Genomic DNA, 142,930 nt, shown 5'->3' with positions numbered 1-142,930 from the left:
GAACATGATCTATTATAAAAATAAACATAATCGTGTCTATTATCGGTCATTTTGGTTTTTAAATTTCTTTAGTTAGTTAATTTAGTATTCAAATTTAGTTCTTGCTAGTAGTACCAAGTATGATTTTGATAAATTCAAATATTATAGTGGCATCACTTCATATATTTTTCATGATAAGTATCTATAGCAATCGAGGGACTATGTTAGAGTCCTTGAGTAGCATTCCATGCATCATGAATGCAATTTTAACGTTCTTAGATTGTCTTCTGAAAATCACCCCTTTTTGAAGCAAGAAGAAAAAAATTAGGGCCGGCTCGGTTTATTACATACTGTCCCCGTAATACTATATAAGCAAAAATTACTTTTTTATGTTCATTGCATTATTAATGTATTTGGTCAATATTATAGACCAAATACATTAGTTATGCAATGAATATAAAAATATATTTTTTGCTTATATAGTGTTACAGAGGGAGTATGTAAGAATTATTATAGGACTTGGGAATAAATATTAATTTATGTTTGACTCTTTTTTTTTCTTTTCCTTTTGATGAGATGCACTTTTTTTTTTGTTGATAATAATTAAGTTTGACTAAATTCATCAATTCTATATCAATTTCAATTTTCTTAATTCTATTTTTTTTTTATCTTAGATGAAGTGGTAATTCACTGAAATCAAATTCACAATGGTAATTAATTTTGTAATTTAAATATGATATACATTTTATCATGTCATAGTTAAGAACAAAAATGTTACATATCTAATTTTTTTTCTTCTTCCCAAAGCACTACTTATCTAAACCTAAAAACGAAATAAATGATGTTTTCATATATTTTTTTGTATCATGTGTGCACCATACCAAATACATGATAGAATAAGGTATCTAACTATTTGTTCAAAGTACACTCACTAATGAATTTAAAATTACATCTCATCATGTGGATAGTTGATATTTTATGAAATAAGTATGTTAAAATAACATTATAGTATCATTAGTAAGTGTTGATTTATTCATTATTATTATAAATATTTTGATGGACACTATTATTATAAAGTTCAAAAGATAAAATATTGACTTATAGTAAAGGGTTTGACGAAAAAATAAATACTCCCTCCGTCCCAAAATATAAGGGAAAATTGATCAACCAAAGTTGATGTATTTAGTTCAAATTTTTAACCAAATACATTAACTTTCTTTGACCAATTTTATCTTATATTTTGGGACGGAGGAATTATTAATTAAGGGGTACTATAAAAAAAATTAATACTAAAAAACAATTTATATTCGTAAATGTGATAATTATTATAAGACGAAAGACTAAATATTAATTAAGTTTGACTTAAATCATCAAATTCTATATTAATTTTTTTTGACCGATTAATTTTAATTTTCTTAATGCTACTTACATTACCAAGTCCTTAAATACCATATCCTTCTTGCATCTATCACTCACAGCTACATTTCCAACCATTTCTGTTTCTATTACCTTAGTCATGGCTATGTTTCACTCTTTGATTTCTTTTGCCTTTTTCATGTTGCTTCTCATACAAGCCATGGGAGGCGGCATTGACCCAAACTGGTACGATGCTCGTGCAACCTTCTATGGTGATGCCTCTGGTGCTGCTACCATGCGTAAGTTATTTTTTAGGATCTGATCCCACACAATTATAAAAGAGTTATATTTATTTATTAAATTTTTATGATATAACATACAGTATTTTTGCAGAAGGGGCTTGTGGCTATGGCGATCTCTTCAAACAAGGGTATGGGCTTGCGACCACAGCACTAAGCTCAGCTCTATTCAATAATGGATTTACTTGTGGTGCGTGTTTTCAGTTAATGTGTGTCAACGATCCTCAATGGTGCATAAAGGGTGCAAACCCAATCACCGTGACTGCAACAAATTTTTGTCCTCCAGATTACTCCAAACCCACAGACATTTGGTGTAATCCACCACAAAAACACTTTGACTTGAGTTACAAAATGTTCACCTCTATTGCTTATTATAAAGCCGGTGTCATCCCTGTTAAATATCGTCGTGTTCCATGCTCCAAAAGTGGAGGTGTTAGGTTTGAACTCAAAGGAAACCCTAATTTTTTGCTTGTTTTAGTTTACAATGTTGCCAATGCTGGTGATGTTACTCATGTGAGTATTAGGGGGTCTAAGACTGGTTGGATTTCCATGTCACACAATTGGGGACAAAATTGGGATGCTCATGGGCAATTTGTAGGACAATCCTTGTCATTTCTTGTTACAACAAGTGATGGAAAAACTTTGGGTTTTCCGTTTGTTGCTCATTCCAATTGGCAATTTGGACAGACATATGAGGGCCATCAAAATTTTTAGATTTGCATAATTTTGTTGAGAAATACAACTAGTCATAAAATTATTAGGCATGTCATAATATCAATTCTAGTGTTTTGATCAATGAGATATCTGTATTTGATGAATAAGCTTTTTCATAAGTTTCAATGTTAAAATGATGTTCCTTTGATAATTCCATTTAGAATGCAAATTTCTTATTTGATTTTTATGCCAACTGTTCTTATTTTTCGTATCAAATATGTATACTTAAAAAATTACTCAACTAACAATATCGATATTATTAAATTGGATACCTTCACTTAAGTTTTAACCTGAAAATTGGTACTTATCACGAGAAGAAAAAAAAACTCAATTGTGTTGTTCAATTGAGATCTGGCATCTAAATCTATACCGCATAATAATTATAAACTTTTATTCTTTATACAAAAAAATGTGTATTGAAAAACATAAGTGTTATTTTATTCGAAATAAAATGCTTCATTATATTTTTATTTATAATATGAACAAATATATAAAATCTACCTTCTTCCGCTGCTTCCACAGTGCCCTAATTTGCATCGCAAAAATGCATGTGTGGAGTGGAAGCTCCAAATATTTTGTTAAGAAATATAGATAGTTAGTTAATCAACTAGAGTTAGTTGATAAGTTACCAAGTTGGTTAGGAGGTTAGAAAGTTAGTTAGGAAATTAGTTACTCCAAATAGTCTTATAAATAAGTTACTCCATTGTACATTTTAATCATTCTTTTTTATCAATTTATTCATTCAATATGAATTTCTATGAGTATCTTCCTCATGAATACTCTTATGCACTCTATCTTGCCGACAGTGGTGTCTCCGAGTTTTAGGAGGCTCTGTGCAAAATATAAAAGTGGCCCCTTAGTAAAAATATTTTTTTTAAAAAAAAAAATTGTCGATTTAAATTGCATATAATATAAAAAAAATCATTCTTGTAAACAAATAAATTATCAACATTAAATCAATTGCATTAAATTAAATGGAACAAGAAATACAAAATAATTATCTTTGTATATAACGTCAAAAAGGAACATCCTAATCTAAGATTAAATTTTATGCAAAGATTAAAACGTACTATAACTATATTTACGAGTATAGATAACTAATCTATTGATACTCATATGATATTTTATGAACATTAACAATATATAACTATTATTTTAGGGCCTAAAAATTAATCTATTAATATACATCTGATATTTTATAGGTATAAATAATATATAAGTAATATTATAGGAACTCAAAGTTTTGAGTTGGGGCCCTCAAAATTTTGAGGCCCGGTACCGTCGCGCACCCCCGCACATGTGTGCGAGACGCCTCTGCTTGCCGACATCTACGATCTTTATCCCTTCGATTCCATGATTCATAACATGGTATCAGAGCGATACCCGAGGGATGAAGATTGTGTTTCCGCTCACGGTTCTGAAAATTGTGAAGAAGATCAAGTTCAAGAAGCTGGTTCAAGTTCTGCTGTTTCAATCCATATTCAAGATTCTGCAAGTGATTCCATGGATGTTTGAAGTCCCACATTGGCTAGAGATATGACATATATAGCCTTTATAAATGTGGTGTAAACCTCAACTCTCAAACTAGCTTTTATGGTTGAGTATATGTCTCACAATTCTAATATATTTGCTTCGTAATATCACAAAATATACATAAAAAACGTGAGAAAAACCCATTCAACTCCAAACAAAACATAGCCATTTGTTTCTGCTCCTGCAAGCTTATTAGCAGTCCGAAAAAAGTTGTTAAATCAGTGTTCATATATACAATTGAAAAAGTTCACTCTAGTTGGCAGGCAACCTCTTGCTATCCTCCAAAGTAACTGACTTTTTGTGAAATTATAAAGTTTCGAAGCTGAATTCACTCTTATTCAACTTGAAATTTCGAATTATCTATAACTCCCTCCATGACACAATAATACGTGGAACGCACTCTTAGACGTTATGGCCACAACTTAGAGGGGGTGAATAACTCAAGGGTTAGGACTTAGGATCAAATGACACCAAGGTGTCAAAATTTATTTGACACCAAATCTTATTCATTCATTTTATTTAATCTAATGGTTTAAAACTATCACCAAAATAATTAATGTACATCAAATGCACTCTATATCACCTAATTAAAAAGAATCTCTATTATCATAAATTTATAATCAAACATAATTTCCTATTTATTTTCCCTTTTTTTATTCGATCATTATTTTGAAAAAAACATGTTTTTTTATTTATATAATTAACAACCCGTTTGATGGCCAGGATACGATAAAGACAGAATATGATATAGAGTTGGATAGAGACAAGATATAATATAGACAATATAAACACTTATCTTGTCATGTGTTTGATGGTCACATAATGACAAATAAAATATCATTATTTTATCATATCCGGTGTTTGATACATGTCTAAATGACTCACAATCATAAAAAAATGCAAAGCAACTTCTAAACATCTCTAAATATTTTGCATCAACATTATAAATAACATCACATCATGTTCATATTCTTCTTGTGAATTCATATTATCCTATAAAAAAACATGCATTTTGAGAGCACTTGTCTATGAAACAACATCAACATAACAACAATAAAATGAAACATAGTAATTTGTCTTTTTACCTGCAATCCTCAAATGAAAAAACATATACAAAGAGAAAAACATATCAAAACCAAAAACTAACCAAAATGACCCCTAAAACTCATGAACCAGGGATCAAACAAAAGCTCACAACCAAGAGCTTCAAGTTACTAGTATATGTGTAAACCAAACCAAATTCTATTACTAAGCCAAGCCAACGAAGAAATTGAGGTCTGAGGAAGCCACAATTGAAACACCACAAATCAATACAAAAAGTTAAAAATTATGGCAAGGTTATACTATTAAAAATCGAGAATTTTATATTGGAAGTTGAAATCATACCATGATTTCTTTACTTGTTCTAGCAAATCATTCTTTTTTTTTTTACGGAATCAAATGATACATTTTTTTTTATTGACAAAAACTCATACATTTTCTATTTTTCTTATATACTGGATCATTTGGGTGTTTTTTATTACAATTTATTTAATTATGTTTGACAAAAAAAAATTACCAGCACGAGAGAAAGACAATGACATGAACATGATGTAACAAAACAACCATGCATAATCATAAGAATAGAAAATTGGAAAAACATTAAAATAAAAAAAAAATTGGGAAAAAAATTTCGGAATGTTTGATTATACATTTATGATGATAAAGAATTTTTCTTAATTAAAATTAAATAGAGAGTATTTGGTCTATAATAACTATTTTGGTGATAATTTTAAACCTTTGAATTAAATGAAATGAATGGATGAAATTTTATGTCAAATTTTTTTTGGCACCTTAGTGTCATTTGATCTTAATTCCTAACCCATTTGATCTTAATTCTAATTCCGAATGTATTATTTGTTTCTCGGTTCTAAATGGTTTGTGGTACACTTTATTTTTATTTTTTTATATTTTTTGTTTAAATTATTTTTCCAATTCCACAAATTTTTTCACGAAACATACACGTTTTTACCAAACCTTTAATTTCAATTAGAATTCTATTTTTCATTTCACCTTTAAGAGTAAGATAAAAATACTAATTTATTATTTTATCCAATGTTTTAGACAAAAACATAATTTTTTTAGGCATCATAATATAAATGATTTTTTCACGAGTAAATTGTATATAAAATTATAAAAGTAAAAAATATATATTTCAGACCAAATACTATTAAATACATTTAAGACCAAATACATTAAAAACTGTTAATTTATTTGATTTTTTTCTTCATATTTTTGTGTTACCATTCAAATATCCGGTATAAAAATATCGATATTTCGCTTCTTCAAAAACAATATCGATATTTATTAGTTGACTTACGGACTTAAAAATTAAGTCTTGAGAAAATGATGCATTATTATAAGACTAAGAACATTTCCAATAAGAGTGTGTAGAAGGTTTCATAGGCTAATGATACAATACTTTATTTTTTTATCATTGGAGTTTAATGACGTGACATTAAGAGTATCAAAATTGATGATATGATATCTTAAATAAGGTATTGTATCATCAATTTAATATTAGTTTTTCTATTAAATCATATTGAATAGCTTCTATATATAAAAAAAAATTACCGTTTGATAATTAAATGATCATTTGATTATTTTTTAGTACACACTTGATTATATTTCATATTATTCTATATATTACACAATTTCTATTTGTTTTGTTGTCAAGTCATATTTTTCATTTGGGAGCATTTCGGAACAAGAGAATAATAAAAATTAATTATTTTAATTTTCATTATATATTGCCCGTCATATTTATGTATTTTTTACCATTTTTATGTATTGTTTTGTATTTCTCATTATATTTAATTATTAATTAATTTATCCACGTATTTATTAAATTAGATAAATTTTTATTTTTATTTAGACAAAGTTAAGAAAATAAATATTAAAGGGACTGCTTGTTATTAATGTATGATACTCAAAATAGTATCACCATCGGAGCAAAATATGTAAGAGTAGCATAAGTATTACATGGCATTATAGAGACCACTTGTTAGTAATATATGATACCCAAAAGAGTATCACCATCGGAAATGCTCTAAAATAAGAAGATTAATTAAGCCTCCCTCAAAATTAAGAGAAATATACGTAAAATTAGTCCATCTATCTATTCCATACCATAAACATATTGACTTAATTGGCTTAAATAATTTCTATAAGGCTTAAATAATTTCTATAATGGTACAATATAACTTTTTTTTTTTTTTTTACAATATGCTTACCGATATCATGTAAGATAATTTAGACATTGCCTTTTCATCGATAAGATAAACCTATATATACATCATACATTATAGAAATATGTTGTTATAATTCTATATATTAATCATTAATCATTTACGATGAATGCTCATAATCATGTTTCCATATTTACATTTACATATCTAATAAAATACTCTCTCCGTTCATATATATATATATATATATAAGGAATACATTGAGAAAAACACACATATTAAGGAGACTTGTTTTTTTTATTAAAAATACTAATATATATGTTCTATTCCAAAACTAATCTTGGGAATGTGTTGTGTAATTAATGCATAACATTGAAATTAGTTGCATTTTATACAATTTAATAAGGGTATATAAAGGATTATTTATTTAATAAAAATTAAATTTAAAGAGTGTTTTTTTATAAAAATGACCAATTTTTTTTTCTTCAAAGTGTTCCTTATATATAGGACCGGAGGGAGTACAATATAATGTCTTTAAATACCACCATTCATGCATCGACTTCTCAAACCTAAGTTCTATCCTATTCTGTGTATACATTATGCATTATAGAAATGTTATGTTGTTATATAATTCTATTAATCATTCATTATAAAAAAAATAAAAATTCTATTAATCATTAATCATTTACGATCAATGCTCATAATCATGTTTCCATATTTAATTTACGTATCTAATAAAATACAATATAACGTCTTTAAATACCACCATTCATGCATCGACTTCTCAAACCTAAGTTCTATCCCATTCTCGGTGTATTTTACATTAGTCATGGCTTTGCCTCATTGTTTAGTTCCTTTGACCTGTTTTATGTTGCTTCTAGTACAGGCCATGGCTAAACTTGATTCCAATTGGTACGATGCTCGTGCAACCTTCTATGGTGACGCAGCAGGGGGTGATACCATGCGTAAGTTATAAAAAAAAGGCTTAATTAATAAAATGGTCCCTTAAAGACATTTTTGGTTTCAGATTGGTCCCTTAAAGAAAAAAAGGTCCAAATAGGTCCCTTAAAGAAAAAAAAGTTCGAATAGGTCCCTTAAAGACATCTCCGTTAATCAGTTTGGTCCCTAAAATGAGGTCTAAATAGGACCAAACTGATTAACGGATATGTCTTTAAGGGACTTATTCAGACTTTTTTTTCTTTAAGGGACCTATTTAGACCTTTTTTTCTTTAAGGGACCAATATGAAACCAAAAATGTCTTTAAGGGACCATTTTATTAATTAAGCCTAAAAAAAACTTTGTTTTATTTTTACTAGTTTTTTTTTTATAGATGTTAGATGAAGTTCAAATAACTAGTATATTTTATAAGTTATTTTAAAGTAGATATTAGTATAAAATAGTGTACGAGTTGTCTGATCTTTATCCAAATATTCAAAATGTTTGAATGCATGGCTTCTGTTTTTTCTTGCGATTAAACATGAACCCGACTTAGAACAACATAAAAATTATTATTTAATATTTGATTTTTCTTATATAATATATGATTTTTTATTTATACAGAGGGGGCTTGTGGTTATGGTGATCTTTTTAAACAAGGATATGGACTTGCAACCACAGCACTAAGCACGGCTCTATTTAATAAAGGATCTACTTGTGGTGCATGTTTTGAGATAATTTGTGTCAATAATCCTCAATGGTGTATAAAAGGTGCAAGGTCAATCAAAGTAACTGCAACAAATTTTTGTCCTCCTGATTACTCCAAAACTACAGATATTTGGTGCAATCCACCACAAAAACACTTTGACTTGAGTTATAAAATGTTCACCTCTATTGCTTATTATAAAGCCGGTGTCACCCCTGTTAAATATCGTCGTGTTCCATGCTCCAAAAGTGGGGGTGTTAGGTTTGAACTCAAAGGAAACCCTTATTTCTTGCTTGTTTTGGTTTATAATGTTGCTAATGCCGGTGATGTCTCTAGTATGAGTATCAAAGGGTCTAAGACTGGATGGATTCCCATGACACGCAATTGGGGACAAAAATGGAATACTGGAACGAATTTGGTAGGACAAGCTTTGTCATTTAAAGTTACGACAAGTGATGGAACAACTAAACAGTTTGATTCAGTTTCTCCTTCCAATTGGCAATTTGAACAGATTTATGAGAGCAAGGGAAATTTTTAGATATATAGTTTAAATGAGAAATATATCAGTCACAAAATTATTAGATAGGAGTATTGGGTTAAATAATAATCATGTAATTTTTTTTATTTTGAGTCAATAATCATGTAATTTTGATTCTACTATATAATAATATCATTGTCAATCATATTAATTGCAGCTTCTTCCTCTAATAGAATTAAATGTTCATTTTTTTTTTGTTACAAAAGAGGGGCAAAGCCCCAATTAAATGATTCTCTCAATGGATATAGTTTATATTATGAAAACGAAAAAAAAAAAACTATTTTTCTTATGTTTACGGCACATGAGGGTGGAGCAGGTAGTAAACTTATTGGCATCCATATTATAGAAAAGTTATAATTGGAAATTTAGCAAAAATTGTGTAAAAGAAATCAAACAACTAATTGTGACACCAACATAAACATTACATTATCGATACCATTCCATTGATTTAGTGCCTGCAATAACATATGCATCTTATTTTAAACATTTCTAGGTATTGTTTGCAAATGGTGGGAGGGAACGATAATGAAAATGTATTTAATTATATCCATAAATATATAGAGAAAAGATCTCTTTATTATTTTTATTTTTTGTCAAAGATCTCTTTATTTTTTTTATTTTATCTAGTAGCCTGGTGGCAAGAAATTTCACCTTAAAGGTGAATAAATGGAGTATTCAAGGTTCAAATTCCGGCTCCTGCATAAAATATGCGATATTCCTACCAACTGAGCTAAGTTTACGGGATAAAAATCTCTTTACTCTATTTTTTTTTTTTGTTACAAAAAGAGGGAAGTGTGTGTCTTTATTGCTAATGATTCACGGGGATAAAGATCTCTTTATTTATTTTTTTTTTTTTTTATATTCTTCAGATAAGATCTCTTTATTCTAAATATATTAGAAGAATAAACTGTAATTAATATTGCTAATGATTCACCAAGTAATAGATAACTGTGTGTCTTTAAATCCTAGCCAAAAAAATTCACATAATAAAATCCAAACATACGTAGAAAACTTCAATAATGTCGGCAAAATCAAGGGTTTTTTTGTCCATACATTCATGTTATATAGGGATTGTGTTATGAGATAATAGTAGGATTTTTATCTCTCAAAAGAAACTAATTAAAAGAAACTAAGAAACTAATTAAAAGAACCTAATTTGATTATCTTGTATAACTATATGGTGTGTGGTTGTTGAGAAATGAATTTTTATTTATGACGATATATTGAGAGTCTCATGCACTCATTTATGTATCTATGTTCAATGATGATGTTAAATGACGATGTACTCGTGCGTAAGCACAAAATGATGATGTAAATGACGATAGGAACGTTCAATAACTTAACTTTGATTTCCAAAAATTGCTAGCTACCACATGCATTTATATGTAATTTGTTTTTTTTTTTTATAACCATTTATATGTAATGTTTTAATTGTGTGTATGTTTGTTGTCTTCAAGTTGTTGCATTGGTGTGTTTCTTTGGTAGTTTTACTTTTTTGGAAAATACATAATTATGTTTTTTTAAAGGACATTTGTGTGTATGCTTAATTATGTTTTACTTTGATAGTTAAAAATTCGAACTGTTACAGTGTGATCATTCTATAAATCAGCAAGAACTCCATCAACGTGATTATTTCTAGCGTTAATTGCAACATCAGCATTATCATTATTCTTCTCCATGACCAGCATAATACCTTATTATTCATATCTTGAACTTGAACCATTCAAGCTGTTGGTTGAGGTTTGCAATTATATTATGGATCTTGTTAACATGTGCATATAGGGTACATGTTAAAGTATCTTAATATAGAAATTCAACATTTAATAATACAAAAAATTTAATGCTTGAAAAGTTAAAATGCACAAAATTTAAAGTATAATTTCTATTTTTGATTCCTTAACATGTGTCATATATGCGCATGTTAACATTCTCCTTATATTATTCACCTCCAATGCGAGAAGTGCGCTACCGAAAGAAGTATTGATCACCAAGACTGTTTAGGAATGTTCCTAATTCATAGTTTTATTGAGAAGTGCACTTGGTGATCAATAATGATTGATGTATTTGATCTAAAATATAAAGTTTTTCTTATATATAAAACCGGAGGGAGTACAAGCTTAATTTTGTAAAATATAACATTTGCCTCCTCTATTAAAGAGAAATAAAAACAACAAAACGAATAGTATAAAAAGATTGAGAGAGGAGGTACTCGAAACTGGAAAAAAAATTGCATTTTAATAATCGTTCAGTCAATTTTGAAGAAGAAATGAATTTTTAAAGACTCACACACACATACGACTGATTTTTCACAATTGTTCATCCGAGACCCAACCCACACCCTGACCAAATGCTCTCATATCAGTGGCTATGTCTATTTCTAGTCGTGATGTAGGTTCATGCTCAGCCCTCCTGTCCTGACTACCAATACCATCTGGTTAAATTTTAACATTTGAACATATTTTTATATTAATTTACATTAAAATGAATTTAACCGGTACTCAAATAAATTACTATAGACTATAGAGTACCCAAGAATTTAGCTTTTTCTTTTCATGTCATCTACAGTACTTTTTTTTTATTTTTATCTTTAATGAAATCCCGCAATCTTCTATTTTAGATTAAAAAACCACAAATCAATGTGATAAAGAAACAACTATGATGAGATATTGAGATGCATAAATGTTCACCAGTACATGCGAAAAAAAAGTATTTATTGAAGACCATGAAATTTTTGAGATATCAATACCAAACAATTATACAATTACGTGCTGATAATAATATATCACAACCAAACAAATTAACATAAAACCACAAAGTCCAAACATTTTTTAGGCAATGCTGGGACACAACACTTTTAACATTCACTTCCAATATAGCATGTCCAATAACCACAAGACTTCTTCCTTAGAATTTGCCACGTCACAGAAATCCATTTGAATCCCAAAAACATCCATAACATCTTCACTTCCAACTTCTGTGAATAGCAAAGAGATCCATGCCCGGATGCCGGACAAAAAGGGGTAGCCAGGGGATATGTCTAGGTATTCAAACGCCAAAGCTCTATATGATGACCGATCAATATAATCAAACATGGACTTATTTATGATGCGTGCAACCTTATTTGTATCCTTCCGACCAACCATAACAGAGACACTAACATTCTGATTTTGTCCTGCAGGGATAGTAAACCTAGGTTCAACTGGAAAAGTCATCTTGTATTCAGAACCCTCGAGGTGATATTTGAGTAAGTCAGAAACTCCAGATGGTGGACATTTAAAACCTGACTGCAGGACAGAGCCAGGCACCACTTCTGAGAAGAGCAGTATATTTTCAGCCCATATGTCAATGAAAAACTCCAAATCATCAAACGAGATTCTCGGAGGGAGAAGAGTTTTGTGTTGCTGCCGTTTATGGAAGCTTTTGTATAGCTTGTAGTAGCTTTCAATAGGAGCATTAGGTTGCTTGCAGATTGATGGCCATCTCTTGGCACATTGACATTTCCAAAAGAAATCGTCTTTTGCTATGTCATTCCACTGCTTACAGACGCCCATACAAGAAGCAAGATCAACACCCTCCAGTAAAGGGAAAACAACCTTCAAAACTTCTTCAGATTCCATTGCTGATCCTGTGTTCCAATCAATCGATCAAACACTGCAACAAAGAAAGAAAAAAATGTAAACATCTGACGAATTCAAAGAGAATGCAACAGAAATATGGGAAAAAAAATGACAGGCTGTCAAGAGTGAATACTTAAGACATAAACACTTCACTAAGCAAACATGATTCCTACAAAACTCGCAATGATTTAATGATTAGTATAGTATATCTACATTGTACCACACAACCAGTGCATACAGTGCATGCTTGCTGGAAACAAATGAAGAAAAATACAGTTTTAAATTAGTTATCGGACATGCTCTGAAACAGCGACACATAATTAAATCGAAACAAATATTTCTTAATCTGAATAACATTTTTCCCACTACCTTTCAAAATCCTTATTGAAGATTTCGGTAAATTAGAACGATAAACTCCTAACTATTTAAGTTTATACTGGATTCAGAAATCTGTAAAAAAAAATCAGTTAAAAAATGGTTTGAAGCTTTTTCCTAAAAAACAAATCATTTGGTTAATCTTAATGGGTTGTTTTTTAAATTCCAAATTAATCACATGAATAGGTGCAGAGCCTACCATTATTATAAAGGAAAAGAAGAGATAAATAAGTGTACAGAGGAATCAATAAAAAAAGTCCTTCAGTTAAATGGTGTTGAACATGCACGCTAACAACTAACAAAATACCAATTGGATTTTCAAAATTTTAGCTACTTTGAAACAGGGAAGAGTGTTAAACTCAAAAAAAATTCCAACTCACTTTAATGTGAATGTATCCAAACACAATCTTTCTACCTTAAACTTACTTTTAATTAAAATCTGATTAAGTGTTACCAAAATCAATTTTCAGTACAGTAGAAGGTAGAACCAAATCCACCGAAACTACTTAACATCAATTCAAGGGTTTACAATCTACTAATATTTTTTTACATACACGGTTCTACCTACGGAAATCTTTCTGTCAAGCATAATTCATTTTGGTTGTCAAATTATCACAACTACAGATTCCATACAAAAATATATATCAACAAATTTTCTTTCCAGATACATGGTTTGCTATGTTATGCATGTGGATATAAGGGTTGATACTGTAACCACTAACCAGTAACCACCCTTGATTTGTTATGCATTTGCATATAATATTATCAACCATTGATTACTCACCTTACTCTCTAAAGTGAATTGCTCACTTTAGCAGAGCCTAATCGATATAAATAGTACCGAGTCACTGACTCACCGGTCACCACATAATGCTTCCACCATTTTTGTGGCAACTTAGGGCCGTTTGGATTAACTTATTTTTGAGCTTATGGAAAATAGCTTATGCAAATAAGTAAGTTTTTATGTATTATTATAAGTTTGTCAATGTAGTTTATGAAAAAATAGCTAATAAAAATACTTTTTTTTTCGCTAGTGAGAACTTATAAATTAACATAAAATCTTATTTATTTGCATAAACTGTTTTGCATAACTTCAAAAATAAGTTAATCCAAACAGGTCCTTAGTTCCTCAACAAAAACAATCACCACCAAATTCATACTAATCGATCCAAACATGAACCGCTTTTAAGTTTTAACTAAAATAAATTTTTGGCACCCTAAAATAATTAAATATAAAACTTCCCTAAAATTGATCAATATAATTCAACAAACATGCACACAAAAACAATTAACATAAAATAATAATAAAATAAAAACTACTATGTGTTACAATTTAACATGATTCAGATGAGAATCTAGGACAAAAAGCTTCAATTAATCACAGAAAACAAAAAAACCTAAATCGGAATCAACATGCGAAGAAAACAAAATTAGTTAGAGAGAGAAATCACCGTTGATTTGTGGGAGAAGAAGAGATCTGAAGGTAGGAGAAGATGATTGGTGAAAACCCTAGATAATGATAATGATAATGATGATTTCACGATTAGAGAGAGATATATCTTCCAGTCAAAGGAAAACCAAGATGAGGAGGAAAGTAAGAAAATGAAAACAACTTCTCCAATCTATGTATCCAGTAATTAATTATCTCTTGACTGTCCGATTACAATCTGATGGTTCAGAGTTTAAAACAGATTTTTAACATTTTATTTAATATATAAAATTTGAGAATAAAACCGTACGATCTTGATCGGATGGATTTTGATAATCGAAAAATGGTTGGATTTTTTTCACCATAAAAAAATATAGGAATTAATCTTGATTATAGGATAAAATGTAGTCACTAAAAATATATTTAACTCTAAATTCGCTAACATCACAGGAGGCAAAAAAACAGAATCTTAAGTCAACATAGTCCATGAAATAGGGTAAATGAGAGAATCATCGCATTACGTATTAGACCCCGTTTGGATTAAGCTATTTTATCATTAACTACATTGTATTTTTATAAGCTATTTTATCATAAACAGAATCTTATGTTATTTTATAAGTTTACACTAATGAAAATTGTATTTTTATAAGCTATTTTAACATAAATTACTTTGACAAACTTATAATAATACATAAAAATTACATAAACTGTTTGCATAAACTCAAAAATAAGTTAATTCAAATCAGACCTTAGTTCACATGAGTACGTGAGTACGTGATTAATAATCATATGCACAACTAAGTGGCTAACCAAAATGGAAATACACTAAAGAAAATAACCTTCGAACAAAAAGTAATGAATAATCATATACGCTAAGGAAAATAGAAACGCATGCCGTAAGTCAATCTAATGGTTTAAATTATGCAGTAGATTGGTTGCAGCCGAGGATCCGGATTGGCAGAAGTGAGTTAATGTGATTCAATGATTGTGTTTCATAACATGTTCTAGTAGTGAGTTAATGCGATTCAATCATTGATGCATTGGGGAGAACTAAGAAACTTTAAAATGCATCAATTATACCTCTTTCTTCTTATTCACTTTCTTTATAAAAAAAGCAATACTTATTTGATTAAAATAGTAACAAAAATCATACATATTTGTATTTCATCAAATGGCAAAGTGATATTCCTTCTCGCTTCAAAAAAAAAAAAGTGATATTCCTTCTCAAAGGTTTGGAAAAATAGTTTGTTATGATGTGACTCCTTAAGCTAAGTTTATTTTGCAATACATAACTTAATTAACATAACCCTTGTGTCAAAACGTAATTAAGGACTAAAAGTTTTCATAGAAAATATTTGAAGGACTAAAAATCACTGAAATTTTTTATATGAACTAAAAACAAAATTTTACAGAGACCGTAAACTTATTTAATTAACCCTAAAAATAACATAACCCACTCGCTTCCCACTAATTTTTCTCTTTGTTTTTTCATATTATGAAATTATATTGGCATTGCATGCTTGAAGCTCAATTTTAGTATTTCATTGAAAGCAACTACAAGTGTGAATATTCCTATTCCTTGGCCCAATTGATAAACTTGTTTAAATTCTTATCCCCTTCTGATTTATTCTTAACTACTATTTCCATTAACTTCAAAGATCTTTCTTTAATTTCTTCATCTTCAAGTAGTTCATCCACCTTCTTCTTTATCTCCTCCTTTGTTATTAATCCATTTTCATCTTTTTCAAAGCCCAATCCAACCTTCCAAACATCACAAATATATGTCTTGTTCATAAGTTGATCACTAAAAAATGGCCAACACAATAAAGGCACCCCACTACACACACTTTCTATAGTAGAATTCCAACCACAATGTGTAATAAAACATGCTATTGAAGGGTGACACAAAATCTTCTTTTGTGGTGACCAACTCACAATTTTACCTTTATTTCCTTTGAATAATTCATCTAGGTATGCATTTTCTAGCACATTATTCATATGGGCCATATCTTTACGAACAACCCAAAGAAAAGGCCTTTTAAGAAGATCAAGCCCAATAGCTAATTCTTTGAATTGATTTGGCCCAATTGATATCAAACTACCAAATGAAACATATATGACTGATTTAGGTTTATGTTGATCTAACCATTCTAGGCATGTTTCATCTTCTTGCCATAAAGAGCCTATGTTGTTATCTTCATTTCCTATTAAGGGGCCAATTGGTAGGAACTTTGGTGATAAGGAAATTGCTTCAGCCTCAAGATCCATACTAGTGTTACAAAGCCACCACTCTCCTAAATTCACATTTTGCATCTCTTTCATCATATGAAGGAAGAAGAAGGCATTACTTAAGCTATACCATGGCATGGCAGCTGCTTCCATCATAGGCAAATTTAAGGAAAGCTGAATTTCTTGTTTCCTTGGAATACCTGATTAATTAACAAGTTCAAATGATTATTGAGATGACAAAGAAATTTGAGTTCTTATTTTATTTTTTTCACAAAAGAATTTTGAGTTCAAATGTGTGTGCACAACATTTAAAATATGTTTTAGAGGCTTCTTGACTAAAAATGGTGATGTCAAATGTTTTACATGATGTCACATATGACCCGATGACATGGAATGATCAACCCTCGTGAAATTGCAAGAAAACTTCCTAAAAATTGCAATTTCGAATTTAGAAATTATTCATTTTTGTAATTTAATTAGACAAGTAAATTATTATTATATGGATGATTCTACATCATCAAATCGTGATCAACACTCGTGAAATTGCAAGAAAAGTTCCTAAAAATTGCAATTTCGGATTTAGAAATTATTCATTTTTGTAATTTAATTAGACAAGTAAATTATTAATATATGGATGATTATTGTCTATCATGTCGTTTAAAAACATCACATCATATTTTAGTACATAAATACGAGGAAGGATCAAAATCGAAAGATTTGAATATTGGAGGAACGATTTCCGTAAACAAATAAAAGTAGGAGGCCGAAAGTGCAATTAACGAATGGATGATGTGCAAGATATAATTGAATGGGATAAGAAGAATAAACATAACTAATGGTTATGAAGAAAATGGGGTCAATGACTAGAATTTTTTGGAATATTTTGTCAATGGTGGAGGAACATAGTAAAAAAATAAATATATTCTTACCACTTTGAGGATCTACAATTCCCTCCTCAACAAGCCTCTCCATGGAGTTAAAGGACACCAATGAAGTTGCTGAGGCTGGCCAGAAAAGTGCCCCTTTAATTCCCAATTGGTGAGCAACTTCCAAAGCCCATCCCATATTTTTAGTGACAATTATACAAGAAATCTTGTTGTCACTATCAAGATTATTAATATCTTCTATGAGCTTTGGAAGCATTGGACTCATAGTGATTCTTGTGGACAATATAACTTTGGCCAAATCTTTTCTATCATCTTGAGGATTGACACCATCCGGGAGAGAAACTAAATTTATGTGTGGTTCCATGAGCTTCCCCTCTCCATCATTAATTGAAGTTGTCTTCATTTTATTGTAATTCTCATCTGAAGTCAAGAAAGTGATTTTGCAACCATGTTTGGCTAAAACTTGAGAGAATTGCATAAGGGGATTCATATGACCAAGAATTGGGAATGGTATTGTAAGAAAATGTGGGTTGCCCATAACTTGGTAGAAGACTAGAAGTGGTGTAAATTATTGGTGTTATATAGGAAACTTAAAGCCAAGTTCATTTTTTTTTTATTAAAAATATGTATTCATTCATTCAAATTGAAAATACATCGATCATTACAAACTTAAGATTGCTAAAAACTGAAAAATGTGAATCTACAAACAATCTTGTAGCACCTAAGTTAATAGCATACAACAGCATCATGAAAGTGCCTACAAATATGACAAAATAAAAGTAACTGAAATCTTCATACTCCCGGATATGCAACGTTGACGTCCAAGTCTTCATTAGAACTCTAATGAGTTGAGGTAGATATGTCAATTTGAATCAACGAAACACCGTACTAAAACGAAAAACCAACAAACGCCGCACAAGACGACGACAAACACAACGCCGCACAAGACGACCACAAACTTAAAAAACAAAAAACAAAAATGCAAATCTATGTGAATAATCACTTATTTAAATGAAAATGAAAAGCAGAAACAATTTAGAGGGGTGATTTTGGATCAAAAATTGACCCTAAAACCACCCCTCCTTGGTGGATGAACAAAAGAAATAATTAGGGTTGATGGGGAAGGGGCGTCGGGTGTGCAAGTGAGAGAGAGAGAGAGAGAGAGAGAGAGAGAGAGAGAGAGAGAGAGAGAGAGAGAGAGAGAGAGAGAGAGAGAGAGAGAGAGAGAGAGAGAGAGAGAGAGAGAGAGAGAGAGAGAGAGATGGGACTACAAGACAAGTTCATTTTATTAAATAGTTTAGTTGCTTAACTTATACACCTTAGGTTCAGAGAAATAAAATAATTCAAGTTTGAACTCAAACTTTTGTATATCAAATGTCTTTGTAATATTGTGTCAGTTGAGCTGAAATTTATGTACAATATCATATAAAATAGTTTAGTGGCTAAACTAATACACCTTAGGTTTAGAGAAATAAAAAATCTCCGGTTCAAACTCAAACTATTATATATCAATGATCTTTGTAATATCATGTCAGTTGAGCTGAAACTCATGTACAATATCATAAATTGTTATTACTAGAGATTGTGTGGATGAGGTCCACATGAACTTATAGTTCAGTTTATACGAACATCATATTATATACAAGAATTGAGGTTCGAACTTCAAAAACTCTACTTATTCATTTTAAGGATGAAGTTCTAACCATTATTAACCAGTACGAGTTGATTCTCAAATTAAATGTGAAGTTTTATTGTTTTAATTACGGTCAACCTTGTTAAAAAAATTAAGGTCAACAAAATTAAAGATTTAAAGATGAGGATTGGGTGATTATAGTATATGATGGTGTTTTTGGGGTATAATCCATTAAATAGTTGTTTTTTGTGCAAAGGCCCGTTATTTAAAAAAAAAAAAATTGGTTGCAAAATTTTTTAATAGCTAGCGATGAGCTATCTGAAATCGACATATCATAGGTTATATTATTACTCCACTCTATTATTATAAATTGTTTTAGCAAAAAAAAAAAAAAAAACTTCTTTATATGACTTTTCACAATTTCAATTGACCATTAAATTTTTTTCATTTATCCTTAATAATCAGTAATCCATGGTTTGATCGACACATCTTTTAGTTTCGTCCAATTTACTATTAATATTTTTTTCTAGTCCACAATTAATAAACGAGTTACTCTCTCAAACCAATATTTCTCTGCATCATACATTTAAAAAGAAATATTAACGTGCATATTTCTTCACTAAACTACTTGAAGCCTCCTCATATGCCGTTTTCTTGACTTATACTTCTCTTTCAAAGACGTTGGTATTATTCTTAAAAACGACGCAATAAAAAATTTCTTTTTTCATGATTTTTTTTTTTTGCATCCTAACAAAAAAACAACGCAACCCAGTATATATAGTTCCTTCGAAGATGAAATATATGAATTGGTATAGCCCTCGATCACAAAAAATGAGACAGTATTAGTATTATTAGACCACCACCATTAAACAATCAACGACAAACCACAATTAAAATAAACAAGAGAAAATAATCAAATACTACTGAACACGACCACTCAACAATCAATAAACCATTTTTGACAATAAAGAAGAGAAATAAATGAAGTCCAACACGGTTTGAACAATACACGGAGACCACAAACCTCAAATCATGACATTACAATGATTGCAGCTGAAACTCAATTTGTGCATCATGTTGGAATTTATAAATCATTCAAGATTATAGCATATCTACATTAACAAATAAATTAAATATTGAAATTGTGTACTTTTAAGTTTCAATGGAAAGTAGAGTTGACAGAGGATGAGAGGGATGACTATCCTCGTTCGGTTTAATGCTTAAGAGGTTTTCAGCATGTGACAAAAGGTTTGATGGGATAATATTTAAAATTTTGAAATTTTTTTTATATAAGATGGATTATTTATGAAAATTTAAGTGTAAAAAACTACAAAATTTATATTCAGTTCCTATATTGAATTTTTTTACATAATATTATAGTTTGTGGGAATATTCCCTATTTGAAAAACAGTTTACAAAAAATTTCCTCAAATTAGTTGCTATAAAATGTAAATAGAGCCTAAAAAACGAATAAATTTTTTTGAAGGACTAAACTTAAATGTTCATGATTTTATAGGGACTAAAAAAATATTTAATTCAATATATATATATATATATATATATATATATATATAGAGAGAGAGAGAGAGAGAGAGTGCCGAATTAGAAAGGGCACTCGTCACACCTAATCATTGTAACAATAATCCACACCACACCTTATGAGAAAAGTCACATTCAAAGTATAAATGAGAGATAGATTCATCACAACCACATTTAGGCATGACAATAGAACTCATTTATGTGGGTACCTATCTAAACCCGCTACGATTTGATGCGAAAATATCCGAGTTGACTAAGTTTGAGTTCAGATTTACCCCAATTTTAAAACACGGAATTTGGGCGGGTAATGGGGATACAGATACCCACTCCGAACCTGCCCCACTTATATTACATTCATATGTTTATTTTTAAGTTGAGTATTAAATAAGTTGTTTTCCTCTATTTTTTTGTTTAAAATATTATATTGTTTTAAAAAAATACTTTTGGGTTTTAAACTTTTTTTTTAATAAAAAAATACCAAACTATAACACAAGTTTATGAGGGGTGGAGGAAAACGGGAATTATATCCGAACCCTATTGGGGATGCTCGAACCCCATCGAGTATGAGTTTTGGGTTCTACTTTTTATTTCCGTTGAGAATTGAGACGGATATAGAGATATCCGAACTTTATGGATTTGTGTTTAGAGTGGATAAAACTCGTCCGCGCCTCATTTCATTGCCATGCCAAACCACATCCAGAATACACGCCTAAATCACATTGTGCAAAATTTCTCTCTTGAAAAGGTTATCTTTCGTTGGAATCCGATTAACCAGAAAACGTCAAGCAAACAAAGAGACCTTCAAAGGCAACAGTTCCTCCAAAATCTAATTAAACTTTTTTATTTTATGTATAAAAAATTTAAAGCTATCAATGAATGAGAACTTTTGACATGCTAATTTGGATCGATGCAACAAATTCTATTTTGTCCCTCATTCTAGTTTTCTAATATGTTGAAAATTGCCGTGATCAATAATTCATGTCTCTAATGAATAATAAGGTGTCCCAAACCAGTGAACAACAGATTAGAATAAGTCATATTTGTTTTTATTAATTTGATTGAACAAAACTTTTAGATTCTAGCCAAGTTCTAAATTTTGAAAGACAAAGTCGAAATTGAGCCGAAATTACGTGCTATATATAATGACATTTTTCCATGATCTCCTTCCCTACTTTCATTATCCAATTAATTAAAATATACTGGATGTTCTACCAAAATTAAATAAAGAGGTGTTATCTAAATACATTTTGGCCGACAAAAATACGACATCTTATCATAGTACAAAAGGAAAATGCTATGCACGCAAATCGATAAGCATAATAAATTATTAAAAAATGAAAATCGGTATATTTGTCCAACTTGTGATCAAAAAGTGTATTTATGTAACATTTCTGATAAATAAAAGATAATATGTCTCACATCTCGTCTAGGGTCCTATGATGTGAACGTAGCATGCTTAATGGATTGTTGTTTGCGTACAAATTGTGACAATATTTCACGAGACTACAGAGTATATAGTATTAGACTTTAGTATGACATTAATTTAATTTAATAGTAATTCAATAATGCTCGACGTTGTTCGGTACATGAAGTTGTTGGTTCTTGGAGCGATTTTATATTGATGATCAGTTCATTCACTACATTGTAGACTTCTAATTAGTCTCTCAAGTTAATTAGAAATTGATATGTTTTGATTGTTTGAGATGTCCTACACTTTTGCGTGGACTGATTGAGTTAGATTTATGGGCCCCCAACAAAAGTAAAACAATGTCATGTCATTCTCGCGATCACGCATAGATCTCAAACAATTCTTTTCATTGATCAAGTTCCGAACTGGGTCAAGGCCTACGCGGCCCAAGTACTCTAAGACTCAATCCAAACCCACTCGTTTCGGTGGCTTCGTATACAAGCTAGGAGTAATAGACATCATAGTTCATGTTCGTCACTTATAGCCAATACTCTCTCTACAATGCTTTTGGGACTGTTAGATCCATCTCTAAAACTCTCATTACTCCATATGGCGGTTGTTGTAAGCAATCACATGCAGTTATAACCATCTCCCCCTATATAAGAGCAAGTTTTGGTGTCAAGGTACACTAAGGGAGCACATTTGTGCCAACAACATTGAGGCAGGAATCGAAGGTTTGAAGAAGAAGTAATGGTATAGTCAAAGGATCGAAGACTTTATGAAGTTTTTCAGTTTTTGCTCTGATTTTTTATAAAATTTTCTTCATACATTCAGTGGCGGATGCAAGTAGTAGACATTGGGGGCTCAAGCCCCCACCCAAGATAATAACTTTACCTTAATATTAATACTAATATTATTTTTAAGTCCCCATGACTAGGTTTAATATCCACTCACCACAAATTCATCTTCTTATTTTTCAGCTATTCACTACTCAAACTCTTTAACTTTTAAACATTTTCTCTCTTAAATTTACTCTTCTTCTCTTTTAATTAATAGAAGCATCGACTTCTTCTCTCTCAACTATGTTTTTGTCTCTTTTTCTTTCCCTTAAATGATTGATTAGTTACATATATAGAATGGTAATTTTTATAATGCCGATAGTGAAACCCTATAGAGGCTAATTATAATTTATACAAGCTTTTATATATTTTGAGTTTTTTTATCACTATAATTATATATTTTGTAAAAGTTCGTAATATATTTATTTAGTCAAAATATATACACTATTTTCTAGCCCCCACCAATAAAAATTTATGGATCCGCCACTGCATAACCATAAGCGAGGATGAGCCTGTGGAACTGCCTAAATAAATCCTTGTGTGTTTTCTCTTATATTTTACTGTTTTGTTCTAACAGAAAAATATGCATTTAGCATAAATTTTCTGAGTTTTTGACATTACACAAAATTCATATTGAATATCTTTAAATACATAAAGATTAGATCTTTTTGTTAATTTTCTCCTATAGTTTTATCTGACTATATTGTAACTTGTAAGGATTTTGTCTTGAAATAATGGCAAAAAAAAAAAAAAAAGAGATTGAATCAAAAGTAATTCAAATAACACAAAAAGTTATTTTGTTCAATTAGTTGAAAACATTTTTTACTATATCAACTAGTAGTTTTAGTAGCTATACATTCAATCTATAAACGTTTTTTAATATTGATCTGTTTATTTAAGTAAATTTAATATCATCAGATTAATCTCTTCCAATGTAAACTGAAAGGTTAACACAAAAAAAAAGTTTCAAGTCACTAGTCTTTCATTGATTTTATAGATTCAACTACCAAACTATGACTAAACCATTATTACTTTACCCAATTGATGAAGTTTTGTAGATTCTTTGAAGATTGACCACCTTCTAATATATTTTCCAAGGTCAATTCCTTTAGTTTCAATGATCTTTCTTTAATTTCTTCATCTCCAAGTAACTGATCCACCTTCTTCCTTAACTCTCCCTTTGTTATTAACCCATTTTCATCCTTGTCTAATTCAAGCCCAACCTTCCACACATCACAAATATATGACTTGTTAACGAATTGATCACCGTCAAATGGCCAACATAAGAAAGGTACACCGCCATATAAACCTTCAATAGTAGAATTCCAACCGCAGTGACTTATGAAACAAGCTATAGACGGGTGGTTCAAAATCTTTTCCTGTGGCGCCCAACCAACAATCTTGCCTTTAGTTCCGTGGAATTCTTCAGGGTATGCATAGTTTACCTTGTTATCGTTACTCGGACGAACAATCCAAAGAAATGGCTTGTTAAGAAGATCGAGTCCTAAAGCGAGTTCTTTAAATTGGTTTTGATCCATTACTGCCAAACTACCAAAAGAAACATATATAACCGATTGAGGTGGATGTTGATCTAGCCAATCTAAACATGTTGTGTCTTCTTGCCAAAATGAACTTTTGTTACTATGATCATTTGACATCAATGGGCCAATTGGTAGGAACTTTGGTGATATGGAAAATGTTGCATGCTCAAGATTATAAGTTGTGTTACAAAGCCACCAATGTCCTAACTTCATGGTTTGTGTCTCTTGTAAAATATGATCAAATAGGATCTGGTCATGAGCTCGCCATGGAAAGTTTGCAGTGTCTATCTTAGGCATATTTGGAGACAGTTGAATTTCTTGTTCTTTGGTTGGAATTCCTGCAATGGTAAAATTTCACTATTGGTACATATTAGAAATATTAAATGGATTTAATTTATATATACTGATAGTGTAATTTTTTTTTACACAATCATTCAATCAAACTACGCCATGTGTTTTAGTTTGCCATGAGTTTCCCCCCTCTTGAGTCTTGACACATGGGTTGCTAACACACCACTCATATTTAATTTTTGGAATTAGTCAAAGTGGTGCACTAACTTCAACTTTGTGGAACACAAGTATTTTATTAAGATACAATAAATATTTTATTTTATTTTTCAATAGAACAGATGATCGAATCTAGATCTCATGCATACTATTTAAATTCTTTACCACTATACTAAACCTATAGTGGAAACTTTCATAAATATTTCTTTTGATGCGTTAATTAGTAATATGGTATTTCAAATTATTTGAATTGAGTGAAGGAGTTAAAGAATCGAAGCTAAATCTCTTATAAAAGAGAAAATAATAATATAATAACTAATATACGGAATTAAATTTCATGTTATAACTGTGTGACACAGTTACAACTCTCAACCCTCAAATCTAGATAGATGACTAACATTTTATTGTGCAAAACTAATTATCTAATCCAAGTTATCCGATCTTAAATAATATAGTATCTCGATCTCTAATATACAATCACTTGTCTATAGAAAATAAAATAAAAAAAAAAAAAAAAAGAACGCCCTTAATTCCATCATCAATGAGTTTAGGGATGCTGTAACAATATGCCAAAGTAATGGCTGAAGCAGTCCAAAGAAGAACGCCCTTAATTCCAAGTTTGTGTCCAACTTCCAAAGCCCATCCCATATTGAAAGTAACAACAATACAAGATATCTTATTCTCAACATCCAAATTATTGACATCTTCTATTAGCTTAGGGAGTAAAGATGGCATGGTTCTTATAATTGAAAAAATAGCTTTTTTATGATCACTTCTATCATCTTCAGGTTCCAAACCATCTGGAAGTGTGACAAAGTTTATTGTTTGTTGATTTTGTTCATTTTTGTTTGTTTTTTTGTGGCTATAGTCTGTGTTGAGGAATGTAATCTTGCAACCATGTTTGGATAAAAGATGAGATAATTGCATAAGAGGATTTACATGACCTTGGATTGGGTATGGAATGACAAGAAAGTGAGGGATACCCATTTGGTTGAAAACAAAATTTAGTGATTGAAAATTTTGGATGAGATTAGAAGATGCACATGTGGAGTAGGTGATTGTTAATATATAGATTTTATTAATTAATAAAGTTACCTTGTGAAATTATTATTTTTCATCCGTAAATCACATATTTTAAATATGGAGAAGTGTGAAATTCATAATTTGAACACGAACTATTATTATTATTGGCGGAATTTGGAAAAGAAATTCAGGTGAACAGTTAAAAAAATTATATTGAATATAAAAATTTAAGTCACTATAAGCATTAGTTTAATCATAAAAAAAAATGGATAACTGATATATTTGGTATATATAGGTCAGATACATCATTTATCTAATGGAAAAAAGAATACGAGACAGAAGGAGTATGTAAAGAAAAAATAAATAAGAATTTTTAAAATAGTGAATTCAAACTCAACGTCCAACTAAAAAATATGTTTATATTTACTGTGTGACAAAAAAAAATTTAAAAAAAATGCACCGATTATCCAAAATAATATAATGCACCGTAACACACTCTTTTCTATTGTCTTTTTCATATAGTTACTTCCTTTTGTTTTTTTTGTCTACGACAGTTCTATTTAAGCACCATGTGGAAGATGGCTGGAGTACTACAAAAATACATTTCAAATTTCTTCAAAGACGATTATAAAATATGACCATTAACACTAGTTTGATTAATAAATAGTTAAATACTAATGCTTTTGTAAAAAAAAAATAATAATGTTACTTCCCAGGTTTCTAAAAAACTAATAAAGCGGTGTTATGCTTACACACGCTATCATGCGCATCTTAGGGTCTATCCCACGCCACATAGCCTCATTTTTCATGGCATCAATAAATTTTTATATAGTTAAAATATGAATTTATATAATTTTTTTTTTACTAAATGAATTTATATAATTAAAAAATAAAAAATGTGTAAGTAAAAGTTTCAGAGAGACCCAATTCATTTTAAGCCCAAAATTTTAGATTCAAAGTTCAAATCTCTTAAACTTCAACATATAAGTTTTTGGTCTTGTAAAAAAAAAACATTATATATATATATATATATGGGGAGGGATCAAATTACACCGGTGTAACATTTGAGTAATGTTACACCGCTCAATAACACTTTAACGAATACAAATTTTACAAAATTCACTGTTGGATTGAAAACTTATATCGTATAGATCATCTATGTTGAATTGTATAAAAATTTAAAATCGTTTGATATGTTTTTGAGATAGATCAAGATTAACGGTATTCAATAAAAACGCATAAACCATTAATCTTCATCGGTCTCAATAACATATCAAATGATTTTAGATTTTTGTAAAATTTAACATGGATGATCTATACGATATAAACTTTCAATCCAACGGTGAATTTTGTAAAATTTGTATTCGTTAAAGCGTTATTGAATGGTGTAACATTACTCAAATGTTACACCGGTGTAATTTGATCCTTCCCCTATATATATATATATATATATATATATATATATATATATATATATATATATATATATATATATATAAGTTTTTGGTTGTTACTATTTTTACTTCCGAATTTAGTTAGTATTATTTCAGATATTAAATGCTCAATTGAAACTAGAAACGATCAGGTGTTCTAGTGTTTATCAAATTAATATAGATATACTTCAAGGAGCTAGAAAAGGTGAAGTGGTGCTTCTAAATGTTCTAAAGTCGGATTGAGATTACATTTAGGGCAAAATATAATGTTTTTATATATCATCCTTAGATCCGAATTAATGTAGACACATCAGATATGCATGTTTGATGAAGAATGACCATATTATTAGTTGAACGGTCATTTCGATGTAAGCTTCCTTATTGTACCACCCATGAAATAAATGGAATAGATTTTTTGGCCGAAAGTAACAATATCATTACCCAATTTTATTATGAGCGATTATTGATTAATCATACTACAAATCATAATACATACCAAAACAAATTTGAATACTATGACTAGCCACATTATGTCCTTAAGATCGTTCATTGAGTCCTCATATTGTTAAACAAATTTGGAACAAAGAACACCACTTATTCTAAACAATGAAAAATACTTTATAAAAAAAAAATTAATAATTCGCCCAACTAATGAACTTCTTGAGATTATGTGATGACTGGCCACCTTCTTCTATATTATTAATTGTAATTTTCTTCATTTTCAAACACATTGTCTTTATGTCATCATCACCTAGTACTTGATCCACCTTCTTCCTTATCTCATGCCTTGATATAAATCCATTATCATCCTTCTCTAATTCAAGTCCAATCTTCCAAACATCACAAATATAAGACTTATTGAGAAATTGATCACTAATAAATGGCCAACACAAAAAAGGTACACCAGCATGTACACCTTCTATAGTAGAGTTCCAACCACAATGACTTATAAAGCAAGCAATAGATGGATGGTTCAATATTTTTCTTTGTGGTGCCCAACTAACAATTTTACCTTTATTTCCATGAAAATCATTAGGGTATGTATAGTTTACCTTATTGTCATTACTAGGACGTACAACCCAAAGAAAAGTCTTGTCTAGGAGATCAAGTCCTAAAGCTAGTTCATTAAATTGATTTTGGTCCATTACAACCAAACTACCAAAAGAAACATATATGACTGATTGAGGTGGTTGTTTATCTAACCAATCTAAGCAAGTTGTGTCTTCTTGCCAAATTGAACTTTTGTTGTTGTCATTTGACATCAATGGACCAATTGGTAGGAATTTTTGTGATATGGAAAATACACCTGGCTCAAGATCATAAGTAGTGTTGCAAATCCACCATTCTCCAAAATTAATTATAGTTTGTATCTCTTGCACAATATGCTCAAATAAGAACTTACCTAGGCCATGCCATGGGAAGTTTGTTGTGTCAATTATAGGTATATTAGGGGAGATTTGAATTTCTTGTTTTTTGGTGGGATTTCCTACAATGCAAAAAAGAAGATTGTAAAATGTTAATTTCAACTTAGCTTAAAATTTTAATTGAAAAATTTGGAGCAATCAAACTCTATTTGGTATAAGAAATAAATATTTGATGTTCATTACAACTTGGGAAAAATGTCTAGGTGAACACTCTGGTATTCTTAGAATTTGGATGGATATTTGTATCTTGTAGACAAAATTCAATGTCATATCGTTTTTTTATATTATTTTATTTTAAAATAAATACAAATTTCTTCACCCAAAAAAAATAAATACAAGTTTTAAATACAGGTACCAATAATATCCAACCAAACTCTAAGGTACCTAATAATTTACCTAAAAAATAATATTAAATATGTTATTTTAAATTCATATTTAACATATATTTATATAAACTTACTTTAATATAATTTTAGTTTTTATATTTCATAATAAAAATAATTTAAAAATCATTACGTTAGTATAAGTATCTTCATAATTTTTCCAAAAATAAAGTAAAATATTCATTTCATAAATAAGAAAAGTTGATATAATTGATGATAAAAATAAAGAATGATAACCTAGCTTAATGGTATTCTATTATAAATCTCAAATTGTGAAATTTATGGTCATCTACAAATAATAATAATAATAATAATAATAATAATAATAATAATAATAATAATAATAATAATAATTACCTTCAGAATCAACAATCCCATCCTCAATGAGTTTAGGTATGCAAACAGCACATGCCAAACTAGTGGCAGAAGCTGGACAAAGTAGAGCTCCTTTGATTCCCAATTTGTGACCCACTTCTAAGGCCCAACCCATATTAAATGTACCAATAATACAATTAATCTTATTATTGTTACCATCCAAAGCATTAATATCTTCTATAAGCTTTGGAAGCTTATTAGGCATGGTGCTTTTCATTGATGACATAATTTTCTTTAAATCACTTCTATCATCTTCAGGTTCCAAACCATCTGGGAGTGTCACCAATTTTATATTTTCTTGCCGAGGACCATCGGTTTTCGATCGATTATGATTAAATTCGGTATGTACAAAAGTGATCTTGCATCCATAGTTGGCTAGAACTTGAGAGAATTGCATAAGGGGGTTCACATGTCCTAGAATTGGAAATGGTATAACAAGAAAATGAGGTAATATACTCATTTGCTTAATTGCTAGAAAATAATTTATATTATGGGAGTAATTGAAAATATTTTTAGGACTGAAGAATGGTTTGAGTGAAAGATTAGTAGTCTGGATTTAATTTTATAGTAGTTTGGAGTACATATAAAATAGATATTCACTCTAAAAAAACTATGTACTTTTCAACACTAAGTCATGGTTGCTGAATTTGGAAATGTCAATTAGTATTACTTTTCAAAAGTAGGCAGAAGCAATGATCTCATTCCACCCAAAAAAAGAAGAAGCAATGATGTCATTATTCAAATGTTTATTTAATTTTGGTTTCGTCTTTGATTTTAATTTGAAGTTTCATTTTTGTATGCACCCCTGAAAATTCAACACACCTTTATTGACAAATAATTAATTATACAGCTATGAAAAATGTTCACTAGTGTCAAAGGCACTCGTTAAGGAACCTAATATAATAAAATAATTTTAAAATTTGTGTAGTATATTTTTTCAAAATATATTAATAATAATTTTTTATTAATATTATTTATGGAGCAATGGTTAACATGACTCTTTTTATAAATAAATAAATAGTCTTAGATAAGAATTGTAATACGCGGATTTTGCCCTCTTCATATACAAAAAAAAGGATTGTAATACGTACTATTACTAGAGCTCATAAATAAGAACCAGAAACATGTACTCCGCCTTATTTATGGAAACAAAAATTTCCATCCATCCCATCATAATCCAACGGTCAAGATTGTTTAAGGTTGTTTTTTTTCATTTGTGATTTGAACCGTCCGATCTTCAATCAATGGTTGATATTTATTATTGTGTGCTACTGCATCATCTTGATCCCCTATTAATAAGAAACAAAAATAAAAATAATGAAAAAAATGGTTAAAATGCTATGAATTGATGTGACAATTTTATTTTTCTTTTAATTTTTTAAAATTTATAAAGTGTGCGCGCTAAATCTTGTGGCCAAGTACTTATGCTCAAGCAAGCGTATCTCTTCCTTTTGACATACTAAAAATTGGACCAAGCGAATTTCTATGTAAATCACCCAAATTATAATAAGCATTTTGTTTTTAAAAAACTCTCCATCTGACCATAAGAATACCAATCCGAGCAGACCAATCTCACCGTCCACTTGCGGGGTCCCATTTAAAACCAAATTTTTTTTTTACTCTCTATGGACTAGCCTACCAAAATTGGCACCAGAGATAATCGAATTTAAGACCTAAAGAAGAACATATTCCAATGACTCAAGTCAAACACCACATACCAACCCAACTTAGCTAATCATAAATTAATAAGCATTTACAGCTAAATATATAATAATGTACAAGTGAGACAAATTTTTTATTATGCATGAATTTATTTTGATGATTGAATCAAAAAGTGTCACCAAAAAGATGTCATGTGAAATATTAATCCAACTGTGCGTCAAAAACGACTATAAATTGAAAAACGGTTGATCAATTGAACGATATAGAAGAAAGTTAGTAGTTACAATTAGAACACGTGATTTTTATTCCTACAACTAGAATTTCAACATAGTACTACATACCTACCAGTCTTTATGACTTCTAAATTCACAATAAAAACCTAACAAAATCTTCCTACACAGCACACAACTTCACTTCTCTTTGGTTTCTATCATAATTTCAACCTCTTTCTCCTATGGATAAATCCATCCATCAATAACAACAATGTCATGATGACACTACCAGAATTACATTGCTGCAAGCTGAGTCTCCTCTCCCTGATTACATCATATGTCTAGCTGCTCGGAGTCCCACACTAGTGGGCTGCCACATTTCGCTATGTGGCCTAATTCTCGGCATGATCATCTACCAATTTGTCGGTAATTCAGTGACAGTGAGGCCGTGACTGTTCCTAGTCTTGGTTGCCGCTACCTTTTCATCTTCTTTGGTGTCATAGCAGTCACAATCGCGGCCATCCTCATTGTCATTGGCTAGGTGTTATTGGTCACTCATTAGGCGACCACCGGGAGGCAAAAAAGCCCGTGTTGGGTTTTTTTTTTTTTTTTTTTGGGTTTCTGGATACTTGATTGGCGACCATGCCGACGGTGAATACCGTCGAATGAGAACAGACAAGAGTTTGTTTTCTTTCTTCATGGTCGTCCACAATGTCTTCGATTATTATGTCAGAAAGAAAAAAAACAAACTACAAATTAATGTTCCCTATAACAAAAATCAAAGCTTGCGACGTCTTCTGTGCAAACCTCTAAACACATTTCTTCTTCTCAACATTCCTACAGGAGAAAGGTAATTTGTGTACGTATGTTTGTGTATAAATGTATATGACATTATTTTTAATCAATATCTTCTCGTGTATGAAAGAATGTAGATGACTTGATGAAGTTTTTCTTTTGACTCATCAAATATTTTAACTTATCTTAGGTGGAGTTATTATTAGAAATCTCCATTTATTAATTTTTTATTTATTTGTTTATTATTTTAGCAGGACGATGTCTTGCCAAGGATGACCACTCCATTGAAAGATATATTTCAACTCAATATTTTGGTTAATTAGTAGCACTCCATTGGGTTATCTGGAAGAAATGTGTTTCGAGATTTGCGCCAAAGACATCGCAATATTTGGTTTTCTTGAAAGGGAACATTACGTGGAGTTTTTTGGAGGAGCCTGCATAATAACCAAGGACATTGCCGATGGCCATGAAGAAAGAGAACAAACTGTTGTCTGTTCTCATTTGGCGGTGATCACCGACGGCAAGGTCGCCAATGAAGGCACGACATGGTCCCTACAGTATATTATTGGCCACATCCAGTATCCAGAAGTCCAAAACAAAGATAAACACATGCACAAGGTCTTGTTTTTTAATTCAGGTAGTCTCCTAATGAGTGTCTGAGATCAACGACGTAGCTAATGAGAGGAAGACGATGATTGTGACTGCAATGGCGCCAAAGAAGATGAAAGGGCGGCTGCAACCAAAATACGAATGGTTGCAATCATTGTAGTAGCTGGTGAATGGCTGGATGAATGTCGGAAATTGGACTGCATAGCCGGATGTTGGCTGCCCATTGGTGGAGTTACCTTAATATTAATACTAATATTATTTTTAAGTCCCCATGACTAGGTTTAATACCCACTCACCACAAATTCATCTTATTTTTCAGCTATTCACTACTCAAACTCTTTAACTTTTAAACATTTTATCTCTTAAATTTACTCTTCTTCTCATTTAATTAATAGAAGCATCGACTTCTTCTCTCTCAACTATGTTTTTGTCTCTTTTTCTTTTTTTACTTCCCTTAAATGATTGATTAGTTACATATATAGAATGGTAATCTATTATCTATTATCTATTATCTATTATCTATTATATACCTAAAAGCTTATGGATTAGGAAACCCTAATGCAAACCCTAATCATCTAGCCAATCAATGCTTCACACCTTGCCTCATGTCCAATTGTGTATTGCCACCATGTTCTTGTCTTGGCCCAATGATCATGTTCCACATGCCTGGCTCAAGGTTTGGTAAACTTTGAAACCATCTATATGTCATCCATGCAAAGCCTCACATGACAAGTGTGTGAGTTGTGATGCATATGAGGTAACTAGAAGCTTCCACATACTAGCAATATGTTACACATGCATTGGGCCCAGTGACACATGTATTTCTCTTTTCCCAAATTTGTTTCATTTGTAAAGTTTTTTTCTCTCTCTTCTCTCTCTCTCTCGTACGCTCCCTCTCTCTTTCTCACCATCTCACACTTTCATCTCTCCTCCCTGTCTCATCTCCTCCACCACCGCATCCACCACAGCCTCCACCACCACCTACAAATCAATCTCCGAATCAGAACGTCCTCTCCGCTTCCGGTGATGCCGCCGTCATCAGAATCACGTTATTCTCCCTCTCAGGTAGGCCGAAAATCATCAACCCTAACCCCCAAATTTCAATTCCTCAAATTTTGATCTTGCATGTTTGAAATCCTCCATGAAATTGGATCTTTGGATGTCAATAAACTCAGTTGACTAGAAAAATCTCTTTTCTCTTTCAAACTGTTTTCGTTTTTTTTTTTAATTTTTGCAGAAAACATTCCAATGATAAAATTGAATTTTTATCAATTGGATTATGCTTAATCAAATACCAGATGAATTTTGTGTTATTTGTGCAAAACAAAGTTAAGTTTTGATTTTTAATGATTTATGTTTTGTGGGGTTTGTTTGTTTGTGCTGGACACAGGTTGTTGAAGTTTCAACTTCCAAAACTGGAAAACATCATGTTAAGTGTTGCTTTGAAGTTTAAAACATGATTCCTAGCCATAACAAGGTTTCTTCGTCACTTGATTATTAAAAATTGAAAAATTTTCTGCCACTTTTGTGTTGCAGGTTTCTGTGTTAGGGTTTCTCTTTCTCATTATGAATGAATCCCAATTAATTATTATTGTTGTTTTGAATGATTTTGATATTAATTTTGATTTATGTGATTGCAGCCGTCACCGACGCCTTTCCAGGAGGTGCTTTTTATGGCTATTGGTTTGTGTTCTCTCTTTGTTTTGATTTGAATATTAGTTTTTAATGGTTTTTTGTTGTTGTTGTTGGTGGTGGTGGTGGTGGCAAAACTTAATTTTGAATTTTGGGTTTTGAATTGTATAGATGGTGTTGCATCGAGGGCTAAAATGAACTAGCAACGGTCTAGGCGGTTTAGGGCAGCTGAAGATGCATCTAATGCGGTAGGTTGCGCAGCTTAATTTTGAATTTTGGGTTTTAAATTGTATAGATGTTGTTTGATTGCATTGATAGGTTGTTTCAACAATATGATATTGTTAGGCAATACTCAATTTAGTACGAAGTGTTGTTAAATAGTAGCTATAGTAGTGCTACAACATTGTAGTGTAGAGGAATTAGAACAAATCGCTATTTTATGAAATCCATGATTGACAACACTACGAGTAGTTCATTCTTGCATATGCTCTGATTTATGTATGTTACTGATAGATGAGTTCAAACTTATTCTTTCCTTTGCATTCATATGTATATACTATGTATGACTTTGATTCATGCTTATTGTTTATCTATTGATTGCAATTGGCAAATGCTTTAAACAATTTTATTTCTAATGTTTTCCATAATTTTGAGTCTATATATGATTGCTTCTACACCTGCCGTGACATTCCTCTAATGATACATAGCTAATCTTATCTAATATATTTAGTATAGAATGTTAATATACACCAATTATTTTTCTTGATTTAATATGGATATTTAATTGTGTTTACATGATCATGCATACTGCAGAGTGGGGACAAGGCTATGATTTTTTGTTTTGTGGAGTTTACTGAACCCAAATGTGCTCTCACCGCCATGGACGCTCCGCAAGGTAAATGGTTTTTTTTTTTTGTATATATAACTGAGTTTGATGTCTACCCACAAGGTCAATATAACTGAGTTTGATGCTTGGTACATTATAGGGATTTGTCTGAAAACTAGGAAATATAGACCTCTGAATTATGAGATCTCATTCTATGATTGATGTGGATCAAAATATAGAACACTAACACCAGAACTAAAGGGTGGATTTATTTTATAACATTTGATGAGATTGTGTTTTTTGCAGATAAAGGGTGGATTTTGATCTAGCTTGAAGGTTTTGATCATCTGTTATAAGAGATAGTTCTCTTCTTGCATCTCTTTATATCTCCAATTTGGTTTTTAGATTTTCAGTTCAGATTTTTTGATTTGCAGATTACTTCTTATTGGCTACTGATTTGATTTACAGGTTTGATTGAAAAACATGAAATAACATGTATAGAGTATTTATACCGGCGAGGAAAAGAGTTCCGACCGAGAGAGTTGCGGTGGCAGTTCGCGGTGACACCGCCGTGCTTGGCGATGGAGGTGATGAAGCCTTTTTCTCCTTCTTTCCTCTGGTTTGTTCTTTTACTTTCTATACTCTATTTATTTGATTTTTTCCTGTTACTTTCTGCTTTGTTTGTTTTATTCTAGCCTCTTTTTTTTCCTACCTTTCATTCTCTTCCTAACCAAAATCAAAATGGATGCAAGGTCCTATTCTTCATTTTCCATTCTTCTTTTCATTGCAGCAATCATAGCTTCTTATTATCATTCAGCTGAAGCAGCTATGTCTAAAGGATCTTTTGAAGACAATTTCAACCCTTTACCTATTGACATTTTTGGTGTATTGCAAATTTAGGTTTAAGATGTACTCTCTTGCTGATCCATCTGGACGGAAAACAACATTGGTGGCCATGAGGAACTCCATATATCTAATCCCTTTGGGTATTTTGGCATATGATTGTGAGTAGATGTTTTCTTCTTCTAGAAATATATTAATCAGTATTTTATCTTGAGATTCTTTTGTCTCAGTTATCTGGTGCAAGTGATTATAAACTTCAATAGGATTTTAAAGTCAAAACCCCATCAAGAAATTTGTCCCAATTAATATTATGTTCTGTGAAACCTATGGAGCTGTATGAATTTTGAATAAAATTTTATAATAAAACAAAAAGTTCATAACTTCAATCAAATCAAAGAGTATAGCTCTGAGTTAATTCCCTGAATTTTTAGTCTTTTTGCTTATGGCTTTGAGAGTTAGATAGAGACAATGACTAAAATTAAATCCAGTGTGTTTGGTTTTGTAATAATGATAGTTACTATTGTCTTGGCCCTGAATTCATATGTTTTGTTCCAAAAGACATTTGTGGTACATATAGAACCTTTGACCTTACATATGAAAAGTTTGTTTGCCAACTCTGATTTTTGAAATAAGGATATATTACACAATCACCATTTCAATTGGATTTCAACAAGCAGTCAGTTGAAATATTAGAAAGTTTCACTTTTTATTAACATGAACAAAAAGTGAATATTTTGATCACATTGAGAATCTTGAGACTCACGTTTCTGCACATGTCAACAGGGGGCGTGACTTCTGGATGGTTTTGTCTCGAGTCCACTGCACTTGCACTTGCACTTGCAATAAGCGCCGCAGCGTTTTCATTTTATAGAGACCGTACTAAGGAAAGAGCTAGGAGAATGTTTCATGCGAGTCTTCTTTATCTCCCTGTTTTTGGTATCTCTCCTTAGACAATGATACAGGTATAAAATGCATAAACATAATATTAATTATTTGAGCATACTTTACTATATTAACAAATCCTTCTCTATAAATACCAGTCATTTATTCGCTCTATCCATCACCAGCAAATACATTTTGCATATCATCCCTTTTCTTTCACTCAAAATGGCTAACTCAGGTCAATACACATTACCATTTTATTCTTGCACTTACCAGTTTACTTTTTATTCTTTGCAATCCTGCTTATATTTTTTTTGTTCATGTGTTTTGATTTTTTAGGAATATATGTGAAGATGACTAAGATTTCTGAGATTATTGGCCGAAAAATTGATTTTCAATTGAGAGTTCGAGTAATTAATCTCTGGTCTACACCAGATCGTGCTAATCCGAGAGAAGAAGGGGCTCTCCACATGATTTTCCTTGATAAAGATGTAAATTCTTTCATTCCTATAGAAAAAGACAGAGTTTGTTCTCAATCATTGCCACTTTGCTTTCAATTAAACTCATTTTGTAACTTTTGTTTTGTTGTAGTGTGCTGCAGGTTGAGAAATTAGATCTTATAACTGCTGCTATGGGACATGCATTGGCCACAGAAGGAGGATTCTGCACCAGAAGTGCGAGAGTTATAGATCATCAAGTATGGTAGTCACCATTTAATTTGCATTTTCTGAAATGTGGTATATGGTTTGATGCTTTTATTTTGAACTTCATATCCTAAACACACTTATTTTAGGGTGACAAAATTCAAGCTACGAAACTTTAACTTTTAATTTCCCCCTCCGTTGTTTAGTCATTTTCTGTATAGTTCAGATGCAACTGATAGGCTGAATGATATATATTGTTTTCTTCCTTTAAGGATTAATTCCTACTTAGCTTTTCCTACATTGTCTGCTTCTAATTGGAAAGTCCACGTGTTCATCCATTTCAGGTTCTTATAAAATTGGTACTGCATCATCTGTAAATGCAGCTTACATATTTTCCAGAAACAATCTTTCTCGGTATGTCTTTCAGCTTAGATGTTATACAAACCCAAAGCATGCATTTAATCGTTTAGTATATAGAATGAGTCCTTATGTTCAATTATTCATGTTAAGCTAATGAATCAAGTTACCAAAACATGTTAGTGATGTGTGCTGCTTTATTATTTGACCTTGATATGCAGGCCTGCTATACAGCTTCTTGTGCAAGCAAAGCTATTGTAGGTAAGAGGAATCAACCCTAGAAGATTTGAAATTTCTAGATTATTTGATGATTTATTTTCTAACATTTGATGAGATTGTGTTTTTGCAAATAAAGGGTGGATTTTGATCTAGCTTGAAGGTTTTGATCATCTGTTATAAGAGGTAGTTCTCTTCTTGCATCTCTTTATATCTCCAATTTGGTTTTTAGATTTTCATTTCAGATTTTTTGATTTGCAGATTACTTCTTATTGGCAACTAGAGATCGAATCAGTAAACCTTTATTTATGGTTTAATTGATTCAATCCAACCGCTTGAACCAAATGACTTAATAAACAAGTAATTAATAAAAATGAAAACAATGAGCCAGTTGAACCAACCACATTTCAACTCAGTTCAATCCGGCAATCCTCTTCTGTGATGGTCATTGTGGCAATTGTATGTTCCTATTTGCAGGATAAATTGAGGCACCAGGTTGTTTTTGACACACTCAGGGGTGATTGGATGATTGCCTTTGGATATTGGGAATTTGACCCAATGAAGCTTAGTAATCCATTCCCTCACAATAACAGAAGTTCAGTTCACATTTGGCAGGGCTATGAAGATAAAGTAGTACCCTCTCAAATTCAAAGATTCATTTCAGAGAAGCTACCATGGATACAATATCATGAAGTTGTAGATGGTGGTCATTTGATTGTACATTATAGTGGCTTAGGCGAGGCGATTTTGAAGGCACTTTTACTTGGGGAAGAAGATATTTCATATAAACCTAGATCATCTGTATCTTAATTTTGCCATGACTTTTATCATAATCCAATGTTTATTATTGGTTAATTTTTTGGAGAAGTGCCAGATATTTAAATCACATTATTTGGTTGAAAGGAGGAAACTATCATATACAATCATGTATACTGTCTTTATTCATTTTTGAAAGAAATGTTAGAAACATGTTTTTTTTTGCTAAGGACACTTTTTATTATTGGGTGAAATTTAATGCTAGCACTACTATGAGACTTCAATGTGATTAAGCCAGATTATGATCAAGGAGCCATGGTTAAGGGATCCCTCCGAGTATCGATATAGATTCGTAATTTTTGTATCCTCCTCTTTTTTTTGTGATAATTTTTGTATCCTTCTAATAGTGAGGTTTATAATTTATGCGCGCTGCTAGAGTTTCTTAATTTTTGCGCTTTAGGTCAGCCTCTAATAGAGTGTTTCTTGATCTATGCGTCATAGAGTTTCATGATACTACGATATTTTAGCATTCACATAGATTCATAATTTTTATGCGTTCTTGATACAAAGGTTTGTAATTTCTGCGCGTCCCGAATATTATTTTTTAGTTTTCGCGCCACAAGTATCCACAATGGTTCGTAAATTTTTTGTGCTTACAATATAGACATTTATGATCTCTGCGCGCCACTTATAGAATTTCTGTTAATAGAGAGGTTCTTGATCTCTGCATCATATGTCAACCTCTATATATCGATAGAGATTTATAATTTTTATTCGACACAAGTATCCACAATGGTTCAGAATTTTTGTATCCTTCTAATAGAGTTTCTTAATTTTTGCGTTTTAGGTCATCTTCTAACAGAGAGTTTCTTAATCTCTGTGTCATATAAGTTTCATGATACTTCGATATTTGAGCATTCACATAGATTCGTAATTTTTATGCACTCCTGATACAAAGGTTTGTAATTTCTGCATGCCGCTTATCTAAATTTTTAGTTTTCGCGCCATAATTATCAACAATGGTTCATAGTTTTTTTGTGCTAACCTATCATAATTTGTACACTTTATTACACTACATGATATATCCATATTGCACCATATCCTTTACATCCATGATTGATATATAAATGATGCTCCCCCGAAGTAATTTCCGTATGCTTATGACTAGCTTCCTCAGCTCATAGCATCCATGATTGATATATAAATGATACTCACCCTAAGAAATTTCCATATGCTTATGACTAGCTTCCTTAGCTCATAGCAACCATGATTGGTATATAAATCATGCTCCGCCGAACCCGTGCAACGCACGGGCAGCCGTCTAGTTTTTATAATGCCGGTAGTGAAACCCTATAGAGGCTAATTATAATTTATACAAGCTTTTATATATTTTGAGTTTTTTTATCACTATAATTATATATTTTGTGAAAGTTCGTAATATATTTATTTAGTCAAAATATATACACTATTTTCTAGGCCCCACCAATAAAAATTTCTGGATCCGTCACTGCATAACCATAAGCGAGGATGAGCCTGTGGAACTACCTAAATAAATCCTCGTGTGTTTTCTCTTATATTTTACTGTTTTGTTCTAACAGAAAAATATGCATTTAGCATAAATTTTCTGAGTTTTTGACATTACACAAAATTCATATTGAATATCTTTAAATACATAAAGATTAGATTTGTTAATTTTCTCTTATAGTTTTATCTGACTATATTGTAACTTGTAAGGATTTTGTGTTGAAATAATGGCAAAAAAAAAAAAAAAACAAAAAGATTGAATCAAAAGTAATTCAAATAACACAAAAAGTTATTTTGTTCAATTAGTTGAAAACATTTTTTACTATATCAACTAGTAGTTTTAGTAGCTATACATTCAATCTATAAACGTTTTTTAATATTGATCTGTTTATTTAAGTAAATTTAATATTATCAGATTAATCTCTTCCAATGTAAACTAAAAGGTTAACACAAAAGAAAGTTTCAAGTCACTAGTTTTTCATTGATTTTATAGATTCAACTACCAAACTATGACTAAACCATTATTACTTTGCCCAATTGATGAAGTTTTTTAGATTATTTGAAGATTGACCACCTTCTACTATATTTTCCAAGGTCAATTCCTTTAGTTTCAATGATCTTTCTTTAATTTCTTCATCTCCAAGTAACTGATCCACCTTCTTCCTTAACTCTCCCTTTGTTATTAACCCATTTTCATCCTTGTCTAATTCAAGCCCAACCTTCCACACATCACAAATATATGACTTGTTAACAAATTGATCACCGGCAAACGGCCAACATAAGAAAGGTACACCGCCATATAAACCTTCAATAGTAGAATTCCAACCGCAGTGACTTATGAAACAAGCTATAGACGGGTGGTTCAATATCTTTTCCTGCGGCGCCCAACCAACAATCTTGCCTTTAGTTCCGTGGAATTCTTCAGGGTATGCATAGTTTACCTTGTTATCGTTACTCGGACGAACAATCCAAAGAAATGGCTTGTTAAGAAGATCGAGTCCTAAAGCGAGTTCTTTAAATTGGTTTTGATCCATTACTGCCAAACTACCAAAAGAAACATATATAACCGATTGAGGTGGATGTTGATCTAGCCAATCTAAACATGTTGTGTCTTCTTGCCAAAATGAACTTTTGTTACTATGATCATTTGACATCAATGGGCCAATTGGTAGGAACTTTGGTGATATGGAAAATGTTGCATGCTCAAGATTATAAGTTGTGTTACAAAGCCACCAATGTCCTAACTTCATGGTTTGTGTCTCCTGTAAAATATGATCAAATAGGATCTGGTCATGAGCTCGCCATGGAAAGTTTGCAGTGTCTATCTTAGGCATATTTGGAGACAGTTGAATTTCTTGTTCTTTGGTTGGAATTCCTGCAATGGTAAAATTTCACTATTGGTACATATTAGAAATATTAAATGGATTTAATTTATATATACTGATAGCTAGTGTAAATTTTTTTTACACAATCATTCAATCAAACTACGCCATGTGATTTTAGTTTGCCATGAGTTTCCCCCTCTTGAGTCTTGACACATGGGTTGCTAACACACCACTCATATTTAATTTTTGGAATTAGTCAAAGTGGTGCACTAACTTCAACTTTGTGGAACACAAGTATTTTATTAAGATACAATAAATATTTTATTTTATTTTTCAATAGAACGGATGATCGAATTTAGATCTCATGCATACTATTTAAATTCCTTACCACTATACTAAACCTATAGTGGAGACTTTCATAAATATTTCTTTTGATGCGTTAATTAGTAATGTGGTATTTCAAATTATTTGAATTGAGTGAAGGAGTTAAAGAATCGAAGCTAAATCTCTTATAAAAGAGAAAATAATAATATAATAACTAATATACAGAATTAAATTTCATGTTGTAACTGCGTGACACAGTTACAACTCTCAACCCTCAAATCTAGATAAATGACTAATATTTTATTGTGCAAAACTAATTATCTAATCCAAGTTATCCGATCTTAAATAATATAATATCTTGATCTCTAATATACGATCACTTGTCTATAGAAAATAAAATAAAATAAAATAAATAAAAAAATCTTACCTGCTGAATCAATAATTCCATCATCAATGAGTTTAGGGATGCTGTAACAATATGCCAAAGTAATGGCTGAAGCAGTCCAAAGAAGAACACCCTTAATTCCAAGTTTGTGTCCAACTTCCAAAGCCCATCCCATATTGAAAGTAACAACAATACAAGATATCTTATTCTCAACATCCAAATTATTGACATCTTCTATTAGCTTAGGGAGTAAAGATGGCATGGTTTTTATAATTGAAAAAATAGCTTTTTTATGATCACTTCTATCATCTTCAGGTTCCAAACCATCTGGAAGTGTGACAAAGTTTATTGTTTGTTGATTTTGTTCATTTTTGTTGGTTTTTTTGTGGCTATACTCTGTGTTGAGGAAAGTAATCTTGCAACCATGTTTGGATAAAAGATGAGATAATTGCATAAGAGGATTTAGATGACCTTGGATTGGGTATGGAATGACAAGAAAGTGTGGGATACCCATTTGGTTGGAAAAAAAAATTAGTGATTGAAAATTTTGGATGAGATTAGAAGATGCACATGTAGAGTAGGTGATTGTCAATATATAGATATAGATTTTATTAATTAATAAAGTTACCTTATGAAATTATTATTTTTCATTTGTAAATCACATATTTTATATATGATGAAGTGTGAAATTCATAATTTGAACACGAACTATTATTATTATTATTATTGGCGGAATTTGGAAAAAAAATTCAGGTGAACCCTTAAAAAAATTATATTGCATATAAAAATTTACGTCACTATAAGCATTAGTTTAATCATCAAAAAATTAAATTGCATATCTTAAAATAATACTCTATGTGTGTCATGTGTGATGTGACTTAAAATCATCAATAATTGACTTTAACTAATACTTGCACAAGCCGAAGAAAATCATTCTATGTTTTATTATGTTGCATGTATACAAAAAATATAGACTAAATGCATTATTTTATTTTAATATAGACTAAATACAATATTTTTTCAACCAATTTTTAAAAAGTTAATGTTTATTTATATATAAATTCGGAGGGAGTATTGCTCTAGGTAAAACATGCACATATATATTTATCATTGTTGATTGAGTTTAAGTGTAATGGGTTAGAATTTCTAAAATAAAATACTTCATCCGATTTTCTATATAAGCAAAAAAAAAAAAAAAAAAAATAACTGATATATTTGGTCTATATAGGTCAGATACATCATTTATTTAATGGAAAAAAGAATACGAGACAGGAAGGAGTAATATGTAAAGAAAAAATAAAAAAAATAAAAAAAAGAATTTCTAAAATAGTGAATTCAAACTCATAACGCGAACGCCCAACTAAAAAATATGTTTATATTTACTGTGTGACAAAAAAATTTAAAAAAAAAATGCACCGATTATCCAAAATAATATAATGCACCGTAACAGACTCTTTTCTATTGTCTTTTTCATATAGTTACTTCCTTTTGTTTTTTTTGTCTACGACAGTTCTATTTAAGCACCATGTGGAAGATGGCTGGAGCAGGACAGTACTACAAAAATACATTTCAAATTTCTTCAAAGACGATTATAAAATATGACCATTAACACTAGTTTGATTAATAAATACTAATGCTTTTGTAAAAAAAAAAAAATGTTACTTCCCAGGCTTCTAAAAAACTAATAAAGCCTGGTGTTATGCTTCCACACGCTATCATGCGCATCTTAGGGTCTATCCCACGCCACATAGCCTCATTTTTCATGGCATCAATAAATTTTTATATAGTTAAAATATGAATTTATATTAGGGCTATGCTAACTAGTGCCCCGGGCACTAGTTAACATTTTCCTTTATATAATTAAAAAATAAAAAATGTGTAAGTAAAAGTTTCAGAGAGACCCAATTCATTTTAGGCTTAATTAGTAAAATGGTTCCTTAAAGACATTTTTGATTTCACATTGGTCCCTTAAAGAAAAAAATGACCAAATAGGTCCCTTAAAGAAAAAAAGGTTCGAATAAGTCCCTTAAAGACATCTCCGTTAATCAGTTTTGTCCCTTAAAGACATCTCCGTTAATCAGTTTGGTCCTCGAAAAAATGGACGGAAAGGACCAAACTGATTAACGGAGATGTCTTTAAGGGACCTATTCGGACTTTTTTTTCTTTAAGGGACCTATTCGGACCTTTTTTTCTTTAAGGGACCAATGTGAAACCAAAAATATCTTTAAGGGACTATTTTACTAATCAAGCCTTCATTTTAAGCCCAAAATTTTAGATTCAAAGTTCAAATCTCTTAAACTTCAACATATAAGTTTTTGGTCTTGTAAAAATATATATATATATATATATATATAAGTTTTTGGTTGTTACTATTTTTACTTCCGAATTTAGTTAGTATTATTTCAGATATTAAATGCTCAATTGAAACTAGAAACGGTCAGGTGTTCTAGTGTTTATCAAATTAATATAGATATACTTCGAGGAGCTAGAAAAGGTGAAGTGGTGCTTCTAAATGTTCTAAAGTTGGATTGAGATTACATTTAGGGCAAAATTTAATGTTTTTATATATCATCCTTAGATCCGAATTAAAGTAGACACGTCAGATATGCATGTTTGATGAAGAATGACCATATTATTAGTTGAACGGTCATTTCGATGTAAGCTTCCTTATTGAACCACCCATGAGATAAATAGAATAGATTTTTTTGGCCGAAAGTAACAATATCATTACCCAATTTTATTATAAGCGATTATTGATTAATCATACTACAAATCATAATACACACCAAAACAAATTTGAATACTATGACTAGCCACATTATGTCCTTAAGATCGTTCATTGAGTCCTCATATTGTTAAACAAATTTGAATTTAGCACGGTCTAAACAAATTTGGTACAAAGAACACCACTTATTCTAAACAATGAAAAATACATTATAAAAAAAATTAATAATTCGCCCAACTAATGAACTTCTTGAGATTATGTGATGACTGACCACCTTCTTCTATATTATTAATTGTAATTTTCTTCATTTTCAAACACTTTGTCTTTATGTCATCATCACTAAGTACTTGATCCACCTTCTTCCTTACCTCATGTCTTGATATAAATCCATTATCATCCTTCTCTAATTCAAGTCCAATCTCCCACACATCACAAATATAAGACTTATTGAGAAATTGGTCAGAAATAAATGGCCAACACAAAAAAGGTACACCAGCATGTACACCTTCTATAGTAGAGTTCCAACCACAATGACTTATAAAGCAAGCAATAGATGGATGGTTCAATATTTTTCTTTGTGGTGCCCAACTAACAATTTTACCTTTATTTCCATGAAAATCATTAGGGTATGTATAGTTTACCTTATTGTCATTACTAGGACGTACAACCCAAAGAAAAGTCTTGTCTAGGAGATCAAGTCCTAAAGCTAGTTCATTAAATTGATTTTGGTCCATTACAACCAAACTACCAAAAGAAACATATATGACTGATTGAGGTGGTTGTTTATCTAACCAATCTAAGCAAGTTGTGTCTTCTTGCCAAATTGAACTTTTGTTGTTGTCATTTGACATCAATGGACCAATTGGTAGGAATTTTTGTGATATGGAAAATACACCTGGCTCAAGATCATAAGTAGTGTTGCAAATCCACCATTCTCCAAAATTAATTATAGTTTGTATCTCTTGCACAATATGTTCAAATAAGAACTTACCAAGGCCATGCCATGGGAAGGTTGTTGTGTCAATTATAGGTATATTAGGGGAGATTTGAATTTCTTGTTTTTTGGTGGGATTTCCTACAATGCAAAAAAGAAGATTGTAAAATGTTAATTTCAACTTAGCTTAAAATTTTAATTGAAAAATTTGGAGCAATCAAAGTCTATTTGGTATAAGAAATAAACATTTGATGTTAATTACAACTTAGGAAAAATGTCTAGGTGAACACTCTGGTATTCTAGAGTTTGGATGGATATTTGTATCTTGTAGACAAAATTCAATATCATATCATTTTTTTATATTATTTTATTTTAAAATAAATACAAATTTCTTCACCCCCAAAAAAATAAATACAAGTTTTAAATACAGGTACCAATATCCAACCAAACTCTAAGGTAGCTAATAATTTACCTAAAAAATAATATTAAATATGTTATTTTAAATTCATATTTAACATATATTTCTATAAACTTACTTTAATATAATTTTATTTTTTATTTTTTATATTTCATAATAAAAATAATTTAAAAATCGTTACGTTAGTATAAGTATCTTCATAATTTTTCCAAAAATAAAGTAAAATATTCATTTCATAAATAAGAAAAGTTGATATAATTGATGATAAAAATAAAGAATGATAACCTAGCTTAATGGTATTCTATTATAAATCTCAAATTGTGAAATTTATGGTCATCTACAAATAAAATAATAATAATAATAATAATAATAATAATAATAATTACCTTCAGAATCAACAATCTCATCCTCAATGAGTTTAGGTATGCCAACAGCACATGCCAAACTGGTGGCAGAAGCTGGACAAAGTAGAGCTCCTTTGATTCCCAATTTGTGACCCACTTCTAAGGCCCAACCCATATTAAATGTACCAATAATACAATTAATCTTATTATTGTTACCATCCAAAGCATTAATATCTTCTATAAGCTTTGGAAGCTTATTAGGCATGGTGCTTTTCATTGATGACATAATTTTCTTTAAATCACTTCTATCATCTTCAGGTTCCAAACCATCTGGGAGTGTCACCAATTTTATATTTTCTTGCCGAGGACCACCGGTTTTCGATCGATTATGGTTAAATTCGGTATGTACAAAAGTGATCTTGCATCCATAGTTGGCTAGAACTTGAGAGAATTGCATAAGGGGGTTCACATGTCCTAGAATTGGAAATGGTATAACAAGAAAATGAGGTAATATACTCATTTGCTTAATTGCTAGAAAATAATTTATACTATGGGAGTAATTGAAAATATTTTTAGGACTGAAGAATGGTTTGAGTGAAAGATTAGTAGTTTGGATTTAATTTTATAGTAGTTTGGAGTACATATAAAATAGATATTCACTCTAAAACGTAGGCAGAAGCAATAATCAATTAGTATTACTTTTCAAAAGTAGGCGGAAGCAATGATCTCATTCCACCCAAAAAAAGAAGAAGCAATGATGTCATTATTTCTAATGTTGATTTAATTTTTGTTTCGTCTTTGATTTTAATTTGAAGTTTCATTTTTGTATGCACCCCTTAAAATTCAACACACCTTTATTGACAAATAATTACTCCCTCCGTCCAAAAAAGAATGACCCATTTTGAATATATGCACTATTCATATATATTGTTTTGACCATATTTTTCTACTAATAAATAAAAATAAATATTAACATATAAGATGTTGTTAGATTCGTCTCGATGAGTATTTTCAAAATATCAATTTTTTATAATTTTTACTATTATACAATTAAAGATATTAGTCGCCAAAGTTATGCATTGGCATGCGTGTTTCGGTCAACTGGGTCATTCTTTTTGGGACGGAGGGAGTATACAGCTATGAAAAATGTTCACTACTGTCACGGGCATCGGTTAAGGAACCTAATATAATAAATAATTTTAAAATTTGTGTAGTATATTTTTTCAAAATATATTAATAATAATTTTTTATTAATATTATTTATGGAACAATGGTTAGCATGACTCTTTTTATAAATAAATAAATAAATAGTCTTAGATAAGAATTGTAATACGCGGACTTTGCCCTCTTCATGTACCAAAAAAAAAAAGATTGTAATACGTACTACTACTACTACTAGAGCTCATAGATAAGAACCAGAAACATGTACTCCGCCTTATTTATGGAAACAAAAATTTCCATCCATCCCATCATAATCCAACGGTCAAGATTGTTTAAGGTTGTTTTTTTCATTTGTGATTTGAACCGTCCGATCTTCAATCAGTGGTTGATATTTATTATTATGTGCTACTGCATCATCTTGATCCCCTATTTATAAGAAACAAAAATAAAAATAATGAAAAAAATGGTTAAAATGCTATGAATTGATGTGACAATTTTATTTTTCTTTTAATTTTTTAAAATTTGTAAAGTGTGTGCGCGCTAAATCTTGTGGCCAAGTACTTATGCTCAAGCAAAAGCAAGTGTATCTCTTCCTTTTGACATACTAAAAAGTAAAAATTGGACCATGCGATTTTCTATGTAAATCACCCAAATTATAATAAGCATTTTGTTTTTAAAAAACTCTCCATCTGACCCTAGGAACGACCAATCCGAGCGGACCAATCTCACAATCCACTTGCGGGGTCCCATTTAAAACCAGAGTTTTTTTTACTCTCTATGGACTAGCCTACCAAAATTGTCACCAGATATAATCGAATTTAAGACATTAAGGTAGTGTTTGGCCTGACTTTTTTTCAACTTATAATCACTTAAAAGAAGAAGTAGGGCCAAACACTATTTCAAATAAGTACTACAATTAATAAGCAACTTATTTTTACAGTTGAAAATTGAATAAAAAGTGGATATTTAAAAAGTTAAAAATACCAACTTAATTTCAAACACGTCTGGCTTATTTTCCTTATCGCCTCTTCGATTCCCACCAACTGTATGTATTTTCTTTTATTTTAATTTTTTCTGACTTTGTTTCTTTATCCTAGCATGTGCTTGCAGTACATTACTACTTTTTAGCTAATTGCTAGCATTTCTTTTCTAAATGTGCTACCTTTTTTTTTTAAATGAAACGTATTAATCGGAGTATATAGTTTTTTTTTTGAAACGGAATCGGAGTATATAGTTACGTTATATATATATATATATATATATATATATATATATATATATATGGGGGCTGCTAACTTAGACCCAGTTGGGTCTAAGTTAGCAAGGTGCACCTTTTCAGTTGGACCAAAATACTCATTCTTTTTAATTAATTAACCAAATTACTATCAATGGACGCGGATCCAGTGTCGCGCGCGTACCGCAGTACCATGGTTACAGGCCGTTGATTTCCATCAGACAGCCAAGATCTGATCTCATCAAGACTGTCTGATCAATCAGACAGCCCAGATCATCCGAATCCATCAGATTCCAGCGCGTGCACCACACTGGATTACACCCTGGAGAGAGAAGAATCTACTTTTTAAAAGCAGGACATGTGTCGCTGTCTGATTGGCTGGGCGTGATTTTTTTCCATTTAATACTTTGAACTCAATTATTTCGTTGTAAATTAATTTTTTATTTATTTTTTTTATACCAAAATTCATAATTTTTTTTCTCTACAAATAGAGACTTGGTTCGTTTGATTTGGACACAGAAAAAAAACCCAATTTTTCACTACCTTAATCTCATTTTTCACTACCTTACATCAACTCACTGAAACCATTCTACCAGCAAAATGGTTTCAGATTACAACTCTCTGAAACCATTGTACCAGATAAATGGTTTCAGAAGCAAACACAATTAATAAATTACTCACTGAAACCATTCTACCAGTAAAATGGTTTCAGAATACAACTATGTGCAACCATTCTACAAGCTAAATGGTTTCAGAAGCAAATAACTAATAATCAACTTACTGAAACCATTCTACCAGCAAAATGGTTTCAGATTACAACTCTCTGAAACCATTGTACCAGATAAATGGTTTCAGAAGCAAACACAATTAATAAATTACTCATTGAAACCATTCTACCAGTAAAATGGTTTCATAATACAACTATGTGCAACCATTCTACCAGTAAAATGGTTTCAGAAGCAAACATTAGTTTTTAATTACCGTTTTATCTCATTTAATTAACTAAAAATAGTTTCAGGTCTCCAAAAATTTCATAAAATATGCCAAAAGTTCCAGAATATTATCTACTATTTTCCTGGTATAATGGTTTCAGTGAGTTGGTTGAGTGGTGCGTGTTAAATTACAACACACAAGTAACATATTTAGTAGACAAAAAATGAGATTAAGGTAGTGAAAAATTGCGTTTTTTTTTCGGTGTTCAAATCAAACGAACCAAGTCCCTATTTGTAGACAAAAAAAAATTATGAATTTTGGTATAAAAATAAAAAAATAAAAAATTAATTTACAACGAAATAATTGAGTTCAAAGTATTAAATGAACAAAAATCACGCCCAGCCAACCATTGTGTGACACGTGTCCTACTTTTAAAAAGCAAATTTTTCTCTCTCCAGGTTGTAATCCAGTGTGGCGCAGGCGCTGGAATCTGATGGATCAGGATGATCTGGGCTGTCTGATTGATCAGACAGTCTTGATGAGATCAGATCTTGGCTGTCTGATGGAAATCAACGGTCTGTAACCATGGTCCTTCGGTACGCGCGCGACACTGGATCTGCGTCTACTAATGGGTATTTTGGTTAATTAATTAAAAAGAATGGGTATTTTGGTCCAATTGAAAAGGTGCACCTTGCTAACTTAGACCTAACTAGGGTCTAAGTTAGAAAACCCCTATATATATATATATATATAACGTTTTTGACGAAATAAATATTAAGATATAACATATAATATATTAAAAATTAATATTTTGGAATGACAATTGTCAATTATATTAGAAATATATCGAAAGGTAAAAAATAAAATAAATTAAACTAACAAACAATATTAACAAAATTTAAAATAAACAAAAAATAGGGAAATGCAATATATATTCATACTAATAAAAAGATAAATAAGGATTAAAATATATGTATGTGGTTTAGTTCGGTTTTGAAAAATCAATTCGAAATCCGATCCGATCCAACGGTTTTCACAAAAGAAAATCCAAACACATCCAAAAATATTCGATTTTTGCGGTTTTCGATTTTTTTGGATCAATTTGCAGTTTTTATTTGGATTGGTTTGAATTTGAACATCATGTTACATTATATTTTTATTAACAAATGAAATGTTAATATTTAAATAGCAGTATAAAATTGATAATAAATAAAATGAAATGGTAGTATTTAAATAATATTTTACTTATAAGTGTATTAATACTTGATTATTATGGCCCTTTTAAAAAATTAAAAGATTGTTGCATTTAATAATATTTAAAGGTGTTTACTAACTATTTATTTACTACCAAACAACTTTAACTTTATCTTTTAAGTCAATATTTTCAACTTTAGCTTTAAGTTAACTTTTAAGTTCAAAAAAAATCGGGTCAAACGAACTCTAAGAAAAGTATACTCCAATGACTCAAGTCAAACACCACAGACCAACCCAACTGAGCTAATCATAAATTAATAAGCATTTACATCTAAATATATAATAATGTACAAGTGAGACAAATTTTTTATTTTGCATGAATTTATTTTGATGATTGAATCAATAAGTGTCACCAAAAAGATGTCATGTGAAATATTAATCAAACTGTGCGTCGAAAACGACTATAAATTGAAAAACGGTTGATCAATTGAACGATAGAGAAGAACGTTAGTAGTTAGAACACATGATTTTTATTCCTGCAACTAGAATTTCAACATAGTACTACATTCCTACCAGTCTTTATGACTTCTAAATTCACAATAAAAACCCAACAAAATCTTCCTACACAGCACACAACTTCACTTCTCTTTGGTTTCTATCATAATTTCAACCCTCTTTCTCCTATGGATAAATCCATCCATCAATAACAACAATGTCATGATGACACTACCGGAATTACATTGCTGCAAGCTGAGTCTCCTCTCCCTGATTACATCATATGTCTAGCTGCTCGGAGTCCCACACTATTGGGCTGCCACATTTCGCTATGTGGCCTAATTCTCGGCATGATCATCTACCAATTTGTCGGTAATGCAGTGACAGTGAGGCCGTGACTGTTCTAGTCTTGGTTGCCGCTACCTTTTCATCTTCTTTGGTGTCATAGCAGTCACAATCGCGGCCATCCTCATTGTCATTGGCTAGGTGATATTGGTCACTCATTAGGCGACCACCACCGGGAGGCAAAAAAGCGCGTGTTGGGTTTTTTTTTTTTTTTGGGTTTCTGGATACTTGATATCGTCAATAATATATTCCAAGCACCATTTTGTGCCTTCATTGGCGACCATGCCGACGGTGAATACCGTCAAATGAGAACAGACAAGAGTTTGTTTTCTTTCTTCATGGTCGTCCACAATGTCTTCGATTATTATGGAGACTCCTCAAAAAGAAAAAAAAAACTACAAATTAATGTTCCCTATAACAAAAATCAAAGCTTGCGACGTCTTCTGCGCAAACCTCTAAACACATTTCTTCTTCTCAACATTCCTACAAGAGAAAGGTAATTTGTGTACGTATGTTTTTAATCAATATCTTCTCGTGTATGAAAGAATGTAGATGACTTGATGAAGTTTTTCTTTTGACTCATCAAATATTTTAACTTATCTTAGGTGGAGTTATTATTAGAAATCTCCATTTATTAATTTTATAATATTGTATGATTATGATACTTGTTCAGATTATAATTATTATTTTTTATTTATTTGTTTATTATTTTAGCAGGATGATGTCTTGCCAAGGATGACCACTCCATTGAAAGATATATTTCAACTCAATATTTTGGTTAATTAGTAGCACTGCATTGGGTTATCTGGAAGAAATGTGTTTCGAGATTTGCGCAAAAGACGTCGCAATATTTGGTTTTCTTGAAAGGGAACATTAAGTGGAGTTTTTTGGAGGAGCCTGCATAATAACCAAGGACATTGCCGATGGCCATGAAGAAAGAGAACAAACTGTTGTCTGTTCTCATTTGGCGGTGATCACCGACGGCAAGGTCGCCAATGAAGGCACGACATGGTCCCTACAGTATATTATTGGCCACATCCAGTATCCAGAAGTCCAAAACAAAGATAAACACATGCACAAGGTCTTGTTTTTAAATTCAGGTCGTCTCCTAATGAGTGTCTGAGATCAACGACGTAGCTAATGAGGAAGACGATGATTGTGACTGCAATGGCGCCAAAGAAAATGAAAGGGCGGCTGCAACCAAAATACGAATGGTTGCAATCATTGTAGTAGCTGGTGAATGGTTGGATGAATGTCGGAAATTGGACTGCATAGCCGGATGTTGGCAGCCCATTGGTGTGGAACTTCGAGCAGCTGGATGTATGGTGTTAGTTGAGATAGCAGACTCAAAATTGAAACAATAGAATACCAGTGTGTCATTGTTGTTGTTATTGGTGGAGGGATTTATCTATTCAGAAAAAGAGCTTAATTGTAAGACATAGCCAAAAAGAAAGAAAAGTAAAGTTGTGTGCCTTGTGAGGAAGATTTGGTTGCCCAAATCCATTGTAACCCTAACATGTGTGATATTAAACAGTGTGTGTACACATGACATCATTTTCACTACTTGTTCCTTGACAACCATCTAATGCCATTTTTATATTTTGCTTGTATTACTTTTCCAAAGATAATATAATTTAAACATATACACAATTGTAAAAAAATTATTATAAAAAAAGAAACATTACACAACTGCTGGTAACTAATATGGACAAAAGTTAATCTTGCTTACATGATTATAATGAATTTGGGTAACCTTTATAATTTGGTTAGGAATGACACATCACAATTGTTTTGTAACCAGCAGTTTAACTTGATGTTAGGATGGACACATCACATGTACTCAATTGTTTTGTAACCATTTTTAAGCATGAAAACAGAATTACTTTTATTTAAGAGAAAAAATTATTAATAAGGAAGCATTTGATCATTACACTAAGATTAGTAAGATTACTATATAATGAAGCTTGTACTTGATTGTAAATGTAAGAAGACAGAGAGCACTTCAACAAACTAACAACTTGATTAACAGAGATTTCAAGAGATTAAAAAAAAATATAGAAAAAGTTAGTTTAAACACTCCCCCTAACACTCACTCTCTAATTAGTTAAAGAATCCAACTTTTCGCACCCCCTGAATATACTCGGTCACCCCCTGAAATTACCAAACTAACCCTCTCACTTTCTAGGATGCGAGCACTTTTTCGCACTCTAAGTAGCGAGTGCCAATATTTTTAGCTCAAATCCACCCCCTAGAATGAAAAAAATCATGAAAAAAAGAATTCGTATTCTAGAAAGCGAACTCAGCTCCGTTTGCTATCTTGAAAGCGATCCCAGCTGCAGTTCGCATTCTAGAAAGCGAACTGGCTGCAATTTGCTATTAGAAAGCGAACTCAGCTGCAGTTTGCATTCTAGGAAGCGAACTCAGCTGCAGTTTGCATTTTAGAAAGCGAACTCTTCCCCCCCCCCCCCCCCCCCCCCCCATTTTTGCTATTTACACACTCGCTTTCTAAGTAGCGAGAGGGGTAAAATGGGGTTTTCAGGGGGTGACCATGACTGTCGGGGGTGCCAGAAGTAACTTTCTTAGGTTTTATGTGGTCACTTTGGAAATAGGTCCCATTTAAAATAGTGAGACCCAATTACATAACTTTTTAATAAAGATGGCAATGCACATCAAAAGATGAGTTCATTTGTTTCTGAACATTGCTAAGGCAATGTCATATAAGAATATAAATCAACAATGCTAGTGAAAATTTTAATTTATTTATGGCTACATTATGGAAATTGTTCCTTCAACAAATGTTCTACATTGAAGCAACTTTTAATTTCTATCACAGAAAAGAGCCATGTCTACTAAATTGGCATTAAATTATTGTCTCAACCAAACTTGGTAATCTGATCCTTTGTCAACAAACTTCTGCCAGCTCCCTTCCAAACGGTTCTCCTTAGAGGGATTCCAATCAAACTGCCCAAGCTTCATTACTAATGAATCACCAACTTGAGCTACATAACCTTCATTGTTTGCATGGTATATCTTGATAGAGCTCCGACAATGTATTCCAGCCCGTCTCCGAGCCTCAATCAACTCAGTTATTACATCATGGATGCCAAAATCATAGAAATGGTCATAAAATATAACAGGCTGCACAAAAACAGAGATAAATATGGGCCCTGCCTTGGAGATTTGAAAAGTTTTTAGGTAACAACAAACACGATTCGATTTGAAAGGAAAATCGTGATTTTTTTTTTTTTACAAAACTATTGTAAAAATTCATGTTTATTACCAAACTATGATAATTTTTCTTTTAGAATTATACATTTTGGTAACTTGTGGCTGTCACCAACAACTTAAGCTTTTTTATATATTTTTATTCCTAATTTTGAAGAATGTCGTGGATAAGCAGCCACGACTTTGCTAACGACTTCCCTTTTTTTGTACAAATAGTGAAGTTGTATCTGACATCCACGATTTTCCTTAAAATTATAAAAAGGGTAAGTCTTTGACTCTTTGATGGCAGCCACAACGTACCCTAAATGTATAGTTTCAAGAAAACTATACTAATTTAGTAATAAACTTTGAATCTTTACACTAGTTTTATAAAAATTCGAAAACATATTGAACTCGGTCAGGTGTTCTAGTGTTTATCAAATTAATATAGATATACTTTAAGGAGCTAGAAAAGGTGAAGTGGTGCTTCTAAATGTTCTAAAGTCGGATTGAGATTACATTTAGGGCAAAATTTAATGTTTTTATATATCATCCTTAGATCCGAATTAAAGTAGACACGTCATATATGCATGTTGATGAAGAATGACAATATTATTAATTGAACGGTCATTTCGATGTAAGCTTCCTTATTGAACCAGCCATGAGATAAATAGAATAGATTTTTTTGGCCGAAAGTAACAATATCATTACCCAATTTTATTATGAGCGATTATTGTTTAATCATACTACAAATCATAATACATACCAAAACAAATTTGAATACTATGACTAGCCACATTATGTCCTTAAGATCGTTCATTGAGTCCTCATATTGTTAAACAAATTTGGAACAAAGAACACCACTTATTCTAAACAATGAAAAATACTTTATAAAAAAAAAATTAATAATTCGCCCAACTAATGAACTTCTTGAGATTATGTGATGACTTGCCACCTTCTTCTATATTATTAATTGTAATTTTCTTCATTTTCAAACACTTTGTCTTTATGTCATCATCACCAAGTACTTGATCCACCTTCTTCCTTATCTCATGTCTTGATATAAATCCATTATCATCCTTCTCTAATTCAAGTCCAATCTTCCACACATCACAAATATAAGACTTATTGAGAAATTGGTCAGAAATAAATGGCCAACACAAAAAAGGTACACCAGCATGTACACCTTCTATAGTAGAGTTCCAACCACAATGACTTATAAAGCAAGCAATAGATGGATGGTTCAATATTTTTCTTTGTGGTGCCCAACTAACAATTTTACCTTTATTTCCATGAAAATCATTAGGGTATGTATAGTTTACCTTATTGTCATTACTAGGACGTACAACCCAAAGAAAAGTCTTGTCTAGGAGATCAAGTCCTAAAGCTAGTTCATTAAATTGATTTTGGTCCATTACAACCAAACTACCAAAAGAAACATATATGACTGATTGAGGTGGTTGTTTATCTAACCAATCTAAGCAAGTTGTGTCTTCTTGCCAAATTGAACTTTTGTTGTTGTCATTTGACATCAATGGACCAATTGGTAGGAATTTTTGTGATATGGAAAATACACCTGGCTCAAGATCATAAGTAGTGTTGCAAATCCACCATTCTCCAAAATTAATTATAGTTTGTATCTCTTGCACAATATGTTCAAATAAGAACTTACCAAGGCCATGCCATGGGAAGGTTGTTGTGTCAATTATAGGTATATTAGGGGAGATTTGAATTTCTTGTTTTTTGGTGGGATTTCCTACAATGCAAAAAAGAAGATTGTAAAATGTTAATTTCAACTTAGCTTAAAATTTTAATTGAAAAATTTGGAGCAATCAAAGTCTATTTGGTATAAGAAATAAACATTTGATGTTAATTACAACTTAGGAAAAATGTCTAGGTGAACACTCTGGTATTCTAGAGTTTGGATGGATATTTGTATCTTGTAGACAAAATTCAATATCATATCATTTTTTTATATTATTTTATTTTAAAATAAATACAAATTTCTTCACCCCCAAAAAAATAAATACAAGTTTTAAATACAGGTACCAATATCCAACCAAACTCTAAGGTAGCTAATAATTTACCTAAAAAATAATATTAAATATGTTATTTTAAATTCATATTTAACATATATTTCTATAAACTTACTTTAATATAATTTTATTTTTTATTTTTTATATTTCATAATAAAAATAATTTAAAAATCGTTACGTTAGTATAAGTATCTTCATAATTTTTCCAAAAATAAAGTAAAATATTCATTTCATAAATAAGAAAAGTTGATATAATTGATGATAAAAATAAAGAATGATAACCTAGCTTAATGGTATTCTATTATAAATCTCAAATTGTGAAATTTATGGTCATCTACAAATAAAATAATAATAATAATAATAATAATAATAATAATAATAATAATAATAATTACCTTCAGAATCAACAATCTCATCCTCAATGAGTTTAGGTATGCCAACAGCACATGCCAAACTGGTGGCAGAAGCTGGACAAAGTAGAGCTCCTTTGATTCCCAATTTGTGACCCACTTCTAAGGCCCAACCCATATTAAATGTACCAATAATACAATTAATCTTATTATTGTTAGCATCCAAAGCATTAATATCTTCTATAAGCTTTGGAAGCTTATTAGGCATGGTGCTTTTCATTGATGACATAATTTTCTTTAAATCACTTCTATCATCTTCAGGTTCCAAACCATCTGGGAGTGTCACCAATTTTATATTTTCTTGCCTAGGACCACCGGTTTTCGATCGATTATGGTTAAATTCGGTATGTACAAAAGTGATCTTGCATCCATAGTTGGCTAGAACTTGAGAGAATTGCATAAGGGGGTTCACATGTCCTAGAATTGGAAATGGTATAACAAGAAAATGAGGTAATATACTCATTTGCTTAATTGCTAGAAAATAATTTATATTATGGGAGTAATTGAAAATATTTTTAGGACTGAAGAATGGTTTGAGTGAAAGATTAGTAGTTTGGATTTAATTTTATAGTAGTTTGGAGTACATATAAATTAGATATTCACTCTAAAACGTAGGCAGAAGCAATAATCAATTAGTATTACTTTTCAAAAGTAGGCAGAAGCAATGATCTCATTCCACCCAAAAAAAGAAGAAGCAATGATGTCATTATTTCTAATGTTGATTTAATTTTGGTTTCGTCTTTGATTTTAATTTGAAGTTTCATTTTTGTATGCACCCCAGAAAATTCAACACACCTTTATTGACAAATAATTATACAACTATGAAAAATGTTCACTAGTGTCACGGGCATCGATTAAGGAACCTAATATAATAAAATAATTTTAAAATTTGTGTAGTATATTTTTTCAAAATATATTAATAATAATTTTTTATTAATATTATTTATGGAGCGATGGTTAGCATGACTCTTTTTATAGATAAATAGTCTTAGATAAGAATTGTAATACGCGGGCTTTTCCCTCTTCATGTATAAAAAAAAAAAAAATTGTAATACGTACTACTACTAGAGCTCATAGATAAGCACCAGAAACATGTACTCCGCCTTATTTATGGAAACAAAAATTTCCATCCATCCTATCATAATCCAACGATCAAGATTGTTTAGGATTATTTTTTTTATTTGTGATTTGAACCGTCCGATCTTCAATCAGTGGTTGATATTTATCATTGTGTGCTACTGCATCATCTTGATCCCCTATTTATAAGAAACAAAAATAAAAATAATGAAAAAAATGGTTAAAATGCTATGAATTGATGTGACAATTTTATTTTTCTTTTCTTTTTTTAAAAATTTGTAAAGTGTGTGCGCTAAATCTTGTGGCCAAGTACTTATGCTCAAGCAAGTGTATCTCTTCCTTTTGACATACTAAAAATTGGACCAAGCGAATTTCTATGTAAATCACCCAAATTATAATAAGCATTTTGTTTTTAAAAAACTCTCCATTTGACCTTAGGAACGACCAATCCGAGCGGACCAATCTCACTGTCCACTTGAGGGGTCCCATTTAAAATCAGAGTTTTTTTTACTCTCTATGGACGCCTACCAAAATTGTCACCCGAGATAATCGAATTTAAAACCTTAAGAAAAACATACTCTAAGGACTCAAGTCAAACACCACAGACCAACCCAACTGAGCTAATCATAAATTAATAAGCATTTTACAGCTAAATATATAATATTGTACAAGTGAGACAAATTTTTTATTATGCATGAATTTATTTTGATCATTGAATCAATAAGTGTCACCAAAAAGATGTCATGTGAAATATTAATCCAACTGTGCGTCAAAAACGACTATAAATTGAAAAACGGTTGATCAATTGAACGATAGAGAAGAACGTTAGTAGTTACTTAGAACACGTGATTTTTGTTCCTACAACTAGAATTTCAACATAGTACTACATACCTACCAGTCTTTATGACTTCTAAATTCACAATAAAAACCCAACAAAATCTTCCTACACAGCACACAACTTCACTTCTCTTTGGTTTCTATCGTAAATTCAACCTCTTTCTCCTATGGATAAATCCATCCATCAATAACAACAATGTCATGATGACACTACCGGAATTACATTGCTGCAAGCTGAGTCTCCTCTCCCTGATTACATCATATGTCTAGCTGCTCGGAGTCCCACACTATTGGGCTGCCACATTTCGCTATGTGGCCTAATTCTCGGCATGATCATCTACCAATTTGTCGGTAATTCAGTGCATTGAGGCCATGACTGTTCTAGTCTTGGTTGCCGCTACCTTTTCATCTTCTTTGGTGTCATAGCAGTCACAATCGCGGTCATCCTCATTGTCATTGGCTAGGTGATATTGGTCACTCATTAGGCGACCACCACCGGGAGGCAAAAAAGCCCGTGTTGGTTTTTTTTTTTTTTTTGGGTTTCTGGATACTTGATGTCGTCAATAATATATTCCAAGCACCATTTTGTGCCTTCATTGGCGACCATGCCGACGGTGAATACCGTCGAATGAGAACAGACAAGAGTTTGTTTTCTTTCTTCATGGTCGTCCACAATGTCTTCGATTATTATGTCAGAAAGAAGAAAAAAAACTACAAATTAATGTTCCCTATAACAAAAATCAAAGCTTGCGACGTCTTATGCGCAAACCTCTAAACACATTTCTTCTTCTCAACATTCCTACAGGAGAAAGGTAATTTGTGTACGTATGTTTGTGTATAAATGTATATGACATTGTTTTTAATCAATATCACATTGTTTTTAATCAATATCTTCTCGTGTATGAAAGAATGTAGATGACTTGATGAAGTTTTTCTTTTGACTCATCAAATATTTTAACTTATCTTAGGTGGAGTTATTATTAGAAATCTCCATTTATTAATTTTATTATATTGTATGATTATGATACTTGTTCAGATTATAATTTTTTTATTTATTTATTTGTTTATTATTTTAGCAGGATGATATCTTGCCAAGGATGACCACTCCATTGAAAGATATATTTCAACTCTATTTTGGTTAATTAGTAGCACTCCATTGGGTTATCTGGAAGAAATGTGTTTCGAGATTTGCGCAAAAGACGTCGCAATATTTGGTTTTCTTGAAAGGGAACATTAAGTGGAGTTTTTTGGAGGAGCCTGCATAATAACCAAGGACATTGCCGATGGCCATGAAGAAAGAGAACAAACTGTTGTCTGTTCTCATTTGGCGGTGATCACCGACGGCAAGGTCGCCAATGAAGGCACGACATGGTCCCTACAGTATATTATTGGCCACATCCAGTATCCAGAAGTCCAAAACAAAGATAAACACATGCACAAGGTCTTGTTTTTAAATTCAGGTCGTCTCCTAATGAGTGTCTGAGATCAACGACGTAGCTAATGAGGAAGACGATGATTGTGACTGCAATGGCGCCAAAGAAAATGAAAGGGCGGCTGCAACCAAAATACGAATGGTTGCAATCATTGTAGTAGCTGGTGAATGGTTGGATGAATGTCGGAAATTGGACTGCATAGCCGGATGTTGGCAGCCCATTGGTGTGGAACTTCGAGCAGCTGGATGTATGGTGTTAGTTGAGATAGCAGACTCAAAATTGAAACAATAGAATACCAGTGTGTCATTGTTGTTGTTATTGGTGGAGGGATTTATCTATTCAGAAAAAGAGCTTAATTGTAAGACATAGCCAAAAAGAAAGAAAAGTAAAGTTGTGTGCCTTGTGAGGAAGATTTGGTTGCCCAAATCCATTGTAACCCTAACATGTGTGATATTAAACAGTGTGTGTACACATGACATCATTTTCACTACTTGTTCCTTGACAACCATCTAATGCCATTTTTATATTTTGCTTGTATTACTTTTCCAAAGATAATATAATTTAAACATATACACAATTGTAAAAAAATTATTATAAAAAAAGAAACATTACACAACTGCTGGTAACTAATATGGACAAAAGTTAATCTTGCTTACATGATTATAATGAATTTGGGTAACCTTTATAATTTGGTTAGGAATGACACATCACAATTGTTTTGTAACCAGCAGTTTAACTTGATGTTAGGATGGACACATCACATGTACTCAATTGTTTTGTAACCATTTTTAAGCATGAAAACAGAATTACTTTTATTTAAGAGAAAAAATTATTAATAAGGAAGCATTTGATCATTACACTAAGATTAGTAAGATTACTATATAATGAAGCTTGTACTTGATTGTAAATGTAAGAAGACAGAGAGCACTTCAACAAACTAACAACTTGATTAACAGAGATTTCAAGAGATTAAAAAAAAATATAGAAAAAGTTAGTTTAAACACTCCCCCTAACACTCACTCTCTAATTAGTTAAAGAATCCAACTTTTCGCACCCCCTGAATATACTCGGTCACCCCCTGAAATTACCAAACTAACCCTCTCACTTTCTAGGATGCGAGCACTTTTTCGCACTCTAAGTAGCGAGTGCCAATATTTTTAGCTCAAATCCACCCCCTAGAATGAAAAAAATCATGAAAAAAAGAATTCGCATTCTAGAAAGCGAACTCAGCTCCGTTTGCTATCTTGAAAGCGATCCCAGCTGCAGTTCGCATTCTAGAAAGCGAACTGGCTGCAATTTGCTATTAGAAAGCGAACTCAGCTGCAGTTTGCATTCTAGGAAGCGAACTCAGCTGCAGTTTGCATTTTAGAAAGCGAACTCTTTCCCCCCCCCCCCCCCCCCCCCCCCCATTTTTGCTATTTACACACTCGCTTTCTAAGTAGCGAGAGGGGTAAAATGGGGTTTTCAGGAGGTGACCATGACTGTCGGGGGTGCCACAAGTAACTTTCTTAGGTTTTATGTGGTCACTTTGGAAATAGGTCCCATTTAAAATAGTGAGACCCAATTACATAACTTTTTAATAAAGATGGCAATGCACATCAAAAGATGAGTTCATTTGTTTCTGAACATTGCTAAGGCAATGTCATATAAGAATATAAATCAACAATGCTAGTGAAAATTTTAATTTATTTATGGCTACATTATGGAAATTGTTCCTTCAACAAATGTTCTACATTGAAGCAACTTTGAATTTCTATCACAGAAAAGAGCCATGTCTACTAAATTGGCATTAAATTATTGTCTCAACCAAACTTGGTAATCTGATCCTTTGTCAACAAACTTCTGCCAGCTCCCTTCCAAACGGTTCTCCTTAGAGGGATTCCAATCAAACTGCCCAAGCTTCATTACTAATGAATCACCAACTTGAGCTACATAACCTTCATTGTTTGCATGGTATATCTTGATAGAGCTCCGACAATGTATTCCAGCCCGTCTCCGAGCCTCAATCAACTCAGTTATTACATCATGGATGCCAAAATCATAGAAATGGTCATAAAATATAACAGGCTGCACAAAAACAGAGATAAATATGGGCCCTGCCTTGGAGTTTTGAAAAGTTTTTAGGTAACAACAAACACGATTCGATTTGAAAGGAAAATCGTGATTTTTTTTTTTACAAAACTATTGTAAAAATTCAAGTTTATTACCAAACTATTATAATTTTTCTTTTAGAATTATACATTTTGGTAACTTGTGGCTGTCACCAACAACTTACGCTTTTTTATATATTTTTATTCTTAATTTTGAAGAATGTCGTGGATAAGCAGCCACGACTTTGCTAATGACTTCCCTTTTTTTTGTACAAATAGTGAAGTTGTATCTGACATCCACGACTTTCCTTAAAATTATAAAAAGGGTAAGTCTTTGATGGCAGCCACAACGTACCCTAAATGTATAGTTTCAAGAAAACTATACTAATTTAGTAATAAACTTTGAATCTTTACACTAGTTTTATAAAAATTCGAAAACATATTGAGCTACCTTAAACAACAAAGAGTGTATCAATACTGTATTGGATGTTAATCTATTCAAAACTTACAGTTCCAGGATGAGTCAAGATATATGCATATCCCTGCATGAGCTTATCTCGTGGGAACGGCCAGTGACCCTGAAAATAAAATGGTCTTAAGTCCATTTTCTTCATTCTCTAATCTAGCAAGGCTAGGTTGTAATAACTAGAAATATAAACCTAGTGACAAATAACAATATATGCAATAATGTTATGGCTCAAAATTATTGACGGAAATAACGACCAAGACTTTAGAATCAGTGAAACGAATAGGAATGAAAATTCAAGCTACAACTATAGATAAGTTATTGCAATATTGATAAAGAAGCAATGAAATCTGTAATACCTGAAAAGTTTATCGGTTATAGATCAAATTGCACTATTTAAGATTTTGGAATTAGAATATAATTAGTGAATTAAGAATCTAGGATTATGGTTAATAACTTAGGCTAAGTAGGTTTACCTAGTCAATTATATAGGTGGAATTTTGGGTGTAATGAACCTCATCAACCAGAACCAACCACAGGATTTGAAACAGAAACATCACTTGTCACAAGTCAACAAGCACAAAGCGATACAGACTACATCCTAAATCAATATCAAACCTTCAAAGACAAAAGGTTTGTTTGGGTTTGCTTATTTGAGCTTATCTACAGGCATAAGCACTTGTAACGCTGCTCAGGCGAGCTTATGAAAACAGTTTGACTTTATTTTACCTTTTATTATAGGAATAGCTTATACATAAGCATTTATATTTTAAGCATTAGTGCTATAAGCGCTAAATTAAGTTGTTTGTCCAAACAGAACCTAATATTGACATGTTTTTAAATTTTTATTTGCTAGGCACATCTTCCACGGTATCTAAAGCATGCTCTTACACAAGGTGAAGGTGATACTCTAATCAGATAAATTCCACATAATCACCAATGTTGATTTTTAATGCATCATACTTTGACAGAAAAAGAAACAGATCACATACTTGTGTGGACCCTGTATCATGGTTCTCTAGGAATGTGACAGCACGAGAAGGCCACCATCCCATAACTCCTGTTGGTTTCCCTTGAGGATCTATCATCCTCCAATATTCATTGTGCAGAGCAGAATGAAGTATCCCCTGGAAAATGGTAAACAACAGAATAACAATCTTTAGAATACAGCAAGATAATATTAAATTCTATTATGGTATGGGACAGCTACACAATTGTTTGATTCCTTGTTACTTAATTGTATATGTGCATCACGTGGCCGATCCCAGAATTACTTGATTTCATATTGAATAGACCTAGACCTTTAATGTCTCCTAATATAAAACTTTTCATGACTAAATTAGACATCACCAGGAAACTTCATCAACATCTCTTAAAAGTACCTTTGTAGTGATATCAAATGCTGATGAAGTACCGCCAGTTGCATTGATCCAATTAACTATCCGTTGCCGATGAGCATCTATTAATTTATAAATGTTAGAAATAGATTGTAAAGCAAAAATATAAACATTGGATAAGCTCAAATAATTTGAATTTTGAAATGTGTAAGTCGTAGAAGATAAAAAGTAAGAGAGGATTAGAGATAAACACATACAATGTCTGTATTTTGGTGTTCAAACAACATTACTAATAAATCTATATACACAACTCAAACATTACTTTCCACGATACACTAAAGATAACTAATAGTATCAATTAAGTCTACAAGCAGTATATAGTAACCTTGGTTATAGCACAAACTTCCATGTTCATAAGCCAAGCTGTCCCAATATTCTCCAATGGCAAATGCAGGATTTGATGATTTGATATATTCTTTAACATACGTGCCAGAGAAGCCTCTGTGGGCAGAAAATAAGGAGTTATGAAACTTTACATTAGAATTAGCTAGGGCACTAAAAGAACAATATCTTCTAACATTCCAATTTATTAAGTTTTAAATTAAAGGTCCATAGCATGCAAAAACAGAGACCACCGAAACATTTCAGATATTGGGCACTTTTTAACATATTATCCATATGTTAGAAAAAGTATCACACCAACTATACAACATACGTTTGAAAATATATCACACCCACTAAATTTTTTCTTCAATAACAAGATAAATTTAGTAGGATTTTATTTGTAAAGAAATTGTCATAAGCTATTAAGCCCATATACTAGAACATGAAAAATATTACTTTACAAAGTCAAGCCGCCATCCATCAAAACCTATATCATTGCGAAGCCAGTTCAACCATTCCTTGATATCTTTCCGCACAAAGTCCTGAGAATGATCAACATTTGGTGCAGCATGGAAGATATCCCCTACATATAGCATTGAAAAAGTCCATAGATAAGGAGAAACCCAATATCATTGATGTAATAGCTAATAATGCACTGTATTTTCCCATACTGTGGAAAAGGGTGCCAAATTTATGCCTTCCATTTCAGGGGAATATGACACAAGTGGAACATACTGTTTTCAAGAAGCACATAAACAAATTTACAAAATGACAGTTTCTTGAGATTTTTCTTCACCATCATTTGAAGGTCCCTTTATTATGTGTCTATAAGGCACTGGTTAAGGAATTAAAACGTGGAAAATATTTATTGAAAAATGCAATGTGTAATGTATTAAAAACTATACCTTATAATGAATATACTTTATAGTTTATACATTTGATTCCTTAACCAATGCCCTCACAGCATTGGTCCAGCATTTACCTTCATTTAATTAGGATTTTTTTTGTTTGAAAAGACAGGAAACAACCTCAAAAAGTCTCCAACGTAAATTACTTCTTTTTTTTGGTCAAAATGTAAATTACTTATTAAAAGAACAAGATTGAAATATGTATATATAAATATACCACTTGAAGGATTTCCACGCCCCTGAAAATTCGGATCATCGCATACAATTGCTTCAGGTCCCCAAGCTAACTTGCCACCGAAAATGTTCCAAACACCATTTGGACTCTGAAATAAATAAACATTGTTCTTAATTTCTATAATAGCCATTTAATAGCACATGCACCTCTTAAAGAGATTGCCCCAACTATAGTTTCCACAAGCTATGGTTTGATACTAAAAGCAAATGATACTATGAATCCATGAGTAAAGCAATTATAGGAGAACCAGCACCTCCAAATACATGCTTCCCATAATTAACAAATTCCGCAGCTCTCAGTGTAATTTCCAACACCCCCTCATGTTAGGCCAATAGGTCTGGAGAATGGACGATGCAGGAAACCCAACAGCGGATTAAGGATAGGCTTTGATATCATCTTAGGTTTTGGACTGGATTTAACTCATTTTTACAAAATTGGCTTGTAAGGTGAAGTCCAAGCCTTATAAGTTATAAGCACTACAAAGTACAAAGGTCATATCTCTAGGCGATGTGAACCCAGCACAATGAAGGTGCTGGAGATTGCAATGAAGGCAACCTAAAGTTCCCGCAATTAATAATAGGGTGAGGGGCAAACCGCATCAAGGCAGAGTTTCCAATACTATGCAAACAACTGTAATATTTCTAAAAAGATAAATGGCCCAAGAACAGATGTTATAACCTTTCAGTAAAAAGATAAACAATATTTCTGACAAAATAATTTACCTGCTTATGTGCACATCTATGATTAAGTACAACATCTCCCAAGACCTATTTACAAAGGAAACGTCTTACAAAAATTAGAACTATACCAAACATAAAAGTTAAAACTTAGTACAATAATATGTATGCATAAGAAGTCAAACAGTAAGAAGAGATATATAAAAATTTGTCCCATAGAAATGATTTAACTATATTTAAATCCATTTACGCAACAGGGAAACTAATGAAAAAAAATAGAACCCCTTACAAATGAAATCAAGTAAAATCATCAAAAATGAATTCCATGCAGCATTCTGCACTAACGGGAACGTTTGCTTTGTTTTTACACAAAAGAAAAAGGTACTTAACTACTCTCTTTAAGTCTCGTAAAATAAGACCTTGGATACTTCTAATTCTTCCAACCAGCTAATATTTAAAAATAATGACTACTATTAATTCCATAATTATTCAGATCAGTTTCCTTATTTTTGTGATTCAAACAACATAATTTGACAAAGAAGGTCTTACTTATTCAGAAATGAAATGTAAATTTATGCTTTATATTATTTATGAAAAAAGATAGTTACTTTTCGATGTCCCTAAGCCATAAAGTTTGAGATTATTGTAAAATCTGAAGAAAATAATTGCTTGATATACATCTTCAGATATTTATTTTTTATGTCATTACCAGCACAACATACCAGCAAATCTTGAGAATGCAATTCTTCTATACAATGTTTAAGTTCTTCCACGGAACCATAGGATGAATTCAAGTTGTAAAGATCAGAAGGCATATAACCTGCATAGTGCATATAGTTAATATTGTTCATGAATGCATACCACAGTTCAATCATATATTAGCTCATAAAATAAACTTTTTGGAATTAAATTGAAGAAGATTCCCTCGGGAAGAAAATTAAAACACGACTCTGTCAGCTCTGTTGTGAAGAGAAAGGTTGCAAAAACATTTATTGTTAAATCAGAGATTGTGAGAAGTTTCATCTTACATTTAGTTTCAATTATAGAAGTTATTCAACACACAAAATTGTCAGTTCTCAACAAAGAATGGATCCGTGAAATGTGCTTATCTTAGATTATGCCCTTTTTTCAAAAAGATAACATAAAAAGTAAAAACAATAAAATACAAATTGAAAATTCTTTGGATATTCTCTTAAATGAAATGACAACATCAATCAGTTCAATGGCACTAGCAAATATAAGGTATTTGTGGAACAAAGTTTAAGATGTGAAAAAGGATAGTAGTTGGCTGATCCATGTAGCCAAGTGAGAAAAGATTCGATTGTTGATGTTAGTAGTAAAATAAGTTGAACAAATTTTATAGGAAAGACATGAATGACTTGTTTATGATCTAAACAATTGCAAAAAAATAATAAAATAGTTGTAATGTTGAAAGCTAAAAAGTACTGTACTTAGTACAATTGAAGCATATGTTTATGTTTTTTACACAGATAAAGCTAAAATTTACTGTTGTGCTTGATACAGTTATGTATTTGCAGTAAATTTTGAAGGTAAATGAGAAAATGACTGCAAAACTGTCAGCGATATTTTAACTTTTTCATTTGACAAACACACAATTCATATACATATGATCGCACAATCATATTTATACAGATCATTTGGTTTCCCTATAAAATAGATCTATAATTAAAAAATGGAAAAATAAAATATGGCCATCTGTTATGATTGTAGGGTGTCTCTCCCATTCCTATTGAATATATAGTTAAAAACTTGATTTAAGATATAAAATATAAGTATTACAAAAAAGTGAGAGTTCAGAAAACTAGAGAAAGCAGAAATAAGCGGGGAAAAATCTCAGAGGGAACCTGAGATTGAACTTTTATTTATTTAATCATGTGAAATTCAAAAAAAAAAAATTATTATATTCTCTAATAATAGATGTAAGACACCCGATGCATCGAACTGAAGGTGCAACAGCATTGCAGTTCAGTCACCACAATTGAAAATACGTTGTTGGAAACTGTAACAACATACAGCTAACAGCAGAGATAACAGGGTTGCTATAGCACACAGCTAACACTCCAATAACAATGCAACAGTAACCAAAGTTTCCTAACAGTGATACAATAAGCACTGATATCATTATGCACCCTAGGAAGAAGAAAGCATGTCAAACCTTGAGGCGCAACAGATTCTGTAGGTGGCGGCAGCCACACCGCGGTCACCCCACATTTAGATAAATCAGAAGCTTTAGATGCCAACTCCTGGTACCACTGCCTTCTCCAGCACTCCCAGTTAAAAGCTTGAAACTTGAGAAAAATGAAAGTTCATCAGATCTTTTTGTTTTCTTCGCTATTGGTTGTGCCTTGCCTCTATAAGGGATGAATACATGCAATAGATAATGTATATGGCAAATACTTGTAATATCAAAAGGTAATGAACACCAGTAGACATGATCATGCAAACAAAACAATACATATCATTATACTTTAAGTGAATGGTAAATTAGTTAAAGCAGTGATAAAACTGGCATATAGAGCACAATTCTAAATGCTTCAGTGTTTCTGCATATGCTCAGTAGTAGTACAGCATCTGATTGTCAAATGTACCAATTCATAACATATATATAACCCACAGAAGCACAAGTCATCAAGCTAGGAACCACTAGAGATGGAACAACACAGTTCCCAAGAACTTTTGTCAAATGAGAAAATCAGAAACACAATTTTATTGGGTAGGTAGATACTAACCACAATCTCTCGCCCAGTTCCTGTTCCTGGCTCTGCGTTTATGTTGATGTTTACATGGGAGAGATGAACCACGTTAACAAAATAAATCTTCACGAAGAAATTTTAAAATTTAATTTCAAAAAAATGCAGACATGTCATACAACCTAGTATTTTTTGTTCAGGGGCTTTCTCAGTCTTCCGTCGAAGAGCACGCTCCAATGCCTTCCGTTTTTTCTCAATTGTTTCTCTTTCAAAAACATGTTCAACTAAAGCATCCCCTTCCTTTGGCTTTTCTCGGGCAATAGACCATACTTCATCAGCTTTAGGCAACTCCAACGGTCTGAAATTTGATGCCAATGCTTCAGCTACATCAGTCTTTTTTGGTGGAAATTTGGGAATGACAGCCTTAATCCTTCGTGCCATCCACTGAGGTATATCTCTACGAGGACCGTCACTCAGTAGTTTCCATTTTTGAGAATCGACATCGGTCAAAAGGTCTATCCTCCCACCATTAACAACATAGATTGAATCTCCACCCTCTTCATCTAGTTTTCTTTCTTTCATAAGCAAGGATTCAGCCATTTCAGTTCGCTGTCTCCACATCTTCAAAGCATCTTCTGATGCCATTAATGACCTCTGCAGTGCTTCACATCTTCTGAGATAGGCATTATCTTTACTAAGAACAACTTCTTTGGAAGCTTCAATAGTAGCCTTTATGTTTTTCAAGTCAGTCTTAAAAGCCTTGGAAATTGCCTTTGTCTTGTCTGCCACATCTTTTCTCACTTTATCCAATAATGACTTCATCTCCTCCTCTTGCTGTAGAGTGGTTTTCCTTCTTGACTCTTGAAGATCAAGCAAAGCTTTCTCCGCATCAATGGCTCTCTGTTCAAATGCTTTCAGTTGTTGTCTGGTGTGCTCCAATTCTATGTTCAGTCTAGCAACCTCATTTCTTGTAATCATCAACTGAGATTCTATATCACTTAACATTCCTTGTAACTTAATATTTTCTACCTGGACAGAGGCAACTTCCGTAAATGGAGATGTACCATCTAGAAATGTTTCCATGGCCTCTTTTGCATGTTCACCTGCTTCCTCTGCCACAGCTAGAGCCCTTTCTATAGCATATTTTGACTTCTCCACAATGGATGATATTGTACCCTCAGTTGCATCCTTAATTTGCTTTTCAATCTGATGAGCTGCTTCGGCGGCTGTGGTTTCAGCAGATGAAATTCTGAGTTGAGCATCTTGTAGTATATGAGAAGTGGCCTGCTGGAAAGCAACCTCCGCTAATTTTTCAACCTGCACTGCAAGATCAACAGCATCTTGTTTGGCAAGGACCAGCTTAGATTGCAAAGAGAACTTCTCTTCAACAGATTCCTCCAGATTTTTGTGGAAAAGAGATTTGGCGGCCTCAAGCTCTGTTATAGCTACTTCTTTGTCATGTAAAATGGCAGCTATGTATTCCTGTTTTTTAGCCTCAGAACGCGCAAGTTCTTCAAGCAAGTGATCTCTCTCTTTCTCTAGAGCCACTTGTCTGTCTTGTGCCTCTGAAAGAGCTTTCTTGGCTGTCATAAATTCATCCTCAATTCCCAGAACTTCATTTTTCCCTGAATGACCATCTTGATCAACAACTACATCTGTAAACATTTGATCATCATTCTGTCATAGAAATAGAAGAAATATATGTCACTGGCCCATTATTACAAATCATAACCTTATCATTTGTGTCTACTCAATATTTCATCATTTTAAGGCATGAAACTCAGTTTGTCACCTTTTTGTAGCTCAGTTATTCAAAATGATGCCGAGCCAATAAAATATATTATTGAGAATGATGCAAACATCTAAAATACACTTTTAACAGAGATATAGAGCTGATTGTATGAATTGGACAGATGTATCATTGATATAGAAGTGAATAATATCAAGATATTCACTGGGGTTCCCTAGCAGTCTGCAGTAGGGAAATTTGTGTTTTATTTGAATAGAGGATCCTTACTCTATAATAAAGTAACATATAATTCAAATAAAAAGCTATGGTTTGTTGAAGAGTACAATAAAGGCTAGAGAATGTCGGCTAGAGAATGTCATGGTTACAAGCAACAATGAAGTATAATAGGGTACATTCCAAACAAGGAATTCCTGTTGAAAATACTGGTAATTATGTTTATGTATATGTATTGGATTAAGAAATAATTCAAAATGGTCATTACTCCTTGGTCATAAATGTTATAAACTTTCTGAAATCGTGCCAAATGAAATTCCTATGGGATTGTTAAAAGTAAAGAGCTAAACACACTCTTTATGTAAAGTGTTAGTGACTTTCTTTAGCTAGTTCCAAATGGAAAAAGGCTATAACTTGATCAAACTTCCTATCATTTTATTGTTCCATAACCACATTATATTTTCTCCATATAAATAAACATCCAATAAAAAAAAAAAACACTTCGACATAAATCCAAAGCTTCCATTTCAATATTTATTCAAGGACCACATCCATCCTAAAAAATGTACACAAGGAAGTCCTTACATTTTGTGAAAAAACTGTATGTACTGATTTGAAGATCCTCTTGTCAGCAAAGGAAACATTTCTGCAATAAGATGAACAAAAATGATTACGGGGGTGTTCTTAAGATCTTATTGGGACTTAATTAATGATAAAACTTTAAAGCACTTGTGAAAATGTTTGAAAGTGCTTCTAAAAATAGCTTATGATATACTTATGAGTTACGACCTATTTTCAGCTTATTTAATAAGATCACCTAGATAGCTTATGTAAATAGCTTATACAGAACTTAATGTATACCCCCTATTTGATTCTCAAACAAATATTGAGAGTCCAAATAGTTTTTCACCATACATATCCAAACGCAAATAGCTTATTGATTCCCTTAGCTCACCAACCGAGCGACCGGTTTGGGACAATCATCCTTAAGACAATAACTTCAATATTTGTACATAAAGCAAGGGGGCAAGAAAAACAATGGAAATTATTCTGCAAAATACCACATAAGTCCAGTCATTCAAACACACCTGTTTCTTCTTGACACAGTTGAAGATACTCCACGGGTAAAAGGGTGTCTTGGAACAAATGGATAGCGTTTAAGAATTCCCAAAACTGCTGCATCAGGCAACACAGCAACTTCCATTTTACGCCTATAAAATGTATACGACACAATCATTCTTATAAAAATAAAATCTTACCATATTCTATCATCATATTGAATAGAAAAACGGTAAATATAAGTGTGTGTTTGGATTGACAGTGAGTTTGACATCAAACTGGATGGCATTGATTTTAGCAAAAGCTACTCTTTCGAGTTTCAACAAAATCATGCTGCAGTTTAGCCAAATTCACCACGAATCCAACTTACACTAAATAATTATGAAGCATGGACACTCCTCAGATTAGGCGTGTCCCGGTGTCAGTGGTGTCGAACACCGACTATGATTACATTGAATTCTATCATTTTCTCAAATTATTATCAGTGTCAGTGTCGGCGTGTCAGTCGTAACAGCATACCGTTATTCCTTCTTCTCTTTTTTGTCCGAGCTTCTTAACTTTGTATTTATTTATGACATCACCGACAATTAACAACAAAGATAATACTGAAAATGAAAATTGGAATAAAAATCATAAGTAGCATACGAAAGCAAAGATTACAAAAATTTAATCAAACTATAAATTTAGGAATTAGTTTAATTACACGGTTACAGACAGTTAATAAAGTGATCTATAATAATAAAATGGAACTTTGAAATTTTGCTTACCTTGTTTGAAATATGCAGAATCTTCGTCTGTGTGTGTAATTTTTGTTTGTGTTATCGATTTGGAAATAATTGAAGTGTTTTAAATTTGAGATCAATGTTGAATTGGAAACTGGAAATGTGAGGAAGCGGTTAGTTAGGAACAGAGAAGGTGCTGCAATGGCGCGGATGGATATGGAGAGGTTTGAAGTTTGAACGGCCAGAAAGTAGAATCACGAAAAGTGTATGAGAATAAAAGTAAAAGGGAAAAGGGTGAGTAGAGAGAATCACGTTTAGTTTTTAGTTTAGAGAGTCAAAGTTGGAGAAGAAAGTAGAAGCCAGAAAAACGATTAAAAATAGGAAAATGGTAAACAGTGACTCGGAGCATTAGTAGGATATAAATATAGAAATTTTATCTCGTAAATTGTGCATTCAATGTTTTAATGATATGAAAAGTTATTCTCTCTCATCATTAACTTTATCATTTGTTTCCTTTTTTAGTATGCTTAACTAGTGCTCGAGGAGCACCGTTTAGCATGTGCCTTAAAAATAAAGTGGAAAAAAATTCCCTTTTTGGACAAGTCGTTATCTTGCAACTTCATCGGTGAGTCACCAATAATGGGGACCTCTCGGTAAATCGTGTCTTTCATTAAACGACAATTATTATCACAAATTCACAAAAATAAATAATTATGATGTTTATTTTATAGGAAAATGTTAACATGTGCATCCAGGGCACATGTTAAGAATACAAATGTAGTAATATTCTCTTGTAATTTGTGCATTATACTTTTTAAACATTAAATTTTTTTATGTTATTAAATGCATATTTCTATTTTTAGATACATTAACATGTGCTCTTGATGCACATGTTAACATGACCCTATTTTATAAAACAATAAATATTACTTCCTCCGGTCCTTTTTATAAGGAACACTTTAAAAAAATCACACAGACCAATAAAACACATTTAACATAGTTATTTTCATTTAATACTCTTATAAATTTAAATTTATTCCATGTATACCCTTATTTAATTACTCTTTATTCAACTAACTTACTTATTTTTAAATTCTCTCTTATAATAAATAAGAGCATAAGTGAAATTGAATATTTAAAACATTTGAAAATTGGTCAAAGTTTCTTATAAAAAGGACCAAATATTTTGTTCTAAGTGTTCCTTATAAAAAGGACCGGAGGGAGTACTATGGAATAGAATCAAGGTTTACATTGGTTACAATAGATCTGGGGAGGTCCTCTAAAGTGTATTTTTGTTTATAAAGTGTCACGGAAGGAGTAGTGCTGAGTTCACTTCTATCTTCATAAGAATCAATAGGATAATCTCAAATTGCTCAAGTGCGCTAGAAGCACTCTCAATATCGGTGTGAGATTATGAGTCACTTAGTTACCCTTCTTAAAAATATGATTAAAGGATCAATCCTCAAAATACTTAACTAGATTTCTTATGTCATTCATTATGTTATCCACGTAAGTTTTAGAGGTCTCAATTTTATTGTTCAATATAAGAATCACAGTTTCACAATAAAATTCAAAATCAATACACCTAAAGTATCAATCATTTGCTAGAAGAACAATGTTGTAGAGCACTACAACTTTCAGCGGTGGACGGTAGTAGGGTCATCGAATTCGTGTGTCTTCCATGTTGATGTTGCAAGAGACTCAATGTGTTCATCCCGAACGATAGCGCCTAAGCCCTAGATATTGTTCTGAGTTAGATTTGCATCGTTGTAAGTCTTTAGATTTTTCGTGTTGAGTCGTCGCCACATGTAATTGCGCTTATTATTGGTATTAGGGTAGATGCCTCTAGTGTTTGTTTGTTGATGTCTGATCCGATTGTTATTAACCTTACTATAATGTTGAATATTGTCCTTTTGTGAATGTATGTCTGATCCGATTGTTATTAACCTTACTATATTTCACCGCACACTAAAAAAAACTTGTAACTAGTAGAGTAGTAGTAATCGTCAAAATATTAGTGAGACAACCTTATTGGTCACTTTGGCAAGCCACGGATCGCAATCCCCGTACTCATTCCATTCAACACTCACAGCCGTAGATAATCTTCTCCATCAACGGTCACCATCTCCCCATTTCATCTTCTCAAAATCTTAACAATTCCCGCATTTTCTTCACTCTATAAAAACACCCAAACACTCTTTCACCATAATCGCATCTCAATTTTCCTTCCATCTCTCAATTAACCAACACACACACTTTCTTTCTCTCCGTTTTCTTTCCAATCGAAATGGCACGTACCAAACAAACCGCTCGCAAATCCACCGGAGGAAAAGCTCCAAGGAAACAACTCGCAACAAAAGCCGCTCGGAAATCAGCTCCGGCGACCGGAGGAGTGAAGAAGCCACATAGATTCCGTCCAGGAACAGTTGCTCTACGAGAGATCAGAAAGTATCAGAAGAGCACAGAGCTTCTTATAAGGAAACTTCCGTTTCAAAGATTGGTTAGAGAAATCGCTCAAGATTTCAAAACAGATCTGAGATTTCAGAGTAGTGCTGTTTCAGCTCTTCAAGAAGCTGCAGAAGCTTATCTTGTTGGTTTGTTTGAAGATACTAATCTTTGCGCAATTCATGCTAAGAGAGTTACTATCATGCCTAAGAGTGTGTTTGGATGGGGAAATTTTTTGAGGTAAAGTAATGTTTTGAGGGAATTCAAATGATTTGAGTTGAATTCCATTGTTTGGATGAAAATTTGAAGAATTTTCAAAATGATGAAAATTTATGAAGTATTTTGTTCAAGTTAAATTTAGAGAATTTCAAAATGACACCTAAAATCAAAGAATTTGAAATTCCTTCTTCTCTGTAAACTTTTAAAAATTACTAATTGATGTAAAACCTAAAATTAGCCGAAAAACCTAAAATTGACGATAAACACTAAATCGGCCGAAAATCCAAAAAATCGGCAGAAAAAACCTAAAATCGGCCAAAAGCCCAAAAATCGACTATAAACTCTAAAATCGGCCGAAAACCCAAAAAATCGGCAGAAAAACCTAAAATTGGCCAAAATTCCAAAAATCGACTAGAAACCCTAAAGTCGGCTGAAAACCCAAAAAATCGGCCGAAAACCCAAAAAAATCGGCCGAAAACCTAAAAAGTGCCAAAATCCAAAACATCGACTATAAACCCTAAAATCGACCGGCAACCCGAAAAATCGGCAGAAAAACCTAAAATCAGCCAAAATTCCAAAAATCGACTATAAACCCTAAAATCGGCTGAAAACCCAAAAAATCGGCCGAAAAACCAAAAACCCAAAAAATCGGCCAAAATCCAAAAAATCGACTATAAACCCTAAAATCGGCCAGCAACCCGAACAATCGGCAGAAAAACGAAAAATCGGTCAAAATTTCAAAAATCGACTGTAAACCCTAAAATCGGCCGAAAACCCAAAAAATCGGCCGAAAAACCAAAAATTGACCGAAAACCCAAAATCGGCCAACATCCAAAAAATCGGCCGAAGAATCTAAAATCGTCCCTAAACCCAAAAAACTCGCCCGAAAACCTAAAATCGACCCAAAATCCTGAAATCGGCTATAAACCCGAAAATCGGCCGAAAAACCTAAAATCGACTATAAACCCTAATATCGGCCGAAAAATGGATTTATAGTCGATTTTTAGGTTTTTCGGTCGATTTTTTGTTTTTCGGTCGATTTTAGGGTTTATAGTCGATTTTTGGATTTTTCGCCGATTTTAGTTTTTTCGGCCGATTTTTTGGGTTTAGGGTCGATTTTTGGGTTTTCAATTAATTTTTTGGGTTTTCAGTCGATTTTAGATTTTTTAGTCGATTTTAGGTTTTTCAGCCGATTTTGTGTGTTACTATCGATTTTAAGGTTTTTGGCCGATTTTAGGTTTTTCGGCCAATTTTATGTTTTTTCTGCCGATTTCATGGTTTTCGGCCGATTTCATGGTTTATAGTCGATTTTATGTTTTTCAGCTGATTTATGGTTTTTGACCGATTTTAGGTTTTTCCGCCGATTTTTTCGGCCAATTTAATGGTTGATAGTCGATTTTAGGTTTTTTGGCCGATTTTATGGTTTTGGCCGATTTTAGGTTTTTCAGCCGATTTTTTTTGTTTTTCGGCCAATTTTTGGGTTTAGGGTCGATTTTATTAAAATAAATAAAATTAAATGAAGGAAATTCAATTACATTACCCAAACAAAGAATTTTAAAATTGATGGAATTTGATCACTTTATCCAAACAATGGAATTTGAAAATGAAGGGAATTCAATTGAATTGCCTAGTATTTTAAATCCCTTGAATTTCTAGAATTCCCCATCCAAACACACTCTAAGGATATTCAACTTGCGAGAAGAATCAGAGGTGAAAGGGCTTAGGGTTTTGTTAGGGTTTGGTTCATTGTGATTTCTCTTTTGTAATCTGTTTTGAATTTTAATCCTAACCTATTATGCTCTTGTAATCATGATCTGATTTAACGTGTTTTTTTAGAATTCAAAAAAGTTGAATCAACTTGCTTTTCTATATTATAAAAAAGCAATTGGAAGCAAAATGATGTTTGCATATATTAGAACTTGATTAGAAAAAACTGAATTGGAACAAGGAATATTCGAAGTCCATTGTAGTATGTGTGGAGATGTATTATTGATTAAACCATGACTTTGATCTTTGAAATTAGCACTTACTGGAAGTCAATTTTACCGTGGAATTATCAAAGTTACATCTGTGGTGTTTGGTAATCTGGATAATTTCAAGAATGCTGTTAGGGATTTCACTGAGGCCTTTGATTATGTGAAAAGGGACTTTGGTGTCTATATAGGTGATAGTAAGATCTTTAGGGCATTGAAGGAAGCTAGAGAGGTTGTAGAATGGTGAATGGAAACTAAGTGAACAATATGGCAAAAATTTGGGACTATGGTTTAGGTTAATTGTATCCCTATTCCTAATGCTCCACCACAATTCAAAGATTTTGTTTGTCTCGCCTGTTTTAAGGCGGGTTGTAGGACATTCATTGGACTAAATGATTGTTTTTTTGACGGGTTATTTTAGAGGTCAATTCCTCACTTCCTCTCTCAAGTTGGTCGATGCCAACAATCAAATCTTCGTAGTTTCATACGCCGATACGCGCCATTGTTGATATTGAGAACAAAGATAACTTGAAGTGGTTCTTGAGCCTTCTTCATGAGGACTTGAGGATTTCTGGCAACATGGGCGGAAGTTGGGTGAAGAGGTCTTCTTCTAGAGCATTCACATGCACAAGTTGTGGCTCACAAAGTCATAACTGTACGGGATGCAAAAATTATGGTGAACCACTAAAACCCAAAAAATGGACACAACACAACTAGTTGCATAAGACAATGCAAGTTTACAACAACAAAAAAAAAAACAGATTCAAATGTCTTAATGTGCACCATCAGATCAACTAGTCCAATCTTGAGTAGTATTTTAGTATTAATTGTCTCAATCTACACCACTGAATTAGCAGCAGCAGAAGAATTTACATTTTTTTGTTTGTGTTCTGCTATTGTTAATTTGGGTTGATGTAGCTCATTTCGAACATAACTCGGACAAGTGAAGCTGCTGAGTAGTTTCTGGTTTAGAGAATGTTTCAACTCTCTGATTAGTTATCTTATGCTTAGCCTATAAAAGGCAATGTCAGTATGGTGATAAGAGATTAGTCTCATTAACTATTTCAATGAATCACCATGAGAGCCAAAATGATAATAAGAGATTTATCTCATTAACCATTTCTGTGTTGGTTCCTAATATTAATATACCTTAAACATATGAATAGAAAATAGTTGATGAACAATTTTAGTAAACTAGTAATAGACCCGTGCGATAACGTTACGGTTATTTTTTTAAGTTATACTAAGTTGACATTTGAAAAAAAATGAAATTAGATATTCATTAATTCATTAAGTAATATGATTATTTCAAAGATGATTAACATCTAAGTTATTGCAACATATCAATACAAATTGCAACATAGACACAAATCATTGTTTTTTTTTTTTTTTTGAAGTAAGACATATTATATAAAGAATCATGGTACACTAGCCATGTCATTTTGGAGCAGACTTATAATACAAAGGGGGAAATTGGAGGCCCAAAAGCAATTGGGCTCTATCATTGCCCATCTAGCAAGGGAATGTGCTACTGTATTGCCGTCACGTTTCACCCACGAGAGAGAAACTTCAGCGAAACCTTCCATAGCCCTAGCACTCTGCTGCACTATTTTTCCCCATTCTTTTCTTGGAAAATACTTTGAATTCACAGCTTTTACAATCTGTTCGGAGTCCATTTCAATGATAACCTTCGAAATTTTCATTTGATCCACCATGCTTAAAGCTTCGTGTAAACCCCTTGCTTCTGCTAAAATCGCATCATTTGAGCCAGTAGCCACCCTCGTCTCCGCTCCAAACACAAATCATTGTTAATAAAAACTTAAAATGACAATCATACATTTGCTTACATAACCTGAAACATTGTTGATAAAAATATAATTTTAAACAACTCCATTACAACTTATACTTCAATCAACAAATTAAACTTTAACTGAATTACAACTTGTAGTTGTCTAATTACTGAGCCATCTAAGGGAAAAATCGAAACTGGTAATGAAACATTTAGATAGGATACATAAGAAAGCTGTTTGAAATTAAGGTGTAACTTTGAAAATCTGACCGACATTTGAATAAAAACGATTGAATTGAACTCGAATCCTATCTCCGAATTCGATGTTGTTGTGAAAGCAAAAGTTTTTCCATTCTGCAACAATTTGAACATTTTCCGTAGGATTCTATGGATACTTCAAGTGTACTTTAGAGCTGTTTTTTCGTGGGACTTCAAGAATGATGTTTTTAAAGTTGAAATCACAAACAAATCTTGAGAATTCATTTGGTTAAGTACTAATTGAATTGTCATATATTGATTGGATTTGCAAGAAGTGAAATTAATACATACGTATATTAGTTAGCGTATGATCGAGATATTTTTTTTTTTTTTTTTTGAGATAATTTGATATGACACATCTAATAACTGCTTATATATTATGGTTTTTCAATTATGCTTAATATTTTTGAACTACATTCAATAAATTTGTGCAACTCTTAAATGGATATATAGATCGTCAATTAGATTGTTAGATTGAAGTTATATGGATACAAAAAAAAAAAAAAAAATTGTTGTATTATTAGAATTTGAGTTCAGTCTAATTTAACCTTATAATTGGATTTCTAAGACCAAGATTATTCCACTTGGTGAGGTTTACACTAACCTTCGTTTATTGTGGATATTTACTCAACCAACCAATGAGAACAAACCACATAAATAAATTTGCATGTGATAGCCACAACTAATTTTTAATCAATTTTTATTTCACATGCATTTGACTTGTTCTCATTAGTATTTGGGTAAATATCTCGAAATTATCAAAGGTAGAAAAAAAACCATTCCGCTTATAAAATAATGTTACCTTATCACATTTAGGGTTAGACATCTGGAGCGTAACTCAAGTGATCTGACAGGGATCACTTGATACTAGGTGGTCCAATGAATCTTGGATAAACTGACATATACATTAGAATTTTGAATTGGATTTAACTGAGTCTTACACAACTGACTTGTAAAATAAATACCACCCCACTTATATGTTTTTGTTTAGACCTTATTTCAATGTGACGTTAGGCAATTGAGCACATATTGTTGGGTCTAATGCCAAATAAATTGCATCTGTGATGTATTCCAAACCAAAATGCACGGTCAATGTCACTAGAAACAGTTCAGTGTTTAAGTATAAAAACCACCCAGTATGTGTCTAGCATTTCATCAAATTTTTCAGTTTCAAATATTAAGATACAATGGTCTTTGTTTGGTCTCATGTTTTGTTAGTACCATTTCTTTTCATTTATTCTCTATTCTCTTTAACATTTACTACATGTTTTCCTTTAGTTCAGCCAAAGTGTCATGAATATGAAAGCCATGCCTTGTTGCAATTTAAGCAAGACTTTGACATCAATAAGTCTGCATCTGTGTATCCTCTCAGTTATCCTAAAACAACATCTTGGAATTCCAGCACAGATTGCTGCTCATGGGATGGTATTGCATGTGATGAGCACACAAATCAAGTGATTCATATTGATCTTAGAAGCAGTCAACTCAATGGAAGAATGAATGCAAATAGCAGTCTCTTTCACCTTGTACATCTTCAAGTTCTTGATCTTTCTGACAATGACTTCAATTACTCTCAAATTCCGTCGAAAATAGGTAAGCTTTCACAACTTAGATATCTAAACCTTTCAAAAAGCATATTTTCTGGAGAAATTCCACCGCAAGTTTCACGATTGTCTAAATTGTTGTATTTTGATGTACGTGTCAATTCGATATCAAGTCCTAAAGGTAGTATAGTCAATCGGTTGCACCTCAAATTGTCTAGTCTCCGAAGCATAATTCAAAACTCAACCAAACTTGAAAGGCTTCTGCTAAGTTATGTGACTATATCATCTACTTTACCTGATATACTCACAAATCTAACTTCGTTGCACGAATTACGTCTTTACAATTCTGACTTGTATGGTGAATTTCCAATTGGAGTATTTCATCTTCCAAACTTGAAACTTCTGGATTTGAGAGAAAATCCAAATCTCAATGGTAGGTTGCCTGAGTTTCTGTCTAGTTCACTCACCAAGTTACGACTTGATGAGACAGGTTTCTATGGTACATTGCCATTATCCATTGGAAAGCTTACTTCTTTAAATATCCTATCAATATCACATTGCCATTTTTCTGGATATATTCCACCTTCACTTGGAAACCTCACACAACTCCAACATATAAGTCTTGAATACAACAATTTTAGGGGCGACCCTTCGGAATCCTTAGCAAAGCTTACCAAACTAAGCCACTTGTATGTTGGTTTCAATGAATTTACTATTGAGACCATCTCATGGATAGGTAAGCTCTCATCAATAGTTGTCTTGGATATATCCTCAGTCAATATTAGCAGTGACATCCCATTATCTTTTGTAAATCTCACCCAGCTAGAAGTATTAAGTGCAAAAAATAGCAATATAAAGGGTGAATTTCCATCTTGGATAATGAACCTAACAAATTTAGTTAACTTGGCCGTACCGTCTAACTTTTTACATGGAAAGCTAGACCTTGGCATGTTTCTAAAGTTCAAACAGCTAGATTTTCTTAATTTATCATTCAACAAATTGTCATTGTCCAGTGGGAAAAGTTCTTCAAATGTGACTGATTCTAAAATCCAAGTTTTACAATTGGCTTCATGCAACTTAGTTGAGATTCCAACATTTATAAGAGATTTCAATGATCTGGAATGTCTTGTGTTGTCACACAATAGTATAATGTCGCTACCTAATTGGTTGTGGAGAAAAACAAGTCTACAAATCCTAACTGTTTCTAACAGTTCATTGACAGGAGAAATATCCTCATGCATATGCAATCTCAAATCACTTGTGCATCTTGATTTATCGTTCAACCATTTAAGCGGCAATGTTCCCTCATGTATGGGGAACTTTAGCCAATCTTTAGAAAATATTATACTAAAAGGGAACAAATTGTCTGGCCTTATTCCTCAAACATACATGATAGGAAATTCCCTTAAAATGATTGATCTCAACAACAACAATATGCAGGGTCAGTTGCCAAGGGAATTAGTCAACAACAAAAGGCTAGAGTACTTTGATGTTAGTCATAACAATATCAATGATTCATTTCCATATTGGCTAGGAGATTTACCCGAGCTGAAGGTGTTGGCTTTAAGAAACAATGAATTTCATGGAGAGATTAAGTGCTATGACAACATGACATGCAACTTTTCCAAGCTTCACATTATTGACCTTTCTTACAATGAGTTCTCTGGCAATTTTCCAACAGAAATGATCCAAAGTTGGAAAGTAATGAAAACTTCCAACACAAGTCAATTACAATACGCGCAAAATTTAAATTACTTGAGGTCCTACAAGCCAGGAGAATATTGGGCAACAGGACAGAATTTCTATTCATTTACAATGTCAAACAAAGGGTTGGTCATGGTTTATGAGAAGCTTCAAGAGTTTTACTTCATGATAGCCATTGATATGTCAAACAACAAAATTAATGGTGAGATACCAAATGTCATAGGAGACTTGAAGGGTCTTATTTTGCTCAACTTGTCAAATAACAACCTTATTGGTAGCATTCCATCTTCCATAAGTAAGCTTTCAAAGCTTGAAGCACTAGACCTTTCTCTCAACAAACTTTATGGAAAGATTCCCCAACAGTTGACACAACTCACCTTTTTGGAGTTCCTTAATTTGTCCTTCAACAATCTCTCAGGTCCTATACCTCAGAATGAACAATTTTCTACATTCCAAGGTAATTCATTTGAAGGTAACCAAGGCCTATGTGGGAATCAATTGTTGAAGAATTGTATGGATCACACGTGGCCTTCGTTTTCTACACCTTCTGTCTCTGATGGTGACCATGACTCTGAATCTTTCTTTGAATTATACTGGAAAGTAGTTCTAATTGGATATGTAGGTGGTCTTGTTGCTGGCGTGGCATTGGGAAACACTTTCTATGCACATGTACTTGGATGGCTTAAAAGTGTTTTTTTGAGTTGAAAGTAGGGCATGTCTTTCTTTTGTATTTATTGTTCTCATGTTCAAGTTTCTTTTATTGTTGTGATTTTATCCCTTTGAGTTTTCTTGACAAGGTTTTCTACGAGGCCAGATGCTGAGTTCTTTAGGTTATTCTGCTTTGAGTTTTAGTCGAGTCCACCCAAATGCTTTTGTATGCTTTTGTACTACAAATGATAAGTGACAGCTAATAAATTCCAAAATAGTTTGAATATGTCTTAATTTGTTTAATCAGTAATTATGTCTGAGTGGATATTTTGTCAAAAAAATTTACAACCTTATTTTATATCTATTTATACTCACCATGAAAAAATGTCTGAGTGGAGATTGAAAAAATGTTCAACTCGTTTTGGTGGGGCCATAGTGCCAACAACGGACGAGGCCTTCATTGGCTATCTTGGAAGCGTCTCTCTGTGAGCAAAGACTATGGTGATATGAGATTCAAAAATCTTCAGGACTTTAATCTCTTGCATTTATCGGCAAACAAGCTTGGAATTTAGTCACAAAACCGGCGAGCCTAATCACAAAATTATTCAAAGCTAGATATTTTCCTAATTGTAATTTTGTTGAGGCAAATATTGGACATAATCCAAGTTATGTTTGGAGGAGTATTTGGAACTCTATGTTTACTGTCCAAGGAGGCTGCAAGTGGAGAATGTTATGGAGAATGTTATTCAATATTTGCCCATGTTAACATGTGCCTTTTGTATTACCACATTTCACACATGCAATGCACTAAAATAGAGTAAATTTAGCATACATAAATAAAGCAAAGTTGCACTCCAAATAACTCCATCAAGTAAGTTATTCCAAACAATATCATAAATGTTAATCAAGAGACTTGAGTTAGAATATATCATCCCAACTCTAGTGATTACTTTTATATGTATGCTTAAGAAGTTTATTACAACAAAATAAAGTTGTGTTCAATTAAATTAAATTGAATTATTAATAGACATATTTTTTTTGAGCTCTCATACCATGTTAAGATTTCCATGGTTTGGAGAAAATGGAGAAAACTTTAGAAAGTCTTCAAGATAGTAAAAATCATAAGGATTCATATTTGATAAAAGATGGTGAAAATGATACAATGGTGACTCTTATATATATAGAGCAATTTAGGGGTTAACTAACTAACCACCTAATAACAAACTCTAGCAAACTAATATAAACTCTAACTAACTAATAGAAGCTACTAGCTAATCACCATTATTCTTAACAGTATGATCTAACTGGATTTTATAAAATCGATTTGTAAGGTGATGATTGTTTATTACTTATAAATTCTTGTCCAGAATTCTTAATACACCTTTTCACGCCCGACATTATTGGACTTAGTGCGTGAATATAAATGTCGGTGACCGATAGCGGGTGACCCAACGGATCTTAGAGGTTATGATACCATCTTAGAATTTTGAGTTTTTTTTTGGTTTATCATCTTAGAATTGGGAGTTGAGTCTAACTCAATTTTACAAAATCGGCTTGAAATGAGAATCGTCTTTTTACTAAAAAATTTTGTTGAGAGTTGAGAGACTAACTCACATAATATTAGGGTTGAAGAAATACTGCACTGCATGCAATAATGTGAAGTGGGCTTCGTCATTCTTCCAATCAAACTTCAAACTTGAAACTTGTCGCTTCTTTGTGGAATGAATTCCTTTAAATTATGGGATAACGTATAGTACAAGAAATTGTAATGCGACTATCTTTCTTAAAGAAGAAAAAAAATAGTAGTGGTACTTGAAATGTGAGTATGAAATCCAATATTGTATCGTAAGACACTAGACTTTGTAAGTTGTACATGTAGTACAAAGTAGGTGTCTCAACGAACTGTACTACTCTCTCTTCTCTTTACTAGTATAAGTTAGTACTTAGTACCATAGTATAATGAAAAGCTAATTCATAAATAATCTCAACCTATTGCTTTTGGATAGCAATATCCCTCTATTTTATTTTTTAGGAGTAGTTGTTAATTTCTCTCTTTTCCCTTTTTTAACTATTATTGTTTTTCTTTTTTGGAAAAAAGGGAAATTAGCAACTATTCCTAAGAAATACCACTCTTAAAAGTATTGCAAATGATAGATGGTTGAATTAGAGCACCAGCGTAGTTGGAATGCGAGCTTTCTCTTTATGTGATGTTTTTACACATTTTTAAAAGAAAATACTAAGAAATAAGTCGAGAATATAACACGTTATAAAGCAAGCAAAGAAAAAACATACATATATCTACGTTAAAGAATTATCAATGCATGTTAGGTGAAGTCTTCGATAAGATAAAATGTACTTCTTGGGAATGGTTCTTACTAAGAAAGCTAATTCTTCTTGTATGTATTATAAGTGACATATGTTAATCCCTTTGATTGTATAGTTAGGTAATTGTTGGGATGACCTTGCCATAGTTTCTCTTGTAAGAAGAGATTAGAAAAAAGTAATTAACATATTTTTTATTAACGTCAATAACTCTTAGGTTCTGTTTAAATTGATGAAATATAATTGGATGGATTTGGAACATTGGAATAGCGTGGAGTTAAATAAAGTAGATCAGAATGAAATTAGGAGACTTCTTATGATGGATTATTTTATGACCATAGATTGGATATAGTTACATTTTTAGCGTGTGTATAATATATAATACGAGCTCAATAGTTAATATTTCCACCCTATACACTTGTAATAACTAATAATAGTAAAGAGAGAGTATTACACGGTTGGAGACACACCTGACTAATTAGTATTTTTTCCGCCCCAAATTATAAATAAAAATTAGTCAGAGAAATTTTTATGTATATTTTCCTTATAATCTGAAAAACAGGGAGTGCATATACAATTGGAACTCATACTCAAATGTCTAGTACAACCTTTTTTTTGCTTAATGAAGATAGTTGTATTACATTTCTTGTACTACACTATCCCTTCTTCGTGGAATTCATTACACTGAGAAGGGGACAAATTTGATTGGAGAAATGACCAAGCCCATTAACATTAATTATTGCAAGCAATGCAATGTAAAAACAAAAAGCTAAAAAAATTGTCTCTATCTCTTTGATTTAATTTTCCCCGACACAACTTTATTTTATTGTAATAATCTTCTTAAGCATAGTTGCAAAAGTAATCACTCGATTTGGGTAATTGAATTTAAAGAAAAATCATCGGGTATTAGGAAGTGTGGGGACTTTCTTTTTATGTTAAAAACACTTTCGGTTAAGTTGTTAAGAAACAAGCTAAGCTAAGTGTTGCTCATGCGCTCGCTATAGCATCACATTATTGATGATTTTTTTTGTATTTGTATCACAAAATTTGTATGCAGGGCGGAGCCACTAATGGGCTGGGTAGGACCATGACCCGTCCCAAGTTTTTTTATTTTTTATAGGTATATATACAATTTTTTTGTTAAAAGAATATATGATATGTATTAGTCATTGCAACATCATAACAATAATATGAAGTGGCGTAGCGGTAGAAAAGCTTTCCTTCGGTGTAAAGGGATCGAGTTGGATCCCTTTATAACGTGATTTTTCTCTTCTAAAAAAAATGCCATATATATGAACTCCCCTAATTTATTTTTAAAACAATATTATATCTTATATTATGTTTTTTTTGACAAAATATCCTATGTTATGTTAATTTGTGTTACATATGGATTTTGGGTAAGAGCATCTCAGAGTTGTACCGCAAGAGTTGGAAATTGACTTGGAATTCAATTGTCAAGTACAACAATTTTTAGCTTGAAAAGGAAGCATTGTGTACTGCAAAGTTATGCTTTTAATTATTAAGTCCGTTTGGCATGCATTGGTTCACCAACCTGCATACCCTGTCTGTCCTGATCCTGACTTCTTAATTTTATGATACTAATGAAAATAGTCTCTCATGTCTTTTAATTGAATTTTTAGCCCTCTATCACATATTTTTTTAACCCTCAAATTTATATTTAGAATCAAAATTGAGATAAGAAAATTTAATTTTAAATTCACCAAAAATAAATAAATTAAATTATGTCTATTAATGAGCTTTTTTGGGATAGTATAATGTAACTGATTTTTAGTATGAACTGAATATTTTCTATACGCAATTGCAGAGTGTAATTTCTCAAGTTGAGATAGTAGCACAAAGGATAGCAAAACCGAGAATTAAAATTAAATCTTCATAGTAGTATCATATTATGAAAGTTTTTTCAAAAAAATAAAATCAAGAAAGTTTTTCTTTTTTCAATCAATATCATGAAAGTTATTTAAATTTTTTTTTTTTAAAAAAAGTTATTGCAACAAAGTAATTCCGTATATATAACGCATTGATTTTAGTATAAAGGCACCACTCCCATTACCACAAACTCTTCATTCCAAAACCACTCAATTGAGAATACATTATTATTCCTTTTCTCCATCTCACTTTCTTTCAAACACACAACCATGTCTTCTGAGGTACTTAACATTTTTATATGTTCTTGTATTTTAATTTCTTGTGCTTGATCATTTGATTCTTGGTCTTTGTTGGATTCTAGTTTCTTAAAGTTTTTCCTTGATTTGGTTCCTTGTTTAGATCTTTTGTGTTTTGTTTTATGATTCTGAAAAAAAAAATGGTTGTAATGAAAATAGAGAAGATTCAATAATATGTTCAAAAGAGTTGAAAATTATTGTTGCATGTAGTTTTCATCAACTCAACCATCGGTTACTTTATCGAAGAAATTCCTTGAATGATACATAGTTCATTATTATTACATGTAAATAAATTACTAGTAAAACTTCAAATCTAATAGTAATTAAGAAATCAAGAATGTTTCTTCCTTGTGTGCTAGTGCTACAAACTCTATCGTAGGGATACTTCTGATCAAAGACGTGTCCAGTATCCCACATGTGTTCGTGTATTACACCGACATATGTGATTACATTTAATTACTTTATTTTCTACAATTATTATTGGTGTTGATGAGTGTCTCGTGTTTGATGTGTCGACCACGCTTCAATGAATTCATTCTCTTTAGATAATGTTAAGGGTCCACCTGGCTTTTTTTTAAAAAAAAGGGTCCACCTCCCCACCTCTGTTTCTGATGCCCTGCTTTGTTATCAAAGGATAGAGGTTATCAATTTATAATTTATGATTTTTCTATGATCTTGTAATTAGAATTTTAATTTTCCTATTGTGATTGCAGACTGTTGTCCTCAAAGTGAAAATGTCATGCACAGGCTGTTCTGGAGCAGTCAATAGGGTTTTAGAAAAAATGGAAGGTATTTTTAATTCCTTGAGCAAATTATCTTTTTTATCATACATCAAAATATGGTATATGACCTTCTATAGCCATATCTAATTTGATGAGTTTTCTTATGCTACCCTCCTATATATATCCTCTCTTCATGACACCGGTGATGAAATCGATCGCAATTTGTGAAAAATAATAATTTGTTTAAATTCTGCTACGCTATGCATATTATAGTTACTACTCCCTCCATCCTTAATTATAAGCAAAAATCAATTTTTAAGATTCATTGAATAATTAATGTATATGACCTATATTATAGACCAGATACATCAGTTTTTAAATGAATCTAAAAAACATTTTTGCTTATAATTACTTTGTATTAAATGACATATGACATATTTTGCATAACAATATCCACACTACGGTGACTACACTATAGCGCATCGCTATAGCGTTTACGCAGTGACCGCTAATGACTATCTGATCAAAAGTGAATGGTTGAGATTAAAACTTCGAAAAAATAGTTAAATTAAGCTGAATTAGTCGAAACCATTGGATTATGTTTCTAGGGACGAAATTGTCTATTGAGTAAAACTGCGCGAAAGCAGTACAATAGACAATCTCGGTCCGGCTATAGCTGCTATTTGACAAAAATGTTATAATATATAGTAAACCACCTTATCTCCTCAAAGTTAATTTACTTTAAGGTTTTGGTTTCCTTAATAAATGAATATGGTTTTGGCCATAACAACCATTTTGTTCTTAACAGGTGTAGAATCATTTGACATTGATCTAAAAGAACAAAAAGTGACTGTGAAAGGAAATGTAAAGCCACAAGAAGTTTTTGAGACTGTTTCCAAAACTGGAAAGAAAACTGAATTCTGGGTGGAGCCTGTTGAAAACAAGCCGGTAGAAACCGCGGCTGAAATTGATAACAAGCCTTCAGAAGTTGCAGCTATTGCTTCTGCTGAGTCTGATAATAACAAGCCTTTAGAAGATTCGAATGTTGTCTCTGTTGAACCTGATAACAAGCCTTCTGAAACTGCCACTGTTGCTGCATAAGATTCATCATGTGGTTCTGTTTCAATATTAAATGATGTTTGTGGTTCATCATATATAGATATATTCAGTGTGATGTGTTACTGATTATGGTATCTAAGTTACTATTACTTTCTTAATTTGTATCTGAGATTAATGTTTTAATTAACTACTGTTGTATCTAAGCTACTGTTGTACTTTATTTGGTCGGACCGGGTTCAACCGGGGTCGAATCGTTTTTAATTATATATATATATTTTTTAATCAATATATAAATAAAAATATATGAATAATATATTTCACAATTTCACACATTAAAAAGATAAAATATCACAAGTCAAAATAAAATAAAATTTATAATTCAAACCAAATTAGATATTATATAATAAACTAAATTCAATAACACAAAATAGCATCATAACATCGATTGACAATATACTGCCTTCAAAAAAATCAATTCTTACGATGAAAAACAAACATTTTCTATTCCTACGACGTGTTGTTTAGTTTCAGGTTTTTTTTTAAAAAAAAAAGGAATTAAAACGACGTCATTTTGCCCTGTGCCGCTTGGACCGTGTCGGCCGGTTCGGCGGTTCAATCCGGTTCACACATTTTTTTTTCGGTTGGTTTTCTATCCGATTTTTGCTCATAACCGAACCGTTTTCATGACTGGTTCACGGTCCGACCGGCCGGTCCGATCCGGTTTTGATAACCTTGTGTACTATAGTAGTACTTTGTGTGTGGTGTTTTCGGTGACTATGAGAGGGTAGTGGTGTTGTTGTTTTGGGGCAAGTGTGCTCTCTGCCCTATAGGGATAAGAGCAAAAGCTAGTTTTAGGTACCCTATTTTCCTGTTTCTTATAGGGATGACAATTTGACTCATACCCAGTGAGCACCCGTAAAAATTACTCATAACGGGTAGGATAAAAACCCGCATTTTGGGTACGGGCACGGGTATGGGTAATTACCCACAAAAATGAACGGGTATGGGTGCGGGTACGGGTACCTTAGTACCCACCCCGCCCCATACCCACATAATGTATATATATTTATTTTATATATAATTTTATATAGTAACTAAATAATTATTTTTTGCTTTACATGGTAAAGTAAGGCTTGTGTTTGGCAACACCATATTTTGAGCTTATAATTGATAAGCTCATATGATTAAAAAAGTTTTGTTTGGGTAAATATTTTTTAAAAAGAGTTTATAGCTTATTTTACTGGCTTATAACTTATTTTTCAAATGTTATTTTAAGTAGCTTATGAGCTTATAGCTTATATTTTTTTGAAAATAAATAAATATTAATTAAACATATTTTTTTAATGTCATTGCATACTTACTTATTAGCTAGTTCAACCGTTAATTTTCTCAAACACTATAATTTCAATATCAATAAGATAGCTTAACGCTATAAGATAGCTTACTACAAATGTTTATTACTAATAGAGCTGTGGGAAAATAGTTATACATCTCATTCCATGAGCTTGATTAATGAAATTTCCATGCCTTGGTTTTATACTATTTTGGCTATTTGAATTGAAAGTGTGTTTGTGTAATTATATAGTACTTTTCAATAAGCACTTAGAAGGAAAAGAGACGGTCCAATGATATTGAAATACACTTTTCTAATCTATTTCTATCTTTCCTAATTCTTTTGTCATCGAAACAGTGTTATCATTTTACCAAATTCATTTTCACACTCTTTGCACAGTGTCTCGTCTTCAATTAATTGTACAATCATTCACGGTGAGTAGAAGCATACCCAGCAGCGGACCTAGGGGTGGGCTGAGGTGGGCCGCGGCCCACCCCCACCCCCAAAAAATAATTTATTTTATATGTAGGGTATTAATTTAAATGTATTATTAATGATTTTAAGTCACCCAGTATATATATGTACAAATATTAATATAAATATTAATTTAGAGTATATTATTGATGACTATAAGTAATTCGGTACACATATTAGTTCAAGTATTAGTGTAAATGTTAGTTCATAATTAATTGAATTTATAATAATAGATAAAATTAGTAGTTGAACTAGCGTATATAAATATGAAATGACATAAAAAATATGTTTAATTAATATTAAATTTTTAAAGTCTCATATTTTCACATTTGTTGCAATTTTAGTCCTATCTCAATATTTTTTTATTACTTTTTTGCTGTAAAATTAGCGAATTTTAATGGGAAAAAATTGTGAATTTTGGTCTCAAATTTGATATTTCATCTTTAGATTCAATGTTGGAGACAATAAATCACATTTATAGCCAAAAATCACAATTTTTAGAGTAAAAATATAGTTTGTTGGTACCAAAATAGTAACATGTGAAAATAGAAGAGCAAAAAATTCAATTTAAAAATAGATTGACTATTTTTCGGCCCACCCACGATATTTTTTCTAGTTCCGCCACTGAGCATACCCATCATTGTCATACTTAACAATACATAATTTGTTTAAACAACTCAAAATACGCTTTGAAAATTGGAACACAATTGAGAGCTACACCTAGTAGTGAAAAATAACAAAAGCTTAACTCAAAATTGCATCGTTTTTATGATTAGCAGTTTTTATGATTAGCAGCTAAACAGTGTTCCTACGGCATTAATTGAGCATATTAATATGAAAATTTTGTCTTGAAAATTATACATTAAATGCTTTAAAAGTATAAAAAGTTAGCTTATCACAATTAATATTGCCTTTTATTTCTTTTTTTATATGCTTAACAAGTGTTCTTGAGTCACTCTTTAGCATGACATTAATTATATAATAAAAAATTGGGCCTATTTCAAGCTCGCTTGTTCTTTCCGGCCGATTTTTATAATTGGGATTTTTTTGGCACCCATGCTTCTTATGCGCCCTGATAGTTTTTAATTTTGTCATTCATCTACTTAAGTAGCAGACGTTATAAAAATGAGAAATTTTGAAAACCACCATATGCTACATGTCTTGCCGACAACTAGAGGTGGGAACAGGTCAGGGCGGCCTACATGGCCTTAAGGCCTAGCCTACATAGGCTCAGGCCAGGCCAGCCTATTTCTTTAAATAGAGCAGGCCAATGCTTTTTTATAAGCCTATTTAGCTAAAAAGGCCAGGCCGCAGGCCATTAAAAAAGCCTTTGAGGCCTACTAGGCCGGCCTATTTAAGTTAACATGAATAATATTTTTATTACGATTATTATTTATATATTAAAATTTATACTTTGATTAAATTATAAATCTATTAACTTTTTAAGTAATTTAAGTTTATTAATCTACATTAGTTTTTAACATATATAAATGTATTATTATAAACTAGAATTGAAATATGATGACATTATTAATCTACATAATTATTTATTTAAATATGTTCATATGAAATAGGCTTTTAAACAGGCTAACAGGCCACATCAGACTTTCAAAAGGCCAGGCTCAGGCCTAGAATTTAAGCCTATGATAGGCCACAGGCCAGGCTCAGACCTTCGATTTTTTGACAGGCCAGGCTCAGGCTTGGCAAAGCCTAGCTCGGCCTAGCCTATTCCCACCTCTACCGACAACGCCCAATACTTAAGTAGCGGTACAGTACTCTTTTTTTTTTTAAATGGCACTATGACAAAAATCATTATTATTGTAATTTCTTATTACCAACTTTCTTACACTTTCATTATTGTAATTTTTTTTGTTAGTATTTTTTTTTTATAAGAAAAGGTTAAAATGTGAAAATAATTGGTTTTTTGTATGGTATTTTATCAATATTTCAGAAAACAAATTTTATCAATATATGAATGAATAAAATAAATTACTAAATAGTTGAATTTCCATACCCACGGATTGAAAAAATACCCGTACACATCTTTATACTTGCGTGGGTAACAACTTTTGCCTCGTTTTCATACTCTATGCGGACCTAAGTATTCAAAATGCGGATTTTTACCCTATCCTTCTAGCTAATTTTTGCGGGTACCTCTGGGTATAGTTAAATTGTCATCCCTATCACCCCTATGATTAGACGACTAAAGTCTAGAGGCACAAAATCAAATTTCAGCGATCAAACGCGTTTGAAATTCAATCCAACGCCAACGCGATTAAACTTCTTTCAATTTCGATTATACCGAACAAAATCAATAATCGCTTAAACAATGAAGGAAGATAGCACCGTTAGGGTTTCTTCTTCCAATGAAGCATCTGCAGCCAACGAAGCTTCGCAAACAAGACAGAGGTAACTCACGTCATTGAAATTAGCTCAATTTTGTGATTTTTTTGTTAATTATGTGAAATTAGTTTGATTATTTTTAGGTGTTGATTTCACTCTGGATTTGTCTTTTTGTTAATTTGGAATAATTTGAATAGCTTAGTGTAAATGTTTTCACTTTTCAAATGTTATAAACTGGAATTAGTTCATGTGCATGTTTGGTATCAAGGTGAAATTGCCGAAATTACAATGGCACTGTGATTTTGTTGAAGCTCCAAAGTGTAAGTTTTGCAGAATCATGGTGGCGCACGTGATTATGTCGAACTAATTGTGGATTTGTTGTTTTGTTAAATTGAAGTCATTTGAATAGCTTAGTGTAAATGTTTTCGCTTTTCAAATGTTAAAAAGATGGAATTAGTTTATGTGCATGTTTGGTATCACCGTGAATTTGTCAAAATAAGGATCACACTGATTTTGTTGAAGCTTCAAAGTGTAACTTTTGTAGAACGTGGTGGCTCACGTCATGTGATTATGTCAAACTCACTGTGAAACCAAATATGTTATCTATTAGTGAAACATGCGTTTCCGGTTTGGAGAAAACTTTCCCCACTCCACATTTTTCAAAAACCATAGATGTTTGTGAAAGTGTGGCATATTTTGTCCAAAAGTATATTTCCAAAAAATAGCACAAAAATCACTTTTTTTTGGGATGTGGATAACTGAAGTGATATTAGGGGTGTGGAAAGTTCCTCCTTATGCCAAAACGACCATACACTTAGTGCTTGGTTGAGATTTTAGGGTTACAGTGACAATTGGAATGCTAACTTTTGTTGTATTTGCTTGTTCAAAAAACTTTTGTTGTATTTGATACTATGTTTTGTGATTATTTTATCTTGAAATGGGGATATGCACCGTACACTGACGTGACATCCATGAAAATCACGTGGAAGATATATATATATATATATATTTAAAGCGGTTATTTGGTGTGCTTATTATGAAGCTATCAAGCGATACGATGGTTTTCATTGGATGTAGTGCATTGCTATTAAACTCTTTTTTCCGGGTGTTTTGCTGTATGTGTAGAAAGAAGAGAAAGTGGGATCAACCGGCAGAGTCATTGGTATCAGTTGGAATGGCTATCCCTGGAGTTCTCCCTTTGAGCAATGCCGTGCCTCTCGGCGGGGTTGCATTTTCGGGCGTGACTCCAGTGATCTCCGGTGCTCTTTTGACAAATCCATTGGCAGCTGCAGCCCTGCTTCAGCAGCAAAGCACGGTGGTGGCCCAAAAATTGAATCAAGTGAGTTGTCTAATCCCTTGTAATGTTTGATGTGTTTGCCGGTGCCCTTTCTTGATTGTATTGCTGCATCGTTGTTTTAGTTTGTGGGAAAGCAAATGTGCCGTTGTTTGATGAAATTTCATCAAGGATTTTGAACTTGATTCTTGAATGATATGGGAATGTTAAGGGGGTTGTGAATTTGGTGCTTGAACTGTGTCCTCTATTGAAGTGCTAGTAATCCTCCATATCCATAGTTTTTAATCCTCTGGGAGCTTACTTACACCGCAATGAAATCAAGATATCTTTCTGAAATGGAAAATCTTGATATTTAATGTTGAAACTATATACAATTAATTAAATTTGGTTTTTCAGTTTGACACTTCAATGATTTGATCATTCAGCTTCTCATTCTCTGTGATTTTACCTTTTAAAGCACATTCTTTTAAGATTTGTGATATTGAATACTAGCTTGGTCCACTTGTACTTCTCAGATCCATTACTCGTAAGTCTGCAGAATATGCTTTCGGATGGTCTGAAATCATTGACTTTAACTTTTGTGCATTTGTCATTAATAAACTGTCTTTAATTTTTATTTCATTCATACAGGACTATTTTGACAACTTCGTGTTCTCTGTTATTCCAAATATTCTTTTCCTTCTAATTTCCATAGAATAATTGTGCATGGGTAGATTGATACTGATCACATTTGCTTAATAATCATTTATGTGTGCGTAAAGATTTTGCATTATGCTGCTGAAGCTTTTGTTAATCCCTGAAGTTTTTGCATTGTTTAATTATAGTTTTCTTTTGTAATTTTTTTTAAAATATTTTTTATCTTGATGATAAATATTCTTGTAGCAAAAGATCCAAGATGAGTTGGTAATTGCTCGAGAAATAGTCATAAATGATGCAGAATCATCTATTCGTTACAAGTTGACAAAACGCCAGACACAAGAGGAGGTGACTTGTATAAGATCAGTTGTACACCCTTTTAATTCCACGCTTCTCTTAGTTTTTTTCTTAACAATCAATTTTCCACTTCCTGCAGATCCAGAGGTGCACCGGTACTATAGTTATAACTAGGTTTGTAGGTCGTTTAAAGCTTTTCTAAAGTCCTTTATGTTTTGCTTTTACCCCTGCAAGTAATTTATATGCCGGTTGCTTTCACAGGGGGAAGTATCGACCACCCAATACACCACTCGATGGAGAAAAGCCATTGTATCTCCACATCTCTGCAGGAGCTCATGTAAAAGCTGACCCTTGTTTTTTTTCTTTTATTTTTTATATAGCACAATGATTGGGTTGAATAATCGAATTTAATTGGACATTTTTGGCCAATCCTTTATTTTTTGTATGAAAGTAAACACTTATTACTTCATAAAATAATGTGGTCAGAACTCATATAGATTGGAAAGCTTTGAGATGAATAGGGTCTAATTAAAGCAATTAAATGAAATGTCTCGTGAAAGAGATTATTGAATTGAATTTGTCTGTAACAAATTGGTTTCTTATTCTTGGAAAGAGAATCATGTAGCTTTTTTTGTATCATCAGTCATGACTCAATAATAGATTAACAGCTGTTTTACACGAGAATGAATAACATATAGTTTGCTTCTGGTGACATCACATTATATTGCAGATAAAAGATACGGCGGAACGGATTTTAGTTGTTGACCGTGCTGCTGCGATGATTGAAGAAATGCTAAGGCTAGGACAAAATTCACAGTCAATTTCTTCTGCATCACCTTCACCTTTGACTAATGGAGTGAAGGTAGACCTTCATTCATTACTAGCTATATATTGTGACATTGTTATAATGTGATGTGTTGTTGACAACTAAAATGTATTGATGAATTAGGTACTGAGCACATGTGTGTTTTTGGGCTTTGATGCTGACCCGTCATGGAACATTGTTGCCCGTATACGTGGACCAAACGTGAGTCTTTACCTACCTAATTGATTTCTCTAGTTACTCTTGGACTTGATGTTTGTGCATGACTATAAGTTGACAGTGTCAGTGTCACAATTATTTTCCGAGTGGGCTGTTTGAAGTTTCACTTTTGTAATATCTTCATCTGTTGCCTTTTTGAGGCTCGTGTTATGATTCACGGCGTTATCCTATAATCTTCCGCTGCTTTTATTGTCTTGCATTCACCATTCTATCTTTTCACTCACTAGTAGTACCTGTGTAGTTGTTTTAAATTTCAATTTGGTGGCGTGGAAATACTTTGGTATAGCTCAGGTTATCTGATTTCCAATATAAGGTGTTGATAGGCAAGAAAAATGGGAGGATAGATGGGGGAATTGAAGAGTGTTGTAGCTGGCAAAGTGTTCTTTTGAATTTTGATGACTTTAGAAGGAGCTTTTCTGTGGAACAAAACTTCATGCATATTTAGATCAATTCTAAGACATTTTATTGGGAAAGGCGGTGTGGGGTTAAGTCTGTATATATAATCACAAGAATAAAGGAAATTTTCCAAGTAACTACAAATTCGAGATTACATTTACAGAATTAAGGCTAGAGGCTGAGCCATCGGTTTGTCTGTTCAATAAAATAAAACTAGATTTACATTAAGAAAATATATCTGGAGTTATTGCCTCATCAAACAGAATAAGTCGGCCTCGCTTGACGTTTACTATTTATTGGACTGGATGCCTTGTATCATTATGTTTATTATCGTTTGGTTGATAAATTTTTACTTTCATATATTTATTATGCTTACGTTGTGTATATTGGAGTTGAGATAATCTAATGTTTGAAGCTTCCTCTGACATCTCCGTACAATTTGGAGAATTTTTTTTGGTGTTGGTGGTGGTCGTATGGATTTGAACGTGCAGGACCAGTATATAAATCACATTATGAATGAAACAGGAGCAACAGTAATACTGAGAGGACGTGGTTCAGGAAATGATGAAGGCTCAAATGAAGAAGGTACTTTCTTCATTTGCTTGATCTGAACTTTTGAAGGGAATGGTACTTCAGTATAACTTATTTGTGATATATGTTTTTCAATTTGATTCCTTTTCTGGTTGCAGCTGGACAGCAGCCTATGCACCTTTTTTTGTCTAGTAACAATGCAAAAAGCCTTGAAGATGCTAAGTGCTTGGTGGAAAATCTTTTGGATACAATCAGTAGGGAATGTGGTGCTTCGAGGTATTCAATTTATATTGTCATAGGGTATATGATGTGAGCCAGGTGTTTTTTCTTCACAGGGTGGAAAACATAGGAAGTACTTTGTTTTTCTCAAATATTAGGTTTTACCATATAGAAACAAATCATTTTGTAGAAATCCAATTTTTTATTTTTAAAAATGGAGAAGGGAGGAATTATTATTAATTAAAGTGGCACTAATGGTCACTTTACTACCATCCCCTAGGGGATTTGAACTAAGTCCCTTGAGGTTACTAGATCAAACTCTTGTCTCTTACCACTGAGCTGATAACTCTTGGACCAATTTTTTAGTATCTGATAGTTCATGGAACTCGACAACCTACCTTTTGATAATTTCCTATGATGATGTTAACATGACAACAATCCTTTTTCATTATGGCATTATAAATATCATATCACGTGTATTTTGAATTGAATTTGGAATATCACTTTGGTACCCTTCTGGAAAAGGAGGCTAAACATTATTTTTGCCTGCCCGTCAGAAAAGCATGCATCCTCTCCCTTAGGTACGATAGACAGTAAGTTAGACTAGTAAGATGTCAAATTGTCATTGGTTCAGGTGAGAGTGAGACTGTGAGAGAGTGCTCACCTCCGAAACAATTTCCACTTTAAAGGCGATCCTTTTCTCTTTTAGATGAAACAGAAGTAGATATTGATTATTTTGGATTTTGTTCTAAGTGGTTGCTTTGAAGGCTAGCAATATATGCCCTTGAGTTGTGAGTTTGAGGCTGGTAGCTGTACCTAACAGCTTCTGCCCTGCACTCACTTCACATTATCTCACGAAGGGCCTCATGAATAATTATTTTCATGAATGTATGTTCCCTTTGTTGTTGCTTTCTATCTCAGTTACACACTTATATCATCCCACCATTACTATTTAGGCTAAATTGCACTTTTGGCCCCCTATCTTTATCCCCTTTTGCAAAAGCTCAATTTTGACCAAGTCAAAGCTGATGTGGCAAGTCACTTAAGTGACTCAGCTGCCACATCAGTTTTTTTTGTCATCTATCCATTCCTTTTTATTTTACGGACATATATATCCATTCTTAAAAAAAAAAAAAAAAATCATTATGGATTCGTAAAGAAAGAAACAGAACACAGTTGTTGAGCTAATGGTTCAGCATAACTTTTGCTCACCATATAAGGCCTATAATTCTTCTTAACTTTTGCTCATCATAACTTAAGTGTAGTGTACATAAGACCTGTTAAGTGTAAACTGCATAGGCAATTTCAATATCATAACACAATTTATTATAACAAGTAAAGTCATTACATCCAAAATGGAGGTTCAAGACACTTTCATAACACAAAGTAACATAATCAAAATAACATAACATATGCATCATCAAAATGTCACTAAAATATCAATCTAAGGCTTGTTGACAGATTGTTGAGTTCCAATTGGATCAACAGCATTAGTAGCAATCCTAGCACTCTTTTTTAGCCCTCTTGGTCCAGTTGCGGCACTTGATGTAATCACATTAGGAGTTGTATTATCATTCCTCCTCTTCGCAGGACTCCTCCTTAACCCACTTGGTACAGTTGCTGCTGGTCCTTTTAGTACCAGTTGTTGCTGGTCCTTCTTAGCTTTTTAGGTCTTCCTGGTGCTCTTCTAACATATGGAGGAGCAATTTGTGTAGCATCCACAATTGGCCATCCTTTTGGTCCATTGGAAGGACGAATGAGATTGTTAGAAGTATCAAGGAAGGTTGTTTTCCTGAAATTGTGCAACATTAACTTAAAATCTCATATAGATGCAACCTAAACAATTGATAAGATAGTTAATTATATAGACTAACCTGTACCATAATCATCTGGGTTTTGATTGTTAAACCAAATACATGCAATCCCATGACAACATGGTATACCAGATAGGTCCCATTTTCTACAAGAACAGGTCCTTTCTTTAAGGTTAACCACATAAGTATCAGTTCCATTAGAAGCAGAAAATAGGGAATATTCACTATCTCCGCACCAGTTTGGGGACCAAGAATCGGCATCTTTTTTAAAATTCTGTAACATCTTCTGAATCATAGGACATATATCACCCTCATACCTAAGCATGTAATCCATAAGTTTCACAATCCTATTAGTCATGTAAATTTCAAACCCTCCACCAATGAAATTATGGGTTTATCCCTATACTCTAAAATTGCACTATTAAAAGCCTCACACATGTTGTTGACTTGCAAGTCACAACATGTGTGTGTACTAAATGCTGCCCTACTCCACATATCAGGTGTTAAATCACACATATCTTTCCATGCAGCCTCAGTGAGTTTTTTCAAATTATCCATAGCTCTAGTAAACTCTGGTATAGTAGTGGATCTGGCTGCAGCCCAAAGTGCTTTCTTCAATTCATCTCCTGGATATTTCTTCCTCCAATTACCATACAAGTGTTTCACACACAGCCTATGTTCAACATAATCTGAAGTGCTAGCTATAGTAGGCACCAACCCCTGAAAGAATCAAACTAATTGTAATTAATAAAATGATTCAAACATAATTTAACTAAATTGCAAATCAAACAAATTGATACCTTGCTGGTCAGAAATGAAAGACCACTTCTTATATTGGAAACCATTTAAATCCTCCAGTAAGAGATCAATAAACCAAGACCAAGGGGTTTCCATTGTTTGCTATTTTTGGATTTGGGATTAGGTTAATCTTTTTTTTACGTACATGTATTATATAAGAATGAATACGTGACTCTTCCATTCCCTTGTATATTTTTTTTTTAAATGATAAGATGACAAAAAAAAACTGATGTGGCAGCTGAGTCACTTAAGTGGCTTGCCACATCAGCTTTGACTTGGTCAAAATTGAGCTTTTGCAAAAGGGGGTAAAGATAGGGGGCCAAAAGTGCTTTTTTGAAATATAGGGAGCCAAAATCGCAACTTTCTGAAACTAAGGGGCCAAAAGTGCAATTTAGCCTACTATTTATTAGTTTACTTTAAAATTTTGGCAATTATTTATTGCAGATAGGTTCTTTCACACGGCAATTATTTAGTACTTTTAAAATTCAATTTTAATTGTTTTTGTGTAACTAAGATTATTGGGTTTGAGATGGCTGTGTGTGGGTAAGATGGGATTCTCACCATTAGAAGTAGAGGTCTGATTGACAGTGATCGTTTTCTATTGCAATTCTTTAAACTATGTTATTTGGTTATTTTTTAACTTGGATTTCTTTAAGTTTTATGAAATAACTTTTGATTTAACTGTCATAGGATTTCATCATGTAAAGTTTATAGTGCTGTTCCACCTCCACAGCAGGTGTATACGGCTGTTCCACCTCCACAGCAGGTATATACTGCTGTTCCATCACCCCAGCAGGTTTATAGTGGCCCTTCATTGCCAAAGCAGATGTCTACTGCCATTTTACCCCTACAACAAGGTTATAGTGCTGTTCCACCCCCACAACAGTTGTTGGCTGGAGTTCAGAGTTCTGAGGCAGGCACAGGCGTAACCACTGCGTCAATATCAATGACTGCAGTTTCGACACCAGTTCCTCCAACTTCCTTGGTTGGAGTACCTTGTGTCATGACTGCCCTCACTTCTGGGACTACACAACAATCTACAGGATACCTAAGCTCAGGTCCTCAAGCAAACATGATTGGTTATATTCCTCCTTTAGTATCAGGTGGAACTAGCTATATTGGATATGGTGGAATATATCCTCAAGCTACCCCACTGCAACAAGTTGCCCTTGCCCTGAGGCACTCGCCTCCTGTTGCTTCAACAGTTGCTCCAACAACATCGGCATCAAGCAGAGAATCCAAGTCAACTACAAGCTCTGATCATGAAAAAGAGGATAAACGGACACCTCAGAGGCGGAAGTTTCAAGAACAACCAGTTGTTTCAAAGGGCACAAAACTCAATCAGGTTATTGCATTGCCATTAAAAAAATCTCTTAATACATCATTACATGAGTCATGGGGGAATATCATTCAATACCTTTATTTAATTGTAGTTTCTAGTAAGGTTGCAGTGAATAAAAAGCTTGGTATAGTATTCTGGTATAACACCTACGCAAAGTCTGGTTTAATATCTAGGCGCTTTGGGTTCAGATATAGTACTATTAATTGCATATGCAAATTTGATTATTTTATAAAGCATCAAAGCAAAAATTAACCGACGTCAGGGCTGTAAATGAGGAGCACCATAACAATGCAAAGGAAAAAAATTGTCATTCTAAATGGGCGGGGTGAAGTGCCCACCTAGTCTACAGTAACAGATCTGTGATAAGCTAGTCCCTCAAATGACTGATTTGACGAGAACTTCCTTTTTTCCCGAAATAGAAGCAATTATTTGTTATCCATTTATTATTCCTATTTGTACCACTTTTTCTGATAACAGCCTTGCTGCCTTGGGTGTGGTACTTATACTTACATGATGCATTTTGCATTTTCACTTTCAGCTGTATGTTAGGGTGAAATTGCCATTTGACAAAATAAATTAAACTAAACCAGTTGTAGATACATATTCATGAACAGGAGAAGTCATATGTTCATTATTTTTTTTATATTGCATTTAGAGCTCTCTGGAGTGTGGATATATTGACATTTTAAAAAACTAATTATTTTCTAGTCTCTTCATAATTTTTCTTTATCAAAGAAAATAGTAGTAAAAACTTATGTTGCAAATGCTGTTAATTTCTACCTCTTTTCTGATCCAAACATATTATCTTGTGCTGACTGTTGATGCTTAATATTCCAGGTATTTTCTCTGACCTTCTATGAAGCTAATATGCTGACACTGGACCTGTCAGGCCGTTGGTTTGTATGTTTGACAGGGTTTTCAATTTTGGAGAGTTTGCTTGTGGCTTCACAGTATATGCCCTTGCCAGTCCAAATGTTATTCTGATTTTTCTCTTCATTGGTAAAGTTGCTGAAAGTTATGCTTTGCCCTCAAGTCCTGCATCGATGGACTCCAAAAGAAAACGAGTGTGCTATAATAAGAAAAATTAATGAAATTTTAAAATTTGACGAGGGTTGGTAAAAGTTTGATTGTAACCTCAAACGTCAATTTGAAATACCCCCGGGTCATTTGTAAAATGGTCATTAATGTCACTTTAATTAAATAATAATTTACCCCAACTTTTTTAAAAACAATGAAATTGATAAGGGTCCTTTTTAGGTTATCCATTGAAAGGACACTCTTGAATATCCAATATTTTTAAAACCATCACAAACCATCACAGTTCTTTTTGCAAGACATGTTTAATCTTGATATTTGGCATCAATGAATGACTCATGGCATTGATGCTTTTCATGGCATTTGTTGACGTAGGTTATCACAACAAATTCCTATTCAGGTTGCATTTTAATTATAATAATTAATTAGCTATTTAAACGGATATCAGCCTGCAAATTTTCCTTTCGGCTGTTATCATCGCTGTGACATTAAATCAAGTTATTATAGGATAATAATTAACAAGTTGTTTTCCTATTCATTCTATCTTGTATTGTTTTCTGTATTTGTTTTTATTTTTTATAGTTCAGTCTCAATTGACTTGTAGTGTTTTGCATTGGAACAATTAGTAAAATAACTGATTCAGAAGTTGTTTGTATTTTTGTTTGTTCCACTCTAACTCAATTGCAGGGATTGGAACTTCTTAAACCCAATGAACAATATGATGGGTTGGCGTTGAGGAATATATCGACTATGCCTGCTCCTAAGAAGTTGATCCAGCCATCGTCCAATGGATTTCCACCACCCCCACCAAGAACTATGCCTCCACCACCTCCTCCAAAAAGAGCTATGCCCCCACCACCTCCACCACCTAAATTTTATGATTCAACTGAAGTTAAAGTACAAGATAAGAGCCATAGTTTACTGAAGACAAAATCTGATGCAGTTCCTGGTTAGTATTAAAAGAGCCTTTGTTTTCTCTATATTTTGTAGTGTGGTGTACAGAACATTTATTCTTTGTTTTTCTCTATAATTTGTAATAGCATGTATGGGGAGCATATTTATTGTGTGCTAATTGTGACCCTTCAATTGATTTTGCAATACTTTCTTAATTGACCTTCTTTTAGATTTGTGTGTAACCTGATTCTGATTTATATATTTTAGATACTTTGGTCAAGCTAATGGAATATGGTGACGACGACGACGATGATGATCTAGACGATTCAAATGAGGAAACACTTCCTCGCACCACCCAAACAACTGGGGTTCAAAAGCCTTTCTGGGCTTTATGATACATAGTGTGGATGTCAGAGACAAGAGATGTAAATAATCAAATATTTCGGTTGGGATTTAGCCATTTCATCAGTTCTTGCTGATTGCTGGTTATGGTTTCTCTTTCGCAGTGCAATGGCAGATGGAAATCCCTGAGCATGATTTTTGGAGAAAGAATAGTTGGTTGTTGAGTAGCATTTGAACTCTAGAGGCTATAGTTGCACATTGTCATCTGCTTTCCAAACCATCTGTTGTAATTTTTTGGCCTAATTTATTTGAGTATACATATGCAATGATAGTCAGATTTTTAGTAGTTTAGTTGCCCCCCCCCGATGTGATGAACAATGGTGTGATAAGGGTTTGAATACAGGTTTTTTGCTTCTTCCCCTCTTTATAGTCGGCAAACTCTTTACAACTCGCGCTAACTGATGAATGAAACTGCACTTCTCAATTGTGAAACCTGTTTGTATTTCTGTCCTATTGGGTTACCTTTCTTGTGTTGAAAATTTCCCAAACCTCATGTACTAAAATATAAATTTTATGGGTATGCTAATTTGTGCCTTATGTTAAGCAACATAAAATGTAGACATAGACATTTTGTATTGAAAAAAAAAATATTAAACTTAAAGAATTTAGTGCACACTTTTTTATCGATATTTGTTGTGCAAGTTTCTAATTTGACCATAGTTTTGTTAACAACCATTAGATCGAATATGATTATAATAATATTATCATGGTCTAACCGCATTAGACTCTCTCTCTCTCTCTCTCTCTCTCTCTCCCCCCATCTTATTATCCAATTCCAATCAATAAAAGTTTGAGATGAAGAAAGAAGAGAAAGATGGGAAGGGGATGAGGGAGAGAATGTGCGGAATCAAAATGCAAATATACTTGATAATATTTATGAACCTATTTGTTTCAATGAGTGTTGTTATCTAGTTCACGATGATAAAAAAAAAACTGAGAAAATTCTCTTTACACTCTTCAATATATTCTAAAGTCTTTCAACAAATTTTGAAAATTTGGAAAGTTTTAGAGCATATTGAAGAGTCTAGAGTTTTCCAAAAATTTGTTGGAGAATGCTAAAAGGAATCTTCAACTAATGACAACAATATTTATTGATAATTATAAGATTGGTAATTGGTAGCTGTTTGAGAGAGGTTATTTGCACCATGGTCTGGAATTTGATTATAAACCAAAGTTCAAAAATCATGCAACAGTTTTAGAAGTAGTAATAATATCGGATGGCTGTTATGCGAAAAAATGTAAAGAAATTTACATGATTTCTTGCAAACGTTGTTCCAATTCTGGTTTGGGCATATTTATTTACAATCATTGGTAGCCACAACAATATTTCGTTCTACTGCATAATATAAGTCATATGTACAATGAATATATGTGCTTATTATCTATCCCCTGAGAAGGACTAGTTGGTCCCTGAATGCATAATTTTAGTTACTGCTGTACACTTATGAATAATCTTAAATTTCCTTGTTGCATTAGTTGGTACCTAGGATATTTAAAGAAAATTGAATTTGGACAAAGTAAATTACACATATTCCTCTTGAACTTTGGTTATACAATGCCTAACCCGATTCTTAATACATGTTTAGATGAGCGGTAGAATTGAAAAAACCCGATTCTTTTTCTTTCTTTTTTTGGTTTATAACCCTCTGGTTCCTAAGGGAAAAATGTCCTAGTAGTACAGAGTTCGACCACAAGGTAAGTAAAGTATGACCAAAAAATTGTTCCACCCAGGAATCAAACCCGGATTCTCCCGAAATCCGTCATTTTTGGTGAAACTCATTAACCACTTGAGCCCAATGACTTGGTTAAAAAAAACCCGATTCTTAGTGCATGTTTAGATGAGACGTAGAATTGAAAGATGAGAAGTAGAATTGAAAAATCATCGCTAGCCACCATAACTTTGTGAAACTACAAAGTGTAACTTTTGCTAAAATCACAATAGTGTTCACCTATGATTTTATCGATCTCACTGTCCATGTAAGTATACTATTTAGAATAACGCCCTCAATCTTGACTACACACAAACAAGTAGTAACAAACACCTAAATTTTCCATCTAATTGAACAATGGTTTTATGCATTTTAAGATTATTAGTAAAAGAAAAATTCTGACCTATACTATTTTGTATAAACAAGGACTACAACCAAGCACTGTAGAATGTCTCAACTTTCATACACTATCCCTTGACACATTAGCATACACAGCTTTATCAAACCATTAAACTAGATGAGACACTTCCCTCACCTCTGATTTTTAGATGTTCACATCCGGAAAAAAACACAAATTTTATGTTATCTGAAAGTACACCTACGAAACATGTGGTTTTTCGAAAACATGAAGGTGAATAGCACCGCCCTTAAACTCAAACCCAAATCTCTTGTAGCAAAAGCAGCCAACTAGCCATCTTTCGATCAATCAATACAATGGTGTGTACTTACACAGCCAACTAGCCATCTTTCAATCCATCAATACAATGGTGTGTACTTAGGCAGATAACTACCATTAATCACAGACACGAGACTGACAACAGTAAAGATTTAAAAAAATGGAAGCAATTGCAATTGAAAGTAATCACGTGTCGATGCCATATTAGACAATGGCATGTGTTCAATACCAGACACACCTCCAATAAAGTGTTGGTGCCACATAAACGCTAATTCAAATAGATTGTTGCCCCATTCTAAAAACATGTCATTTGATAAGTATATGTATATACTATTATAACCATACCAAGGGATCAAGATTCAAACGGTTGAAAAATTAAATTATTATAAATGTAGTTGTAATCAATCCTAGAAAACTCTTATTTTTACATCAGTCATTGAGCTGACAAACTATAAAATTGAAGTCAAACAATGAAGTTCTGAAAAATAAAGGGGAAAAAGTAAACAAAAGTTTGAAACACATTTGATTATATCATCAATCCCACATGTTACTTGCTCTTTGCAAGGAATACAATCATGATGAAAATATTTTCCCCTCACCTCCGGGTCTCAGCGAAGTCATCGGGTTGATCATTGTTCTCTGCAACGTGGTTGTTTTCAAATGGCTCAATGATGTCATTGCTTTGTTCACCACCAGCAGCATAAGTATCACCACCACCTCCATAGCGTCCACCACTATTATTATCATTACGACCATAAGTATTACCGCCATAGCCACCATCGCCATAGCCGCTGCCATAGCCTCCACCGCCACCACCATAACCGCCGCCGCCACCACCATAGCCTCCACCGCCACCACCATAACCACCGCCGCCACCACCATAGCCACCACCGCCACCAAAACCAGGACGTGACCTTTCTGTAGCATAGTTCACTCGTAATGTCCGACCATGAAGATCCTGTGACAACACAATTTTAGATGCTACAAGAAACATTGCCAACATTTTCAGTTTTTCAGTTTTGCAAAGAGCAGCAAAATGAGTCAATTTAAACAAACAGCAACAATTAGTTGATGGTGAAATATTACCATCACTCCCAAGTCATTATGCGCCTGTTTGTTTCAGATTTTTCACCAAAAAAATCTATTTTTTCAAAAATCATTTTAGTAAAAAAATCATTTTTTTCATCAAAATGAGAATCTATTTTCAATAGCTTTTATCAAAATCCATTTTTTTATCACTCATCATCACTCACCATTTTTATAATTGTAAACAAACGGAAAATAGATTTAGATTTTCTTAAAAAAATCTATTTTATTGAAAATGATTTATTTCAAAAAAAAAAATCATTTTTTTTTAAATCTCAAACAAACAGGCCCTATATTCCACTTTGCATTTATGATAATGGTGAATACACCAATGCTTAACGAAGATACTTTGGTAAAATTACTATTTCTCGTTCTTTCTTTAATAGTTTTTCCTTAACTTGTTTGAAACAAGCAAGTATACCAATTATTAAAGGACTGAGGGAGGATATCTTACAAATACTCAGTTGGGTTTTTGAAATCTAATTCCATTTTGAAAGAATTTGCATGGTTTCTCTAATACTATCCTTTTCAAATATATTCTTGAAGAGATCTAAAAAATGATAACAAAGAATACAGTAATGCACGTAACAAGGATATCACAGCCACATGTGCGTTTAATATTTCTATCTTATCTTGGCTAAATCACGGCAATTGCTTCCTCCAAGTATGAACAAAAGGTGTTGTACTATTACCTATTTCATAGTTCATAACTTCATATATAATATGAACATGAAGTGATGAAAACTCTAAAAAAAATTCTTAAAATGAGGCTTTAGGTCGTGCTCACCATGTGAATTGGTGAATTTTAGAATTTAGTAAGATGAATTATCACAGAAACTGATAATACCTGGTTATCCGTAGCCTGAAGGGCAGCAGATGCCTCCTCGGCTGTTGCAAACGATATGAAACCAAAACCTCGGGATCTACCTGTTTCACGATCCATGATAATTTTTGCTGGAAGAACATAAAAAACGAATGGTATCAGTGTGCAAATCAATAATCACCATATTATGTATAAGCAAAATTTGGTCAACACAAGTGGATGTATTTGGTCCAAATCTTTAACCAAATACATCAGTTTCTTTGACTCACTTTTGCTTATATTTTGGGACGGAGGGAATACATTGTAAACATTTGTTATTGCTTGCCATTTTGTCACGCATAATGTAACGACCCATTTTTCGTATTCGTATATTTTATTAAATGTATTTTATTTATTAATTGGCTTTTATTATTTTAGTGAGCGGCGAATAATTATTTAGCCGAACGTAAGTTTTTAGATGCGAGAACCTTGGTTTTGGGCTTGAAGGGCGTGAGAGGCATGGGCCTAAGCCATTTGGGCTTGGTTCATGACACTTGAGAAGAGTATAAGTAGCAAGTCAAACTTATGAATAGTTTCATAACTTCATTTCTTGAGTTTTGAGTGAGTAGAGCAAGAGCAAAACCATAGAGCTAAGCTAGGGTTGGATCAAGAGAGAAAGCTTGAGCAAGAGAAGGATTGGATCATCATCTTTGCTTAAGGTAAGAGATTAGAATTCATGATTCTTGAGTGACAAGGAGGGGAGAGATTGTCTATGTCTCTGTTCCCGAACTCTCCCACTCAATTTCTTTTAGATTTTGATTAAGCTTGTGTATGTGAGTATGATGTTCTTCATCATCACTTTGTATGTGTTAATCACTAGTTTGATCTCATGAAAAATATGTATGTGTTTGGATCATTTTTGGAAAGTTTATGAAAGTTGCTTAAAACTCAAGAAATTGGCTTGATTTTGATTGTTAGAGGTATTTGGATGTTTGGAAGGGATGATTAATGTTCCTTGATACCATATATGTTTGGAATGGCTGTTTATATGAATTTATAACATGTTTAGATGAATTTTTGAGTTGATTTGGTGTTAAACCGCCTTAGATAACTCAAGAACAGATTTTCTTTCTGGTGTTGTTCGCTTAGCGAATAGGAGTTCGCTGCAGCGAATGAGTTCGCTACGAGTTCGCTACCTGTTCGCCATGTACCTGTAATCCTCTGATGTAGTTCGCTACAGCGAATTGAGATTCGCTTAGCGAATGAGTTCGCTACCTGTTCGCTTTGGATTCGCTTAGCGAACAGTACTGAACCTGCAACTTTTGTTAATGTTTGTAAGTGTGATTAGGCACTTGTAACATGGTTTAAGAGTATCCTTACATGATTGTTGATACATGTTGATACTGTTAATGCTTATTGTTAATCGTTAAATGATTGATAACGTGTATGCAATAAGTTGTAGCTTAAAGTGAGCAATGTGATGTTTTGGCATTAATTTGCAATGTTAAGTGAATGTGTTAGGATTGTGTTCCCGCATTCATAATGAGTAGCTTCGAGCTAGAAATATCATATTGATGATATGTGCAAACATACATGCATTCATGTATATATATGTTGAAATTGGAAACTTGGGTTCCAATAGATTTAAATGGATTTTTGAGTCCATAAGGAAGCCGAGGATCGGATTTGATGAATCCATAAGATCTAGAGCTGCTATCCAGCAGGATATAAAACTGTTTAACTTATCCATGAGGGATATGAAGGTTTGGTAAGTTCCGAACAATCCGGCAAGATGTAAAACTGTTTAACTTATCCATGAGGGGTAAAAGGCAATTGGTACCACATGCATTAGTCGTGTCTAGGGATGGCATGACATAGAATGATTGGCATTAGATACATTAGGATAAATGCGCATATATTTGATAAATGGTATGTGACATTATCTGGTTGAACTGTGCTAAACTTTACTAATTGATAACTGTTTGGTGCGATGTTTTTGACGTGAGTTAGAATATGTATGATGTAGTTCGAAAGTGTAAGACTTTTCTTATGCTCGTATGATATGCGATTATGTTTTCTAACTCTCTGCTTTGTGTTATTTGCTGGACCTTTGGGGGTTCAGATATTCAGGCTGAGGACGGTGCCGACGTTTAGACTGCGGTTTAGCGTGGCGTTGAAGTACCTTTTGGTGAGGAGACTTAGAATAGATTACTCCTCTTAGTACTAGCTATTGACTAGAGTTTGTAAATAGTAAATGCTCTGGTAATGTAACATCGAGTCGGGGTTGCGCTTGGATTTCATCGTATATCGGTGTTACCTTTTGTTATGCTAGTTCTTGTATAAGTGTCATCCTTAGGGATGAATTTGGCTTATGTATATATATATGTATATATATGCATGCTTGGTTTGATTGGAATCCGCTGTTGCTTTTCATGTTGAATTTCATGATGCTCTGTGTGTATGCTTGTGTTTTAATTACCGCGTGGCACTCTGCCTTTACACTTGTTGAAAAGTTTTTAAAATTACGTCTTTTAAGGGTAGTATGGGTTAGGGTGTTACACTTAGTGGTATCAGAGCAGGTCGGTTCGTGTGAACCAATTAGGACTTTTCTTTTCCCCGTATGAGCATGTGTAGGGAACACTGTTAGTACTTTCTAACGTCTAGTTGTGATTCGTTCAGGAATCATGGCTGCTGCGAGAACGAATGCTCAGATTGCGGAGGCTTTGGCCGCACTTACCAACATTGTGGTTAGAGATCATCAACCTGGAAGAGAGGTAGAGATGAGGTTGGAAAGGTTCATGAAGCAGAAACCGCCAACATTTATCGGAGGTTACAACCCGGATGGAGCTCATAAGTGGCTAGAGGAACTTGAGATAATTTTTGAAGCAATGGATTGTTCCGAGGAAGGGAAGACAACCCTTGGGACATATGTGTTGCGTGAGGAAGCGAACGTGTGGTGGAAGAACGCCAAGTTGAGGCTAGGACCCGGTGGTATGGCTATACCATGGGCAATGTTTAAGAGAGAATTTTTGGTTAAGTATTTTCCTGTGGATGTGAAGAATAAGAAGGTGGTGGAATTCATGGAGTTGAAACAGGGAAATATGACGGTAGCTGACTATGCCGTCAAGTTTGAGACTTTGTGTGCGTTTAGTCCGCATTACAACACTATGGAAGCGGAGAACGACAAGTGTGTGAAGTTTGAAAGTGGTCTACGTCCAGACATTAAGCATATGATTGGATTTTCACAGATAAGGGATTTTGCGACCCTTGTGAACAAGAGTAGGATCTGTGATGAAGATGGTATGGCAAAGGTGAACTACTACAAAGCTGTGAATGACCGAAAAGGGAAAGGACAAGAGCGCGGGAAACCTTATGATAACCGCGGTAGGGGTAATACAAGTGGTAGTAGGAAGCCGGTGAATGGAAGTTGTTACAAATGTGGAGAGCGGGGTCATATGTCGTATGATTGCCAGAAGAAATTAGACAAGTGTTTGAATTGTGGGAAGTTAGGCCACAAAACTGAAGCGTGTAGAACAAGAGTGTTTTGTTTCAACTGTGGTGAGGAGGGCCACAAGAGTATAATCTGCAAGAAGCCCAAGAAGGTGATGGGCAAGGTGTTTGCTTTGAGTGGAGAGGATGCTAGCCTTGAGGACAATCTCATTAGAGGTACGTGTTTCATCTATAACACTCCTTTAATTGCGATTATAGATACGGGAGCGACACATTCTTTTATTTCTTTGGATTGTGCGAAGCGTCTTAGTATTCCTTTAACGGATATGATGGGTAGGATGGAAATAGAAACTCCTGCTAATGGTTCAGTGATTACCCGACAAGTATGTCGTAACTGCCCCGTAACAATTTTTGATAGGCACTTTGGTATGGATTTAGTGTGTATTCCACTTAGTGGTATGGATGTGATTTTTGGTATGAATTGGTTAATCTTCAACCGAATTCATATCAACTGTCGTGAGAAAGCCGTTGTTTTTCCGAAGCCGGAGGAGAACTTGCATTTGATGAGCGGGAAGGAAGTATCGGAAGCATTGAAAGAACATGCCGAGATGTTCATGATGTTTGCATCATTGAAACTCGAAGGAGGAGTTAAGATAGAAGAGTTACCGATCGTTTGTGAATTCCCAGATGTGTTTCCGGATGACATATCTGACGTGCCTCCAAAGCGAGAGGTAGAGTTTTCTATCGACCTAGTACCTGGAACTAGTCCGATATCGATGGCGCCGTATCGAATGTCAGCGTCTGAGTTGAATGAGTTGAAGAAGCAACTTGAAGAGCTGCTTGAGAAGAGGTTTGTTCGACCGAGTGTTTCGCCATGGGGAGCGCCGGTGTTGCTTGTGAAGAAGAAAGATGGGAGCATGAGATTATGTATAGACTATCGTCAGTTAAACAAAGTGACGATCAAGAATAGATATCCACTTCCGAGGATAGATGATTTGATGGATCAACTAGTTGGAGCTTGTGTGTTTAGTAAGATCGATTTGAGATCTGGATACCATCAGATTAGAGTGAAGACGGAAGACATACCTAAGACTGCATTTAGGACGAGGTATGGGCACTACGAGTATTCAGTTATGCCGTTTGGTGTGACCAATGCACCTGGAGTTTTCATGGAGTATATGAACCGAATTTTCCATTCATTTTTGGATAGATTCGTGGTGGTGTTCATTGACGACATTTTGATTTACTCAAAATCCGAGGAAGAGCACGAAGAGCACTTGAGGATTGTTTTGCAAGTCTTGAAGGAGAAGAAGTTGTATGCCAAGTTGTCGAAGTGTGAATTTTGGATGAAAGAGGTGAGTTTCCTGGGGCATATAATTTCAAGTGGAGGAATCGCGGTAGATCCTGCGAAGGTTGACGCTGTGTCACAGTGGGGAACGCCGGAATCTGTTTCAGAGATTAGAAGTTTCCTTGGTTTAGCCGGTTATTATAGAAGATTCATCGAAGGTTTTTCGAAGTTGGCTTTACCGTTAACCAAGTTGACGAGGAAAGATCAAGCGTTTGTTTGGGATGGTATTTGTGAGAAGAGTTTCCAAGAGCTCAAGAGAAGATTGACTACTGCACCGTGTTGATTTTACCTGATGCCAAAGAGTCGTTCGTCGTGTATTGCGATGCTTCGAAGTTAGGACTTGGTGGAGTGCTTATGCAAGGGGGTAATGTGGTAGCTTATGCTTCAAGGCAACTGAAGGTTCACGAGAGGAACTATCCGACGCATGATTTGGAGTTAGCCGCAGTGGTGTTTGCTTTGAAAGTGTGGAGACACTACTTGTATGGATCGAGGTTTGAAGTTTTCAGTGATCACAAGAGTCTGAAGTACTTATTCGACCAGAAGGAGTTGAATATGAGGCAACGAAGATGGCTCGAATTCTTAAAGGACTACGATTTTGAATTGAGTTATCACCCCGGAAAAGCCAATGTAGTGGCCGATGCATTAAGTAGGAAAACTTTGCATATGTCATCATTGATGGTGAAAGAGTTAGAGTTGATTGAAGAATTCCGAGACTTGAGTCTTGTGTGCGAGGTTACTTCTTCAAGTGTGAAGCTTGGAATGTTAAGATTGACGAATCCTTTTCTTGAAGATATTAAAGAACGTCAGAAATCGGATAAGAGATTGATGGAGAAGATGGTACTCATCAATGAAGGTAAAGAGACCAATATCAGATTGACGAGAGTGGAGTCATGAGATTTCACGGAAGAGTTTGTGTACCGGATGTACCCGAATTGAAGAGAATGATCATGGAAGAAGGTCACAGAAGTGGTTTGAGTATTCATCCTGGAGTAACCAAGATGTATCAGGATTTGAAGAAGTTGTTTTGGTGGCCGGGAATGAAGAGGCAAATTTCTGAATTTGTTTATTCATGCTTAACTTGTCAGAAATCGAAGATTGAACATCAGAAGCCGTTTGGTTTGTTACAACCAATGTTTATACCCGAATGGAAATGGGATAGCATTGCAATGGATTTTGTGGGAGGTTTACCGAAGACCAAGAAAGGTCACGAGGTGATTTGGGTAGTGGTAGATCGTCTGACGAAGTGTGCTCACTTCATTGCTATTAGGAAAGGTACTTTGGTGCCTAAGTTGGCCGAGATTTATGTGGAGCAGATTGTGAAGCTACATGGTATTCCAACAAGTATTATTTCGGATAGAGATCCGAGATTTACTTCTAGATTTTGGGAAAGCTTGCAAGAAGCTTTAGGAACGAAGTTGAGGTTGAGTTCAGCGTATCACCCTCAGACAGATGGTCAGTCGGAGAGGACGATACAATCCTTAGAGGATTTGTTGAGAGCTTGTGTTTTGGAGCAAAACGTGAATTGGGATTCTTGTTTGCCGTTGGTAGAGTTTACATACAACAACAGTTACCATTCTAGTATCGGAATGGCACCGTTTGAGGCTTTGTATGGGAGAAGGTGTAGGACACCTCTGTGTTGGTATGAAACTGGAGAAGGTGCAATTCTTGGACCAGAGATTGTACAAGAAACAACAGAGAAGATTCGGATGATTCGTGAGAAGATGAAAGCGTCTCAGAGTCGACAGAAGAGTTATCATGATAAGAGGAGGAAGGACATTGAATTCCAAGAGGGGGATCATGTATTCCTACGAGTTAAATCGACTACTGGAGTAGGACGTGCGTTGAAGTCAAGGAAGTTGACATCGAGGTTTATTGGACCGTTTGAGATTTTGAAGCGAGTTGGGAAAGTTGCGTATAGGATTGCATTACCGCCATCATTGGCGAATTTGCACGATGTTTTTCATGTATCACAGTTGCGCAAGTATGTGTCTGATCCGACACACGTGATTGAATCGGACGATGTTCAAGTGAGGGATGACTTGACCATTGAGACTGTACCCTTGAGGATAGAAGGAAGAGAAGTGAAGAGGTTGAGAAACAAAGAGATTGCATCCGTGAAAGTCGTGTGGGGAGGACCGGCTGGTGAGAATGCGACGTGGGAGTTGGAAAGCAAGATGAGAGATTCTTATCCCGATCTGTTTCTAGGTAATTTCGAGGGCGAAATTCTTTTAAGGGGGGTAGGATTGTAACGACCCATTTTTCGTATTCGTATATTTTATTAAATGTATTTTATTTATTAATTGGCTTTTATTATTTTAGTGAGCGGCGAATAATTATTTAGCCGAACGTAAGTTTTTAGATGCGAGAACCTTGGTTTTGGGCTTGAAGGGCGTGAGAGGCATGGGCCTAAGCCATTTGGGCTTGGTTCATGACACTTGAGAAGAGTATAAGTAGCAAGTCAAACTTATGAATAGTTTCATAACTTCATTTCTTGAGTTTTGAGTGAGTAGAGCAAGAGCAAAACCATAGAGCTAAGCTAGGGTTGGATCAAGAGAGAAAGCTTGAGCAAGAGAAGGATTGGATCATCATCTTTGCTTAAGGTAAGAGATTAGAATTCATGATTCTTGAGTGACAAGGAGGGGAGAGATTGTCTATGTCTCTGTTCCCGAACTCTCCCACTCAATTTCTTTTAGATTTTGATTAAGCTTGTGTATGTGAGTATGATGTTCTTCATCATCACTTTGTATGTGTTAATCACTAGTTTGATCTCATGAAAAATATGTATGTGTTTGGATCATTTTTGGAAAGTTTATGAAAGTTGCTTAAAACTCAAGAAATTGGCTTGATTTTGATTGTTAGAGGTATTTGGATGTTTGGAAGGGATGATTAATGTTCCTTGATACCATATATGTTTGGAATGGCTGTTTATATGAATTTATAACATGTTTAGATGAATTTTTGAGTTGATTTGGTGTTAAACCGCCTTAGATAACTCAAGAACAGATTTTCTTTCTGGTGTTGTTCGCTTAGCGAATAGGAGTTCGCTGCAGCGAATGAGTTCGCTACGAGTTCGCTACCTGTTCGCCATGTACCTGTAATCCTCTGATGTAGTTCGCTACAGCGAATTGAGATTCGCTTAGCGAATGAGTTCGCTACCTGTTCGCTTTGGATTCGCTTAGCGAACAGTACTGAACCTGCAACTTTTGTTAATGTTTGTAAGTGTGATTAGGCACTTGTAACATGGTTTAAGAGTATCCTTACATGATTGTTGATACATGTTGATACTGTTAATGCTTATTGTTAATCGTTAAATGATTGATAACGTGTATGCAATAAGTTGTAGCTTAAAGTGAGCAATGTGATGTTTTGGCATTAATTTGCAATGTTAAGTGAATGTGTTAGGATTGTGTTCCCGCATTCATAATGAGTAGCTTCGAGCTAGAAATATCATATTGATGATATGTGCAAACATACATGCATTCATGTATATATATGTTGAAATTGGAAACTTGGGTTCCAATAGATTTAAATGGATTTTTGAGTCCATAAGGAAGCCGAGGATCGGATTTGATGAATCCATAAGATCTAGAGCTGCTATCCAGCAGGATATAAAACTGTTTAACTTATCCATGAGGGATATGAAGGTTTGGTAAGTTCCGAACAATCCGGCAAGATGTAAAACTGTTTAACTTATCCATGAGGGGTAAAAGGCAATTGGTACCACATGCATTAGTCGTGTCTAGGGATGGCATGACATAGAATGATTGGCATTAGATACATTAGGATAAATGCGCATATATTTGATAAATGGTATGTGACATTATCTGGTTGAACTGTGCTAAACTTTACTAATTGATAACTGTTTGGTGCGATGTTTTTGACGTGAGTTAGAATATGTATGATGTAGTTCGAAAGTGTAAGACTTTTCTTATGCTCGTATGATATGCGATTATGTTTTCTAACTCTCTGCTTTGTGTTATTTGCTGGACCTTTGGGGGTTCAGATATTCAGGCTGAGGACGGTGCCGACGTTTAGACTGCGGTTTAGCGTGGCGTTGAAGTACCTTTTGGTGAGGAGACTTAGAATAGATTACTCCTCTTAGTACTAGCTATTGACTAGAGTTTGTAAATAGTAAATGCTCTGGTAATGTAACATCGAGTCGGGGTTGCGCTTGGATTTCATCGTATATCGGTGTTACCTTTTGTTATGCTAGTTCTTGTATAAGTGTCATCCTTAGGGATGAATTTGGCTTATGTATATATATATGTATATATATGCATGCTTGGTTTGATTGGAATCCGCTGTTGCTTTTCATGTTGAATTTCATGATGCTCTGTGTGTATGCTTGTGTTTTAATTACCGCGTGGCACTCTGCCTTTACACTTGTTGAAAAGTTTTTAAAATTACGTTTTTAAGGGTAGTATGGGTTAGGGTGTTACACATAATGGATGGCAATTAAACAACTACAATTGTAAACTAATTCTAACAAAAGAGAGGAACAACGACCAAAATAAAGTACGGCACACAAAAGAAACAATAGCATTTAAGGGTATACGTATAAATAAGTGACCTTTACTTTCAATAAAAATTTGTGAAATGATGAAAAACTAGTAGATTGTGAGTCAGAAAGTAAATTACCTTCAAGAACTTCTCCATAGCGAGCAAAATGGTCTCGGAGACCGGACTCATCAGTGTTATATGAAACACCTGCATCGTGATTGAAATTTGAAAAGTTATAGCCAGATTCCATCTAGAAAATTCAACATGATAAACTAACATACCTCCAACAAAAAGCTTTGCTGATGACATTGATCTAATTGCTTGAAATACTGAAGGAGTAGACATAGACAAATCATGATTGATCTGCTTGACAGCAGAATTCGTAAGTAACTTCCCCATTTTACCAAAGAACGCCATTGCTCAAACCTTAAAAGCATCAAACCGTAGAAAATTAGTATCACTTCAACAATATAACCAATATTCATCTTAAGCTAAGTACAAACATTCCCCAACCGGTTCCATTAAGACAATTAAAATAGCAATTTTATCTGATGAAATTGAAATATAATTTCACATTAGCCAGAACATAAGTTATCATATGTTGAAGTGGCCAAAAAAAACTAGTTAGTAGGATGACCGATTTCATCCCCAGATCAATCATCCATAGGGCAGCCTTAAAACAGGGTTCTAAGTGGGATTGTATGCCTATCTGCTTCTTCACTGTTATAAAAGTCAGAACCCTAGAATCCCATTTCAAAGTACCTAAAAAGGTAAAACAATGATCCACAACTGACAACAATGAGGTAACTTTTTTTTTTTTTTTTTTTTTTTTGAAACTGCAATAAATTTATTGAAAAAACTCCACCAAAACACAAGTAGTGTTTGGTGAGAAAAAGTCAGAATACAAAAAGTGGCATATAGGAGCTAGCAACAGAAACAACAAGAAAAGCTCAACAAGGGAGCCAAAAAAGCAACACAACCACAGCCACAATACAGAGAAACGAAAAACACCTATATAATAGCAATAGTAACACCAAACCCCATCCTACCAACACAACAAGTAGTCACCTATTGAAGCAATCAAAAGGACTCCAATTCCATTCATAGAGAAGGCATGGCCCGGATGCCATTCTACTGATGAACCATTTCCAAGACACTAAACTAACTATATGTCTATGTCCCCCATAGAAATTATAATCAGCAAACTCTATTCATTCTGATACATGCTCATATGTGCATAAAAAAAACCACAAACTTGTAAGCAAAAAATGCCTCTCAAGTAAAGAATCCATAACACAACATAAACATTACTCAAAAATCAAAACTCAACAAAAGTTAAATTTTCAGTTAATTTTTTTCGATTTGATTCTTTTTCTCGAATACCCAATTGAATTTTACACAAAACAGAACACTTGCAGGCGATAAAAAACAAATCTTGCACAATATTAAGAATTGTCAAGTTCAAAAATACAACTACTAGAAACCTAATTAACAGGTAAATACGAAAAACCAATGAAATCAAATTTGAAATGAGAAAATGGGTAGTGAAAAAGTTGTGATCTTGAGATCTTGTTACTACCTCGAAAAGCGCTTATCGCTGATTCAGAAATCAAAACAATGAAATGAAAGTGCTTAAACCCTTTTGCAATTTTTATGCTGACCTAAATAATTAGGGCTTTGGAGGTGCCACGTGGCAGCTTCTTGATGTTTAGATGATCCTGCATCAACGGTTTAGATTTTCTGTATATATAATGTAATATTTTTTGACAAGCGCTTATTTAGTAAAAAAAAAGTTGTACTGAATGATTGAATAAGCAAATTTCTAGCATCTACCATGACACTTTCTTCACTTGGCATGCTAAGTGAGTGTTTTTTTTCTTTCTTCCATTTCTTATATTCCATCAATTCGAAAATATAAGACCTATTGACCACTGCATACAGGGACGGAACTAGGTATGTTTTAAAGGGGGCGGTCGCCACTCTTGAACATACATAATACTATTGTATACCCCTTATATACATGGTATTCGCCCCTGTCCATATACCGACAAAAAATAAGTGTTTGTCCCTGCAATAAATAATGACACTTATAAACTAGTAACTACCGTAAAATAACAATGATTTCATTTTATACCTCCACTGAGACAAAAACTAACCGAAGCAGTACATTGTCATTTGCCACCACTTGATTTTTGGCCATTGTAGTGTAAATAATAAATAGTCAATTTTGGTTACTTTATTTTAAATTAGAAGATAAAATAGAGATTAATCTGATAAGTTTAGTTGATAGAAATATCATATTATATATGTAATAGTTGAGGTTTAAACTCCGGACACCCCGACACTCAACTTTTTCACCTTTGTTTTTTTTACTAAAGTCTATTCACCTTAAAAATGTGAAATTTTAGCGATTAGATTACTTGACAAAAAAACTGAGTTTAATTTTTATATGCTATATTGATATTTTTAAAATTAAAAAAAATTATTTAAAATTATTAATAGTACAAATAAGTGATTGATGATGTAATTTATAATGTGTTAAATTTTCGTCACCCTAGATGAATTTTTCTAGTTCCGCCCCTGACGTAAATGCACAATTTTGATCATTAATATCTTTAATTGTTTATTTGTAAAAATTATAAAAACTTATATTTTGAAAATAACTCTTCAAAACAAATCAAACAAGATCTCATATGTTTTTTTTTACACAACAAGATCTCATATGTTAATGTTTACATCTATGTTATTAAAAAGAATACGGTCAAAATAAGATAAATCAATAGTACATTCAGTCAAAATATGTCTTATATATTGAGACGGAGTAATACAACAAAGGCTAAAACTTAGAAAAAGAAATAAACTACCCCATGATAATTTATAGAGTAAATTTGTTTTTTCTTTTAACAAATACAATTTAATAGAGTTAAAATATCAATAAGTTCAGCTAAAAACTATAACTAATTTCAGTACTGTACTATATCCAAGTTTATTCGACCGACTTTTCTATGGTGGAAAGTATATAATGTATTTTATTTTAGTAGGATAATGTTCCTACAAAATCAAAGTGGAACCATGTCCTAGTAGTTTTTTGTTTTACTATTTTTGCTATTTAAGTAGTGTACATGTAAAGAAGAATGTTTATTTTTATAACGTCTGTTATTTAAGTAAGAGATATTTTGATAATTTTGTAAAGCGCGCGAGAAAATTGGTAGAATGACAAAATAAATTCTCCTACATTTATTGTAATTTTTTTGTCTTAATCCACGTGCTTTTCTTTCGGCCTTATTATTTTTTTGGTCTTAATCCTTGAGAATTTTTTTTGGAGAGGAACAAATCCTACTTATTCACCTTAAAGCGATAATCCTATAAAATCAGATTAATTTCAAAATAGGATCGCAAAGATTGGCAAAACTCTTAGGATTGTATGAACTCTCATTGACATAACATATACAGTTAATCAAAACATGCAAAAGACATAACATGTCAATACATGCCAGCCAATCAATTATTAATACTTATAAACAAAGCCAACCAATTAAGACCATTAAACATTTCCCTTTGTTCATTCTCATTCCAAACACATTTTTTAATTCAAAAACTTTCTAGAAAAAGAAGAAGAAGAGGGAATAGATGTTAAATGAGGCAACCTCTTGATGCACGACCCGTACTACTACTGCATTAATACATCCCACCTTTTTGTTGGTTGTGGTAGGGACAAAGGGTCTTCTTATCTTATATAATTCACATGGCGTGACAAAAAAAGAGTTTGGTCCAAATTCAATAAGTCATTAAATTTATTCATCACCTATGTGTTCCTTCTATGACCTTCAAAGTTTTCAAGTTGCTCAAGGAACTGTCTCTTTCATATTTCATAAATTTTTACAAAACTATCCTTGTTATAATATAAATGTATAGGGAAGTAAAATGAACTTGTGATTGATACCTATAGTCTTTCGGATTGAATGCAATCAAATCTGCATGTAGTTATGCAATGAAAAAAGATTTGACTGTCTAATCATGATTGGAAGTTTCAAATTGACAAAAGATTTGATTGGACTGTATGACTAATTTAAAAATATGGACCGTCTAATCTTAATTGGATGGCCAGATTTATCCTAATTGCACAACTGCATTCAATTTTGATTATATGCAATCCAAATCTTATTCTTTCTAGTCTAAAATATATAAAAAAGTTGAGTCAACAAAGTTAATATATTTGATCTAAAATTTAAATTAGATATATCAATTTTTATCGACTTAAATTTTCTTTTATATTTAAGATTAGTATTATGAGCTAAGAGTGACCTAAATTAATGTTACATCCAAAACATATCAACACTTGTTATAAGTTAATTTTTTTTACTAATGTGGCAGTTAAAATGAGACTTACAAGTTACATAGTAGGATTAGACTTGAAAATGAAATTCCAATTCAATGAATTTTGCAAGTCGTATGGTGAATGCATCTGGCATATCAAGTTGACTTTAGATATTTTGTTTGCAGACAATTTCATCAACTACAGGTCAAAGTAAAATATATTTTCTTGCCTTAACAAAATTAATTTCAAATACTATTTCTAGACTTCGACTATAAAATTTATTTCTTTGAGGACCATTTATTGAAGTCAAGTTATTTGACTTAGTTTATGGTCGTTTGTAAGATAGTCTATAGAATAGAACCATGCTTTTTCATTACCATTACCATGTTTGAATAAATAGCTTAATTAAGTACTTAACATATAAGTGGTATTATAAGCTATTTGTTTATCAAATCAAAATTTTAACTAAAAAGTCAAATTATTTTCATATAAACTATAAGTTGTTTTCAAAAGCTATCATACAAAACTTAAGAAATAAGCTGAAAACAACTTATTGACATGTCATAAGTTGTTTCTATAAGCCCTCTTAAATATAGTCCCGTGTTTACGTCAATAGATAAACTCAAATATGTAAATCCTAGAGTTTATGAAAATAAGCCGAAAACAACTTATTACGTGACAAACTATTTCCATAAACTCTCTCAAACAGTCTTGCAAGTTCTTATAAGTGAAGTCAATAGATAAATTCAAATATATGGCACATAATTTTCTACATTTCTTTTACACTTCATGTCTTGGATACAAAAGAACAAAGCAACAGATAATCATATTATACTGATAATCTGTTACGATTCAGATTAAAAATAAAATAATCTAAAGAATACATTGCAAAAAGGCAGTATTACACTGATAATCTTCCAATCATTACATATATATAATGCACACTAAGTGGAATAACAAGATTTGTGACCAAATACAAGCAATTGTTAGATAAAAAGTGATTATTCTTACCTATTATATATGCTATCACCTCCTATGAGGATTTTGCAACAACTTTTGAGCACCTTCAAAGAAATCCAAAAGATAATTTTCTAAATCATCAGCAGTGTATCTAATATTTTTGTCACTCATATGACTATTATTCCTTCCAACAAATGTTCTATAAGCTTGAATCACTTTAACTGATATAGAAATCCGCAAATCTTCACGAAGCTGAACATCTGGAATCGACCAAGCCGTTTGAATCCTGTAAATATCCTCAAAGCCGAGGTAGAAGCTTCTTAGCTTTTCCTTCAGAAGAGATTTTGAGACAGAATTCGAACCGGGAGCATGAATTCCTTCGTCCTTAAGTAAGTTGAGAATTGAACTCCAACTAGCTCTCTCGTATTTCATTGCGTGCTGCTGAAACTTCCAGTTGTGTTTTCGAATCCATTCGTCTCCGAATATGACCCTAAGTTCAGACCCTTTAACCTTTTCAGCCATATAATGTAGGTTGTTCATTAAGAACAAGTGCTGCAATGAAGTTTCTTTGTATAACTTTGATTTCTCCTCAAGATTGTTTTCCAAGACTGAGGAAAATGATAGGAATTGCCGCGACATCGAGGGAAATCTACCGGGAGATCCTTGGCTTCTGTTATCTTCTTCGGCACCTGGACTTGTGTCAGGTGACGATGAAATGGAATCTTCTTCTTCTTGGTCTTTCAAAAGATGATTCAGCGCTTCACCGTAATCGGTAAGAGTTCTAAGATAATTCATAACATACCTCGCCAAAGGATGTATCCCTCCACCAACTAGAGGTGTTGTTGACGGATTCGAACCAACGGTGTTTTTGAATTCAAGAAATGTTATCCTCACACAATCTCCCAATCTTGTCAGAACCTCATGACATTCAAATTTAACCGAGGAACCAACCTCGTCCGGATACAAAGCATCAATGTCAGGCATAAGGTCTCTAAGAACTTCATACATGTCGAGAATTCGAAACAACTTCTCGGGTTGGTGAGGACCAATAGACATAGCTTCACCGAAATTCAGAAGCTGCAAAATTGAAGCTTTTGATGCATCGACAAAAGAAACTTGACTAACCGGCTCGCCTTCTCCAAAAATTTGGTCACTAAGCCACCTTTCACTTGCAAGATAAACCCTAACAAAGATTTTCACAGCCCAACTCCATCTTTTGATCTTTGAATTCAAAGTGCTCCACTCCATTTTCAAAACATCTTCAATACTTAGCCTTTCCATTTCAAGAATGAACAAACACTCGTCTAAAGCATCCCTCCTAACAATGGTATAAGCTTGTGCACATTCTTGAGAATAATTCGAAGCGAAAAGCAAGTTTGCAATGCACCTGAGGTCAGGAATCACGGCCGGATGCACTAAATCAATGACATGCTCCTCAGCAGCTCGGCTAACACTATCCCTTCGAAGTGATTCCTCAAATGATTCATCACCTAAAGAGACAAAAGAATTCCCATCTACAGCATCTTCCTCGCTCGATCGAAAGGAGACATACTCCGGTTCAAAAGGTTGCCTATTCTGGATAAGCAAGTTGCTGAACTCTTCTTCGAGCCGTGTCATAGCTGTCTGAAGAACACTATAAGCCCTTTGCAAAAACTTATACTCTTGATCCTCTTTACTCAAATGCATACTCTCCAACTTATCGATCAATATGCGCGCATCATTAGCCGCATTCAAATACTCAGACGTTTCTTCAGGTCCCAAATCCCAAATCATCGATTGATCTTCTTCCCATTTCATTATTTTCTCCTCAATCAAACCAATCCGTTCTTCAATAACACCAACACCCTCTTCCTCCTCCTCATCCACCTCATCCTCCACATCAACATCATCCTCCCTTTTCCCTATCTTCCCTTCCTCCTTCTCACTTTGTATGTTCATCGAAGACAACTGTGATCCAAGATCAGAAAGAATCTTCTTTTCATCATTAGTAAGATTCTTCTTAGACCCTAAAGCCATCACAATATGCCTTGCTGCAGCAATTAAATTATCCTCTCTTTCTAAATCAGGAATCACTTGCTCAGATTCCTCTACAGCCATTGAGAATCAAATTCTTAAAAAAAACAACAATCAACAAAAATCACTTCAAAGTTCAAATTCAAATATTTTCACTTCTTCAAAAAATAACAACAATCACTAAAACCACTTCAAAGTCAAACCTTTTTCACACCAAAATCAATTCCAAACACTTCTTTCTCCAAAAACAATTTACAAACCAACCCAGAACTACAAATTACTAGAACAAGCTTAGCAAAACCCACCAATCAAATCCAAGAACCAAAAGTTCAAAAGGGTAAGAAGCTAAACCTTAAAATATCTGCATAAAACAAAAACAAAAAAAACATTTTTTTATACATACAAAACAAACCCAATTAAAGAAAACACTAAATAAACACAAATATTACAAACCCAGATGAAAAAAAGAAATTAATATTTACCTCCTTGAAATCAGGAAGAACTTCAATGAAGAAAAACAAGACTTTTGAATTGAATCTTCTGCAAGATCTGCAAAGGACAACATAAGCAGCAAAAGAGAAAAACACTGTACGGTGTTTTATTGACTTTTAGTAACACAGAAAAATGTTGTTGTGTGTTGTGTGATGATGAAATGAAAAATGAGAAAGAGAAGAGTAAAAAAAAACAAAGCTTTTCGGAGTTTTTAATAAGGGAAAAAATTTAGATAAGAAAATATATATAATAATAAAAAATAAAGAAATAAAATAATGGTGTGGCTGCGATTTCTATGACCAATCTCACTCACGTTCGTATTTTGTTTGCAACTTGTTTCAAACTATCTCGTTTTGGTCCTTGATTTCTCATTGGTTCTTTTAATTTAATTTATTTTTATATGATGGTCTCAATTTTTAGTTTAAGAACATTTGAATCAAGTTTTCAAAAAAAAAAAAAAAACATTTGAATCAAATATTTTTTTAGTCAATGGACATTCAAATGTTTTTATTAGCATTGTGTTTTTTTTGAAGCATTATGTTCAACTAGAATTAGACTTAGACTTGAATATTTATGTAAGATTTCGGTTCGAGTGCGAATGAGAAAAATATGATTGGTAGTTATTCTGTAAAAATTATATGGATGTAAAAAAATACATACATTATGTGAAAATAAAATACAGAATATTTGTCGTCAAAAAACACAAACATACTTTTATTCCATTTTTATTAAAGAGTTGATTTACTTTGATGTTGTTATCGCATGCCTAGTCTCTTTACATTACCTTATATGTTTTTTTTAATCGAACAACCATCGTGTTTCCCTCTCCACCAGTATCCCTCTTCGTGTAAGTTTCGACACCCTAATCTATCTAGCCCACGCCTCGACTAACACCACCATTGACTACCCATCCCAATGTCAATGCCTAGAGTGTTGTGCAACTCACACGTTCTAATAGTACAAAACACCTATTTGGCAAGAGTGTTTGGTACTTCCTCCGTCCCAAAAAGAATGACCCAGTTGACCGAAACACGCATGCCAATGCATAACTTTGGCGACTAATATCTTTAATTGTATAATAGTAAAAATTATAAAAAATTGATATTTTGAAAATACTCATCGAGACGAATCTAACAACATCTTATATGTTAATATTTATTTTTATTTATTAGTAGAAAAATATGGTCAAAACAATATATATGAATAATGCATATATTCAAAATGGGTCATTCTTTTTGGGACGGAGGGAGTAGAAAACAATAAAATTATGGTGGAAATTCACATTGAACTAGAAATTACATGGACTTAGATTCTCTCTTGTGCAATATTTATTGCCGGAGATCTAGTCCACATCTCCACCATTTATATTTTAAATAAAAACAAAATCAAAATTGCAGTGATAATTAAATGGAAATATGAGATTTCACCAAAAAATATATACATGGGAAAGAACCCCTTTCTAAAACTACACATCATAACTTTTAAAATTTCCATGGGCAATAGTCCTCTTTGATATATATAAAAAAATTACAGTGAGAAAACTTCAAATTTACGGCGATAATTGTCTATCGCTCAATCGAACATACTAACAATATATAATTTAATTCAATATATAAACAACTATATATATATATATATATATATATATATATATATATATATATATATATATATATATATATATATATATATATATATATATATATATATATAAAGTAGTTTTAGTTGAGAGGTATATATTTGAAGCTTTGAGCATGGTCTATTTTTGGTAAGTGTACAATAAATTATAAACAAAATTGGCTAATAAGAAAAAATTAGTAAGGTCAATAGGCGGATAACAAAAATATTCACCATAATTTTTTTTTAATTAAATATGCTTTTAAATTCCTATAAAATGTGAATCTTTTAAGTTTAATCTTTACTTAATTTGTATAGTATTTTTAGTTCCTACAAAATTATTATGCACTTATTTTTAATTATTTCTATTAATCTTTAATTAATTTGTATAGTATTTTTAGTTCCTACAAAATTATTATGCACTTATTTTTAATTATTGCTATTAATCTTTACTTAATTTGTATAGTATTTTTAGTTCCTACAAAATTATTATGCACTTATTTTTAATTATTGCTATTGAATCAACATGTATTTTTTATTTTTCTTTTTTTGTAATCACACATTTTAAACATTATAAAAGGTTCCATCACAAAAAATGGGCTCAAATTTGATTTATAGGTTCAGATTTACCTTATTTTTTATCTTGAACTTTTGATTTTTAAAAAATTCACAGTTAATTCATCTAATGTTAAAAAAAAATCTATATTTTAGTAAACGGACATCTTTTAAAGTGTTAAACATGCCTGCAAAAAATCATTAAATTGTTTTAAGAGTTTAAAACTAATTAAACAAATCTGATTTAATAGGAAATAAAAATTGTGCTCAATGCTCAAAGATTTTTGGTGAGAACTAAAACACTATAAAAACTAAATAAAGATTAAGCTTAAAAAATCCATATTATGTAGGACCATTAACATATTTAACTTTTTTTTTTGACAAAACATATTTAACTTTTTATTTTACATGAAAGATCATCTTCTTATCTGGAGGTTAGATCCAAACTTGGTTGTTAAATTCACCTGAGGGTTTGCTTGCTCCTAACTGTTCAATGGAGGGTAAACTTGGTTGTTAATTATTTTCTTATGATGATGTTCTCATAATCCAGACATGCAAGCTTGAAAATGTATATGGTTTTTTAAGATACTTGTATTTTTAACCCCACCCAACTTCATTCTTTTTCTTCATTCTTGTGTTGAGTTTGTATAACATTTTATGTTTCTCTTTGATTCTGTTTTTCACAATTTGGAGCGTTCTTTTTTCTTCCCAAATTCTGTGTTTGACAAAATCATATACATCAATGAATAAAAGTCAAAACTTTGTGGTAAAAAAAGGATACAAATTATATATTTGTGGGAGAAGTCTTAAATCATAACGATGTCTTAAATCATGCATGTTTTAAGCTTCTAACTACTCCTACCGTAGCCCAACAAACTATAAATTTTATAAGTGATTCCTGGGCTAGCATGACTCAGAATGAAGAGATTGTCGATTTGGTTGGAAACACAAATCAACAATTTCAGTTGGTGGTCCAAAAACAAATAAAATGGAAGAACAAATTCAAGCACCAAGAGACTGAGGCTAGCAAAATATTTAAGGTAGTACATTCAGTCGTACGCATGCCTAACTAATTATCTAGAGGAAATTTGTTCCTCCCGCTTTTAGCTCCTAGTAGTATTTCTTAGAATTGGGTATTGGGCCTAACTCATCCTTACAAAACCGGTTTGTAAGGTGAAAATTGCCTCTAGTTTATAAACACTTAGTCAGGTCATCTCTCAATCGATGTGAGACTTCTTAACACACACCCTCACGCCCAACACTATTGGGTTTGGTGCGCGGATATAAACGGTGGGCGGCCCGATAGCGGAAACCTGATAACAGGTGGCCCAACGGATCGTGGAGAGGCTCTGATACCATCTTAGAATTGGGTATTAGGCCTAACTCATCCTTACAAAACTGGCTTGTAAGGTGATGATTGCCTAGTTTATAAACACTTAGTCAGACCATCTCTCAATCGATGTGAGACTTCTTAACAATATTACCTACACAACCTGCAAGATAATTCACCATACAATGTTTGGAATTTAATAAGACTTTGTTAGCATACTACATACAATGACACTTTTGTACCCTTTATGTCATCATTATATACACACTAACACACCCCAAAACATTCCTTATAATAACAGAAGAAAAAGAATAGAAGGATAAAAAACTCTCAAACTCACAAGAAAGAAGATATCACAGCATAAACTTCAAGGGATAAAACAAAATCACAAACCCTTACAAATTTACAAAAGTGAGAAAAAAAAGACCTGTTTTTAGCTTCGACTAGAGGTTATATTTTCGTTACGGGCAAAACGGTTGTTGTCGGAGAGTGTAGTGGTTGGTGGCGAGCAGGGTGGTTGTTTCCGTCGAAGCACATGGAAGAAGAAAGGGTGATAATATTTTAGGGTCTTATAGACAAGTTAACCGAGGATTAAATTGACGGATGAAAAATAGATTAGAGACTTTTTAGTTGTTTTTAATAGTTTAGGGACTAAGTTGGTGAAAGAGTGATAGTTTAGGGACTAAATTGACTGATTACTCGTAAGAAAACTAAACCATTTTTTATCTATATAATACCTTCTTTTTTTTTGGTTTACAATGAGCTGAGATTGAACCCAGGACCTATAACGTACTACTCAAACTCCTCACTACTAGACCAAACCTAGTGGTTTATCTATATAATACATATTTAATATATAAACGTAATTTTTTTTTATATATGTCGCTTTCTTTACCAAAAATAAGGGATATGATTATTTACCTTAGATAAGCACTTACATAAGCAAATAACAACCACGTACAGATTCCAAATAAGATACACTTTGACTTGGATCAACACTTAATATATCATTACATTAGCACTATAGAAATATACACAAACCTAATTGGATCCTTTTTTAAAGAAAATTATATAAAAGTGAACATATTTAGTTCTAAGTTTATATTAAATAAACACTATACACGCAAGTATATATTTTAGTCTGCATTAATATTTTATATAATCCCTACGAAAAAAAATCCTTTGTACATGATATTTTGAAAGGGACTTTTTCTTTCTTTTCTTTTTGCTGACATACATTTATATATTATTTTTATAAATTAAATTTAGGGTTACATAGGAAAAAAATAAAATAAATATTACAAGTTCCTTCAAATAAGTGGTAGCGGAGTCAGAAAAATTATAAAGCTTGATCAAAATCTTAGTTTTACATTTAAAAATCCATTTTTGAACCAAAAAATTCAGTTTTACTCTGAACTAAACCTTAAAAATATCTGATTTGTGCTAAACTAACCCCTAAAAATATCAAAATTTTTAGAAAAGTCTTAGCAAGTGCTCGAACTTATTGGGCGGTGGAATCGACCTTACTTCAAATGAACTATACTCACCGACACATTTTTTTTTTAAATAACATCTATTAAAAATAAAATAATTTTCATTAGAAGCTATTCAAAATTCCAATTCATCTACTTGTTAATCTTTTTGCAAGAACTTTTTCCACCACTTTTTTGCTTTTGACTCCTTTTTTTTTCTTCTTTGTGTCACAAACACCTGAAGAAGAGTCCAGGTTTGTTCGTTGTTGTTACATAATTGCTTACATTATTTATTAATTAGGAACTTTACAAGAAATCACGAATCAACATAACTATTATTTTGTCAAACCATTATACTTTTTGTTTTGTTAATAATGATTAGTAGTATTCTTAAACAAAATAAGGCAGCCACGTCTCTTTTTCGTAGCAACTAACGTAGTTATTCCAAATTTTGTTGGTTTGTGAAATGTCAATTCAAAATCCATCTAGAGATATAATATTTAACTTTAAATAGGTGACCTTTCTGTCCAAATGCAGTCTAAATGTAAACACTAATATTTCAAAAATGTTATAATCGTAAATTGGTCTAAAAATAAGCCACGAAATTTGGTTCAAAAATGGCTTAAAAATTATAAACATAGACCAAAATAGTTTTTTATTTTGCGAGTTGGTAATCTTGAAATAATAAAAAATTAGTTAAAATCTATGCATAATAACAATAGCAAATACAAAAAGATTTGTAGTCATTGAGATGAGATAAATTTTATAAACAAATGAATGTATTACAAGATGTTATTGATGCAAATATAACATAAAATGTGCGCCACAACCTCTAACAATAGTAAAACAACAAAAGGTGCCGAGTTGGAATCGTATTCAAATTGAGGATTCTTGTGGTTTTAGAAGATTCAGATACATGATAATAAAAAATGAAGAGATTCTCTTTTGAGCTGATGTTCTTTTGTTGATATTCTTTTCGGTCTCGTTTTAGATTTTTCATAGCTTTACTATACCCTCTTTAGTCTTATGATGAATGACATTTTATAATTTTAGAGATGTATTTGTCATTCACAAATATAATATACTATTTTAGCTAACAAATTCAAATGCCAATTTATCTATTTGCCCTCCTCAAACTTTTAATGGTGTTGTATTCTAGAAGATCTCCCTAGTTCACATGATTTTATATAATCACATTTAACCCTCATACCAAATGAGGAAAATATATTTATGAGAAAGAAAAACATTTTCACAATTTAGAATAGACAATTGCTCATTTAACTCCACCTTAAATGGCATAACTCCACCTTAACTCTAACTTGTTAATTTGTTGACAAAGAAAAATGGCATAAAACCATGGTTCATAACAATATTAATTAATTAATGACAACATAAACTAATTAGCACCTATTGGATTTTCCAATTGTTTCCTTCTTTTACTTTTCATTCTTTCTTTCATTTTTCCAACTTTACCAATTAACTACCTCTTCTTATTTTCCTACTATTTTTGCACTTTTGGAAGAGGCTTTCCTGCAAGGAATGATTTGAATAATTGAAGGGCTGCTCTTGGTTTGAATAGTGGCACTTCATGACCTGCCCCTCTCACTGTGGCAAATGTTAGCCCTTGATACACTTCTGTCCAACCTCCAACCTTCACAAAAAATAGGAAATTTTCTTAGTGTGCAAAATTCAAATGAGTATTCCATTTATATAACTTTTAGAATCTAGGTCACAGCTAACTCAATCCGTACAAAACCGGCTCGTAGAGATAGTAAAGTGACGGATGACACCCAACTCAATTAAAGACTTTCTTTTACCGAGTATGACACATGTGATCTTGAATAGACTCTGATATCATCTTAAAAATTTTGTTGGACCTAATATGATCCCGACAATACTACTAAGTCGGAGATGCCTCATACTTAGAAGTCATTTTCAGGGTTTATTTCAAATTTTCAATATATGATAGGAGAAGATCAAATATTGAATTGAACTCACCTGATTTTTGACATACCAAGGATACCATGGTATTTTAGTTGCCAACTTAAGCTGTGCAAGTGCATATCTTGTTGCTGTTACTGGTACCACTGAGTCTACATCCCCACTGAATTAACACAAATGTCAAACATAACATAAATTAGAGATACACAAAATTAAATTCATATCTAATTTGATGTTTCTAACATTTGGATACAAAATTAGAGACAAATTTTTATGTTTTTCAATGCCTAATTTTTGGATGCTAGCTAATATTTTTTTATATCTATAAACGAAGTGGCAAAACACCACCGAAACTCACACACACAACTGTGAGGTTTCGGATTTTAATCCGGGTAACGACATTCAACCTAATAATATTGGCATTGCCAGTTGAGCTACGAATGAATAATGCAAATTTTTTCCTAATAGATACTAAAGACAAAAAGAGGAAAGTCATATGTGCATTTGAAAACCAACCTGAAAACCCAAACTCTTACTCCATGAGCTATCAATTCTCTATAAATTGGAAGAACAGATACATCTGTATCATTCCAATTTCTATTCAAAATTTCACTGCATCAAATGAAAATTAACTAAATTATTCATCAACAAATATTTAATTTGTACAATAAATAATCACTTTTATAACATAAACTTGTGACATCAAAAGCAAATTCACCTGCAAGCAGTCCACTTATAAGGAATGCCAGTTGTGTTAGCATGTAGTGCTTTCTGAACATCAGGCCTATTGTAATAAACCTCTGCATATTTTTCTGTGCATGGATCATAACCAGCCATTTTCCTAAATGCCTAAGAACATACAAAATTTATTTCCATTAGACAAATTAATCCATATAATAAGACTATTAAGTATATAAAAAAAATGTGACATACAATACATATTACACATGCTTTGATAATGCTCCATACTAAATATTGTGTAAAGTTAACAAATTCACATTGTTCTCGAGGTGTAACTTAGTGTTATGAGTTGAGACGCTGAATGAGTATTTAAAATGATATCTATAATTCAATACATGTTGCTAGCAAATTTTGTCTCTGCCTAACAAATTAACAAAAAAAATGAAATTCTATTAAATAAATCATTGACTACACCTATTTTTAAGGCAATTTTTTTTTGACTAAAACACCCTTATCGTAGTGCATGTTTTTTTTATTTTAGATTGTGATCCTCTAATTCACAGGAAAAGTGGCATGATAATATGAAGTTCAACTAAAAGGTAAATAAAGTCTATTTTAAGACAGACAAATATCAGACAAGACAAACAAAACACGTAACAGAAACAGAGAAAGTATACCATATGAGGAAGGTGGGGCAACCGAATTGAGTGGCGAGTACCGGACGAGCTACCATCGGAATGGTTACATGGAGGAGCATAGATATTGTACTGATCAATATTGCCAAATTCTTTATCCATGGCATAACTATATAGAGATTCACATTGATCAGATTCCTTTTGGTGATGAAAATCACAAGTGCTAATAAGTTGATTGTATGTTTGATCAGATATCATTGCATGGCTCCACCAGTATGTCACTGTGCCTAAGTTATCATAATAGTTGTCTGTCACTGCATTCCCAACCTACATATATTAAATTAACATAAGGTACATGACCATCATCATTATTTTTCTTTGCCAAATTTATAGTATAGTATAAAGATTCCTAATATATCTTTGTCCAATGTGTATAAGATATTGAATAAAAAAAGTGTATAAGATATTATGACTCTCAAATGAACTTAAAAATTGGCACCATTGCATGTCCCCCGACTCCCCCCTATCCCTAGACACATATTGACGCAATCAATATATCAGTGATCGTTGGATTCATAACTATATATTGTGAATTGTCTAATATGAATTTAACGGTCACTGGTATACTACTGAATGTGTGAATGGTGAGATGTCCGAAGGTGAGGAATAATTTTCAATTTTTAAATAGAACAATTACATAGTGAAAGAAAGTAGATATTTACCATTATGCCCTTGAGATTGATAGGTTGCTTGGCTTTTATGTTATATGTCATGATTTCCTTAGCTAATTGAGGGACATAGTGTCCTGCATAACTCTCTCCTGTTATATAAAGTTCCCTATTCTTGTAACGTGGGAATCTTTCAAGCCACTGGATTACAAATTCCAGAGAGTCCTTGGCTGAACAAATAATAAAGAAATGGACAATTCATTAGTATCCTTGGAATATCCTTGGAAAAATATGTTATGTATTTTTTCTTCGTAGTCGAGTTACTTATAATTTTGTATTTATGGTGAATAAGTGAAGTGTCTGAAGTTTGAATCATAACTCTTGTATATAAAATATGATGTTCCTACCAACTGAGTTATGCTCACAACAATTATATTATGTATTATTTATACATGCAAAGAAAAACAACCATGTTGTGAAAAAAAAATTAAAGTTCCACTTGAAAAAGAGATAAAGTTTAAAAAGGAGATATAAGTCAATTTTAAAATGAATTAAAACTAGTAAAGTTGAATAGATCTAGGGATTATTTTTAATAAGAATCACATTTCAGAAGTTTCAATTATGATCTTTTTCCATTTTTTTTGGGTACATTCATGATGTGAGTGCTTCAAGTACAATATGTGTGAGTAGTGTCCACTTACAAGCCAGTACTCGTGTGGGTCAATACATAAATGATGTTTTCTCTTCGGGCCCCGTGTTTCTTTTATACCCCCTGAATTTCCAATTTTGCCCTTGCAAAAAACTTCGGTTTATAGAAACCGAAGTTTTTTTTTTGCCTTGAAAACAAATTTTGGTTTATAAAAACCGAATTTTACTCTAAATTTGTACTAAAAAAAATTCGGTTTTTGTGAACCGAAGTTTTTATTAAAGGTAAAATTGGAATATTTTGGGGTATAAAAGAACACGGGAGGCCCGAAGAAAAAACATCTACATAAATTATTAAGTCATGAACTTAGGACCACCAAAAATATGGCCCATATCGTTATCACTTGTCAATTTGTAATTATGTTTAGGACACACATCAACTAATTAATGCTAATAATGGTGTTATATGTAGTAACTAAAATTGGTGAACCTAGTCCATTGACAAGGTAAGGTAGGGCCGGTCAAAGGATAATGCTACTAAACTAATCATCTCATATTGAAAGCCACTGTATGTATCTATCTGTATAATGCAATGCACTGTCTCTACAAGCTAAGTTATATTCACGTTATGGAAATGCCTCATGTCGTCATGCCATTAATTTGAAAAGGAGTACGGTTGGTCCTACCAGTGCGGCGGTCTCCAGTGTCAAGGAGGTCGGAAGAGCGGTTGGTGTAGGAGAAACCGACGCCTGCCGGAGCTTCCAAGAATAAAAGATTGGCCACTGTGTTCCATGCAAACTTGTTAATGTAAAGCCCAGAAGTTGTTTTGTTTAATCTAAATGGGCCAATCTCTTCAGATGCTCCATATGCCACTGATGAACAACCTGGACCTAATTATCCACAAAATCACAACATATAAATAATGGATTTGAAAGTATTACCAACATTGTAAACTTAAAATGAAATTGAATTAAACGAGTAGGAAAATACATAAAACAATGATTAATTTTTTTTTTTTATAGAGAAAATAGAATAACACTTGACGTAAAATAATTTTATACTATCATCCAACAATAATTATGTACTTAAATGACTCTACTATACTCCACTTTACTTACATGATATAAAGAATATTTGATTTCTCGGTGTAAAATTAATTTACAGACATAACATATTAATTAAACACTATTTTTTAGTCAAGTAGTTTAGTGGATAAAAATTCCACCTTTAAATGAATAAGTGAAGTGTCCATCATTCGAACCTCAGCCCTTGCATATATATATATATATATATATTGCGATGTATACCAACTAAACTAAGTTCATGTTCATGGGAACCATTAAACTCTACTTTTTTTTTTTTTTACGATGTTGGCAATGAGGATCGAAACTAGGACCTATGCATACTATCCAAATCACATCCAAACCTAGTGGTTTAACTCTATTTCTAAACCCCCTCTATTTGTAAAAGTAATTTTTTATTAAAATTAATTAATTTTTTTTATTTATAAAATCAGCTCACTCCAATTTCGAATAAGCAACATAAAAAATTAAAAATGATGGTCTAAAATAAAATAAAACTTAATTAATTTTAGGGATCAGACTTATCTACAGCCTACATGTTTAAAGTGCAGTTGGTTAACATTATTTTGGCCACTTAAAGCAATTTAAATAGCACTGTGCTGTAATAAGTTTTTATGATGATGTGTGAAATTAATATATTCAAAAAATAAAATACTTAATTTTTTGAATAAATAATTTTTTTTAAGTGAAGTCTTTAAAGAATGCTCGAGAAAGTTAGCAAGATTTTTTAGAAGAGTAGTATAAATATACTAAGTAGGTAGGATGATGTACTAGTACAATAAATTCAACATATTGACATTGCCATTAAATGTAACATAAAAACAACTTCTCACCTGTACATATTTAAAACCGATTTTAACGATACGGTATAAAAGAGGAAATATAGAATAGAGATTCTATATGAAAGTTGAATTACTAAATCTAAATGCATGGTTAAGTTGTAACCATTTTAAATGGCACTAGCTATGCTCCTAAATATAGGGTTGCATTGCATTTATGGTCCACCAATGCATGCTGACAAGTTGCATAACAGAACATCAAATAATGGCCCTATGAATGAAGGTGATTAATAATTAATGTGACTAGTTTTTAGTTGCTTTCAAGCATTAAGCTTCATGCGTGCGTGAGTACTCATTTCATAAATAAATAAATAAATAAATAAATAAATATACTAATGAGACTAGTTTTTTTGTTAGTATAAAAAAAGTGAATGAAATATTTACATGTTGATATTTAAATAGTAAATCAATTATTCAATAAATATGAAAAAAGAAAATTTATTTATAATTAAGATTTTTGTCAAAAAAATAAAATTTCTAAAATATGAATAAACAATCTATTGGTCATGTGAGTTTAACTCAATCGATAAGTACATCGCATTTCTATAAAAAAAAAAAAATACATTATATTTTATATCTAAGAGGGGATGGACTTATAGCGAGTAATTTATAAGCTTGTTTTTAGCTTATAAGAATAAGTTAACTGATTAAATTTATATTGTTTAGTAAAATTAGCGGTTGAACTAGCTTATAAATTAAAATGACATAAAAAGATATGTTTAATATTTAATTTTTTTTTAAGTAAGATTAACAGAAGTAAAATTAGAAGAAAAAATATAAATTATAAACTTATAAGTTACTTAAAATAGTGTTTAAAAATAAACTATAAACTAATAAAATAAGGAAAATGCTAAACAGTGCCCCCAGGGCACTGTTTAAGGAACCTAATATAGTAATATCATATTGATGTTTGTGCAGTTAACGCCTCGAAAGTCTAAAAAGTGTTATTTTCAATTTTAAAATTTCCTTTTTTGGTTTCCTTAACCAGTGCCCCGGGGGCACCGGTTAGCATGACCCTTATAAACACTTTTTAAAAATTGTTTTTAAATAGAGCATAAAAGAGAGTAAGAAAAAAATGAGCAAAAGAGAAAATAACAAAGACAAGAAAAGAAAGTTCACTGTGGCATTGTGTGTGTAAGTTGAGTTGCATTGTACCATTCATTGTTCCTTTGTTTGGTCATCATTTCAAGCAATCCATTGCCAATGCCAACCATCTCATGTGGGCTCTACAAACACTTCCTTTTCTTTTGGTTATTTTAAATTCCAATAGTACAAATATTCAATGCATTTCAACCCCCAATTTAAATTTTCATTATTTTCTTCCTTCAATAATAATGTACTAATTACCTTCCCTCTCTAATTTTTTTAATGACATAGTACTCCCTTTCCTCCTTAAAAAATATAGCAAAATTAACCAATTATGAAGCTATATTATTTAGCTTTACTCTTGTTAATCTCACATAAAAATTTAACTTTATTACCTAAATTACTCTTGGATAATCTCATTTAATTACATAAAAGAAGAGTCCTTAATTATGAAATAGGATGAAAAGTCCATTTTTTTTTACTTATTATTACAACTTCAATATTCCAAAATTTATCTATAGTACTATTTCATTATAGTTTGAGTATGGAGTAATTTTAAAAAGAAGCTAGTTTAAAAAAGTCTATAGATGTAATAATAGACATAGTAGTGAAAAAGGTACTGTAGTGTAACACGAAAAAGAACAAATGTTCTTTGTTTATTATTGATACTTCAAATCAAATAAGTTTTACACTATTAGAAGGTAATAGTAAAATCAAAAACGTCTCATCAAGGATTTCACTGACCAATATGTTCAAAGGAGATATCTCCACATTTTGTTGACTTGTTATGTCGGTAGTAAACTAGTAAAGAATTAATATTTACATTTTTGCACCGTTTGTTAATTACTACATTCAATATATTATAATGTATGAGAAAATTTATTTTTTAGATTTATTAATTTCCATATTATAGACATACATTAGTTACTCAATAAATTTTAAAAATAAATATTTTCCTTATATTAAGGAACAAAAGGAGTAATTAATTAGTTTAAATCTAGATACTAAGAAATTTTTTTAAGGCTTAATATACCAAATGAGGAAAAATCATACCACTAAGTAAATAATCAATATAACAGTGATTTTATGATATACTTTTCAAAAATCACATGACTCAAACTTTTCAAGAGAATTTCATATAGCAAAAGAATAATAAACTAGCATGACATTTTCTTTTATATTCTTAATACTAGTATCACTCTACTTTTTAAGAAAAATGTACTGAAAATTAAAATTAAAAAAATCATGATAAAGTTTCTTTCACTTAACATTATATACAAACTCAAAATTGTAAATTAAAAAATAAATGGTGTGGGAGATAGATATAGAAGAAAATGGTGTGTGTGTGTGTGTGGGGGGGGGGGGGGGGGGGGTGTATTTATTAGTATTAATTAAAGTTCTAACCTCCATTAAGCCAAATGACAAGTGGTTTGTTGAGAGGATTTTGTTGAGCTTCAGTTAACCAATAAAAAAGAGCTCTACCAGCTTCATGATTAACAGTAACATAGCCAGAAAATTGCTTAAACAAAACCTTAGGTTGACCAGGAAGCTCCAAAATCCTATCTTTTTCTTCTTCAGCCACTCCTTTTCCTTCAACAACATTAGCACTTCCCTTAAGTAGGACCATGACCAAAAAAATCACTACATGAACAAAGATATTTTTTCTTTGTTCCATGATTTAATTTCTAGTCTAAAATGAAATGAAAAAAAATTGGAAGAATATTTTATAAAGAAAAAAAAAGAGTTTAGGAGGAATTGGAAAATGTCTCTCTCACAACACTTTGCTAGTTGTCTATGAGAGGGATGGGAAGTTAGGGGTGTCTGCCCTTTAGGAAGGATTAAATAGGAGAGAGAAATTTGAGTGTGAGGGAGGAGTTATGAGTGTCATAAACAATTTGGGTACTTCACCTACATACTAAATTTTCATTCAAAAATCCTATTTTGACCTATTTTGTATAGATACTAATTTTGGTTTATCTAATAACCAAAGAATGTTGATATAAAAACTGTAGAGGAAGAAATTTGTATTTTCAAAGAAATAAAAAATACTGTTGTGGAAACGAAAATACTACTAGTAGTACTATTTGTGAAAAAGTTAACTATTTCTAATGTCAGATTGTAGTTTAGTTGGATAATGCATGAGTTAAAATGCTTAAGGAGTAGTATTATGAAAATGAGCTATGCTAACTTGTGTTTTAACTTTTCAAGAAATTTTAAAATGAAAATTTTACATTAGGAAAAATAATGTTTTGACTTTTAAATAATTGAAGGCAAATTTTTAAACACAAAATATTTTTATATTAAATTTTTTAACATATACTTTTACAACACAAATTAACATTCTCCTAAAAAAATATTTCTCTTTAATAAACTAACCACCAATTAACATTTTTTCATAAAAGTTAATTAACTATTTCAAATGAAGTAATTTATGTTTTCAAAGGATATTGTGTCTATATTGAAGATAATTTGGTCTGTTGATCTCCAAAACGACAATCAACACTATTTGGCTCAGTGTTGAAGTAAAATATCGTGGTGTTACTAATGTTGTTGTTGAATCATGTTCTAAACTTACTATAAAGACACTACTATTGTTTATTGTGACAATGTTAGTGCGGTTTCATTTGAACATTCGGTGATAAACTCAATCTCTAGAAAAATCAAACATAGCCAAAATATATCTTTTGCTAAAATAGAATTTAATCATAATAATCTAACAGTGAATTAATTCAAATATACATATAAACAAACCTTTCTTGTAATTTCAAATTCATATTGTTTGTGAGTCTCAAGGAAGATCTGAATTGTGAGTACAGTACATTGTACATGCATGCATTATATAGTTTAGCTAGGAATTTCAATAAAGTAAGTCTATATATATGTGCATTTGCAATACTAGTAGATCGACTTTGTTTATATTCAAATTAATTAATATATTAGTTTTTGATTAGGTAATTCATACTCATCCATTAACATAAAAAGAAGGTGATGGTATTAAATGGCAACAAATTCAGGCGAGGATGATTTTGATGGGTTCTTAAATTAATTAAATCAG

General features: G+C 32.4%; 17 protein-coding genes and 3 pseudogenes across 25 annotated transcripts; 7 read left to right on the top strand and 13 right to left on the bottom strand.

Annotated features, from left to right (window-relative positions):
- The first annotated feature begins 1,495 nt into the window (after positions 1 to 1,495).
- On the top strand, positions 1,496 to 2,348 carry LOC123891179 (expansin-A22-like). The gene is made up of 2 exons (XM_045941020.1): positions 1,496 to 1,634; positions 1,729 to 2,348. The coding sequence occupies exons 1-2, from the start codon at positions 1,496 to 1,498 to the stop codon at positions 2,346 to 2,348; spliced, it is 759 nt and encodes a 252-aa protein (XP_045796976.1).
- A 5,589-nt stretch (positions 2,349 to 7,937) lies between these two features.
- LOC123889455 (expansin-A23-like) lies at positions 7,938 to 9,288 on the top strand. The gene is made up of 2 exons (XM_045938793.1): positions 7,938 to 8,073; positions 8,669 to 9,288. Exons 1-2 carry the CDS (start codon positions 7,938 to 7,940, stop codon positions 9,286 to 9,288), a joined length of 756 nt encoding a protein of 251 aa, XP_045794749.1.
- A 2,654-nt stretch (positions 9,289 to 11,942) lies between these two features.
- Positions 11,943 to 14,896, bottom strand: LOC123889454 (F-box protein At5g39250). Its single transcript, XM_045938791.1, has 2 exons — positions 14,732 to 14,896; positions 11,943 to 12,939 (listed from the first exon to the last, which is right to left on the bottom strand). Exon 2 carries the CDS (start codon positions 12,903 to 12,905, stop codon positions 12,150 to 12,152), a length of 756 nt encoding a protein of 251 aa, XP_045794747.1. The 5' UTR covers positions 12,906 to 12,939; positions 14,732 to 14,896; the 3' UTR covers positions 11,943 to 12,149.
- A 1,330-nt stretch (positions 14,897 to 16,226) lies between these two features.
- LOC123889453 (UDP-glycosyltransferase 83A1-like) lies at positions 16,227 to 18,401 on the bottom strand. Its single transcript, XM_045938790.1, has 2 exons — positions 17,868 to 18,401; positions 16,227 to 17,138 (listed from the first exon to the last, which is right to left on the bottom strand). Exons 1-2 carry the CDS (start codon positions 18,361 to 18,363, stop codon positions 16,282 to 16,284), a joined length of 1,353 nt encoding a protein of 450 aa, XP_045794746.1. The 5' UTR covers positions 18,364 to 18,401; the 3' UTR covers positions 16,227 to 16,281.
- A 5,790-nt stretch (positions 18,402 to 24,191) lies between these two features.
- Positions 24,192 to 26,335, bottom strand: LOC123893276 (annotated as a pseudogene).
- Positions 26,336 to 28,159: 1,824 nt separating this feature from the next.
- LOC123888626 (UDP-glycosyltransferase 83A1-like) lies at positions 28,160 to 30,490 on the bottom strand. Its single transcript, XM_045937718.1, has 2 exons — positions 29,913 to 30,490; positions 28,160 to 29,234 (listed from the first exon to the last, which is right to left on the bottom strand). Exons 1-2 carry the CDS (start codon positions 30,388 to 30,390, stop codon positions 28,381 to 28,383), a joined length of 1,332 nt encoding a protein of 443 aa, XP_045793674.1. The 5' UTR covers positions 30,391 to 30,490; the 3' UTR covers positions 28,160 to 28,380.
- A 3,533-nt stretch (positions 30,491 to 34,023) lies between these two features.
- LOC123888628 lies at positions 34,024 to 39,593 on the top strand. 3 transcript variants are annotated; one of them, XM_045937722.1, is made up of 14 exons: positions 34,024 to 34,273; positions 34,599 to 34,685; positions 34,849 to 34,891; positions 35,012 to 35,088; positions 35,654 to 35,735; positions 36,135 to 36,285; positions 36,567 to 36,670; positions 37,293 to 37,445; positions 37,731 to 37,882; positions 37,993 to 38,093; positions 38,380 to 38,449; positions 38,614 to 38,653; positions 38,748 to 38,794; positions 38,870 to 39,593. In XM_045937722.1, exons 5-11 carry the CDS (start codon positions 35,669 to 35,671, stop codon positions 38,387 to 38,389), a joined length of 738 nt encoding a protein of 245 aa, XP_045793678.1. In that variant the 5' UTR covers positions 34,024 to 34,273; positions 34,599 to 34,685; positions 34,849 to 34,891; positions 35,012 to 35,088; positions 35,654 to 35,668; the 3' UTR covers positions 38,390 to 38,449; positions 38,614 to 38,653; positions 38,748 to 38,794; positions 38,870 to 39,593. The 3 variants fall into 3 exon arrangements, with proteins under 3 accessions (XP_045793678.1, XP_045793677.1, XP_045793676.1); XM_045937721.1 differs by having other exon boundaries at positions 34,027 to 34,273; positions 37,993 to 38,088; positions 39,086 to 39,593; XM_045937720.1 differs by having other exon boundaries at positions 34,027 to 34,273; positions 37,993 to 38,088.
- A 1,705-nt stretch (positions 39,594 to 41,298) lies between these two features.
- On the bottom strand, positions 41,299 to 43,488 carry LOC123888627 (UDP-glycosyltransferase 83A1-like). The gene is made up of 2 exons (XM_045937719.1): positions 42,965 to 43,488; positions 41,299 to 42,263 (listed from the first exon to the last, which is right to left on the bottom strand). Exons 1-2 carry the CDS (start codon positions 43,434 to 43,436, stop codon positions 41,413 to 41,415), a joined length of 1,323 nt encoding a protein of 440 aa, XP_045793675.1. The 5' UTR covers positions 43,437 to 43,488; the 3' UTR covers positions 41,299 to 41,412.
- A 2,330-nt stretch (positions 43,489 to 45,818) lies between these two features.
- LOC123888625 (UDP-glycosyltransferase 83A1-like) lies at positions 45,819 to 47,935 on the bottom strand. The gene is made up of 2 exons (XM_045937717.1): positions 47,386 to 47,935; positions 45,819 to 46,722 (listed from the first exon to the last, which is right to left on the bottom strand). Exons 1-2 carry the CDS (start codon positions 47,861 to 47,863, stop codon positions 45,869 to 45,871), a joined length of 1,332 nt encoding a protein of 443 aa, XP_045793673.1. The 5' UTR covers positions 47,864 to 47,935; the 3' UTR covers positions 45,819 to 45,868.
- A 5,548-nt stretch (positions 47,936 to 53,483) lies between these two features.
- LOC123892133 lies at positions 53,484 to 54,239 on the bottom strand (annotated as a pseudogene).
- Positions 54,240 to 56,498: 2,259 nt separating this feature from the next.
- LOC123893135 (UDP-glycosyltransferase 83A1-like) lies at positions 56,499 to 58,919 on the bottom strand. Its single transcript, XM_045943060.1, has 2 exons — positions 58,341 to 58,919; positions 56,499 to 57,665 (listed from the first exon to the last, which is right to left on the bottom strand). Exons 1-2 carry the CDS (start codon positions 58,816 to 58,818, stop codon positions 56,812 to 56,814), a joined length of 1,332 nt encoding a protein of 443 aa, XP_045799016.1. The 5' UTR covers positions 58,819 to 58,919; the 3' UTR covers positions 56,499 to 56,811.
- A 2,477-nt stretch (positions 58,920 to 61,396) lies between these two features.
- Positions 61,397 to 62,163, bottom strand: LOC123893136 (annotated as a pseudogene).
- A 1,066-nt stretch (positions 62,164 to 63,229) lies between these two features.
- On the bottom strand, positions 63,230 to 74,648 carry LOC123893134 (alpha-amylase 3, chloroplastic-like). Of its 4 annotated transcripts, none has more exons than XM_045943057.1 (16): positions 74,300 to 74,648; positions 74,052 to 74,137; positions 73,562 to 73,684; positions 73,059 to 73,119; positions 70,693 to 72,187; positions 70,550 to 70,581; positions 69,976 to 70,108; positions 68,522 to 68,619; positions 67,845 to 67,889; positions 67,105 to 67,210; positions 66,436 to 66,562; positions 65,981 to 66,096; positions 65,641 to 65,717; positions 65,251 to 65,385; positions 64,302 to 64,370; positions 63,230 to 63,769 (listed from the first exon to the last, which is right to left on the bottom strand). In XM_045943057.1, the coding sequence occupies exons 3-16, from the start codon at positions 73,675 to 73,677 to the stop codon at positions 63,497 to 63,499; spliced, it is 2,883 nt and encodes a 960-aa protein (XP_045799013.1). In that variant the 5' UTR covers positions 73,678 to 73,684; positions 74,052 to 74,137; positions 74,300 to 74,648; the 3' UTR covers positions 63,230 to 63,496. The 4 variants fall into 4 exon arrangements, with proteins under 4 accessions (XP_045799013.1, XP_045799015.1, XP_045799014.1 ...); XM_045943059.1 differs by having other exon boundaries at positions 73,562 to 73,649; positions 74,300 to 74,602; XM_045943058.1 differs by lacking the exon at positions 74,052 to 74,137.
- Positions 74,649 to 76,450: 1,802 nt separating this feature from the next.
- Positions 76,451 to 78,788, top strand: LOC123890675 (histone H3.2). The gene is made up of 2 exons (XM_045940329.1): positions 76,451 to 76,905; positions 78,596 to 78,788. The coding sequence occupies exons 1-2, from the start codon at positions 76,542 to 76,544 to the stop codon at positions 78,640 to 78,642; spliced, it is 411 nt and encodes a 136-aa protein (XP_045796285.1). The 5' UTR covers positions 76,451 to 76,541; the 3' UTR covers positions 78,643 to 78,788.
- A 3,337-nt stretch (positions 78,789 to 82,125) lies between these two features.
- LOC123892132 (receptor-like protein 9DC3) lies at positions 82,126 to 84,891 on the top strand. Its single transcript, XM_045941963.1, has one exon. The coding sequence runs from the start codon at positions 82,126 to 82,128 to the stop codon at positions 84,889 to 84,891; it is 2,766 nt and encodes a 921-aa protein (XP_045797919.1).
- A 4,286-nt stretch (positions 84,892 to 89,177) lies between these two features.
- Positions 89,178 to 91,406, top strand: LOC123892649 (copper transport protein ATX1-like). Its single transcript, XM_045942496.1, has 3 exons — positions 89,178 to 89,324; positions 90,053 to 90,128; positions 90,870 to 91,406. Exons 1-3 carry the CDS (start codon positions 89,313 to 89,315, stop codon positions 91,160 to 91,162), a joined length of 381 nt encoding a protein of 126 aa, XP_045798452.1. The 5' UTR covers positions 89,178 to 89,312; the 3' UTR covers positions 91,163 to 91,406.
- A 3,709-nt stretch (positions 91,407 to 95,115) lies between these two features.
- On the top strand, positions 95,116 to 106,402 carry LOC123888213 (protein RIK). 3 transcript variants are annotated; one of them, XM_045937185.1, is made up of 13 exons: positions 95,117 to 95,336; positions 96,396 to 96,609; positions 97,447 to 97,548; positions 97,637 to 97,671; positions 97,759 to 97,834; positions 98,228 to 98,359; positions 98,447 to 98,524; positions 99,427 to 99,520; positions 99,625 to 99,742; positions 102,988 to 103,642; positions 105,362 to 105,623; positions 105,836 to 105,993; positions 106,075 to 106,402. In XM_045937185.1, exons 1-12 carry the CDS (start codon positions 95,257 to 95,259, stop codon positions 105,961 to 105,963), a joined length of 1,974 nt encoding a protein of 657 aa, XP_045793141.1. In that variant the 5' UTR covers positions 95,117 to 95,256; the 3' UTR covers positions 105,964 to 105,993; positions 106,075 to 106,402. The 3 variants fall into 3 exon arrangements, 2 of the variants coding, with proteins under 2 accessions (XP_045793142.1, XP_045793141.1); XR_006802023.1 differs by lacking the exons at positions 105,362 to 105,623; positions 105,836 to 105,993; positions 106,075 to 106,402 and adding an exon at positions 104,026 to 104,617 and having other exon boundaries at positions 95,116 to 95,336; positions 102,988 to 103,989; XM_045937186.1 differs by lacking the exons at positions 105,836 to 105,993; positions 106,075 to 106,402 and having other exon boundaries at positions 95,116 to 95,336; positions 104,477 to 105,504.
- Positions 106,403 to 108,713: 2,311 nt separating this feature from the next.
- On the bottom strand, positions 108,714 to 121,263 carry LOC123892631 (glycine-rich RNA-binding protein 2, mitochondrial-like). The gene is made up of 5 exons (XM_045942474.1): positions 121,121 to 121,263; positions 119,823 to 119,967; positions 119,680 to 119,748; positions 110,289 to 110,395; positions 108,714 to 109,313 (listed from the first exon to the last, which is right to left on the bottom strand). Exons 2-5 carry the CDS (start codon positions 119,956 to 119,958, stop codon positions 108,951 to 108,953), a joined length of 675 nt encoding a protein of 224 aa, XP_045798430.1. The 5' UTR covers positions 119,959 to 119,967; positions 121,121 to 121,263; the 3' UTR covers positions 108,714 to 108,950.
- Positions 121,264 to 124,716: 3,453 nt separating this feature from the next.
- On the bottom strand, positions 124,717 to 127,635 carry LOC123888752 (exocyst complex component EXO70E2). 2 transcript variants are annotated; one of them, XM_045937909.1, is made up of 2 exons: positions 127,315 to 127,635; positions 124,717 to 127,193 (listed from the first exon to the last, which is right to left on the bottom strand). In XM_045937909.1, exon 2 carries the CDS (start codon positions 126,914 to 126,916, stop codon positions 124,886 to 124,888), a length of 2,031 nt encoding a protein of 676 aa, XP_045793865.1. In that variant the 5' UTR covers positions 126,917 to 127,193; positions 127,315 to 127,635; the 3' UTR covers positions 124,717 to 124,885. The 2 variants fall into 2 exon arrangements, with proteins under 2 accessions (XP_045793865.1, XP_045793866.1); XM_045937910.1 differs by having other exon boundaries at positions 124,717 to 126,929; positions 127,315 to 127,535.
- Positions 127,636 to 133,596: 5,961 nt separating this feature from the next.
- On the bottom strand, positions 133,597 to 141,845 carry LOC123891202 (serine carboxypeptidase-like 25). The gene is made up of 8 exons (XM_045941045.1): positions 141,280 to 141,845; positions 137,555 to 137,758; positions 136,278 to 136,453; positions 135,598 to 135,882; positions 134,958 to 135,088; positions 134,756 to 134,851; positions 134,297 to 134,402; positions 133,597 to 133,949 (listed from the first exon to the last, which is right to left on the bottom strand). Exons 1-8 carry the CDS (start codon positions 141,548 to 141,550, stop codon positions 133,800 to 133,802), a joined length of 1,419 nt encoding a protein of 472 aa, XP_045797001.1. The 5' UTR covers positions 141,551 to 141,845; the 3' UTR covers positions 133,597 to 133,799.
- Positions 141,846 to 142,930: the final 1,085 nt, after the last annotated feature.

Source organism: Trifolium pratense, linkage group LG6 (assembly GCF_020283565.1).
Source record: "Trifolium pratense cultivar HEN17-A07 linkage group LG6, ARS_RC_1.1, whole genome shotgun sequence".
NCBI lineage: Eukaryota > Viridiplantae > Streptophyta > Magnoliopsida > Fabales > Fabaceae > Trifolium > Trifolium pratense.
Note: the sequence above shows the minus strand (reverse complement) of the source record. Positions and strands in the feature narration are given on the sequence as shown.

Coding starts and splice junctions, on each gene's coding strand:
- LOC123888626 (XM_045937718.1), bottom strand. CDS start 30,390: ATGAGTATATTACCTCATTTTCTTGTTATACCATTTCCAATTCTAGGA. Junction 29,235..29,912: donor TGGGATTGTTGATTCTGAAG/GTAATTATTATT, acceptor TTTGCATTGTAG/GAAATCCCACCAAAAAACAA.
- LOC123892649 (XM_045942496.1), top strand. Junction 90,129..90,869: donor GGTTTTAGAAAAAATGGAAG/GTATTTTTAATT, acceptor TGTTCTTAACAG/GTGTAGAATCATTTGACATT.
- LOC123888625 (XM_045937717.1), bottom strand. CDS start 47,863: ATGAGTATATTACCTCATTTTCTTGTTATACCATTTCCAATTCTAGGA. Junction 46,723..47,385: donor TGAGATTGTTGATTCTGAAG/GTAATTATTATT, acceptor TTTGCATTGTAG/GAAATCCCACCAAAAAACAA.
- LOC123890675 (XM_045940329.1), top strand. CDS start 76,542: ATGGCACGTACCAAACAAACCGCTCGCAAATCCACCGGAGGAAAAGCT. Junction 76,906..78,595: donor TAAGAGAGTTACTATCATGC/CTAAGAGTGTGT, acceptor TCCAAACACACT/CTAAGGATATTCAACTTGCG.
- LOC123892631 (XM_045942474.1), bottom strand. CDS start 119,958: ATGGCGTTCTTTGGTAAAATGGGGAAGTTACTTACGAATTCTGCTGTC. Junction 110,396..119,679: donor CTATGGAGAAGTTCTTGAAG/GTAATTTACTTT, acceptor ATGTTCTTCCAG/CAAAAATTATCATGGATCGT. Junction 109,314..110,288: donor TTCAGGCTACGGATAACCAG/GTATTATCAGTT, acceptor GTGTTGTCACAG/GATCTTCATGGTCGGACATT.
- LOC123891179 (XM_045941020.1), top strand. CDS start 1,496: ATGGCTATGTTTCACTCTTTGATTTCTTTTGCCTTTTTCATGTTGCTT. Junction 1,635..1,728: donor CTCTGGTGCTGCTACCATGC/GTAAGTTATTTT, acceptor GTATTTTTGCAG/AAGGGGCTTGTGGCTATGGC.
- LOC123889453 (XM_045938790.1), bottom strand. CDS start 18,363: ATGGGCAACCCACATTTTCTTACAATACCATTCCCAATTCTTGGTCAT. Junction 17,139..17,867: donor AATTGTAGATCCTCAAAGTG/GTAAGAATATAT, acceptor TTAATTAATCAG/GTATTCCAAGGAAACAAGAA.
- LOC123888628 (XM_045937721.1), top strand. CDS start 35,669: ATGATTTTTTGTTTTGTGGAGTTTACTGAACCCAAATGTGCTCTCACC. Junction 36,286..36,566: donor TTTTCTCCTTCTTTCCTCTG/GTTTGTTCTTTT, acceptor TTGCAAATTTAG/GTTTAAGATGTACTCTCTTG. Junction 38,089..38,379: donor CGAGAGTTATAGATCATCAA/GTATGGTAGTCA, acceptor CATCCATTTCAG/GTTCTTATAAAATTGGTACT.
- LOC123888627 (XM_045937719.1), bottom strand. CDS start 43,436: ATGGGTATCCCACACTTTCTTGTCATTCCATACCCAATCCAAGGTCAT. Junction 42,264..42,964: donor TGGAATTATTGATTCAGCAG/GTAAGATTTTTT, acceptor TTACCATTGCAG/GAATTCCAACCAAAGAACAA.
- LOC123891202 (XM_045941045.1), bottom strand. CDS start 141,550: ATGGAACAAAGAAAAAATATCTTTGTTCATGTAGTGATTTTTTTGGTC. Junction 135,089..135,597: donor TGCCCCACCTTCCTCATATG/GTATACTTTCTC, acceptor GTATGTTCTTAG/GCATTTAGGAAAATGGCTGG. Junction 133,950..134,296: donor CTTGGTATGTCAAAAATCAG/GTGAGTTCAATT, acceptor TTTTTTGTGAAG/GTTGGAGGTTGGACAGAAGT.
- LOC123892132 (XM_045941963.1), top strand. CDS start 82,126: ATGGTCTTTGTTTGGTCTCATGTTTTGTTAGTACCATTTCTTTTCATT.
- LOC123888752 (XM_045937909.1), bottom strand. CDS start 126,916: ATGGCTGTAGAGGAATCTGAGCAAGTGATTCCTGATTTAGAAAGAGAG.
- LOC123889455 (XM_045938793.1), top strand. CDS start 7,938: ATGGCTTTGCCTCATTGTTTAGTTCCTTTGACCTGTTTTATGTTGCTT. Junction 8,074..8,668: donor AGCAGGGGGTGATACCATGC/GTAAGTTATAAA, acceptor TTATTTATACAG/AGGGGGCTTGTGGTTATGGT.
- LOC123888213 (XM_045937185.1), top strand. CDS start 95,257: ATGAAGGAAGATAGCACCGTTAGGGTTTCTTCTTCCAATGAAGCATCT. Junction 95,337..96,395: donor GCTTCGCAAACAAGACAGAG/GTAACTCACGTC, acceptor CTGTATGTGTAG/AAAGAAGAGAAAGTGGGATC. Junction 97,835..98,227: donor ACATCTCTGCAGGAGCTCAT/GTAAAAGCTGAC, acceptor ATTATATTGCAG/ATAAAAGATACGGCGGAACG.
- LOC123893135 (XM_045943060.1), bottom strand. CDS start 58,818: ATGAGTATATTACCTCATTTTCTTGTTATACCATTTCCAATTCTAGGA. Junction 57,666..58,340: donor TGAGATTGTTGATTCTGAAG/GTAATTATTATT, acceptor TTTGCATTGTAG/GAAATCCCACCAAAAAACAA.
- LOC123889454 (XM_045938791.1), bottom strand. CDS start 12,905: ATGGAATCTGAAGAAGTTTTGAAGGTTGTTTTCCCTTTACTGGAGGGT.
- LOC123893134 (XM_045943056.1), bottom strand. CDS start 73,710: ATGATTGTGTCGTATACATTTTATAGGCGTAAAATGGAAGTTGCTGTG. Junction 70,582..70,692: donor CCCTGAACAAAAAATACTAG/GTTGTATGACAT, acceptor ACATAAACGCAG/AGCCAGGAACAGGAACTGGG. Junction 66,097..66,435: donor TGGCGGCTTGACTTTGTAAA/GTAATATTTTTC, acceptor TTCTGCCCACAG/AGGCTTCTCTGGCACGTATG.